The sequence below is a fragment of the Oryctolagus cuniculus genome, chromosome 16, assembly GCF_051225735.1.
Source record: "Oryctolagus cuniculus isolate XC-2025 breed Fujian yellow rabbit chromosome 16, ASM5122573v1, whole genome shotgun sequence".
NCBI lineage: Eukaryota > Metazoa > Chordata > Mammalia > Lagomorpha > Leporidae > Oryctolagus > Oryctolagus cuniculus.
The window spans coordinates 77,068,252-77,212,430 of record NC_142882.1 but is presented as its reverse complement, the minus strand read 5'-3'; the positions used below and the strand labels follow the sequence as shown (position 1 = coordinate 77,212,430).

Genomic DNA, 144,179 nt, shown 5'->3' with positions numbered 1-144,179 from the left:
AAGCAGCTGGGCCAGCTGAGACTGCCATGGGTGGCGTAGGGGTCTCTGTGATGCCCTCCACACTCACTAATCCTGAGTGTCCTGTGCCGAACCTTTTCCTTTCTGGGCTGTGAGATGGCCCATGACTTTGTGGACTCATATCCTCCATAGGATATCGAGAACATTTTTAAAATTTACAAATTTGTGGAATTTTACAAGGTGATATTGATTTGATGTGCTTATAATTTTCTTAGAGTACAGTCAGAGAGCATGATCTGTGTCGTGGCTCTTTGCAGGGGTTTCTGAGACTTCTTCTGTGATCCTACAGGGTCAAATTTTGTAATGATCTGTGGTTATTTGGTAAGTACTTGTATTTCACTAGGTGCAGAGTTTGTTTTGTGTAATTGACAACTTCAATGGAGTTATTGCAGTATTATTTATGTTTTGAATCTTGTGTGTCTTGTATACCTCATCTTCATTTTTTCTGGAAAGACTTTTCTAATAGTTTCTTTCAATGCTATAAATACATAAAACTTGAACTTTCCAGGTGGATTGTTTTTGATTCTGCATTTTCTTACCTTCATTTTCTTATTTTGTGTATCCTATATTCTGGGGAAAAAGTGTCTTTTTTTCCCCTCCAGCTCCCTGACTTGCTCTTTTTTGTCTGTGTGTCCCATTTGCTAGACTACTTATGGATGAACGATTCATTTCAAAGTTGAAACTTTTAATTTGCATCAGCTCCAGTTGGTTCTTTTAAAAGGATTGCTGGTTTCAGCACTCTCTTCCATCATTTGAAACATCCTGTTTTAATTACACTCAGAATAAGATCAAAAGTGCTCAAACCAACCTAGAATACTTGACACCACCCATGTGGACCCTCTGCACCTTTCCCCCTCTGTTCTGTCTCCTGCTGATAGAAACATTGCAAATGCTCCAGACACCTGCACTCACTCCTCCTTCTTGCCCTGGTTGCTCTAAGTCTTGCTCCTGCACGTCATTCAGATCCCTATTCAAAGGATTCCCTGACTTCCTACCCACAGCAGCTCCTAATACCCTCCCTCACATTCTTTCTCCTTTGCCCCTTATTTTATTTTTGTTCAGCATACGGTTGGCTTTCTGCTATTATTTCTCCTTGTCAGTAAATTGCAATATCTATGGAGGTAGAGACCTGTCTCTTGTGTTCACAGCATTCCCAGAAGTTAAAAGAGTGTCTGGTACATATTAGACAAGCTCAAGAAATAGGCACATGTTGAATGAAGGAATGATGGCATTTCTAAAGCTAAGTTCTGCCTAATCTATGAATTATTTGTCTGTCTGCTCTCTCTTGGTGTTGGCTTCCTCCAACTGATAATTCATCATATTTGCATCTTTGCTTGTGTGACACCCATTCAGCAGTGCCACGATATCTTGATGTGTTTCCTCCAGCCTGCTTACAGAGGACAATCCTGAAATGACGCTGGGGGTAGACTGGCAGGCTGTTGCAGTCACGTTGGAGCAAAGCTAAACGAGGCTGTTGTTTGGATTGTTGGTGTAGTCTCTGCGTTGAATCCTCGCTGCTTGTCCTGATCTTTCCTTCCCATTCTGGGCCCGTACATTGATTGCTGCTGCTTGTTGATGTGCACAAAGGGAAGCGCGGGGTGGTTGACCTACTTGGCTGCTCCTGCTGCAGAAACCACATTATCTTTCTGCTCACTGCCCTGGGCCTCCCTTCTGCTTCAATTATCTTTCATTCATGTGCATGGAGCAGCACTCTTTTCTTAAAAATAACTCTTTTATTTTGGAATAGTTTAAGATTTAGGAGAAGTTGAAAAGTGGTGCTGACAATTCCCAGGTACTCTCCAGGAAACTTGTAATGTTGGAACAGCACTATTAACTCAGGGACAGACCTTATGCAGGTCCACCAGTTTTTACATGCGTTCCTTATTTTTAAAAAGAGTTTTATTGATATATAATTTGTGCACTATGTTCCATGTAATTCATCCATTAAAACGTAGAGCTCACGAGGCAGACGTTGAGCCTAGTGTTTAAGCTGCAGCTGGGGATACCCACATCCCACGTTGCTGTGCTTGGCTTCAGTGCCCAACTCCAGCTTCCTGCTAATGCGAGGGAGGCAACAGTGATAGCCCAAGTAATTGGGTTCTTGCCACCTGTGTGGGAGAACTGGATTAATTTCTTGGCTCCAGATTTGAGCTGCAGCCTAGTTCTGCCTGCTGAGGGCATTTGGGGAATGAACAAGTGAATATGAACTCTCTGTCAAATGAATAAATAAAGCAATAAAAGGGTACAATTCACTGTTTTCATATATTCACAGAATGGTGTAAGCAGCAGTACAATCTAATCTTATTATTTTTAAGTTTGTTTATTTGAAAGGCAGAGAGAGACACAGACAGACGGAAATCTTCCATCTGATGATTCATACCCCAAAAGTGTACTGTAATCAGGGCTGGGCAGGCCAAAGTCAGGAGCCAGGAATTCAATCCAAGTCTCCCATGTGGATGGCAGGGACACAAGTCCTTGAGTCGTCACCTGCTGCCTCTCAAGGTATGTTATTAGCTGGTAGCTGGAGTTGGACACAGAGCCAGGACTCAAAGCCAGGCACTCAAATATGGAATATGGGCCTTCCAGCAATGTCTTAGCCTAGCCCTAATTTCGTAGGATTTTTTTCATAGGATATTTTTCATAGGATATTTTGCAGAATAAACATTTTAAATCCTTATGAACTAAAATTCATTATTTCTTTTCTGACTCATGCCTTTGAAGAACTTTTGACCAAACTCTAGATTACAAATACTTTGTAAAATTCAACTGAGGGGCTGGTGTTCGGTGTAGGGGGTAAAGCTTCCACCTGCACTGCCAGAATCCCATATGGGCACCCGTTTGAGTCCTGGCTGTGCCACTTCCAATCTAGCTCTCTGCTGTGGCCTGGGAAACCAATAGAAAATGGCCCAAGTCCTTGGACCCTTGCACACGCATGGGAGACCTGGAAGAAGCTCCTGGCTCCTGGCTTCAGATTAGCCCAGTTCGGCTATGGTAGCCATTTGGGGAGTGAAGCAATGAATGAAAGATTTCTCTCTCTCTCTCTCTGCCTCTCCGTAACTCTGCCTTTCAAATAAATAAATAGATCTTTTAAAAAAATTTGAGTAGTGAGAGAGATAGAGAGCGATAAAGAGAGAGAATAAGCTCCTATCTTCTTGTTCACTCCCTAATAGCTAGGACTATGCTGGGCTAAAGCCAGGAGCCAAGAATGCAATCCAGGTCGCCCACACGGGTGGCAAGGATCCAGCTACCTGAGGCATCACCTGCTACTTCCCAGAGCCTGCATTGGCAGGAGGCCGGCGTCAGGAACAGGAGCCAGGAATCGAACTCAGGCACTCCAATACGAGGTCCATGCCTCCCAGAAAGCATCTGCGCCGCGGGGCCACGCCCCTACCTTCACAAAGATTGTCTCCTCTTTTCCTCTAACGGTTTTGTAGTTTTATATTTTACGTTTAGATCTGGTTTTTTTTGTTTGTTTGTTTTGTCCACAATACAACTAATATTTTCTTGTTTTTGCACAGTCAAGGCTTTCTATGCAAAAATTACCAGCAAATAGCGCTAAAAGATAAACATCTTGTTGCTGAAAACTTCCCTACGTACTACTTTGGTTTCATTTCATGGATCAGGGGGTAACACAGAGAGAGCACTTGTACACTTGGCCCAGCATCCCTCAGTGATAACTTTTTCGAAATTACAGTTGAATTTTAGAACCAGGATATTGACATTGATAAAATTCATTTATGTTATTTTCATTTTCCCAGATTTATATGTACCTATTTTTGTCAGCATTAACTCCAAGGCTGCTTTTCTCAGAGTGAGGTTTGTTTTATAACCTAAGATATGTTCACTTGTGAATGTTTCATATACCTTAGAACTGCGTATTTTGTTGCAGCTGGATGAAGTGTTCTCATCAATTAATTTCATTGGTTAATAATATTGTTCAATTCAGTTAACATTTTTTTCCCACTGTTTCTACCAATTTATAGGAAAGGAGTGTTGAAGTCCCTAGCTGTATTTACTGTGGATTTTTCTATATCTCATTTCATTTTTGTTAGTTTTTGCTTCTTTTTCATTTTTTTCCTTTAATTATGGATAAGCTCTTTGGTACATAGATTTTTAAGATTACCATGTCTTCTTGGTGATTGATCCTTTTGTTGTAGCATTTTTTTTGTTCTGAAATCTAATGTATCTATAGTAACAATCTTTCCAACTTTATTTTGTTAAGTGTTCCCATGGTATATCTTATTCTATTCTTTTAACTTTAACTTACCTATAATATAACTTTCAGAGTGTGTTTGGTAGCCAGCATATAGTTGATCATGTTTTGCCAATATTTGTCTTTGGAATGATATATTGGAGCCATTTGGATTTAAGGTGATTATTGATATTTCAGTACTATGTCTCTCATTGGGTTACTTGTTTTGTTTGTTCCCTCTGTCATTTGTTTCTGTCTTCCATTTCCAGGCTTCCTGAGGGCTACTGTCCTTTTAGTATTCTATTTTTATTGATCACTTGAGTACGTGTCTTAATATCAATTTTTAAGTGGCTGTTTTAAGGGTTGTAATATGTATATGTAGCTTATTACAGACTGCTGTTACCAATATTTTACACCTCAAGGGGAAAGTGTATACCTCAATACCATTTGAGTAATTTTACTCACCCCTTCAAGGTATAACAGCCTTGAAACATTACTTCTACATGCTTCGAGAATCATAACAGACATTATTGTAAGTTTTAATTTTAACTGTTAATATAGTTTTTATTTTATTTTTAAAATTTTTAAAAAGAATGATGCTATTTTATTTCTTAATAATTATTTTTAGCAATTCAACTATACTCAACAAAAGATACAATCTAAAGAGTAATAGGTTCTAATATTTTGCTTTTTAAAAAAGATTTATTTATTTATTTATTTGAAAGGCAGAATTACAGAGAGGCAGAGGCAGAGAGAGACAGAGAGGGAGAGGTCTTCCATCCACTGGTTAACTCCCCAAATGGCCACAATGGCCAGAGCTGGGCCGATCTCAAGCCAGGAGCCAAGAGCTTCTTCTGGGTCTCCCACATGGGTGCAGGGGCCCAAGCACCATCTTCTACTGGTTCTTAGGCCATAGCAGAGAGCTGGATCAGAAGGGAGCAGCCAGGACTTGAACTGGTGCCCATATGGGATGCCAGCACTGCAGGTGATGGCTTTACCCACTACACCACAGCCCTGGGCCCTCTAATTATTTATAATTCCATAAAATCTCATCTAACTTTGGGTTGCCTAATTCTAATGGGCATAGTAAGTAAAGCTTGCTGGCATCCCATATGGCTTTACATCATATCATAACTGCTCCACTCTGATCCACTCTGTACCAGCTTTGCAGGTACAGTATTCTGGGTTTACAGTTTTTTTCTCTGAAGACTTCAAATATATCTCACCATTCTCTGCTAGCCTGTAGGGTGTCTGATGAGACATCAGCTGTGAGTCTGATTGGAGATCCTCTGAAAGTAATCTGGTGTTTCTGTGGTGCACATTTTAGAATCCTTTCTTTATGCCTTTCTGTGGAGAGTTTAACTACAATGTGTTGTGGTGAGGCTCTTTTCTGGTCATGTCTATTAGGAGTTCTATGTGCTTCCTGTACTTAGATGTCCCTCTCTTTCTCCAAATTAGGGAAGTTTTTGTAGGGAATTTTCTGTAATTATTTCATTTAAAAGGCCTTTTAATTCATTCTTTCTGTCCACTCCTTCAGGAACTCCTAAGACCTGTATGTTGGGTTGTTTGAGAGTATCCCATAAATCTCCAACACTGGTTTTTTTTTTTGTTTTCTAATTTCTTTTTCTTCTTCTTCTTTTTTTTTTTTTTGTCCTAACTGTAAAATTTCCAGAGACTTGTCTTATAACTCAGACATTCTTTCTTCTGCCTCTCCAAGTCTATTCTTAAGGCTCTCCACTGTACTTTTTATTTGCTCTGTTGAATTCTTCATTGCCATATTTCATTTTGATTTCTCTTTAAAATCTCAATTTCATGGGAATAATTTTCATTCATGTCATTTATGAGTTTCTTTAGTTCATGCATTTGTTTCTGATTACTTCTAAGTAATCCTACGATCGACTTTTTGAATTTTGTTTCTGGCATTTCATCAATCTCTTCATCTTCACATTCTATTATTGAAGTTTTTTGGTCTTTTGGGGGCATCATGATGTCTTCCTTATTCTTGTTTCTTGAATTGCATTTTATTATTATTAGGCATTTAGGTGATATTTAGGCATTTGTGGTGATACTTATTTTTTTATTTTTTTTCCCTGTGATGGCATTTATCTTTGAATTTTGCCTCTGGCTTAGTGGAGTGTCTGCTCTTTCAGTGAATACCCAGAGGCCTGTGCTGGGTGTGGTCAGGGAGCTGTGTTCAGTGCTCCAGGGTGAGGGGAGTGTACATGGTGATACCCAAGTCGGGCATGGTAAATCTCCTTTTTTTCTTTTTCTTTTCTTTTTTTTCTGTTTATCAGAAGGGAGGTTTGATCCGCTCTGTTGGCACAGTCTCATGCTCACCTCCTCTCCACAAAAGGAGACCAATGCCTGGGCACTAGCCCCAGTGGGGACAGTTTTCATCTGTGCTGCCACAGAACCACACAAAAGATCCGAGCAGTCCTCAGTGTGAACACGAATCCTGCAGCAATGACCCTCACCAGGGAATCATGGAGCCCCGAGTGTGTGGAGCCATCCACAGTGACTGCCCAAAATCCTGGCCACACCCTGAGTCCTCCCACACAGCCACAGTATTTTCACAGTCCTGGCACACAAGCCTCCCACAGTCAGAAGCTCCCAGCCCCCTGTCAATTCTCCCAGCCAGACTTAGGTGTTTCCTCCTGGCTGAGTGCTGGGGGTATCGACACAAGCTGGCGACAGCTATCATGTATGTCCAAAATAGCACCTGCCCTCTCTCGGCTAGTTACAGGACACTGGTGCTGGGTGGTCAGGGAGAGAGAAATGTGCCCCTTTTTCCCCTCTAGATTGGCAGGTACACTGTCCCTGACAGGCTCCAAGCCGGATTCCTGCCAAGCTCTTCCTGCAGCTTATCGCCAGTGGCTCGGGCTGCTGCAGTGTGGCCTCACCTCACTCCAAGGCCGATGCTGAGGGCCCAGGGTGCTGGGGTCCTGAGTTGTGCACGTCCACACCCTCCACATAGGTCCACAGTGTCCCTCTAATTTGCGTGGAGTTTCCTCTACCATTTTCTCCCTAACTCTTCCCTGAGATTATACGCTCTTCACGTTTTTTTTTTTTTTTTTTAAATTATCTTTGTCTAGATGAGAGCAGTAAGCTCCCTCTCTATTCCACCATTGAGGTTTAATACAATTTTTAAAAATCACAAGAAAATAGTTTATTGGACTGTCTCTTTTAAGCTATTATTTTTCATTTCTAATGTTCTCTTCTGTTTTCAGTTAATCATTTTTTTTCTGTGTAAAGAATTTCTGTAGGTATTCTTTTATTCTGCTTGTGATACATTCTCTTGACTTTATTTTTAAAAACTCCAAATGGGGTCCAGTGCTGTGGTGCAGTAGGTTAATGCTCCGCCTACGGCGCTGGCATCCCGTATGGGCTCCAGTTCTAGTCCCAGCTGCTCCTCTTCCAATCCAGCTCTCTGCTGTAGCCTGGGAAAGCAGTAGAAGATGGCCCAAGTCCTTGGGCCCCTGCACCTCATGGGAGACTGGGAAGAAGTACCTGGCTCCCAGCTTCGGATTGGCGCAGCTCCAGCCATTGCAGCCATTTAGGGAGTGAACCAACAGAAGGAAAACCTTTCTCTCTGTCTCTCCCTCTCACTGTCTGTAACTCTACCTCTCAAATAAATAAGATAAGTATTAAATAAAAAATAAAACTCCAAATGTATTGATTCTTCTTATTCCTGAGAGATATGTTCTTTGAATATAAAATTTTGGATTGACAACTCTTTTCTTTCAATACTTGAAAGCTCTTATGATTTCCCCTGACCCATGATTTTTGAATAAGTAAGTAATCTGCTATTATTTGAATTATTATTGTGCCAAGATAATGTCATTTTTTTCCTAATGGCTTTCAAGATTTTTTTACTTAGGTTTTGAAAATTTAGACTCTGATATATTTGGTTGTTGATTTCTTGGGCTTTATTCACTTCAGAGTTTATGCATATTCTTGAACCTGTAGGTTTATGCCTTTCACCAAATTTTGGAAGGTTTTAGCTATTACTCTTCTGAAGCTTAGATTACACAAATGTTTGATTTTGTGTTATTGCCTCATTGATACCTTCGACTCAATCCTTTCAAAAACTTATTTCTTTCTCTTTTCACATTGAATATTTATTGGTGTACCTTAAAGTTCACTGATCCTTTCCTTGCCATCTCCTTTCTTCTATTAAACCCATCCAGTGAGGGTCTTTTTTGTTTCTTTAAGGTAATGGTATTTTTCAATGTTTTATTTCCAAAATTTCCATGTTGTTCTTTTTTACATCTTTGATTTCTTTTTACTTTTAAAGTTTGTTTTATTGGAAAGACAGAGTGATATACATGGGGTTGGTGAGAAGGAGGAGATCTTCTATCTGTATCACTCCCCAAATGCATGCAACAACCAAGGCTGGACCATATCAAAGTCTTGTTGAATGTTTCCAGAGGTCTTTCTTCAGCTAACAGACATTCCGCTAGTGACACAGTTAACTTTATGTAAACGTTCACAACTTGGGCTTTTGATGTCCTGTGGCCCTGACAGGTCAAACTGTGAAGAACCTAAGATTCAAATACAACTTTTTCCACGTTTGCCTTCGGTTGAGTAATGTGTCTTTTGAAGAATAGCTTTAAGTGACTTAGACACTGACAAAACTCAGCTGTTTTGTTGACACCCATCTCTCTTATGTTTAGCCATATTTAAATCTAGAGTTTAATAGAGTTTAGTGAAGAAAATTTAGTGGGAGACATGAATAAAAAATAATGTTAAGGAAATATGGAAAGTAAACTATTTATAATGTAGTTTTATTATATTCCTAACATTTTAAATTTATTGCTTATAAATTGATATAATATTTGAATTTATATTCCTAATAATTTGAATTTGTTGCTTATAAATTGGTATGGCTATATGGTTTATACATGTCTATGCACTAGTATATTAATTAGAAGACAATAGAAAATGCCAGCAAGTTGGCTGATGTTATTTGACTTTTTACTATAATTGCCATTATGGAAGAAATTATTCGTTATGTTAATAAAAAATGCAAGTAAAAAAAAAAAAAAAAAAAAAAAAAAAAAAAGTCAGGAGCCGGAAATTCCATCCAGGTCTTCCCCAGTGGGTGGCAGGGGCAAGCCATCATCCTCTGCCTCCCAGGTGCGTTAGAGGACACTGCATGGGAAGCAGGGGGTGTTCCAGGCAGTGACCTACGCAGATGTTCCATAATTCCCACCCTGCATTTTTTCTTTACTTATTTGCCAATGTTTTCTGCTTTTTAATTTGTTTCAAAGTGTTCATAATGGCTTGTTCACACATTTTTGGAAATCTTGTAAACCATGCTCAGACAATTGCAACATCAATGTGGTCTTGACATTAGCATCTGTCAATGGCCTTTTTTCATTTGTGATTAGGATCTGCCTGTTTCTTGGTACAACAAAGTTTTGTACTGTAACATGGATGTTTGAGTATTTTTTGAAGAACCTGGTTCCTGTTTTGGTGTTTGTCCCAAGACCAGGCAGCTATGGGTAAAGGGTTTCTACCTGTTAGGCTACCCTTTTCTCCTCCTGCTACAGCCCACCAAGCAGCTTTTTCTGGAGGGAAGTTTCTGTCTGTGACTGCTGGTGTTTCTAGGTTGTAGCTTCTGGCACCCTGACCAAGGTAATTATGACAGGATAAAAATTTAGGAAACTCATGCTGAGTCGTTCCATGGGTCCTGAACTCCCCAGCCATTCTACCTTCTTTCCTCTCCTTTCAGCATCTGCTGTAAGTGTCATAGTTTTTTTTTTTTTTATTTAGTAAATATAAATTTCCAAAGTGCAGTTTATGGATTACAATGGCTTCCCCCCACCATAATTTCCCTCCCACTCGCACCCCTCCCATCTCCCGCTCCCTCTCCCATTCCATTCACATCAAGATTCATTTTCAATTATCTTTATATACAGAAGATTGATTTAGTATATATTAAGTAAATGTTTCATCAGTTTGCACCCACACAGGAACACAAAGTGTAAAATACTGTTTGAGTACTAGTAATAGCATTACTTCACATTGGACAACACATTAAGGACAGATCCCACATGAGAAGTAAGTACACAGTGACTCCTGTTGTTGACTTAATAATTTGAAGTCATAGTTTTGACCAGACTTTTTTTGCTGTGATCCATGGAAGAAGTAAAATGGAATGTGATTACTCCAGCATAGCATCCCTTGTAATAGCTGCTCCCATTGATGTTTTAGCAGGAGTTATCTGCTCATGTTGGTTTCCATAGCTGAATATACATACATAAATATGTATATCTGTGCGTGTAAGTGTATATATATACAGTTTTGGTCTCTCTTGGATTCATCCAGGACTATCCATTCATGTTTTCTTCCATAACAACAGATTTTTTGTTTTGTTTTAGAAAACTTTTATTTATTTATTTAAAGATTTATTTTATTTATTTTAAAGTCAGAGTTACAGAGAGAGGTAGAGACAGAGAGAGAGAGAGAGAGAGAGAGAGAGAGGTCTTTCATCTGCTGGTTCACTCCCCAGATGGCCGCAATGGCCGGAGCTGCGCCGATCCAAAGCCAGGAGCCAGGAGCTTCCTCCAGGTCTCCCACGTGGGTGCAGGGGCCCAAGGACTTGGGCCATCCTCCACTGCTATTCCAGGCCACAGCAGATAGCTGGATCAGAAGAGGAGCAGCTGGGACTAGAACCAGCGCCCACATGGGATGCCGGCACTTCAGGCCAGGGCGCCAACCTGCTGCACCACAGCACCGGCCCCAAAAACTTTTATTTAATAAATGTAAATTTCAAAAGTACAACTTGGATCATAGTGGTTTTTCCCCCCATAACCATCCTCCCAATCACAAACCATCCCATCTCCTACTCCCTCTCCCATCCCATTCTTCATTAAGATACATTTTAATTATCTTTATATACAGAAGATCAACTTAGTATATACTAAGTAAAGATTTAAACAGATTGCACCCACACAGACACACAAAGTATGAAGTACTGTTTGAAGACTAGTTTTACTGTTAATTCACATAGTACAACACATTAAGGACAGAGATCCTACATGGGGAGCAAGTGCACAGTGACTCCTGTTGTTGATTTAACAATTGACAGTCTTATTTATGATGCCAGTGATCACCCGAGGCTCTTGTCGTGAGCTGCCAAGGCTATGGAAGCCTCTTGAGTTCACAAACTCCGACCTTATTTAGACAAGGCCATAATCAAAGTGGAGGTTCTCTCCTCCCTTCAGAGAAAGGTACCTCCTTCTGAGCACCTAAAAGGAAAATTGTAGAAGTGAAACTGACACTGTGAGAAACAGTGACTTGATCAGTCCTTATCCTGACTGTCGAGGAACAGTTTACTATTTTATTCTTTTTAGTATTTTCTTTTTCTACTTAATAACATTGGTTGAACTCTTTAATTAACACAGAATTATTCTTAGGAGTTTAAGTCCTACTGAAAATTGATCTCTGTAAAAAGTAAGAGTGGGAATAAGAGAGGGAGGAGATGTACAGTTCGGCACACACTCACTTGGACTTACCCCTAAGGGTAAAGCTAGAAATGTGCCATGGGACTCCAAATCCCATTAAGTTGTCAGGTACCAATGCCATCTTACTAAAATTATTAGTTTAAGTTCATAATGATCATAAATATAGGATTAAGTGTCAAAGGGATCACATAAATAAGGCCAGTGTCTGCTAATAATAATTGATAGAATTAAAGAGGAGAGAACTATCCAACATGGGAAGCGGGATACACAGCAGATTCATAGAATGGCAAATGGCCTAAAAACAACACTCTGCTCTCAGAATCAGCACTTAAGACATTCAATCCGGCTAAAAAACCAATGAGAGTATTTCAGGCATGGAAAGCCAAGACACTGTGGCAAAAAATGATCTAAATGAAAGATCTCTGTGAGTGAGATCCCAGTGGAAAGAACCGGCCATCAACGAAGGACATAACAACAGATTTTTAAATCACACATTTCCTTGTTCTTTAGTAATTCCTTTTTTTTTTTTTTTGACAAGCAGAGTGGACAGTGAGAGAGAGAGACAGAGAGAAAGGTCTTCCTTTTGCCGTTGGTTCACCCTCCAATGGCCGCCACGGCCAGCGCACCGTGTTGATCCGATGGCAGGAGCCAGGTACTTATCTTGGTTTCCCATGGGGTGCAGGGCCCAAGTACTTGGACCATCCTCCACTGCACTCCTGGGCCACAGCAGAGAGCTGGCCTGGAAGAGGGGCAACCGGGACAGAATCTGACGCCCCGACCAGGACTAGAACCCGGTGTGCTGGCGCCGCAAGGTGGAGGATTAGCCTAGTGAGCCGCGGCACCGGCAGTAATTCCTTTTTGAAAGGAGTGGTTTCCACATGTGATCCATCTGACATCCAGCATAGAGGATAAGGAATATTTTTCCCAACAACTTATTTATATATAAAAGATTTACAAGATATAAAAATTAAATCAGTTAAAATGTTTAAAAAATCATGCTCCTTGAGGATAACACAATCTTATGCAAGGAAATATTAATTTCCGTAAAAATATATGCACCAATTAATATGTCCTGGAGTAATTAAAACTAGGATTAATCTGTTTTTACATATATTCAGAAATATCACAGGCACAAATTGAGCTATTAGGTTGGGCTGTTCATAGACATCAGACAGCTATTGATTCGGGAATTGTTGCTATGGTTTACACCATGGCAACTGTTAATATAACAGGAAAGGCAAATGAGAAGAGGGAAGGAAAAGAATTTACGTGAGAATCCCAAGGGAAACCTAGAGAAGAGAAGGGAGGGTCTCAGGAGGATCTGTCAGAGGTTGAAGAAGACTGGGGAGCAGTGAGCTCTACAGAATGATTGAGAATTGAAGTAGAATTAGTGTGAAAGCAAATTTGCATTAATAGAAGCTGTCTTCAACTTGATCGTCCATTATAATAATTACTATTACTTATTGTTTTACCACTGAAATTAACAAAGACAGTTCGAGAAAGGAAAACAAATTATGACAGCTATGTAAATGTAAGGATTTTGATTAAAGTGGAAAAGATGTCCTATTGCATTAGATAGCTTAGGCAAGTTATTTTATCTGATGAGTATGAGTTTGAAACAGATGGACACAAATTTTGTAGCTGAGGAAAAAATAATTATGTAAGGTTTTAAACAAATATGTAAGAATAAATTTTATTTATTTACATTCTTCATAGCAGTCTAATCCTTTCCTGTATAGTTGGGACATTGAATTTATAGATTGTTGGTTAAATTTTTTTTGAGTAAATTGAAAGCTAACACATAATCTATACCATTAGATGACATTTAATTGCCTTAAAAATTCTGAATTAAATTATTTGAACATAAATACACTTATATAATGTGAAAGTAATTACAATAACACTCGTAATGACTACTAAAATATTACTAGAGATTCTGTTAGATCTTGATTATTAAATGAATGAAGATGATAATTATCAGCTTGTGAGCAAATGATGCTTGCAAACAACAAATGCAAATACTGAGGAAAAACAGAGCCTTACTCATCTCCCACATTTTGTAATTATTAATTAGCAAACCATTCTTTCACAGAGTGGATTAAGGCAGCTTCAGTGCGGTTAATAGAATTATCATAAATTTCAAATTAGTCTGAGGGAACTGTATTCTATTCTAAAGCTAAAATCTTGAGTTTCCTTTCAATATTTTAACCCTTTTTTTAAATAAGGAATTCCTTCTTTTTCCTTGTCTTCCACTTTTTAAAACTTATTAATTTATTTTATTTGAGAATCAGACATCTCATCTACTGGTTCACTTCCCAGGGACGAGGCACCTGAACCATCAGCACTGCTTCCTAGGGTGCACATAAGGAGGAAGCTGGAGTTGGAAGCAGCACTGGATTCAAACCCAGTCACCCCAATATGAGACATGGGCATCCCAAGCCGCTTCGTAACCACTGCAAGGAACACTTACACCCATTTTATTTTATTTTTAAGATTTTTATTTATTTATTTGAGAGGTAGAGTTACAGACAGTGAGAGGGAGAGACAGAGAGAGAGGTCTTCTATCTGTTGGTTCACTCCCCAAATGGCCGCATCGGCTGGAGCTGTGCTGATCAGAAGCTGGGAGCCAGGTACTTCTTCCAGAATCTCCCACATGGGTGCAGGTGCCCAAGGGCTTGGGCCATCTTCTACTGCTTTCCCAGGCCACAGCAGAGAGCTGGATTGGAAGAGGAGCAGCCGGGACTAGAACTAGTGCCCATATGGGATGCCGGTGCTGCAGGTGGAGGATTAACCCACTGCACCACAGCGCCGGCCTTTACACTCATTTTAACACTTTTAATTTTCTTCTCCTGAAACCTTCCCTGAAGTCTATCTATTTTGTTAATGGTTAACCTTGTTTCCCATGAGATGCTTCAATAGCAAATTGAATGAGATCTGGATTCTTTGAAAATTTTCTTTTACTTTTATTATTTATTGACTTAATGTGAAAGACATGGGGGAGGGGAAAGAGAGTGAGAGAGAGAAAAAGAGAAAGAAAGAAAAAGAAATACCCAAACGCTCACAAACAACAGCTAGGGCTGGGTCGGTCTGAAGCCAGGAGCCAGGAACACTACCTGGGTCCCCCACATGGCGGGTGGCAGGGAGCCCACCATTGGAGCATCCCTGTGGCCTCCTACTCTGTGATTAGCAGCAAGCAGGAACTGGGAGGGAGCCAGGGCTCAAACCCAGGTTTATCTGAATGGCTGATACAGGAGATCTAAGCATCAGCTTTGAAGACATATTTTAGAGGACCAATCTTGATTTACTGTGGTCTCGGCTGACACAGACTAGGGGTCCTTAAAACATTTTATATTTATTGCCTGTGATAAGTTATTTCTCTCCACATTAAATGCTATAAATAGCATCCAACAAAATCTTCAGACCACTTTGTGGCTAGATGTGTGTTACCTTTTGGAATACTACTACATTCTGAATTTTCTGTTAAGGCAGGAAATCAAATGATACCTGAGATGAATAAAAACAGATTAATGTTAGGAGGCAAAATGCTTGGAAACATAGCACTTGATTTCTTTTCTATTCCTTTTTTGATTCTGACTCCATCCCTGCTATTCCAACACACAGAATCACTTTTATTATGGCTATATTTTGTTTTGGACCAATGCACAGTACAGCAAGGCACAACTAGGGATGGAGGGAAGCCATTTATAAGGAACGGAATATGAACGGCGGACTCTGCAGGTCCCATGCTTGCTCCCATGCTCGATACTGAGATGTCAAAGATCTACATGAAGCTCTTAGTGTCGTTGGGGAAAACAGATAAGTTAAAACATAAATTTTTATGAAATAAAAACAACAGCAAAATACAATACATTCATAATACCACGGTGCATAAAGCAAGAACTTACACTTTGAAGGAGTGCTCCCATATCACTGCCTTGTGTGTTTTATAGAATATCAAGTGAGGGCAAGCCCTCCCAATGAGAATGGTGCACTTTCATTGTAATAGTAAACTTGTATTTATTGGCCTCTTGTTTTATTCCAGCCTTGTGCTCAGTATTTAATGGGTCGTGCTTTTCATGTAATTCATACAGCAACCTCATGACATAGATATTCTTATTATCCTCATTCCACTGCTGAGGAGTTTGAAATTTAGAGAAGTGAAGGCCACAGGATTCTTGTGAAAGGTGGGCATGGTGTGGTGGGGAGTGGGTTTGAAGATAATGATATGGCACAGGGATCCCCTTGAACAAGACAGAATGTGTATAGTGATGAATCTCTCTGTAGGGGCTGGTACGTTGTGACCAGGTTTAGATTTGTGAGTTACTAAAGGGTGTTTTCAAGATGCTTAGAAAGTTGAAAGAAATAGAGCAGTGGTCTTTGTGGCGATAGCATAGACTGTGGCTACCCCATTTGTGTCTGCGTTCAAATCTTCACCTCACCAACACAGTTTGTGTGATCTTGAGAAAGTTATTTAATATCTCAACTGTTACTTCTTTTCGTGAAAAATATATGGATTATTCTTCATTAAAACTCAATACTTAGAGCTTAATAAGTCTTAAAACTCTTACCATCGACCCCAGGGAGTGTGGTAGTGGGTGTTGCAGATAGGGATTACAAATCCTCAGAAACACTGTCAAATTGTGTGTGTGCATGTGTGATTATAGGATTATAGAGACGATGTGAATTTATATCTGCACTCACAAACATGCAAAAACATCCTATTATTTTATAGACTTTATAAACAGAGCTAAGTGTTCCCCATCCCCATTTCTGTCTTGGGTGGCAGGACGCCTAAGCTCAGTCCTTCCTGACACTCTCCCAGTCACCCAGTCACACCCTTGGGCAGCAGAGAGGTTCCTGCACACTCCAGGCCTCCTCCCCCAAGAATGGATTGGCAGGTTATGCTCTGCACAACTTCAGGGGCACCATTCACATCTCAAGAGGCTTGACCACATTCATGGGACAGGAGGGAGGAAAAATAGAGCATGAAACAGGCCACCAATTAACATTTCAATAAATTATCTGGCCACATGCTTTTTTTTTTTTTTTTTTTTTTTGAGGGAAGAAGAGAGTCTATACCTTTCATTAAATTCTCAAAGCAAAGAGGGGGCCTGATTTGATCCAGCAAGAGACGGGTGTCAAACCTCTGTGCTCAACAAAGCAGGAAAACATCCCATTTGCATTGATTATAGACTCTTTTCATAGTGCTGACACATCTATGAGCTCTGAGTGGCCTCATTATTTTTTTATTAAATTGGGCCAGGGTGGGGCCCCCCATTCAACCTAAATGCAGATGGGGTCATTGTGAATGAACTGCAACATACACAAAAGGTAATGCATTCTGGGAAATGAAATCTGTCATCAGACCACTCTTTCACAACAAAACCAAGATGGGTACAACACTGGGACTCAAAAACATCTCCAAGATAAAGAGGCAGGATCGCATTCATTGCCTTATAAAGCATTAGGGAGGCCCCTTCCCTGGACAGAACCGGAAAGGGCCAGTGTGGATTCACTAAAGAGTACATAAAACTACTGAACAGAAGACCATGCACGTCAGGGAGGGAGTTGATGGAATACACAATGGCTTCACAAACAAATGTGGACGCCCGAGTGCTACCATCATCGTCAGCCTCATCTTCAAGTGGGGAGGGAGCAAAAGCACTTTCAGAAGAGGAGCCGGAGAAACACTCAGGTTAATGAAAGCCTGCACTAAGTCCTATCTGTCCTTGTAAGTGCTCATTACAATGGGTATTTTTAACCAGCATTTAATTTTGTACGAAATTCAATTGATCAGACCTAGAGCCATGATTAATCACTTGAGTATGACTAGCTGTAAGTGGGTACTAATGAGCAGTAAGCAGATGTCCAGGTCCCATTTTTACTATTGTTCGCACAATCAGTGGCGTCCACTTTCTGCATCCCCCTGCCTTCAGATACATCTAGAAGTCGCTGTTTCCTGACAGCTCAATTTAGTCTTTTGTCATTTTGATTTCAGAGTTCTTTAATAATTAGAAAAAAAACAGTGCTCTTAGGATGTTTGACATGTCGTAGAATCACACTTTCCATTTGCTTGTCAGTGCAAAAAATAACTCATCTGGCAGATGGCTGAAGGTTCTTCCCTGGTGCGTGGTCAACATGGGCTAATAGTAAATACATTGTGTATGGAGTCTGGAAGGACTTACATTGCGTACCCTACTTCTTCACTTGTTAAAATGAGAAAACCTTGTGCATGCAGTGTGCAGGTAATGTAAATAACATGTCCAGCAAGTGTCATGATATGGGCAGAACTGGAACAATTGCTTGGTTACCTCACAGTAACAGCTCAAAATGACAATGTGCAGACTACTTTGTCTCATGAGTTCTGAAATGATGGGATTTTTAAGCTAGAAAACCCCTCAAAGAAGAAACTAAAGACCCAACAAGGCAAGAAGGCTCACCCAGGACTCAGTATCCTCTTCCCCTGTTCAATTCCTGTTTGTTGAATGAAGATAATGTGACATCATCACCAGGAACATGTGTCAAGTCATAATCTGTCTCCTGCAGTGTGGCCTGTGACCTACACATGAGCAAGTGAAACATTAATGATGAAAAAAAAAAAATGGGAAAATTTGCATGAATTTCTCTTCCTAGATTTATTTTTCACTGGAAAATATGGATTGATTGCACTTCATGCTTAACCAATTTAACTTGTTTATTTGGTTAAAAATGACATTGACTTATTGTCCCAATCTACTGTCTGTTTATATTTTTATAATCATTACATATTACATACTAAAGAAAAGGACTATGTTGCATGTGGTTTACAATGAGAAACAGTAAGGTACTTAATTGCTGGTTCATTGCCCATTCATAAAAAAATAGAATGGTTGGAAATGAAGTCATTAATAAACGTGGCTCCTTTGGCAACTTCTGGTGCTCAGAATTTAGTGAATTTTGTTTCCATTATATTCATCGTATCAGATCAAAATATGAAAAATGCCTAAAAGGTGGATTTCCATATAAAAGAAGAGGGCATTATGATGTATGAATTTTAAAATAGTGGTTTCCCAGAAATTGCACTGTGGCAGTCCTGCCTTCCTGGGGTTATTCAACAGCACTTCAGCTTACATAATTACCACATATGCCTCTGGTACAGAGCCCAGGAGTCGTCCAGGTTGGTCACCATGGCAACAGATTCTGAATGGAGTAGCCCCTTTCCAACTCTGTGCCTAGAGCCTCTTTTTGGAAAAAGTTTTATTTATTTATTTTTAAAAAAACACGCTTCCCCAAATTATGGATATGAAATTTCTGAGTATTTGTTCTAGTTTTCTTTAAGTGTAATGTGTCCACTAAATGCCTGGGCACACACAATTTCTCGAATAACAAAGGAAATATGATGCAGAAATTTAAATACAGATTGCTTTTTCATCCTGGACCCTGTTTTGAAAGGAAGCAGAAAATAACCTACCAGAAGAAGAAACACCTAAAGAAATACCTGTGGGAGAAAATCAGCTCTTTGATATTTATGTTGCAGTAACCAGTGGAAAAAGGAGGCTATATGGCTGAGCAGGCTACTTCTGTTGTTTCAGACCCTACGTGTACTTAAAGATGAACTGAGGTCCAACAGGTTGTGCTGTATTTAAAATGTTCACACTTAGCAATTACGTTTGCATGAGGAATGAAGGAACTTCCAGTAGTGTGAGTCCATGTATGTGACTGTATACATCCCAACTCACTTGGACGTAAAAATGATGTCTACACTTTTGGTCTTAATGAATTGAAGGTCTTGGCTTGAGGCCTTCTTATCTTAACAGATAAGCAAAAGGAGTTCTGAGGACAATGCGATGGCGAGGTGGAGCTGGCTGCACCTGGGGCAAAGGTGGCAGTTCAGTAACACCCAACACCCCTAGAGCATGAGGACAATGCTGTTGTATTGCATGGGTGTGATAAGATTTCTTAAGCAAATCCTACAGATCATCCACAGTTTCAGAGATGAAGAAACCCAGGCACGGCCGTGCTAGATAACTTGCCCAGGGATGCACAACCAGCGGCAGTGTGGAGTGTGTAGCCCAGAGTATGTGCCCTCGGGTCTTTACGGGAACAAAGCAGACAACATGAGGATTGGAGGAGGAGGTCAGGTGGGCAGGTATGTGTGTGGTGGTGGTGGTGTTATGTTGGAGGGACTGCCCAGGTGGGAGTGGGGCTCCGGCAATGCATGCCATTTTGATTGTCCCCAGTGTGTAGTTGCCCCAGGGCTGAGGGAACTGAATAAACCAGGTTTGGGTCTATACATCTGTGCCTCTGAGGCCGCTTGAGGTGTCTCTATCGAAATGGAAAGTGCCACTTTTCGGTGACAGGGAGAAACAGGGCATTTGCACAGAATGACCCAGTGCTTAGGTAAATGAGCTGTCTCTGCCATCTTAAATGTCTTAATAATCTTGGAAGAAGGGTCTCTACGTTTCTCTTTTGCACTGGGTCCTGTCCTCTGTGGAATCTTGGGAAATCTGTAGATGCTGGTAGCTCCCATCCGCCAGGGGAAATGAAGTTACCTTTCCCTGTGATTCCTCCAGAAGGGCAGTGCTGGAATCCGTAGTCTCCTGTTAGTGGTTTTGCGTTTTACTGCAATGTAGTACTTTTCCTCACTGGGAAAGCATCCAGCTCTCCCTGACAGGGATTTTAATGACGCACTGCCAAGGTCCACGTGCAAAGCTTCAAGCGAAAAAGGCTCAGGACAGACTCTGGATCCAACAGCAGGGTTAACTGCAAGGGGGCCTTTTTGCAGAATGACAAAGCAGGGTTGACCCCAGCTAGATTTGCAGCTGGCCCCAAGGAGGAGCCCTCTTGCAGAGCAACACAGGTCTACAAATAAAATTTCACCTGTGGCCCTCCAGGATTGGTGTCCCTTCCAACACACAGGGTTTGCAGAATTTAGGCAAGCTATAGTTAAGTCAAGATTTGCCAAAACTTGTAGAGAAAACCACACTACCTCAGTACGAGGAAGCACATCTGATAGGTCCTCTATTTCCTCACTGAATGCCCCAACACTAGAAGAGATGGATGCCCACCAGTGACAAGTTTCCATATACTCTCTCTGCGGTGACCTGCTGTGAGCGGATTTTCTCCACCAGTGCAGTGACAATACCAGGGAGCAGAAACTAGGAGAGGAAAAGACTCAACTCCTCCAAGAAGACAAAAAGGGAGCATTGCCCCTCCGTACCAGAATGTCAGTTCAGGAGATCTGTCGGGTTACACTGAATTAATGATGATGACTAACATCTTCTAGCATTTACTATGCCCCCAGACACCCTTGTGAGGGCTTTACACGCGTCAGCTTAGTTAATCCTCACAGCCACTCAACAAGGTATGCACTACTAATATAAATAATAAAGGTGAACACCGGGGGCAGGGAAGGGTTGGCGCTAAGGCAGGAGAGCAGCTGCCTGGCTGCGAGAGCTACAGGTTTACCCAGGGCAATAAGAAGCCGCGCTGAGTTCTAGGTGGGGCCAGGCTGGGCGTGCAGCTGCGGAGCCTCCATCCCGTTTGTCTTCACAATAAACCCCCACTAACGAGGGAAGCACGATTGGTCTCCCTTGCCTGTGCAACCTGAAAGAGCCTATAGAATACGGATCCTATTGTGAATGCTTTTGTAATTTGGAGGTTTTTTTTTTTTTTATAAACAGCATAATCAGCCTCTTAATGTATCCATAGGGACTCGAGGAGGGGGCTGAAGAAGCCGGTCCTGTTTTTGAGGCGTTTGCAGTCATTGTTGGAGAGACAGAACCAACAGATGGGGGACAATGGTGGGGGCTTCAGGCCTGGCAGAAGCGAATGCTGCACTGTGTGGGCAATGAGAGCAGGGAGGGGGTTTACTCCCTGGCTTAGGAATTAGGTTGCACGGGGGATAGAAAGAATCTGGTGGTGTTGGGCACATCTCCAATTTTTACTCTACCTTCTCAACTAAAGATAAAGCCGTACGTTATCTTCAAGTCTTTCCTGCACTAATGTTTATCTCATCTTGGCCTTTTCTACGAAGCTGGATTTTTCTGTGTGGTATTTGCTGGAAGTCGGGGCACACCCACAACTGAATACAACCCAGACCGAAGACCACATGGTCAATTGGACAGTTTCCTAACTTCTCGTTAGTTCCCACCAACACACTTGTGCTGAACTTGGCAAGTCAATTCAATGATCACCTCAGCCATTTAATAATTTGTTCATTTTTCTTGGCTATTTGTATTTTCCTTTTTTTAAATCCAACTATAAGTACAGGATATACATAGACTACAGTACTTAATAAGTTGTGTGTTTTGATTTGGGGAAGAAAAAAAAATCACCAAATGGGAAAATCAGTTCTCTTGCCTACCGTGTTACCTTTTTTGTGTGCATTTGTTTTTGCATATTTAACATTTTAACTTATTCTAGCCCCCAACAATTGGTTATGGTTGCTAACCATACTGTTCAAAATTGATGAGATCTATGATAGAAATTAACTAAATTAAAATAATTAGTTTCTATGTCATTATGCATACCACATTTTCTGCAGTAACATAGCTTTACCTTAAACAGTGTGGTTAAGGCATAGAGTTTTCTGATGTCACTGATGAGTGATGTGAGTTAAGGAGGTGGGATTTAGGAGGTATTTTTGTGTTATGGACCCTTCCATCGGGGCAGATCTTCCATAGAGCTCATGGGCCAGCTGTTCTCAATCTGCAGCACTGGCATTGAGCGAGTTCTTGGGGCTTACTCAGATGCCATCAGGTGGCCCAACTATTCAAGTTGTCACAAGGCCTCCAGTTGACTCCTAAGCACCTTAAGGTTTGAGAACTGTTATGGGAATCCAGGCTGTGAATGGAATAGAATCACGTCATAAATTAAACCCAGTGACCATCTTTCCCACATAGACCCACCCCGTACCTGATGGATGTAGAATTTAGAAGTAAAATCACAGTGTCAGAGTATTGGCAGTGTTTATTGATTCCCTGTTGTGGTTGGAATTTAATGTGAACTACCCAAGTTGCATTAAAGGCTTTCTGCATTTATAAACTCAAATAATGTTTCCAATATTATCTTCTTTTTCTCCTGCTCAGGTTCTTTTTATTTTAGTGAACTATTCTCTCCCTCACATCTCTAATCCCTGCCCCAGGCCAGCTGGCAAAGGTTCTCTGGGAAGAATCTTTGCTACATGGAGAAGTAGGAGCAGGCATTCGAAATTATGTCAGCAGTTACACGGATCACCAGTGCTACCTCAGGGGTGGGCACAGCAGTTTAGCTGCCCCTCGGGACACAGGCATCTCAGCTCCTGACTCCAGCTTCCTGCTAATGTGCACCCTGTGAGGCAGCAGGCAATGGCTCAAGTGCTTTGGTTCCTGCCACCCTCATGGAAGACCTGGTGTGAGTTCCTAGCTCCTGGCTTCACTGTGGCCCAGCCCTAGCTGTTGTGGGCATTTTGGGAGTGAACCAGCAGACCAGAGATTGGGAGATCCCTTTCAGCTTCTGTCTCTGCCTTTCAAAAACAGAAACAATGAGGCTAGCACTGTGGCTTAGTAGGCTAAGCCTCCACCTGTGTCACCTGCAGCCTATATGGGCGCCAGTTCGTGTCCCAGCTGCTCCTCTTCCGATCCAGCTCTCTGCTATGGCTGGAAAAGCAGTGAAAGATGGCCCAAGTTCCTGGGCCCCTGCATCCGTGGGAGACCCAGAAGAAGCTTCTGGCTTCAGTTCAGCCCAGCTCTGGCTATTGTGGCCATTTGAAGGAGTGAACCAGTGGCTGGAAGACCTCTCTTTCTCTTTCTCTGTCTCCCCCTCTCTGTAATTCTGCTTCTCAAATAAATAAATCTTAAAACACACGCATGCACACACACACACACACAGAAACAGAACAAAACCTGAGGGAAAATACCTTTTGCTCTGTGAATGCTTTATTTTTTCCCCTTAAAGTCAGTGCAATTTTACTCTTTATTTATTTAAAGGATTTACGTATTTATTTGAAAGACAGACATACAGAGAGAGAGAGAGAGAGGAAGAGAGAGAAAGAGCGAGAGCGAGCTTCCATCCGCTGGTTCAGTCCCCAAATTGACAGAACGGCCAGGGCTAAGCGAGGCTGAAGCCAGGGGCTTCATCAGGGTCTCCAACATGAGTGGAAGGGGCTCAGGTACTTGGGCCATCTTCTGCTGCTTTCCCAGGTCATTAGCAGGGAGCTGGATTGGAAGTGGAGCAGCCAGAACACAAACTGGCATCCATATGAAATGTTGGTGTTGCAGGTGGCAGCCTTACCCACTATGCCACAACACTAGTCCCGTAAATGCTTTCTTGATTCTTCAAACCAGGCCGTGTGATCTCCCCTCTTTAAAATTCCCCAGCCCCTTGCCTCCTGGGTTTTGTGTTCCTCTCCAAGTGTATGCAATTCTGATCTGTTGTCTATAGTCAGTACCATCTAATTTATTTGATTAGCCTACACGATCTTGAGATTGGGGCTGTGTGCTACTCATCTTTCACCCCCTGCCAGGTCTATCCCAGGATCAGACCCATGATAACAACTCAGTCCACAGTTGTTGAATTGTGGCATGCGGCAGCGCAGCCTGCTGCCAAGACCAGAAACCATCAGACCACTTTCAACTGAGGCATTGCTGGGGACGGTGTACCCCGTATGTTCTCCCCGAATATCTCCTTGCAGGTGACAGACGTTCATTCTTTTAAGATTTATAGAAAGTTAACAGCCCATATTAAAAATGTGAAGTCCATCAAGGAAGAATCAAGGAGTGGAAGGAAGATCTAGAAGGGAAACCCAGCTCCTTTACCTCTGCTCTCCAGGGGCAGTGGACAGACACGGGCAAGGCTGGAAACAGGAACGAATCTTTGATTTCACAGTCTTGCCTGGGGCCTTGACTGACAGTAGCTGCTGCTTTAACTTCCATCTGTGGCTTCATGCCTTTTTAGAGGAGACTCAGGAAATCTCTGGTCTTACAGGGAATACTTGCAGCCTAAGAGGAAAATCGTGAACATGAGAAGCAAGCGTGTTTTGCTTTCCAACATCTAAAGACACTCATAAGACACTTGTACAAAACACACTCAGTTTATTATTTTGAATGCTCTTCTTAATATCATTGTAGCAACACCAAACAATAGACAACCCCTACCCCTTCCAAACAATGTTTAAATTTACTTTTGTATAAAGAAAATGGAAATTCATTCTTAAAATCACTAACGCATGGTAAATTCTCAACAGAGAAATTCATTGTAGGCAAGTATCAGGAAAGTTATGGTTTATATGGATTAAAACCAATGTTTTTCAATCCATATTTGTGATTTCATCTGGATCACATTTGTCTGCAGCTGTTCTGAGTTCATTCATCGAGGAACATTGCCACCATGTGGCCTGGTGTGGGAAAGAGGGCTCAAGTCTCAAGGCAGCAGGCAGCAGGCTTCTGATTTTGATTCCTTCTCTTGGAAAACGTTTGTGGCTTTAAAGTATGCTGTGTTGCTTGAACTGCATTTGTTGGTTTCTTTCTGAAATTGCATTCTCAAAATATTTACCAGAGGATGAACTGTGTGTCGGCTTTTGAATACCTCGAGTATATAGTTATCACATCAAGATTATGATGTTTATGGAAAAATAGATCACTGCTCACTTTACACGCTGTAAAGTCTTCACAAATCCGGCCACTTTAAAGAGAGTGGAATAGCTTTCTCACTGATACCAACGAAGCTTCCTGTTGTTTTCTGTGCATTGATGAGTCAGTTTAGGGAGAGATGATATAAAGCAAAAGTTACAAAGAGGCAATGCTACATAATCCAGGAACCAAAGGATGAAGCTCCACACTGGGCTCAACTCTGCCTTGCCATTAATGAACTTTTCAGTTTGGAGCAAACACACAAGCTGTCTGGTCTCAGGAATTCATTCCTTAAATGAGCTTGTTTGATGCCCTTCACAAGAAACCGTTTCTCAGCCATAATTCTGCGATTCACTTGACAAGTAAACAAGTTCTTTACAAAGCAGGAATGTGCTTTCTCTGAAGGTGGATTACTTTCCCCTGAAAATATTTGACCCCCCAACCCTTAGCTCTACTTTATCCCGAGCTGTGCTTTGTCTGCATGAATCATCCTACAGCATTTTCTCTGCAAGAGCCCAGAATTCTTCGTTGTGTGTGAGATAGCTGCAGCTCACACAGCTTGGGCGCATTAGGTCTCTCCACAAACACAGAATAAAGTTGATGAATCTGCACAATTGGTAAACAGCCGAGAGCTGTGGGTCTTCAAGGACCTCGCAGATTCATTCCCACCGGAAGGGGGAAGGACAGTTTCGTTCCCTCACGACACTTTGACACTTTCTGCTTCATAAAGGTGTCAAAGGTAAGAAAAAGGATGCAAATGCTGCCTGCAGTATGATCGTGAGGTTAATGTTCCGTTGAGACAAAATTATGGCAAATGATTCCCGTGAGTTGGTTTTGTGAAGTGTGGAACAGGGCGAGGGGTGTTGATGTGTAAACTGCGCTGCTGGCAGGGTGTGCGAATGCCAGGCAGTTGCTAGGAGACCCAGAGCATGGAGCGAATGCCCTCCTTGTGTGCCTGGGGATGGTTTATCCCAGGAAACCTTGTCTTTCACAGTCAACAATTACATTAAACGGCTAGCCTGTCAAAAGTCAGGTGGACCAGTGCTTGGTGGCTGCTTGTATCCACCTAGCAGTTCTGACATCCACCACCCAGAAAGAGAGGTACCGAAAGGGAACAATGTAGCCAGTGAGATTCTGGAAAATACTCAGGGTAATTAGCTACAAATTCAGCTTAAATACTCTTACATGAAAGGCAGCTGGTGTGCTCCCTGAGACTGTTCCAAGAAGTCAGCAGTAGTGACTGAATAGTTACTTCAGCATTCCAAAGAGAGGGGCTCCAGGGAAAGATATGCTTGAGCAGAACTTGGACCCTGGCGTTTACAAAGCAATCATTTAAGCCACTTTTGGAAATTGTCTAACAGATTTTGTGCCACAGACACACACACACACACTTCCAATTCATAATTACCACCTAGAGCAGAGATGTGCTTGAATTTAAAGGTGGAAACATCTTAGAAGTTCCTCCAGCTCCCCCAGCTGGTAGAAGACAGAACTTGAGCCAGTCTGTGTTGGAGGCGGCCCATGCTGATGGGGCTCCCTAGGCGAAACCTTTCAGAAAATGACGATGTGGTCTTCTGCCCTTGGAAATCAGTGTCAAGCCTTGCCAGATATCCAGCACACTGAAGGGGTAGAAACTCCTAACGGCTGAGGAATGGATCTACTAGGTCTCATTTTACTTAGAGGAAGTAGAGTCACCACGTGGCATTTTCAATTACTTGAAACACCTGCTACTTATCAACATAGCTGGGACGTGATCCGGGTCTCCCAGTCCAATCTTCTTTTATGGTAACACTGCCTAGTCATCCTTAGGGGAGCTGTGATGCTCTGTAACCCAGGTTTATGAACACTTAGCAACAATGTGCAACTCTTGTGTTATGCTTCACAGTGAAACTGCATACTTCCATGCACTGTCGGGTGATTCTTCCCACTCTGGGAGTTATTATTATGAAATGGCATGTTTAGTACAGAGCAGAATTCCAATTGTGCTACTGTACCATTTTGTATTATAATCCTATTGCCCTACTTCAAAATCAAGTTTGATAGGTTCACCTCCTGAAATAGAGCATTAAAAACCTCATGCAGCTTGAAAACTTTTTGTGTTTGCACCGCTTGAATATTGAATATCACAAAGTGTGCACTTTACTGCTCAGTGACATAAAAAACAAAACTATCTTCAATTACAAGCCATTTTGGAGAGCTTGCGGTATGTCAGGACTGGTACGAAGCAGCTGTGAACATGCTGTTGCAGGCTTTGCTTTGAGAGAAATGCTGTTGGGCTCAAGAACCAGAAGAAATAAAACAAACAGATCCTTATCTGTTGCACTCCTAAGCTTTACTGAGCTGCTGTTTCCTCCTAAGCCTGTCTTTCAGCCTTAGAAGTTGCTGCTCCCTTGGCTTTGAAACACTTGCCCTAGATACCCGGTCTTGCTCTCTCTCACCCTTTCTTTAAGCTCTTGACCAAGGAAAACAAGGGCTTCTCTGACCATTTCTCTCATCTGGCACAGGAGGATTTTGCACCTATTGGTACCGTATCACACCTTCACTGCTCTGTACAGGGAAACTTAAAATCCAGCCGAGACCCCAGACCTTGCCCAGTTCCTACTGCCATCTGACAAACTGTACATCTTCCTGTTTGCTTTCATTTGTAAGATGCTCCCTCTCAGTTTCTCCACTAGTAACGTTTGAGATTCTTGCACCTTTTCTTATTGATCTACAGGGATTAGTGACAGGCCATGATCCTCCCTTCCCGTGTCTTTCCTTGACCTTCTGTCATAGCGGGTCAAGGTTAGTCAGTGTGACCAGTAGGGCATGATGGCAGTGGTGGTGGGTGACTTCCAAGGTTAGGTCATAAAAGACATTGCAGCTTCCAGCTTGTTTTCTTGTGTTTTTCTTTCTGGCAGGGACCAGCTGCCATGTTAGGGGATGCTCCAGCAGCTCCATGGAGAGGGTTCCGTGGACAGCGACTCAGTTGGCAGCACCAACTCATTCCCTAAGAGAATAAGCCATCTGGACAGGGAATCATCCAACTTCCAGCCTTCGAGGCTTTCAGCTGAGACCTCCAATGTCACAAAGCAGGGACAAGGCTCTCCCATGGTATTCTGACCCACGCATGATAACAAGTGTCAGAAAACACAGGAAAATCTGGTTTACTCACGAAACAGCAAAAGATAACTAGTACATTGCCTGCCACACAGTGAGCTCCCAATAGTTATTGAATGAGGGGACAAATATCAGCAGATTTCTTCCCAGATTACTCCGTGATCAAATATTTTTTAAAGATTTATTTACTTATTTGAAAGGCAGAGTTACAGAGAGGCAGGGAGAGAGAGAGGTCTTCCATCTGCTGGTTCTTTCCCCAGATGGCTACACTGGCTGGAACTGGGCCAATCCGAAGACAGGGGCCAGGAATTTCTAATGGGGTTCCTATGCGGGTGCAGGGACCCAAGGACATGTGCCACTTTCCACTGCTTTCCCAGGCCACAGCAGAGAGCTGGATCGGAAATGGAGCAGCTGGGACTCAAATTGGTGTCCATAAGGGATGCTGGCACTGTAGCCAGTGGCTTTACCAGCTGTGCCACAGTGCCAGCCTCTCAGTGATCAAATACAATGTCTATATAAACAAAAACCTACCTGAGTAATAGGAACATTGTTCTGGAATCCCAGCATCTAGGCTTGAGTGTGACGTAGCATCTGACATACAATTAACTTATATTCTTTAGTTCTTAGTTTTTTTTTTATCTGTAAACTGAAAACAATGGTAAAATTATAATTATGCTACTAATAATATGACCTGCCTGGCATAGCCCTGTTGGTGCTGTAAACTTCAGGATCAGGCCTCTCCTGAAACCCATTCTACAACTGGAATTTTCACTGTGTGAACCAATTCGTTTTCTCTACTGTTAAATAAATTGTAATTGTTGGTGTTACCCACAAGCCTTAACACTAGCATGTGAAATAACAATGAAACAGGAAAACATGGAATCAGTAGGATTGTGCATAGTAGACTGATGTGTGACTAACAATAAAAAGAAAATGACACCAGCCAACGCTACCGCCCATTTGTGTGAGCTGAGAGCAAGGACGTGCTAATTCTTCTACTGGGAAATTCAAGGAGGCCAATGGCCCTCTCTTGAAGGAAGTTGTGTCTTCTGAAGGTTTATTGACTTCTGATTTCTTCCTTTCTTTTTCCTTCTTCTTCCTAATCTCCTTCTCCTTCTTCTTTTTGGCATTTTGGTAAGCAATTGTAGCGTAGAAATATCAAGTTCATGTTTGAAAGCCATTCTAAACCAAGGAGCTATTTGTGCAACAAAGCAACTCCAAAGGGACAGTTGGTGTTGTCCACAGACATCAGGAAACAAATGGCCAGGCCTTTGCACATGCTGCTTCTGCCGTAGGTCCCTGGAGAGTACCAGAGGGTCTTGTGGGCCACTTGCCCAGCTTTGTTATCTAGTCAGAGTGTTCATCATACCTTCAAGAGTGGAGGACACTGTCAAGGGAATGTCAGAAACATTCAAGCTCATGTTACAGCAGAGAGTTTTCATTTTTAAGAGCTAAGAATACAGGAATTTCTGCCAGGCATCTAGACAGCATGAAACGTGGCCACAGAGCAACTTTGCCTTTCTGGGCCTTGAAAGATGGTGACTGGAAGCCATGGTTTGGGTCATGGAGGCAGGATTTGGACCTGTTTGACTAGCATTGGCTCAATTGCTTCCTATATTTTAGAATACCTTTGATGGGTAATTTAGTTAAACTGCTATTTGTCTTTTAAGTTCAAATAAACCCTAAATTCTGTCCTCTGCTACTTGAATAAACTGATCAATGATTGAATTTTTAGTAGAATAGTACAGATAACTTTCTCAGTTTGATTCATTTCTTCACTGAAATTTGTATTGGTTTCTCAAAGCATCCCACAAACTTTAGATCTACTTATTTTTTTTTTCAGCTAAGGAGTGAGACTGAAATAGCTTTTGTGGGAAAGGTTATGACCCTTTCCTTCATATAAAGTTTTAAGTTTGCTTCCAAATATTAAAGCAAAGTTTTAAAATTTTATTCTATGGTCTTGTTCCTTTGTAGACTGCCACCTTCAGGCCAAATGTTGAGGTTTATCAACCTAAGGAGAGAAAGTGTGGCAGTGTCATAGAACAAATTGGCCATTGGTCAATTTTAAATCTTAATGCTGATGTTTGGAAAGAGAACAGTTGTGAACATCAGGCATTAGGAAAACCAAAGACTTTTCTAAATCACTTTATCTCCTATTTTATGGTATCAAGGACCAGATCTGGAGGACTCAGATCATGACATTTCTTCCATAATGTGAAGATGGTAGTCCTTCCACCTGTGGAGGGAGATCAGCAAGCTTGCTGACCTACAGGGGACAGGGAAAAGTGAAAGGGCTTTAAACAAGTAAAAAGTCCCAACTAGACTTTCCTAACCAGGAGGCTGGAGGTTTTGACAGACCATGAAGGAGCTGTAAGTCCATACACATTTTTTTTTTCCAAATAGATTGATTGTTTATTTAAGGAGACTGCCAACTGTTTATATCAGACCAAACATATCAGGTTGGACTACAATTAAATTGACCTCCCTTGGCCACTAAGTAGGGTGGGGCATATCCGGCAGAGAAATCAAATCAATCAACTGGGTGTAAACAAACTATTGTTTCTGTATGAAGTCCAGTGAGTTTTCAACATTGCAACAAATTCTAGGGGGCAGGATGTCAGAAAGGAACTACGGGGCTCCTGCCACCTCTTAAATTCATTTCATGCTCACTCACTCTCATTAGGAACTTTTGTCTGTTGACTCCCCAGCACCAGAATAAGGTGTGCCACTTTGTGAAAACTTGACACATTCTATGCTTAGGGTTCGGCACTCCTATTTATGTTAGACATCAGTAAAGTAATTAACAAATTATATTGTAATGTGCATCCATGTTCACACACCTAAGTAAATTCTAAGAATAAAATAGTATTTCATGTTGTTAAAGATTCATGTAGTTAGTTGCCAGTTTTGACTCTCACCAACATAAATTCATGTGATTCATTTGCAGTCTAGTTCTCTGCCTGCTATAATTGTCCCGTATTTAATGTATGTTTAAAAGAACAAAAAGTGAATTTATATTTTTCTCCAACATTTTTTGGAAAAAGTTTCAGATTTACAGAAAAACTGAAAGAATAATATAATGGACTACCAAAGAGTCTACACTAGATTCACCTACTTTTAACTTTTTGATACATTTGTTTTATATCTCTGTCTTTATATACATACACACTTGTGTGTGAATATATAGAATAAAGTTTCACACTTGTGTTTATACAAATGCATAGACTTGTTCACACACATACCCTATATACCTATGTTTATAATAATATCTGTATTTCTGAAATATTTTAAAAGAAATCTTAGACATCGTGGCAACTTATCTTTAATGTGTCACTTCAGAATAATTATATTCTTCTACATAATCCCAGTACCTTTATCAAATCTTAAAAAGGAACAGTTTCATATTCTCAAGTAGTATCTAATCCATATTTATATTTCCACAGTTGTTGTGATCTAGTCTTTCCTAACTCAATTTTTAAAAGCAGGATTTAATAAACTTCATTCACTCATTCCATTAAACTGTTTTGTCTTTTTGTTTTGACCTACAACAGTCCCCCCTCCACTCTTGTTTTTCATAATATTTAAAATTCTGAAGACTTAGGTCCCCTGGAAACCTTCTGTGTATTTTCAAATGTGTATGACCGTGATTGATTTTATGGTTCCTATTACACAATTATCCTAGGTTTTCGGAAGCACATGGATCAGCAACTGTAACGTATTTTCATCTGGGGCTATTGGTTAATCAGAGCAAGACACTGGATTTCCAGCCAGAGAACAGATGTTTTTACTGAGGGGGAAAAAAAAAAGAGCATTAAGAGCTTTTAAATCTTACATTATTACTTTGATCATATGAGAACTAATAGTGACATTTCAAGCTTGGAAATATGTCGCCGGGCTTCGGTTCATATTGACACGATGCTTTACTGAACGGCTCGTTTCCTATAAAACCAGAGTGAAGGACCTGAAAAGGCAGTGAGAGCCAGGGAGGATATTTTGAAGTTTGAAATGATCCCTGTATAAATAGAACAGAGCAGCATAACTTTGGGATAAAATTAGCCGACAGTGTGTGCACTCTGTAGTGTGCGCCTGTTTGCTTGGTGCTGCTTTCCTGATAAATCACACCAAAGCTTCCAAAGGGAGAGGAAGGATGGACGGCACCACTGCCCCGCTCACCAAGTCTGGAGCTGCCAAATTAGTGAAGAGAAATTTTCTTGAGGCTCTCAAGTCAAATGACTCCGGAAAATTGAAGGCTATTTTAATCCAAAGACAAATAGATGTGGATACAGTTTTTGAAGTGGAAGATGAGAATATGGTGTTGGCATCTTATAAACAAGGTAAAAAATTAGCTGTAATTGTAACATTGTTAGAAAATGGATTTTGCTTTTCTAAGGCACGGTGGCAGTCACTCGCTTTAAACTAGCAGCTGTTATTGTTTCTTCTAATATTTATTCTTAAAATGTTTCTAATTTGCTCTTTTCTTTCTTTTGAAGCTAGAATGCATTCTGGGCTGATGTGCATATATATACACACATATTTATGCTTGTCTTTTGTTTCTTATCTGCTATGCTGGGAATATGAAATGCTGTTCAATCATATTTAGAAATGCACTGTTTCTAACTTTTCTCTGACTGTGACAACATAGAATAAAGAAAGCATCTTGAGCTTGCGATTCCACAGACTGTTGGGACCTCGTATAGACAGTGTAGCTGGTTTGGGGACAAGCTGCTAGTTCTCTTTTAACAGCCACTTTGCTGTGTCTCATCTCTACGTCCATGTGGATGAAAAAGAGGACTTTCTCCCCCATTTGGAGGGCCAATGAATGGATAAAGCTGTGCTACAGGCACCTTTATGGTCTTCATCATTTTAATGGATTTTTAGTTTGGGCACAAACCTAAACTCAGAAAATTTGAAAAGTTAACTTTTTTATAACAAAAGATCAAAATTGTGCTTGTGCTTATCAAAGGATATGTGCCTCATTAAAAAAAAAAACTAAGCAAAAATTAGAACAGAATTTTTTATCTTAGGATTTCCGGGAATCCCTGTTTAATAAATCAGAAATAATTTAGAAGCACACTGATCCTGATTTCCCAAATCAACTAGTTAATGAGGGAACCTGAGTGGTTGGGCCATCTGGTGAGCGGACCGTAGACACACAGTTCTGCTCAACATCATTTCTGTTTAAACAAAGTAGATGATAAGGTCTTGTGTACAGCATTTACAGAAAGAGCATAATTATTTTTCATGTTTAAAGATGTTTTCTGTTCATATAGAACTCCTCAGTGCCATCAATTTTCAGATACAAATGTTCCTGTTAAGTTTGTGGAAAGAAGGAATAAAGAGAAAAGTTTATTTTGGGGGTAATTTTGAAATCCTGTGCATTGCTTTATCATAATATAAATTTCTGTGAACTTTTTGAAGACTTCTCATGTATTTCTGTATTGATTCTGTATCTACTGATGCTCAGTTCTGAGAGAAGTGTGGCAGAACCGAGGTCAAGTATTGTGCTTGTGGTATTCACTTGAGGGCTTTATAAAATATTGGCATTGCTTTTTGACCAAGATGTGAAGAAAGGATCTAATTTTTTTAAGATTAAAAATAAAATAAAATGGGTCTCTGTTAACAATGTATTCTATAATTAGATTGCTTTCCTCTTGACTTTGCTCAGTGAAATGATGTCTGAATGCTAAGAACATTTTAAAAATTTTTTATAGGAGAGGATTTCCTAAGGTTCTCAGAAGATGGGATATAAAATATGAGTTTATTTTTGGTGTAAAAACATTTTGAAGCCCAGTCATAATTTCTTTCACAGCATCTATTTTCACGAAGTTAGTGAAGACCCTGCATGTTTCACAGTATAAAATAACTCAGATTTAAATCACTGAGCAATTTATTTGACCCTGATCTGCAAAGGCGGCCTTTTCTCATCTCCTGTGCCTGCTAAACTACATGGAGCATGCGAAGTTCCCGAGATGATGAGAAAGGCTCTCGGGAAACGGGCTGTTGTTTCTCCCGCTTTCAGTGTGTCATCACAGCAGAACAAGAAGAGGCATCTTAAACTCTTCTTGTCAATGAAAGCCAACTCCAAAGGTCCTTACAGAGCTAAATTTTCATTCACACTAGTGGTTGTTTTCATAGTGATAGGACTGTGGGATGAGACTTTCAACTAGGGAAAGGAAAGAACTGTTCCATTCTTATGTATGCTAGGTGGGTGTGTGCACAGAAATAATAGGATTTGTGGTCAGGTCTTCAGGGTTTATGCAGGAAGTCATGTGTGTGTGCATGCAAGCACACATGTAGAAAGAAATACTCGGCTTGATGTGCGCAGAAATACAAGAGTCTGTCACTTTGCCTTAAATCCAGGATAAAGCCTCATTTTTCTTCCAAGATCCTTTAAATTTCTTCACAGTCTTCCAAGCTCAAATATCCCTCCATTGAAGTTAGAAATGGAAGAAATAAATAGAATCTCAGTAGCTAGTCAAGCAAAGTAGAAGCGGGTGTTACAATGTTTTCACTCAGAAAAGAATTCTCGGGAAGCAGTGTAGAACTGAGTGGTTTGTACTGGTCACTAGTTAGGTAGGTCTTTCCTCTCCGGATAGTTGTAACAAATAGGACATATTCTTTGTGGCTGTGAATGTTTTGTGGCTGAATTAAACTTTGTGAGACTCTCTACTTCAAAGCAGAACTTTTCAGACCTTGAGCACTGTGGAATTACCATGCGCTACTCTGATTTTTTTAAAGCATGTTTGAAAAACTCTGCATAGAAAAAATAAATCATAAGTGTGCAGCTCTTAATTTTCACAGAATAAATCTATGTAACCAGCATTTCATTGAGGAAACAGAACATTACTGATTCTTTTGAATCTTTCAACTTAATAAGCAAGACAATGTAAAATCTGTAATAGGCATGATGCTACTTTTGGATTTCCTTGTGTAATTTATAATGTAATTTTATATGCAATATCTGATTGTCCTGTAGAAGCTTAACAGTGGTCCAATCAATTCTTAATCATTTTTGTTACGTGTAGAACATATCACATCAGTGCTCATAGAATTTCAAAAAGTGGCTGGATTTTATCCCTATAGAGTATGTCTAAGCCAATTTGAAAATCAGTGTTAAATTTTTGGAAAGGTAATTCAGAATCCAGCTGGTGAAGAATTTGGTTTGGTCTGTGAATATAGCTCCCCTCAATCCACAATCTAGTTGATATACCAGTAATCAAAAGTTGACCTCCTAAAGCAAATATGGATTTTGTGAGGGAGAACCAAGTTATTGGATTACAAAGAGTCTGGGAAGTCACTTCTGCTACCCCTGTAGCCCTGGGCCCGTCTTGTTGCCTGGCTTCTCTGCCCAGCCTGAGAAAGATAAAGATTTAGAAGCCAACTCTGGCATTCATGTTCAAACCGCGGCTTCTGTCTTTTGCCAGCACCTAAAAACAAGTCCTAACATTAGAGAAATCTCACTTTCTTTTTTCAACTTATGTCGACCTTCATAATCAGATCTCCAGATGAAATCATGCTTGTTTAACACACACACATTTTTGTAAAGTACATTTTAGAAATGCACTGGGTGGAGTTTGAGAGACCTCCCAGGGAATGGCAGAGATGTGTGTCTTAAAAGCAAAAACAGAGTAAGCAAATTGCATTTATCCAAGGATCATTTTAAAATATAAATGACATGAACACACAGAAATACAAGGACAACTTATTAAGTGCAGAATGCTGTTGAATAGTCAAGTGATACAATGTTTATCATGAAGCAAGCATGCAGTTGTGAAGTGAATTTAAGTCTCTAAAGGAAACTCAGGCCCTTCGTATTGGGTTCCCCTGGTGTCCTTCATCCTGGGAAATGCAAACCCAGGTCCATCCAGCTATTTCCAAAGGTTTTTCCAACTGCTCATTTTGCTTTTCCATCAGCTGCACGAGCGTTTTGGTTCATTAGTGATACAAGACTGTCATACTTCTCTCTTTGGTGTGAAATTCCCTAGTCAGCAAGGTTAATCAGAGTCCTTTTATTAATCAGTGTAATGTGCTTTAAGTACCTCACTTATGGCACACAGCTACTGGTTCCTTGGTTGGTAGTCATATTGTTAATTAAAATAACCACTGAATAATTTCACTTGAAAATTTTCCGGCGGGTACTCTACTAAGTAGCAACTGCTGTCCAAATAACTCCAAAGCTCTGACTTCCACTCTCCTAATGAATAATCTCTTTATCACCTACTTTTCCTCTTTGCCAGAAATTCACCATCCTGTTTTCCTATTACCGTTCTGGGATTCTTTTCCCCTGCCAGATGTTCCAACCTCTAAGTTTTACATTGCAAACTTGCCTCCCTCCCTCTTTCTCAGGGGAACTCTGAGAGTTATCCTGAAAATATTAGCTATTAAAAAATAGCCAAGAATTCTGCTTCAGTCTCTAATCCTTCAGGACTGTGTAAATAAGGGGACACAGGCAGAGCAAGTGTCTGCTAATCCAGCCACGAGCAGTGTGTGTGTAACCTTTGGCTGTAGTAACACAGGCTTCTTGTGTATGGGTTCTTCTGGATACATTATCGTTGATAACTGCGGCTGCACAGCCTGCACTCGGCTGCAGGTTGAGTAGTGACATGGGTGCCCCCTCCGAACGCTGGAGCAGAACCAATTCTGCCTCCCCAAACACGGCCAGGGCACTTAGCTCCTAGCCTAACCTTTGTGCCTGAGTTAGGGGGCTTTCTGCCCAGCTGCTTAGGAATACCTCTTTAGTTTTGGATTTAAATCACACGCGCACACACACACACGCGCGCGCACACACGAGTTTGGGCAGCAGATTTTTGCAGGAGTACAAACTTCTAAAATTCCTTTGGGACATTCAGCTCCAAGTGATAATAGTTTGCAGGCAAACTGCATGAGGTTCTCCTATCAGGGCTGGCCATTTGAAGATTTTGTGGTAGACTGAGTTTGGGACTTGAGTTGGCCTCTGTCCATCCCTGTTATACACACGGAGACACTGCAGGCTGCTGAAACTGTACCTATCTTACTATCTTCATCTGCAGAATGAAGGTTTTGTCAGGACCTGGGCTAAGCCCCCTGCGTACAGATAATTTATGGTGTGAAGGATCACGGTCTGGGAAAGTCAAAGTGGCTGTAAATACTGGCAGTCCACAAGCAGTGGCCTGTGACCGGGAGCTTTTGGAGGGATTTGTGCCTGGGAAAGAATCTCTGTGTCCTCCCTTCTTCTCCCTGGAGCCCCCTGCACCTTGCTCTAACTGAGCTCTTCCGGCTGGCGCCCTCCTGGTAGGCGGACTGTGGAGCGGGAGTGCTTTCCATCAGAGGGAGGCCTCGGCTTTCGCACCCTGCCCGGCCCTCAGAGACTTTGTTTTCCCGGTTCCTCCCCACCCCCGTCTTTGTGCAGCCTGACCCGCAGTAAAAGGGCAGCCTGCAATCTGCAGAGGTGGACAGAGGTGGGGGGCCTCTGGACGACAAATACTCAGAATAAATCACAGCCAAGGTTCCGGAGCCCTGGGGAATTTCTGCAGCTGGAAAAAGTGAGAGTGGCAGACAGGGACCTGCCCGCTCCGGGTACTGTGCAAGCTGAGTGCGCGATGACCCTTGGTGGTTATGTTTTAGGAAACCGATTCTCATCTCCTGGGGCGTCAGCAACCACACAAGTGAAACTTGAAAAGGTTCATGGAAAAATAGGATTCTAGGATAAGTTTATTTTGGTGCAAAAAAATGGAAATCCATGCGGTGTTTTCCTAATATACATTTTCTGTGAACTTTTGGAAGCCCTTCGTATGCCAGTAGGTGCAGCCTGTCTGCCTTCTTTGAAGAAAACTTGGGTTTGGTCACCCACTGAGGAAGGTGCCCTGACTTCCGCACTTGCCACCCCGTGGCTGTGGCTCCAGCCTCATTTGAAGGGAGTGATTGTATGTGGGTGGCCTGTGTGCTGGGGGGCTGCTCTTTGCTCTGCTCGGAACAGCAGGCTTTGCTGTTGTGCCTGGGGCTGAATTTTCCAGAAGCCCATCCCCTACCCTGCCACCAGAGTTCCGACACCCACTTTGGGACACACTCAGCGTACCTGAGCCACAGCTCCAGTCTGCCCCACTCCCATTTCTCCATTCCAGCTGCTCAGGGGCGGTGGCTAAGGCATCCTGTTAACACCCAGCTTCGCACACTGCCGCCTCGCAGAGGCAAGTTGCAGGCACAGTTCCATTCTGGGGGTTCCTTAAACACCAGGAGCTGATGGCCCGCAAACCTGGCTTACCAGATAATGGTGATGCTTAGGGGAGGCACAGGAGAAACTGACCAGGCAAGGATGACTGATTTGTGTGAAAAACGGGCAGAATAGATTCTCTAGGTGCTAGTGGGAATTCGGAAAGAGAAAAAAGTAACGAGTAAGTGCATTTCCAAAGCAGAGGTGTGGCATTTTACAGATGAATTGGGGATCTTCTTTTTTTCCCTGTGATTTGTGAAGTGGACTTGCAGCTAACCTCTCCCGCCTCCACAGTGACAGATAGAAGTAAGCTCCGCATTGCAGATGTTCAAGTTTGGACAGAGCAGGCAACTTACAGCTCTAGCAGGCTGAAGAAATGGCAGTTTGCTCGTCTGGAAAACGAAAGGCTTGCACTGGATAATCTCCCTCTAGCGCTGACATTCTGCGTTCCTTTGATTTTACATCAAACTGGTGTTTTCTTAATCAGCTCTCTGCTGCTTCCTTTCCAAGATCATTTTTCTTCCCGCTGCAGAAGCAGGCATGAGTTTCAAATGAGTTGCAGCACAGAGCTGCCTGATCTTTGTGGCTAAGCGGCAGGAAAGCACACCGTGGTTTTCAGATCTGGAGCCAGCTTCTTTCCAAGACACTTAGAAAAGACTGAATTTTGCAAATAGCTTGCTGAGGACATTTGAGGATGAAAGCAGCTGATTAAGTATTGGTGCCAATATGATTGATTTGATATCAAAAGCGAGTTGTATTGCATATTCCACGCTGAATCTGCTTGGAACACAGGTTCAATGTACATAACTAAATAGAAATGTTGAACTGTGTGTATGTGTGTGTGCATATATCTATATATAGTGTACATATCTATCTACATGTGCACACACACACACAGACATACACACACATGGCACAGAGTTGATTTTCCCCAGCTCAAACTCCACATGATACCATTTAGCTCTGCCAGGAAGAGTTCATGTCACAAAATATCTTTTCTTATTGTCTAGAATCCCAAATCCCTATTTTAGAGCTTAATTTTATTACATAAATCCTATAAAAATTCAGATAGTCCTGAGAGGGATCCCACTTAAAACAATACTTGGCCCATTAGAATTCATTCTGAAATAACTAGATTTTTTTCAGAAGAGCAAATTTGGATAAGGGGAGAATGAGAGGGAGAAAAGCAAGACAACTCTGAAATTCTGAATGAGCTGAAAAATGGATTAAGTTGTGTGTGTGTGTGTGTGTGTGTGTAGCTAGGTTGGTTGGTGGGCTGCAGAAAAATAAACTTGGGGTTGAGTTCACTTGTCCAGTGGGATTCATCAGCATTGTTCCTGACCTTTTAAATGAATGGTCTCTTCAAGTTAATTTTTCCCTCTAGACCAAGGGACAACAGTTAGAATTTTACTTACTTTTTATAAGAGTATTTCATGCACAAGGCACTAGATTTAGAAGTTACAAAGAGTCATTCCAGAGGCAGCTAGCTCATCTGTATCCTTGTCCTGCACTTCCTCATTCTTCTGGCAGGCTCCCAGCGTAATCAATTTCTTGCTGTAGTTGTTTACAATGTAAGTTGTTACATATGTAATCATGTACATATTTATACATGATAGTATAGTGTGCATACTCTTCAATTCTGTTCATGGAAAATGTATAGTATGAAAAAGCTATGCATGCGTTTCAATTTTTGATACCATCCTAAACTTATCTTTTAATCCCATGTTTCTAGCAACTTTTTAAAAGTATCCTTATATATATTGCTATGTTTTCATTTCAGTCAATATATAACTGCCTAGTTCTTTTTAATGGTATAGTATTCAGTTGTGTGAATGTACTGCAATGTATTGAAGCAGTCTCCTTGTGATGAGTACTGAGGCTGTTGCAATCCTACGATCAGCTTGAGCCACATTGTAGTGTAGTAGTGCATGTCCTTGCACGTACTGGCTTAGCAGGGTTCATAACTTCTAGGAGCCGTCACAGAGCAGAGAGCAAATCGTGTGCCGTGAGATTGTGTAGCACAGTGGTCCTTTGGTGCACTCCACACATAAGGGACACACAGGTGGTCTTTTTCTCTTAAGTGAGAGGATGTTAGTAACTCGCAACCACTTTCAGTGTGGCCAGCTTTCCCAGAAGGCCCTCTAGCTACTGTTCATGTGTGGTAAAGGGTGGTGCCCAGGAGGAACCATGATTTCCTAGATTTGTTCTGACCTCATCTAATCAGTAAAGAGTACAATTTAAAAAAAATATTTATTTATTTATTTATTTGAAAGTCAGAGTTACACAGACAGTTGAGAGGCAGGAGAGAGAGAGAGAGAGAGAGAGAGAGAGAGAGAGAGAAAGAGGTCTTCCATTCAATAGTTTACTCCCCAGATGGCTGCAACAGCTGGAGCTGTGCTGATCCGAAGCCAGGAGCCAGGAGCTTCTTCCAGGTCTCCCATGCAGGTGCAGGGGCTCAAGGACTTGGGCCGTCTTCTACTGCTTTCCCTGGCCATAGCAGAGAGCTGAATCGGAAGTAGAGCAGCCGGGTCTCCAACCGGCACCCATATGGGATACCGGTGTTTCAGGCCAGGGTGTTAACCCACTGTGCCACAGCGCCGGCCCCAAGAGTACAATTTTTACATTCTTGCTCCGGGCCCTACATTTTTATTAATGTAGCTCAAGATTGTATTTGTTTTTGGCAGCTCCATCCCACTCTAGGCTCCTTTGCAGATTACTGTCAACTCAAACCCCTAGGTCTTTTCCTCAAATACATGATCTTTAAGCCATGTTCTGCTTACCTTGTACTTGCAAGCAGAATTTTTATAGCCCAGAATCAGACTTTTGATTTATTCATGTTCAAATTTGTTTATTTATTTTTTTTGTTTCAGTCATCAAGTCCTTTCTTGGCTGTTGAGCTATTTTTACATCTTCATCTTGCTATCGGTATTTCATCTTTCTGTACCTATTTTCCACTCACAGTGAGACTGAATGCTGTAGCTACAGGTGTTCACATGTCAAGTTAGGCATCATTGTGGACACTTGTCAGATATGGCAATCATTGGAGACTTGTAGAACAAGGACCATCTCAGTGTATACAAATCAGATGTCAGAGGCAGGAAGGAGAGAGTGAGTGAGAGGATATTTCCAACAATCTCAGTCCTAGAAACAACATTGTCTGGATCAATGAATCTGTATACAGCTGGTGGGCATAGCCAGTTCTGCAATACATGTTGTTTTCCTGTTAATTTTGGCTGCTAGGAAGCTCTGAGATCATACATGCAGGCCTACATTTTGTGCACTTACTTTGACTTCTTTTTTTTTCTTTGTCCTTATTTTCTAGATCACTTTTTAAGATTTTGTATTGTAGAAAATTTGTGATTTGCTTTAAATTCTTATTTGGAAAGAGATAGCAAGATGAATAAAATCTTGGCAAGACAATTTTTTTTTTTGACAGGCAGAGTGGACAGTGAGAGAGAGAGACAGAGAGAAAGGTCTTCCTTTTTGTTGTTGGTTCACCCTCCAATGGCCGCCGTGGCTGGCACGCGGCAGCCGGCACACCGCGCTGATCCGATGGCAGGAGCCAGGTGCTTCTCCTGGTCTCCCATGGGGTGCAGGGCCCAAGTACTTGGGCCATCCTCCACTGCACAAATCTTAAAAATGTATTAAACACATTGATACTTTGGATTGACTTAACAACAATAAGGAGAAAGAACTGGGTTGGGATAAAAATTACAAGCTTCTCACCAGTGACTTTGGTATCATTCAAGACAAACTGAATGGTTGAGAGTTGGAAAAAGAAGTTCCTGAAGAATCTCATTAACTCACCATGTGAAATAAAACAGTCACGTAAATGAAGGCCTAACGCTCAAAATACTTTCAATACCCACAAAAGTGAAGTTAATGAAGGAACAAGCTAATAGGGAATAGTAGGGACAGTGTGCTGTTGAGGAAGCCTGTGCCACTAAGCTTATCACAGCAGGCTACTCAAAAAACAATGCAGATCCATCCGCTATAGTCTAACCTCTGAGTCATTCCCTCCCTAATTTTATAAAGGTGACCACAATAAAATGTGTTCTAAACATCCTTAGAAGACAAGGAGAAATCCCAGGCCAACAAGTTAAACTTTTTTTTCCTTTTTCAGGTTATTGGTTGCCTAGTTATAAATTAAAGTCTTCCTGGGCAACAGGCTTGCATCTGTCTGTCTTATTTGGCCATGTGGAGTGCCTGCTGGTGCTGCTGGACCACAATGCTACCATCAACTGCAGACCCAACGGGAAAACTCCTCTGCATGTGGCTTGTGAAATGGCCAACCTGGATTGCGTGAAGATCCTCTGTGACCGTGGGGCAAAGCTCAACTGCTACTCCCTCAGTGGACACACAGCTTTGCACTTCTGTACAACTCCAAACTCCATTCTCTGTGCCAAGCAATTGGTCTGGAGAGGTAAGCCTTTCTGGGTGGCTGACACCATCATGCCCTTGAACACTCATGTTTGGAAACATCTCCAGGCTGGAGGCATTACCATGTAGCAGGGATTACCATGTAGCGGGCATCCCATGTCTAGTTAGAGTGTCCTAAAAATATGTAGCATATACTTACATTTTTGGTTCTGTCAGGTCAATCAGTGATGATCACACCAGAAACTTATTATTACTTTTTAAATGTAGAAAATGTATTTGTTTTAAAATTAATTTATTTGAAGGGCAGAGTGACTTAGAGAAGGAGAGAAAGAGATCGTTCATCCATTGATTCACTTCCTAAATGGCTGCAACGGCCGAGGCTGGGCCAGGTAAAAATGAGAAGCCACATCTCCCACGTGGATGGCAGGGACTCAGACACTCAAGGCATCATCTGCTGCTTCCAGGCACAGCAGCAGAAAGCTGGATTGGAAGCAGAGCAGCTGGGATTTGAACTAGAACTCTGATATGGGATGCAGGCATTCCAAGCATCGGGCTAATCGACAGTGCCATGACTCACCCTGGGGAAGTGCATTAATTTGCTCATTTATTTAACAAATATTTATTTAGTCCTTACTAAGCATCAGATAGTGTTCTAGCAGGGAGATACATTATAGCAAAATAAATTCACAAATACATAATTATCAATTGGGAAAAACTCTGTGAAGGAATAAATAAGGAGCTGTGGAAGTCAAAAGTGAACTATTACAAAATGTGTTAAGACTTCTCTAAGGAGGAGCCGGCACTGTGGCACAGTGGGTTAATGCCCTGGCCTGAAGCACTGGCATCCCATATGGGCGCTGGTTCTAGTCCTGGCTGCTCCTCTTCTGATCCTGCTCTCTGCTATGGCCTCTCTCTCTCTCTCTCTGCCTCTCCTGTCTCTGTGTAACTCTGACTTTCAAACAAATAAACAAATAAATATTTAATAAAAAAATGACTTCTCTAAGGAACTAATATGTGAGCTCAAACTTGAAAACTGAGAATGAGCCAGTCATTAGAAAAAGGAGCTAGGAATTAGAAAAAGGAGCTAGGAGGGAAAGAGCATAGGTGTAGACTATTGGACTATTGACTATTGGACTATTGACTATTGACCATTGAATATTAGAAGGCCAAATGGTCTAAGGTGTCATGGGTGTGGAGTAGGGTGGGAGAGATGAATGGGGATGTGACAAGATGACATTAGGTATCTTAGATCATGTAGGGCCTTTTAGGGCCAAAGTATGGGATTTGGGAATGCAGCCACCAAAATTCATTCATTCATTCATTCATTCATGTATTTGAAAGACAGAGTTACAAAGACAAAGCATCTGTTAGTTCATTCCCCAAATGGCTGCAACAGCCGGGGCCGGGACAGACTGAAGCCAGGGATCTGGAACTCCATCTAGGTCTCCCAATGAGCAGGGGCCCAAGTATTTGTGCCATCATGCTGTTCTTTCTCAGGTGCAGTAGCAGAGAGCTGGATCAGAAGTGGAGCAGCTGGGGCTCAAGCTGAACCAGTGCTCATGTGAAACGTTGGTGTTGCAGGCAGTAGCTCAACCTGCTGCACCACACCAGCCTCCACCAGGATGTTTTAAGCAAAGCCATGGCAGGATTTGCTTTTACTGGAAGTTTCCACTTTGGAGTTATGCATTCAGTGGATGTGGGGGTGGGGGCGCAGGAACGGAAGTCCAGAAACCAGCAAGGAAGTTATTGTCATAGTCTAGATGATAGGGATAGTGACTTGCACCAAGCAGCAGAGTTGGATAGGAAGCAGAATTGATGGGATGTGGTGGTGGGTGCATGTGGGAGGTGGATGAGAAGTTCTGACCACCACTGCCGAGTTTCCCGCTTAGCAATTGGACAGCGAGGGATGCCACTTTTGGAGATGGAGAAGTTTGGGTAAGAGCTGTTTACATGGAGAAGCTTTTAAACCAGTTTTCCTAGTCAGGCTTGAAAGTGTATAATGTACACTCAGTAGATACATAGTAAAATTCACTATTTTTAAGAAACACTATTTTGTAAAACCATCACAATCATCCTAAAAATACCCTGATGCCCTTTGTAGATAATTCCCTCCCCAACCCCAAACCATCAGCCTCTCATCTTACCTCTGTCCCTTTATATTTTAGCCTTTTTCAGATTTTCATATAAATTGCAAAATACAAAACATAGCTTTTTGAGTCTGATTTCTCCCACTGGGCACGATGCATTCAAGGCTCATCCATGTGGGTGCATGAACCAGTAACTCAGGCCTTTTCATTGTTGAGAATATTCCGTTGTGTATACAAAATGCGATTTATCCACTCTCCAGCAGGGGGAGTTTTGGATTGTTCCTAGTTCTGTCGATTTTGAAAAAAAAAAAAAAAAACCTGATATAAATATTTGCATACTGGTTCTTAGGTGGACATGTTTTCATTTCTTTGGGTAAACACCTAGGAGTGGGATTATGGGCTGTCTGGTAAACTTATTAGAAGCTGTAACATGTTTTCCAAAGTGGTTATATCATTTTTGTATTTCCAAATGTATTCTGTATTTTATATTTTATATTCTATATTTTGTATTTCCAAAAGAATTCTGATTACTCCCCATTCTTGCTAGAGCTTGATAATGTGATTTGTTTTTAATTTTAGCCATTTTAACAGCCTCATAATAATCATTGTAGATTTTGTTCTGATTTCTGTTAGGACTAAGGCTGTTGGATATGTTTTCACATATTTATTTGCCCACTCTATAGTCACCGTGGTGAAATCTCTGTTCATTTGTTTTGCTCCCTTTTTTATTTTAATGGCTTGTTTTCTGGTTATTGATTTGAGAGAGTTCTTTCTACACTCTGGACATTTGTTCTTTATTGATATGTAAGCATATAAATTTACATATTCTTTGCTTTTTCTTTTCCTTTCCCAATCTTTCAAAGAGCAGAATTATTTAATTTTGATGCATTCAGTGTATTAATTTTGACCTCTTATGGTTTGTTCCTTTGTGTCCTATCCAAGAAATCATTGACCACGTCAGGTAGCAAAGTTTTCTGCTGTGTTTTCTTCTAGGAGTTTTATGACTTGATGTTTTACTTTTAGGTCCAGGATTTATTGAGTGATTTTTTTATATATGGTATAAGGTGTGGGTTAAAGTTCATCTTTTCTTCATATGGATGCCAAATTGTTTCAACACAGTTTATTGAAAAGACTGTTCCTTCACTACTGATTTGCCTTGGCATGTTTGTCAAAAATCAGCTGGCCAGACTTAAACATGCAAATATCACATGTTTTCTCTGACTTGTGGTAGTTAATATATAGAGTATAAAATTGTGTGGCTGTCATATCATTTGGTATATAGTTGTAAGTAGTGCTTCACTGATTCTGACCATGTAAATGACAATATATTCCTCTTTAACATATCTAAAAAAAGAATTGGATCAGGGAATAGTGAGGACTCTTGGGGTTCCAGTACTGCTTTGTTCTTAACTTGGGTGATAGGAGTGTGAGCACATGACAAAAATTCATTTATTGGTATACCTGTGTGCATTTATGGATATGTATACTGCATTTCAATAAAATATGTAAAAAATAATCAGCTGGCCAGAGGTGGGTGTTATGGTACGGCAGGTTAACTCACCAGTTGAGTCCACTGTATCCCATATTGGAGTGCCTGGGATCGGATCGAGTCCAGCCTCTGCTTCTGATCAACTTCCTACATCCTGGGAGGCAGTAGGTGGTGGCTCGAGGCCCTGGGTCCCTCCCACCCATGTGGGACTCACTTGGAGTTCCTGGTTCCTGGCTCTGGTCTGGCCTCAGCCCTTGCTGGAGGGAATTTGGAGAGGGAACCAAGAGATGGAAGAAGATGCTCTCTCTCTCTCTTTCTCTCTCCCCATTTCAAATAAATTAAAATAAGTAAACTTTTACAAAAATCACTTGGCCATACCAGTGTGGGCTGTTTCTGGACTGTAGTCTATTCTGTTGGCCTCTGTGTGTATTCTGTGCTAATGCTCCATTTACTTCATTGCTGTAGCTTCATACTAAGTCTTAAGCTCCAGTGAGCCTTCCTGGATAGGTTTTAAGCAGAAGTTCAGTTCTCTTTGAGATTGCAGAGTGATTAAGTCAAGGATGCACTTGATAAAAATATGGATTTCAAAAGAAAGCTCTGGACTGAAGCAATAACTTTCAGAAGTTTCGAAGAGAAGTTCAAGAAAACCAATGCAATCACCTGGGGAAAGAGTAGAAGTAGGAAAAAGAGGATGCAGCGCCGAGCCCAGTGGAGCCAAGCCCCAGAGAATTTCAACATTTAGGAGTTAGGAGGATAAGGAGGGACCAATAAAGGAGAGTGCAGTTGGCCGGCACTGCGGCTCACTAGGCTAATCCTCCACCTTGTGGCACCGGCACACCGGGTTCTAGTCCCGGTCGGGGTGCCGGATTCTGTCCCGGTTGCCCCTCTTCCAGGCCAGCTCTCTGCTGTGGCCAGGGAGTGCAGTGGAGGATGGCCCAAGTGCTTGGGCCCTGCACCCCATGGGAGACCAGGAGAAGCACCTGGCTCCTGCTGTTGGATCAGCGCGGTGCGCCGGCCACAGCGCGCCAGCCGCGGCCATTGGAAGGTGAACCAACGGCAAAGGAAGAAGACCTTTCTTTCTGTCTCTCTCTCTCACTGTCCACTCTGCCTGTCAAAAAAAAAAAAAAAAAGTGCAGTGGTGGTGAGGAAGGTTAGAGAAACCCAGGAGTGTTTCTGAGCACACAGAGACTAAGAAAGTGTGGCAGGTTCACAATGCAGGGAGTGGCTGGATGTGCGGACAGCAATAGAGGCTTAGTGAGATGTTCGTTAGATGAACAGAGTTATCACCGACATAGACAGTTTTGGTGAAATGACGTAGAAGCCAGAGTAGAATGGTGCAAAATGTGAATGATAGAAACCAGAGGCAGCCCGTGGAGGTAACTGTTGAGAGAAGCTTAGTGACACGTGTGAGCAGAACAGTGTGATGGCTGGAGAGGGGTGGTGGGGGGAGTGCGTTTTCTACAGTTAGAAAAGGAAATGCTGCCTGCCCGAGGGAGTGAGTCCTCCACAGAGAGCAATGGAAGATTCCGGAGACGGGATCACTGAGAGTTTCCAATCCCCGGGAAGTCGAGAGGAGACAATGTCTAGGCATGCTGGGACACACCCTCGTTCTAAGCAGGTGGGCCAGAGTAAGAGAGGCTGGCCATGCCAGAGCACTCACGGACTTGGGGGTGATGGGATGAGGGAGTTTGTGTCTGCTGGCTTTTCTCTCCCAGCAATGTATGCAGAAAGTCATCACAGAGGAGAGAAAGGGTGGAAATCTGGAGGGATAGAGAAGGAATGGAGAGGTCACGGGAGAAGAGCTTTCCAGACAAAAGATGTGAGGCTGCTGGGCTCATAAAAGACGCCAGGATCTCAACCTGCGAGAGTTAAGAGGGGGAAACCCAGCCTTTGTTCAGGTTCCTGTTGGCCCTGGGAGGAAGGGCCCAGCACAGACATGGGGATAGGATGGACGTGAGCTGGAGGTGATCCGCCTTTCCACGAGTGGACCTCATTGCCCCTTCTTATGTATTTTTAGATGAAATTTCTCCTTCTTATACTTTGGAGTGTTTAAAATCTTTTCTTTTTTAAAATTCAGGAAAAATTACGTTTCAGTATGTACATTTTTATGGTGAGAACACTTAAGATCTTCTCCATGGAGATTTCAAGAATACAGCTCCGTGTCACTAGCTGGGGTCATGCCGTTAAACACCGGGTCTCCACACCCCACTCAGGCTGCACGGCGGAGAGCCGCTTAGCTCCATGCATCTCCGCCTTCTGTAACTTCCTGGACTGCACCTGACAGAGCCGCGGTCCCTCTGCTGAGAGACGTCGCCTTTCCCAGGGCACCTCGCCCCGCGCCCTTTCATCCCTGTTAGCGAGGGAGACTGCCCGGGTGGCTCCCGGAGTCCCGAGCGCTCGCCGTGACTTGGGCTGGAACCAATCAAGAGCGAGTCCATGAAATATTCCCTTACTCTGGAGAGCGCCGGCATCAAAGGCTGCTCCATGAAGGAAAGTCAGACAAATTGAGAAAAGCAAAACATTCGACTTCTGTGCGGTGAACATTATGAAATTAAAACAAAAATATTTGAGACTATATGGCAGAGGGCTAATATCTTTAATACTGAAAGAAATACGGAAATAAATGTAAGGAGGTTAACAACTAAGCATTTAAAAAGGAAAAAAGAGGGGAAATAAAAAGGAAGGAAAAAGAACAAGAGACCAATGATAGAAATAGCTATTTCTGTAAAAGCAATACATTCAAATTTTAAAAAATCATTTAAGCAGAAAATTAAAATACAAGTAATGATCCCCTTCATTAACAATCAGTAAAACAGTAGCTACAATAACAATGAGACATTTTTCTTGCTTTTTATTATGGGAATAAGGATACAAAAAATGATATGTATGTTTTTTTAATATTTTTTATTTATTTATTTGACAGGTAGAGTTACAGTCAGTGAGAGAGAGACAGAGAGAAAGGTCTTCCTTCCATTGGTTCACTCCCCAAATGGCTGCCACGGCTGGCACTGCGCCAATCCAAAGTCAGGGGCCAGGTACTTCCTCCTGGTCTCCCATGTGGGTGCAGGGCCCAAGGACTTGGGCCATCCTCTACTGCCTTCTTGGGCCACAGCAGAGAGCTGGACTGGAAGAGGAGCAACCGGGACTAGAACCCGGTGCCCATATGGGATGCTGGTGCCGCAGGCAGGGGATTAACCAAGTGAGCCATGGCACCGGCCCTGATATGTATGTTTATAAACACATAGGGAAGTCCACTCACACTTCATTTAATAATTAATTTTATTTGTTTGAAAGACAGAGAGAGAGAGAGAGAGAGAGAGAGAAAGTCTTCCATCTACTAGCTCACCCCACCTAGTGCCTGCCATAGCCAATGCTGGGTCAGGCCAGTGCCAGAACCAGGAACTCCGTCTGGCTCTCCTGTGAGGCTGGCAGGGACTCAAGTACTAGAGCCATCACCTGCTTCTCCCAGGGTATGCGTTAGCAGGAAGCTGGATTGGAAGCTGACCTGAGACTCGAACCTTGGGACTCCAGTATGAGATTCAGGCATCCCAAGCAGCGTCTTAACTGCTGTCCAAACATCCATCCCTCTTACATACTCTGAGTGGGTTATAAATGGCACAGGCTGGAAGGCAATTTAGCCACAGACATCAAAAACTTAAAATCTATTTAAATATTTGTAGAATCTTTATTTATGTTCATTTTATTTGAAAGGCAGAGAGAGAGAGAGAGAGAGAGAGAGAGAGACAGGTATCTTCCACCTGCTGATTCACTCCCCAACAGACCACAATAACCAAGTTTGGACCAGGCCAGTCAAGAGCCTGCAACTCAATCCAGGTCTCCCTGTGGTGCCAGGGAACCAAATCCTTGAGCCATCATCTGCTGCCTCCCAGGGTGTGCATTAATAGAAACTGAATCCGAATTGGAAGCAGGGCCAGGACTGAAGCCCAGACACTCGGACATGGAGGCGTGTGTCCCAAACAGTGTCTCAACTGTTGAGGCAAATGCTTCCCCTGCTCAAACCTTTTTAACTCAGAAATTCAACCTCAAGGATTAGGGACTTTTAAACTAAGGATCCTATTTATTTAGACCCTCAAATACAGACTTTAGCTATTATCTCTAAACAAATTTATACAGAGAACTGAAGAGATAACTGACTAGAAGGGAATAGGAAGACATCGCGTAACCAAGAATTGTGCTTTGCCACAGGATCTGTAATGCACTAGGAAGAAAAGACTTTCTCTTAATTCTCTAAGAATCCTCAGAATAGTACAATTACAGTGTATTTTATTTTTGTAATCAAAGTTCTGATTGGTTAAGAGAAACATTAAAAATATTCAATGATTTAAAACATACATTTTGGCACTTTTCATTTTTATATTTGGATTCTCACAAAAATCTTGCCTTTTTGTTCTCAGAGAGACATTTATAATTTTGAAAAACTGAAAAATATTTGCATATGTGATAACAATTTTACATTATCATTGTGGTGTAGCAGGGAAAACCACCATCTGAGTCCCAGCTACTCCACTTCCAAACCAGCTCCCTGCTAGTATGCCTGGGAAAGTGGCGGAAAATGGCCCATGTGCTTGGGCCACTGCACACACGTGGGAGCCCTTGAAGAAGCTCCTGGCTCCTGGCTTTGGACCAACCCAGTCCCAACCATTGAAGCCATTTGGGGAGTGAACCAGCAGATGGAAGAGCTCTCTTGTTATTTCTTTCTGGCTCTGCCTTTCAAGTAAATAAATCATGAAAAAATATTTTAAGTTATCTTGCTTCCATAACATGCAGACATTAAAAATGATGTTGCAAAATAACTTTATTGACATGGAAAGACACTTAAAAGCCTTTTGTAAGAAATTAAAAGCTGCAGATTCATGTTTGTAAAAATTATATATGACTTTGCATATTTTAAAATGATGCCTAAATTACAAGAGCCGAATTATATCATAGGTAATGTTCCACACTAGTTAAGAAATTCGGGGGTGGGCACTGTGGTGCAGTAAGTTAGGCCACCACTTGGGGCGCCTGCATCCTATATTAGAGTGCCTGTGCAGGTCTAGGCTTGTTTCTGATCAGCTCCTTGCTATATTGCCTTTTGAGAGGCAGCAGGGGATGGCTTAAGTGCTTGGTCTACTGACACCCACGTAGGATACCTAGATGGAGTTTCTGGAGTTTGTTTTCTCTCTCTCTCTCTCTCTCTCTCTCTCTCTCCATCTCTCTCTGTCACTCTGCCTTTCAAGTAGATAAAAATAAATAAAAAATACATGTGGGGCCGGCACTGTGTTGAGGTAGGTTAATCCTCCCGCCTGCAGCACTGGCATCCCATATAGGTACCAGTTCCAGTCCTGGCTGCCCCTCTTCTGATCCAGCTCTCTGCTATGGCCTGGGAAAGCAGTAGAAGACGGCCCAAGTCCTTGGGCCCGAGCACCCACATGGGAGACCTGGATGAGACTCCTGGCTCCTGGCCTTGGATTGGCCTAGCTGCGGCCATTGTGGCCATCTGGGGAGTGATCCAGCGACGGAAGACCTTTCTCTTCCTCTCTCTCTCACTCTCTGTAACTCTGCCTCTCAAATAAATAAATAAAATCTTTAAAAAATAAATAAATGTAATAAGCATTTCAAAGAGACAAATATTATGTTAATCACTTACTCCTAGGCTAATAATTTTTAATATGTTTATTTCAATTTTCTTCTGCTTGAAAGGCAGAGAGAGAGAGAGAGAGTGAGAGAGCATCTTCCATCTGCTAGTTTACTTCCCAACAGCCTGCGCTGGGCTAGGATGAAGCCAGGAGCCAGGAACTCCATCCAGGTCTCCATGTGGGTGGCAGGGTTCCAAGCACTTAGACCACCAGACTTTGCCTCGCGAGGTGTGCGGTACAGAAGTGCATCCACTCCAGTGTGGGAGCAAGATCCTAAGCAGCAGCTTAACCCTCTGTGCTGTGACACACACCCTGATTGTTTAAGCATAGACTGGCATACATCAGCAGGAAAACACAATTGTGACTCAGGTCGGGAACTTTTTGTGCAGTTTGAGTGGCGAAGAGAAGCAGAGCAGCTGCAGGTAGATTTTCCAGTCTGGGAACTCTGGAAGCCTGCGAGCAACTTGCCTTCTTTCCTTTGCATTTTTATGGTTTCAGCATCCTGGATAGTGCTCTGCACAGAGGAAGGGCTCAGTTAACGGTCACAGACTGGTCTGGGAATGCGTCCAGGGTCCTGAGTGCATGCAAGGGACCCACAGCTGAATCCTGAGTGGGGACTGTTGTGTTCATGCCCTGGTCAGCTCTGCCCTCTTGATTTCTTGGAATATAGCCGAGGACGTCTTGGACAATGGCATCGGCACTGTGCGGGGCAAAGTCGCGTACATCACTTCGTGGCTGGACAGAGGGAATAGAGGCAGTGCACAGACAAGGAAAATAAGTCAGGCTAACATTAAGCTCTGGACCAGAGAAGTCCATTAGGGGAAGAGCCAATGCCATGGCAACTGAAAACTGCTGTAATTTCATTTGCTATTTAATGGGCTCTTTGTGGAAAAGTGCTCTTTGTGGAAAAGGCTAATTGAGGCCAAAAAATTGCATGCCATTTTCTCTTAAAGGCTTTTCTCCTATTTTTTTTTCAGTATTGCAGAGCCCACTTTGTCCCCATGCTGGATTCTGCCTGCTATTTTCCTGTTTGCCTTTTCCCTGAATACCCCCATCTTCTGCCCTTTGTTTCCCTGGGTATTGGTTTAATAGTGTTCATCAGGGGAGAGGCCTTATTTACCTCCATGAAAAAGTCCTCTCCCTGCATCCGGTATTCTGGCTGTTACGCAGAGGATGATTTCTCCTCGTTCCTTTTCCTAAGAGGAAAATGAAAGCTGCTGACTTTGCTCTGCATGAAGCAAATCCTGACAGCGGGAGGAAAATTTGTTACTGCAGGAAAGCCATAAAAATTCAAATGTTTTCTAGCAGAATGTAGCGTGAGGGCAATGGCGAGGAGACCGGTGCCTTCTAAAAGACTGTCCTCTGCTCTTAGTGTGACAGTGACACGAGTCCCTGCATGTCAGGAGATTCCCTGTTCGCTGAATCAGAATGCAGGCAGGACGTCATGGGCCTTCATTGTAATCAAAGAATAGATAGGCTGGCTGTAGACACCTCTCACCACCCATCGCCTTCCATCTTTTGTCTCTTATGGAAGACATCGTAACAGCCCCAGTCTGACCATCTCTGTGCTTTGTATACCTCTGAGGATGTGTGTGTGTCTGTTGTATTGTTGGTACCACCTGTCCATGCAAAGTTTGTTTTGTCTTCCAATTGACATGACTTACTAAATTTGATCTTTTTATAATGATTTATTTATTTACTTGATAGGCAAAGTCACAGAAAGAGAGAGACAGAGATCTTCTATCCACTGGTTTACTCCCCAAATGGCCACAGCAGCTTGGGCTGGGCCAGACCAAAACCAAGAGCCTAGAACGCTATCCAGGTCTCTCATGTCGGGGGAGCAGGGGACCAAGCACCTGAGTCATCTTCCACTGCTTTCCCAGGTGCATTAGCAGGAAGCTGGAGCAGAAGTGGAGCAGTCGCAATTTGCACTAGTGCCCAGACGGGATGCCAGTGTTGCAGAAGGCAGCTTAACCCACTGCGCCGCAGTGCTGGGCCCTTTCATTTGATTTTTTTTAAAGATTTTTATTTATTTATTTGAGGTAGAGTTACACACAGTGAGAAGGAGAGACAGAGAGAGAGGTCTTCCATCTGCTAGCTCACTCCCCAAATGGCCGCAATGGCCATTGCTGGGCCGATTCGAAGTCAGGAACCAGGAGCTTCTTCTAAGTCTCCCACGTGGGTTCAGGGGCCCAAGAACTTGGACCATCTTCTACTGCTTTCCCAGGCCATACCAGAGAATTGTATTGGAAATGGAGCAGCAGGGACCAGTGCCCATATGGATGCTGGTGGTGGTGGCGCTGCAGGTGGAGGATTAACCTGTGCCACAGCACGAGGTGGAAGGGGGCATTTCATTTGATTTTAAATGAAACTTTTTATCACCACAAAAAGTGAAGACCCACATCCCTTGCCACACATAGAGGACAACAGGAACAGTAAATAATAGTCCATGCTCGACCTGCACCTGCTCCAAGAACCTGTGCTCTCGGAGAACAACCGAGAAGCATCCTCTTTCTGGTCACTGTGCTTTCTAAAAGCTTTGTCCCCAGTCAGTCTGCTCCAAGTGCACTTGGAATTACAGTTCAGATCCTGTGTAGCGCACAGTCAGATGGCAGTCATTCCAGTTCCACAGAGAGGGTCTCATGTATAGTCCTGCCACAGTTGTGGAACCCAGCCATGAACAGTGCTTTACAAAACTGACAGTCTGTTCAGTGGTGACGTTTTAGAAACACTTCTTTAGAATCAGGAGGAAAGCAAGCTTTCTGCTGTACCCACGATCTCTTCAGCCCTGCCCTGGAGTCCCTGCTGGTACAAAAAGAAAGGGGAAATACTGCGTGGAGACTGGGAAGAGGGGAGCAGGAGTGTCATTTCACATAATGTGTTCGTCTGCAGAGAAAACCCAACAAAATCCATGGTCAAATAGTTAGCAGTTGTACTGGAGCTTATCAGAGGCACTGGATGTAAGATTGATAGACCAGAATCAGTTGTATTTCTACAAACCAGAAACAAGCAACCAGGAATTGTAATGTGAAAAGTGACATAATTATAACATTATGAAAAGTTTAAGGAGCCTTGAAAATGTCAACAAAAGAGGTGGAAGAAATACAAAAACAGTTAGGAAGACATTAAGAGGATGCCATAGTCAAGGTCTCTGATGAAAAATGTAGTATCTGATCATTTCCTCCTTACAATTATTTTTATTAAACAGTTTTATATTTAGCTCCACATTTGTGTTTAAAAATGGAAAAGAATCAGTAGCAAGATTAGCAATTTTTGGCTGGCTCCACGGCTCACTAAGCTAATCCTCCGCCTGCGGCGCCGGCACCCTGGGTTCTAGTCCCAGTTGGGGCGCCGGATTCTGTCCCGGTCACTCCTCTTCCAGTCCAGCTCTCTGCTGTGGCCCGGGAGTGCAGTGGAGGATGGCCCAAGTCCTTGGGCCCTGCACCCACATGGGAGACCAGGAGGAAGCACCTGGCTCCTGACTTCGGATCGGTGGCCATTTCGGGGGTGAACCAATGGAAGGAAGACCTTTCTGTCTCTCTAACTCTGCCTGTCCAAAAAAAAGATAAGCAATTTTATAATAATCTGTTGATTTACTGCAATGGAAAACAAGGATGTGGCTGCTTTTCCTCCAGTCTTGCTCCTCCACTCCTTTCGCAGAAGCACAGTAAGTTCCATGTTATCACCATGAGGCCGCTGAGTGCTGGGGAGCGTCTCCTTCCTTTCACGGTGTTCCGGTCAGGCCGATCAGGTGTAGCTTCTGTGTATCTGGTGTGTCACTGGCATCTGGGATTCCCCATTCCCCATCAGCCTGCAGTTGCCCTTCCCCTACCCATGTTGTATTTCCCGGTTCCTGGAGCCCAAGCCTTCACGACTCTTGGTTTGTTGCTTGTTTGGGTGGAGCATCTTCTCCAGTCGATTTCTGAGGAAGGGAGCATGAGACCATTCTTGCCCCGATGTCTTTATTGTGCTCCCAACTTGGCATGGAGTTCTAGATTCATTATTGTCCTTTTTCTTGCTGGAAGCATTGCCCCATTGCATTTTAGTTTTCAGTGCATGACTGGGGAGTCAGAGCAGTTTCAAGCCCTCATCCATTATATGCAACTTATTGTCTCCCTCTCTGGGGAGGGTCACATCCCCTTTTGTCTCTGGTGTTCTGAAGTCCCACAGTGCTCTTCCTTGGTGAGTTTATTTTCATCCATTGTACTGGACCCTTTCAACCCTCAAATGCCTGTCTATCAGTTCTGACAAGTGTCTCTGAACTGTTTCCTGCATGAGTTCGTTTCTTCTGTTTTCTGTGTGCTGTCTTTCTTGAACTGCTGATAGTTGGAGCTTTTACCTTCTGCGCTGCTCTCTAATTGTCATCCTGTTTCAAGATTTTCTATCTTCATGCTCTACTTGCTGGTCTCTGTCTAACACACTAAATGTCTTATACTCCTTCACTGCCTGTCTGAGAGGTCAATTAGTGCAGTCTAGGCAGGGTTTGCTCCACTGTCAGCCTCGCTGTAGGAGATCTGGCTGGACCGTTCATCTGAAGAGTCTGTGACACTGTATCTTTAGGTCTTTTCTTTGTTGTTGTTTTTTAGGACTGGTCCAATTCTCCACAGAAAAAGCTCAATGGCTTCTTCCTGGAGGGTCAAGGCTGAATTGCTAGCATTCCAGGTGCTGAGTTAGAGAAGAAAAAAGGTCTGGAAATGTAAATAGAGCGTAGCCACTCTCTAGAATGCTCTGCCCACTTCTTGTTGCTGACCTAACCTCTATCTCTAAGTAAGACCCGGGTTCAGACTCTTGTTCTGAAGATCATTCTTCCTTAATTGCCTCAAATTCAATTGGGTCCCAATGTTGTACTCTGTATTCTCATAGCACATTTGTGTCACATACATCTTATTTGTTTGATTCTTTCATGAGGTCACAGACTGTTTTGCTCAGCATAGTGCATCGTGTGTCCTAGGTGTTGACTGTTGAAAAGGTAGTGAACGCTGGATGGAGAACAAGTGCTAGCCTTAGGGAGTGTGGTGGCAGGTAAGTGATTCCATCACCACTACTGGCAAAGCTGCACTCAGTTTGTGTCCTGCACACCCATTTCTTCATTCCTGTGTGAGGAGAGTATGTCAGGAAGGAAGGAGAAGTCAGAAGTGTTAAGAGAAGGCTCCAGTTGGGAGTTAAAATGCTTCCATTGGATTTAGTGACATGGATGGATTGCTGCATTCAGTGGAAACGTGCAGGAACCAGGTGGGGGTTGATGAATAAAAGGGAGGTTTTCTCTGAGTGTGAATGAGTCTTTTAAGGGGTGTTTGTAAAGATGAGGCAAGAGAGGAGATGAAGAGGGAAATGGGGTTGGTTGAAAAGGTTTCCCCTTTCAGGTGACATAAGCCTGAGAATTTGAAAAGCTCATGGAGAAGCCCACGAAGGGGGCCGAGTTGAACACAGAGAGAACGCGTAAGCACTCTGAGAAGCTCAGGAGCTGAGAACCTGCAGAGTGGCTGATTGTATGGAGCAGATCTTTTCCAGCACAGCCAGAGGCCAAAAAGGAGAGAATGGGGCTTGAAGTGTGCAGGAAGTTTCTACTTGATGGGCATTTTCTTTGAGAACTAAAAAGGAAGGAGATTTGAGGGTAAGAGAGAAAGAGAGGGTTAAAGATTTGAGGAAGGAAAGAAGTCTGGAATCATGAGCATTTCTGTTTGACTCTATGATGGTCCCAGTCTGGGCTAAAGAGACGCCACCCCTGAAGCATGGTTTCTGCCACGCTGCCCTTGGGTTGGCTGCAGTTGAGTTTACTTGGGATTAGGGTCACTCAAGGCACCAGACAGGCACTGGGAAGGTGCCGGGGGAGTTTAAGGTTTTGGCAAAAAGTTATTGAAAGGATCAATGATGCTATTAAGCTGGACAGGAAGAGAGGAGACTAAAGGACATCAAATGGACAGGTAATAGAGAGAGGGGTCTAAGAGATTCCACACATGGTCAGAGGAGATGCTGACCAGGCAGGATACATACGTGGCCAGACGCAAAATATGATCATAGGACCGGACGCATGGATCAGTGACTTCAGGAGTCTGATCAATTGCAGGGGATGACTTGGTCCGGGTAGGATTGTGAGTGAAGTCTCTGAAGACAAACCAAGGTGGGGTGGGTGTTTGGCACAGCTGTTAAGTTGCTGCCCGTGATGCCCATCCAGTATCAGAGTGCTTAGTTCCAGTGCATCCGGCTTCCTGGGAGGGACAGGTGATGGCCCAGGTACTTGGCTCCCTACCATGCATATGGGAGACTTTGATAAAGTTCCGAGTTCCTGACTTTGACTTGATCCATCCTATGGCTGTTGCAGGCATTCTTTCTCTGTCTTTCTGCCTTTTAGATAAAACAGAAATAAAGACATAAATCAAGAAAAAGTCTAATATAAACCAAACTGAGATGGTCAGTTGCTGAAGACACCCAGAAGAATGGCCAGAATTGGTCTGCAGAGGAAAACAGAAGTCAGGTGCCCACATCTTCAGAAGCTGATGGGGGGATCAATAAGTTCAGGAAGGGGGTTGGGGTGTAGATGCAAAAGCAGAGCCCTAAAGAATCAAGGATATTCTTTTTATTTGTTTTTTTGTTTGTTTGTTTGTTTGTTTGTTTGTTTTTTCCCCAAGAGAATTTGGGAGTAATTGGAGGCAGCAATAGGGAGTCAGCTATATGAAAAAGAGCACCCCGCTCTATAGTATGGGCCAGAGTTAAGCATCCCGTATCCGTTGTTTGAGCTTGGAGCAGAGCAAAGCTAGTTTGGTTGCCATGGAGACCAGCGCCCGGGTCTCCAGGCTCATTAATGCTGTGTTCCAAACTAAGCACTTAGCAAGGGCTTCTGAATAAATGCAGCCAGGCTCCGCTCGCTGAAAAGGGCACATTCACGTGAAGCAGGGGAAAAAGGTTTTCAATTTCATTCATTAAACTTGAGTAAATAATTTAATATCTTTGTGCGTCAGTCCTGCTAGCTAATGAATACAGATAAATGCTTCACAGAAAATCCGGCTTCATCAAGGTAACAACATCGATGCCACGTATAAGGCAAATTGATGTTGCCAGTACATATGCATATGAAGGGGAAAATGGAAAGGAAAGTAACATATATTAAGTGCCTGCGATGTGGCTGTGACAGGTACTTTAGGCTAAAACGTCTCATTTAATCCTCACAGCGGTCATACCAGGTTCTTGTCATTCTCCTCATTTTATAGATGAAGAATCAAAAACAGAGAAATTAAATAAGGCCTCGGTTCACAAAGCATGTTGAGTTCAGGCAAGACCAGTTCTGTCTGGTTTGCGTTCAGGACGACCCCATTCTTGCTGGAAATCTTATACTGCTTACCACTCGGGGACATTCAGCTTGTTCAAAATTAGGAGGAAAGTTTGTGTATGGAGACACTATGTAGAAGAGAAACTTTGGTGCTATAGCAAAATTCCATTAGCTTGAAAAAATTTCACTGCAAGATGTGTTTAAAGGCTTTTCTTAAATATATAAATACGTGTATACATATATAAATATGTGTATACATATGCATATACATACATACACATACATACATATATACACATATATACATATATATATGTATATATGAGCAGGCAGCCAGATATAATTGTGAGTGTGTTTAATTAAAAGACACGAAAATCTCTGGATGCCTCTTCTAAAATGAGCCCCGTGAAGGCCAATGTTTCTCCTCACTTTGCGATTTTCTAACAGGAAGAAGGTTCAGAGTTGCAGTGCAGACCCTCAACTTAGAGGCTGATTCTTTCCCCCTCAGTTGAATGCCTTTATTGGAGTCTTTGCGTTTTGCTCCAACTAGGGTGGAGATGTGTGACTGACAAGGGTGGAGATGTGTGATTGACAAGGGTAGAGATATGTGATTGAATAGGACACATTAAAAATCCATTAATTCATTTCCCTTAAAATTGAAGTCTTTAATTAAAGGCAACACTTTGATCAGTTTCTCATTTCTGTCTCCAGCAATGCGATGCAGCAAGGTTTAAAATAATGGCAATAACTGGGTGCAAGTTTAACATCCCTGTCGCCATGCTGTTGGCAATTATTTTTAAGTCCAAGCCCTAATTGTTTGGGCTTCACTTAGGAGACTATCCCTGGTCTATTTCCTCAAAGGGGAGCCGTCTGTTGCTGCCCACACTGTTCCCAAGTGCGTGTTCATGGGGCAGTGGCAAGCACAGCCTTTCCCGCGCTGGTACCTAGCAGGTGCCTGGGTCTGGGTCTGGCTCTGCTCCCACTTTCAGCTTCCTGCTAACACACACTCTCAGAGACAGCAGGTGATGGCTCAGGTGGCTGAGTCCCTGCCATGCACGAGACCTGTGTTGAGTTCCTGGTTTCCCAACCTTGGTTTAGACTCAGCTGTGTCCATGCCCCTGCCATTGTGGGCATTTAGGGAGTGAACCAGTGGATGCCAACTCTGCCTGTCTCTGTCTCTGCCTTTCAAGTTAATAAAACAAGTTTTTAAAAATCTTAAAAAGCCACACATGACTGCGATGGTATCCTTGCTTTATGACTGGACGTGTTTGAAACTACAGACTGGAGGATGACACTTCCTTGGTTCTCTACCATTTTATTTTATTTTTATAATTTATTTTATTTTTCTATCAGCACTTCTCTAGTTTGTTTCTTACTGAGGGGAGATTGCATCTGATTATACCCTGACCGTTTGAAGCACCATTTAACGAAAGATACCAGATTCATAAACAGGAAGGCAAGTGTTTTCTTTGTGATCTCTGTCAAGTAATAACGTATGGAAGATAATCTAAACGAGTTTAGCACAGGACTCCAGGGCCCAGGTTTGGAGGGAAGATGGTTACATCAGACAACAGCCCGAGGTTCCAATCTCAGCTTTCCATTAAGTCCCCCAGAAAACACAAAAATAGGGAAAATGGCAAAAGCATCAGACCGAGAAGCACGTGTCTGCTTCCTGAAGCTTTCTACATGGGAGAAGCCCAGCGGAAGAGGCTGGCCCTGTGGGGTGGCTGTGACGTCCTGGGTGGGATGCCCACAGCCCGCATCAGGCTGCCTGGGCTGGATGCTGCCTGCACTTCTGACCCGACTTCCTGCGAGGCAGCACCCCAGGGCCCAAGCCGTTGGGATCCTGACACCACATGGGAGACCTATCCTTTGCTTTGGCTGAGCCACAGCTGTTGTGGACATTTGGAGAGTGACCCAGCAAATGGACCATCTCTTTCTCTCAGCCACCCTTTCAAATAGATCAATAGATGATAAAGTACTTTAAAAAAAAAAATAAATAAAAAGCCAATGGGAACAGAGAAAGGCTAGAGAGCTCTCTCTAAAGGGACAAGATGTTTCCCTGTCATTCAGAAGAGAGATGACAGCCACGGGGTTGGGGTGGGGCCTGGCTTATGCTGGGGATCCCCCTTTAGGAAGTCCTTGGGGAGCAAATCGCTCAGGCACAGCTCCCCTGGCCTCTGTCTGCCGTGGCTGCAGAAGGCGCAGGAAGAGAGCTACCCTAACAAAGGGACTTGGTGGTACAGGGTACAGGCCAGAAGTAAGTTCTCTTCCTGCAGGTTCAGAGGAATGAGAGCGCATTAGAGTCCCAGGGAGAGGTCAGCTTGCACTTGGAAATCATAAGCGAATATAGCATCTGTATTGCTCGCCTGGCCCTTTATGCGTGCTCCCATTCATCCTTACACCTATCCTGCGACGTTACTAAGTTCGTCTACACGTGGGGATAAAACACCGCGCCTTAGACTAGTTGTTTCACCGCCAAACCAGGTTTTACCGGCAGCTTGACCTCAAGGCTGAGTACTTAATTTGTCCAGTAGGTGGAGCTGCCTCCTTGTGCTACAGTCCTGTAGGTCTCCTAAGTCAGTCTCAAGACCAGGCTGGTACTTCTCTGTTGCCTTGTTCTATCCGGTGGGCTGCATGTGTAGGTCGGCGAAGCTGCCCACTCCTCAGCGCTTCCAGAACTGTGTGTCACAGCCCCCGACGAAGGGAAAACAGGTTGTTGTGATCGGTGACACTTACTCCTCCCCTGCCGCAGCCAGGTAGGACGGGGTGGGATCCTGTCAAGGGCTGGCCATGGAAAGATGAACTCCAGCGCGGTGCCTGAGAGTGGACTGCCTGGCTTCAGATTTTGCCTCTCTCATTCACCAGCAGTGTCAGTGAGGGCCAGTGTGACTTCTTTCAATCCCAGGCCGATCTGCTAAATGGGGATAATGGATAATAATCAGCGCTGACTCTGGGTGGCTCCAACAAGGGCTCATCGGTCATGTGTGGCTCTCCCCTCCACACCTGCACCTGGGTAGGCATCTTCATATTGTTCAGACAAGAGTTTCCTGAAGTCTACTGTGTTCAACAATGATTCTGGGACTGTTATGTGTTGCATTAACGGAGCTTCTTGGTCAAATGACTATGGGTAAACTCATGTTAAATTAGACTCACATTAGGATGACCCAAGTGCTTGGGCCCTACACCCCATGGGAGACCAGGAGAAGCACCTGGCTCCTGCCATCGGATCAGCACGGTGCGCCAGCTGCAGCGACCATTGGAGGGTCAACCAACGGCAAAGGAAGACCTTTCTCTCTGTCTCTCTCTCTCTCTCACTGTCCACTCTGCGTGTCAAAAAAAAAAAAAAAAAAAAAAAACCTAACAAATTAGACTCGCATTAAATTAGAGCTCCTCGCCATGGGACCTCTCAGAACCTGTCCTTTGCTCGCATCAGTTTCAGATGTTGGGGGCACGCTGAATGCACAGGTGTATTTAACCATGGGACTGTTGTTTTTGATGAATCCTCTGGTGCCCATCTGTCAGAGAGCAGACGTTGGGAAATGCTGGCTTACAGGAGAGAAGGAGACTTGTAACTTGAAGGAAGATGCACCCTGGAGCCACAAGGACCGCCCTTGACCTGTGGATCTTGGCCTTCTCTCCAGTTCCCATCCAAGGAGTTGTACCACTATGGTCGGCAGAGTACAGCCCTCCAAAGAGGCCCTGGCCTCGTCCCTGGACCTCTGAATGTGGTCCCTTTCATGAAAGGGACCTTGCCAACGTGATGGAGCTAAGATGCCTCTCCCTAAGATTCCCTTGAATTGCCAGAGTGGCCCAGTCTCTTAAGCATCAGAGGACTGATTGCGGCTGTCAGCGTGGGGAGTGCGACTAGGCAGGAAGGTCAGAGAGCAGTCTCCATTCCCCACAGCTGGCCTTGACCTGTACAGAGGAAGGAGGCCATGGGCGGAGGAATGTGGGCCGTACTGCAAGGTGCGAAAGCCAAGGCAACACGTTCTCCTGGATAGGTTTCGGAAGGAAGGCATCCCCACCGGCCCACATCTCAGCCATGGCGTTGGTTGTCAGGGTATGTGTGTCTGTGGCTGTGTTTGAGACTACGGAGAGAGAGAGGGATTTTAAGGACTTGTTTTGTGCAAGAAGGAGGTAGAAGTCCAAAATCCAGCTCACGGCGTGTGACTTGTCGGGACGTACTAGAAGCACTGGTCTCAGATGATTTGTCACCCCTTGTCTGACGTGTCTCAAAGGAGTTCACCTTGGAGTTTATGGAAAATACTCTGGCCCTGACAGCGCAGGGGAGGATGAATCAGAAAGTGCCTTTCTCGAAGAAACAGACAACTTTGAACACCTCCGCTTAATTCCGTTCTGAGTTTGAAGAGAATTGGACCCCTGCAGACCTCAGGAGGCAACGGGTGAGAGGAAGGCAGGAGGGCAAAGGTAGCAGGGGTGGGGGGGCGATAACCTCTCCCTCACTCACCCCTCCGGCTTCTCTACACCGTCCTGCAGCCACACCTCTGGTTTCCCACACATGGGCACCATGGGTCCAGCAGCCGTCCTCCTCCTCACTAGGTAAGAGCAGGAAACCTTCTCTCCAAGGTCCTGGCCAGAATCGAGGACCCAGGGGGTCTTTCTCCCTTCCTAACACAAATCACAGTTGAGCCTGAACCTCAGCCCCAGCAGCGGTGCCTTCTGCTGGCCACCGGCTGTAGGAAGAGCCCAGGAGCTCCCTGTGCACTGCTGGGCCCCTCCGTCACGGTCAAGGGTGACGGCTGCTCCAGAGCTGGGCTTTGTCACCACTGCTTTGGTTGCTGCTTCTGCCACTGAAGAACAGAGGCGCCTCGTCTCTTGGGTCATTCCTTCTCGGGCTGTTGGCTCCTGCTAAGGGAATGGCCGACTCATACGTCTCCTCCACACCGCGTCCTACCTGCTCACAGCCTGGACCATTCACTTCTGCCCCTGGGGCTGCTCCAAGCCTTCTCTGGCTTTGTGTCCAAGAATAAATAGCATTTTGTCCCCCTGGAAAGAAGAAAAAGTTCTTGCTCACTTTCTCCAAATCCATAGTCCCTTTTCTTTTCTTTTTATTAAACTTCCCCAGGATTGATCTCCTTTCCAGTTGAATGACAATAACAGTGTTCATTTCTTTCGCTGAAAAAAACCATCCCAGCCGGGAGATAGGCCTGACTTTAGGAGCCCAACAAGATTAGTGCAAAATACTGTCACCACGCTCCGTTTCCACAGTCTGAGCGATTCTGTCTTATCTGTGGTTACTTTGCAAAATTCTGATCAGGGGGTTTGTGGAATTAAAAAGATAAAAAATAAAATAAGTTGAAGGTGATGTGCTTGGTTCTTGCGTCCTGCTTGCTCTGCAGCGACCTGTCTGGAAAGATCTCCGTTCTTTAAGGTTGAGCAAATGAAGAATAAACAACATGATAATAAACATGGGCTCTCGGAGACAAGCTGCTTCCCGTGGGATGAGAAAGCAATATTCTGAGCAGTTGGGAGATAAGCTTTGTTATGAAAAAGATTGGCTTCAGGAGACAGAAGGCAAGAGTTTGTGCTATTTGCTTCCTGTTTTGGATATGGTTAACACACACACACACACACACACACAGGTAGAAGTAACTATGAGAACAGAGCAAGTGTAAAATGGTTTGTGTTACTAAGCATTAGAAGTGTGTATAGGGCCAAGCTGTTTGTTCTTCCCTGTGTTTCGATGTTGGCAGATCCCCCAGGCCCAGCTGAAGATGTCCTTTCCCCACCTGAACTCCAACCTGCCTGATCCCAGTTAACCATGGCTTCTAAGGCAGCCATGCTCTGTGTAAGGGCTGTTCCGTCAACAACAGACCACGTATTACCACAGTGGTCTCAAACGACTTGCAGAGCTAACGTGATTCCTATCACCTAATATTTTCTTGTACCTTTTCTATGCTTAGGTGTGTTTGGATATACACTTAGCTTGGGGTTACACTTGACTGTGGTGTTCAGTGCAGTAGCATGCTGTACAGGTTTGCAGTGTAGAGGCAATAGGCTATACCACAAAGCCTGTGTGTAGTAGGTCAGTCAGGTGACACACTCACCTAACAGCCATTTCTCAGCATGGGTATCTGGTGTTAAGCAATGTGTGACTGTGAAGTCAGTGACATTAGCTGTCCTGTTCACTAACCTAGTCCCAGAGCCTAGGACAGTGGATGGCGCAGAGTGGGGCTCTATCAATACTTATTCTGGGTCCACTGCCATAACCAATGTCAAAGCGTTTCCTCACCCAACAGGAGCTCTGCACTGCACCATCAGCAAGCAGCCCTCCCACCCTCCAGTCCCTACTCCCAACAACCACCAGTCTGCCTCTGGCTCGGTGGACTTGCTCGTCCTGGATTTCTCATATACATGGAATCTGATACTAAGTGGTCTTCCGTGTTGGACTTCTTTCACTTGGCATAGTGTTTCTAACGCCTCTTGAAACAATGAAATCAAATACATCACTCCTTCCTTCTTTTTTATTAATGAATGGCATCCCCTTGCATGGAGACACCACATTTTATTCATCCTCTCATCAGTTGATGGACATTTGGGTTAAAAAAAATACTTGATGGCTAAGTTTACTTGGTGCAGTAAAGATTAAATTTTCAATTTTAACATTGCTGTTACATCTGACATAAACTTATGTGATGATAAAAAAGCTGTGAACATTTATGTACCTGTTTTTGTGTGGACCTATTTCTCCAGATGGGAATACTAAGAACGCTGGAATTGTGGGATCCTATGGTAACACTGTGTTTGACTTTTTAAAGACTCACATACTGTTTTCCAGAGTGCTGGCTTTGCTTTATACTTCCATGATTAGTGTACATCCTTGCCAATGGTGATTATTATCTTTTCATTTTTTTTTTTGACAGGCAGAGTGGACAGTGAGAGAGAGAGACAGAGAGAAAGGTCTTCCTTTTGCCGTTGGTTCACCCTCCAATGGCCGCCGCGGCCGGCGCGCTGCGGCCGGCGCACTGCGCTGATCCAATGGCAGGAGCCAGGAGCCAGGAGCCAGGTGCTTCTCCTGGTCTCCCATGGGGTGCAGGGCCCAAGCACCTGGGCCATCCTCCACTGCACTCCCTGGCCACAGCAGAGAGCTGGCCTGGAAGAGGGGCAACCGGGACAGAATCCGGCGTCCCGACCGGGACTAGAACCCGGTGTGCCGGCGCCGCTAGGCGGAGGATTAACCTAGTGAGCCGCGGCGCTGGCTTAGCTTTTCATTTTTTATCATAGCTTTCCTAGTGTGTATGAAACTATGGCTTTGATTTGTATTTTAATGGTGGGTAAGGAAGGATATTAAGTAATTTTTGTGTATCAATGACCATTTGTATTTTTTTGGTGGATATATCTGGTCAAATACTTTTCCTGTTTTTATTTTAAACTTTTTTCTTAAAGACAATGGGACAGAAAGAGAAAGAGCATCTGATAGTTCACACATGAACTCATGTAGGTGGCAGGGACCCAGCATGTTAGCCATCACCTGCTGCCTCCCTAAAGTATATTAGCAGGAAGCTAAGGTAGACACTGAATCAGTCAGCATGTTTTATTTGCTTGTGTCACTGTAGCCCATAGTAACTCAACTCAACTCAGCTATGGTGGAAATAACTCATGTTCACCAATATTTAGGTCTTTACCCTGCAGGCTCACAGGAGACCACACTTGCTGGTCTCACTGCATTCAGCAGGCTTATGCCTCTTCTACTAATGCCATGTGAACATAAGAAATAAGACTCACTGCTAGACTCAGGCAGTGAGGAGGAATGTGAGGTTTTAAGTCTGTTTCTCCCCATGTATTGGGATAGTGAGGGAAAATTCAGGTGGAGGTGGTAAAGCAGTAAGACCGAGGCGGCGTGGATTCCTGAGAGCTCAACTCAGGACTTTGGCTCTGGATTGCCCCTGGAGCCATAAAGCATTAGAGTGGGTGAGGCTGAGAAATAAGTGTTTGTGGCTTTAAGCCACTGGGATTTGAGTGTCATCACAAGAGTATAATGTGTTTGATCTTACATTTAAGCCGTGGGAAAAATTAGAACATACTGGCAATCAAGGTAGAGTCGAATGACCTGGTCAAAGGTCAAAGGTAAGACAGAGATGCAGCTGGGCAGGTCCAGCAGGGTGGAGACGGGAACCCACTGCGGGACAGTCCAGTGAAAATGTTGGTAGTGATGGTACAATCTGCCCCAGAAAGTTTAGGAATCGTGAGTGTGAACATATGAGATAGCTTTGCAAGATGACATCAGGACAGAGGTAAATGAAACACAAAGCCACATGCAAATGTGTTCAGTGAAAATGCGAGAGTCATGGGAGTTTGTGACATTATAGGTAAGAAGGGATAAAGAGTAATCTACTGGGTGACACAAACCATAAATGCTGGCATCCCGCATGGGTGCCAGTCTGAATTCCAGCTACCCCACTTTCAATCCAGCTCCCTACTAATGGCCTGGGAAAGCAGCAGAGAATGGCACAAGTGGTTGGGCCCCTGCTAGCCATGTGGGAAACCTGGAAATAAGCTCTTGGCTCCTAATTTCGGGACTGGCCCAGCCCCAGCTGCTGGGACCATCTGGGGAGTAAACCCAACTAATGGAAGACCTCTCTCTCTCTCTCCTACTCTCTCTCCATCTCTCTCCCTCTCTCACTGTAACTCTGCCTTTCAAATAAATAAATAAATCTTTTTTAAAAAGGTGATTGTTCTTATTGATCTGAATGAAGTTCTCAACTCCAGACCCTAGCACATGTGAGTGTTAGAGAAATGGGAACTTAAGGGAAATGCTATTTCACCCAAGATTTCATTTAAGAGAAGACTGTGGAAGATGGAAGAAAATATATTTGCCTTAGATTGCAGGCTGAAAGGGCAAAATTGAAACTAGAACAAAGCAGCCAACTGAAAATATGCTTTGGTGACAGTTAATAACAAACTTGACACTGTGCCACATCACATCCTTGACAAAGAAGCGGGCTGGGAAAACACTTCCAGGACACTCAGAAAATGCCCTGAATAGGAAAAGAGAGATCCAGCCTTTGAATAATAGATGTTTCTCAAGATCCTTACTGTTTAATAATAAGTGAGATAATATCAGTAAAACTTTTAGAGAATGCTCAAAAACAGCTGAAGGAACCAAGCTCGCTAACACCTTAACTTCAGACCGCTTTTCTCCAGAGTTGTGGAAGAGTAGGGTTCTGTTGTTTAAACCGACCCAGTGTGTGATGCTTTATTGTGGTAGCTCTTGGAAACTTTATATTTTAGCACTGAAATATGTTTTAAATATTTTATTTTATTTATTTGAAAGACAGAGTTACAGAGGCAAAGAAAGAGAGAGAGAGGGAGAGAGAGGTCTTCATCTGCTGGTTCACTCCCCAAGTGGCTGCAATGGCTGGAGCTGCGCCGATCCGAAGCCAGGAGATGATGCTTCTTCCAGGTCTCCCACATGGGTGCAGGGGCCCAAGAACTTGGGACATCTTCTACTGCTTTCCCAGGCCCTAGCAGAGAGTTGGATTGTAAGTGGAGCTGCTGGGACTCGAACCAGTGCTCATATGGGATGACGGCACTGCAGAAGGCAGCTTTACCCACTATGCCACAGCACCAGTCCCAACACTAAAATATTTTTAAGCTTTTAAATTATTTTACTTATTTGAAAGGCAGACACACACAGAGAGAGAGAGAGGGAGAGAGAGAGAGAGAGAGAGAGACCCCCCTCCCCCGAGTTTCCATTCATTAGTTCACTCTCCAAATGCTTGCAATAGCTGGGATTGGGTCAGGCCAAAGCCAAGATGCTGGAACTCAGTCCAGGCCTCCTATATGGGTGGCAGTGATCCAAGTACTTGAGCCATCACTTCTGCCTCCCAGGGTGCACATTAGTGGGAAACTGGATCAGAATCAGAACCAGAACTCACGTCCACCTCTCAAAAATATTTTTAAATTATTGAGAATTTATATTGCTGGTCTCTAATTTCTTGAATAAATCACAAAGTCTAAAAAGTAGTCACATTCTCCTATTTTGTTGATTCCTTGGAAAAGTCATTCTCGAAGACAGGCTTCAAGTCTAAAAACAAGGAGCTGCTATTGCGAGGCAGGAACTCTGCAGGCTGTGTACTTGCAGGAGAGGTGCAGGGGCGAAAGTCAGCCTCCAAGTCCATTGGAAAGTCGACGGGGAGGGTTGTCCCAGTTGACCTGCAAAGGTTCACTCAGACGCTTTGCTTCTGTCCTGGCTGGACCCGCTGCAGTGCTGGAGCTGCCTCACAGGTGGCCCCTGGGAAGATGCTCTTACCTGCCCCGTGTCATCCCCGAGCAGAGCCGGCATGAAGGAGACCTCAGCAGGGCTCCCCAGGGCAGAAGACTGATGATCTTTGGTTTTAATTCTGCTGTCTGCGATTCTGCAGTGCAGAAAGGCTCGGGGTTTAAATAGCAGTGCATTTTATATTTTATATATTTTTTTTATTTATTTATTTTTTGACAGGCAGAATGGACAGTGAGAGAGAGAGACAGAGAGAAAGGTCTTCCTTTGCTGTTGGTTCACCCTCCAATGGCCGCCGTGGCCAGCGCGCTGCAGCTGGCGCACCGCGCTGATCTGATGGCAGGAGCCAGGAGCCAGGTGCTTTTCCTGGTCTCCCATGGGGTGCAGGGTCCAAGCACCTGGGCCATCCTCCACTGCACTCCCTGGCCACAGCAGAGAGCTGGCCTGGAAGAGGGGCAACCGGGACAGAATCCGGCGCCCCGACCGGGACTAGAACCCAGTGTGCCGGAGTCGCTAGGCGGAGGATTAGCCTAGTGAGCCGCGGCGCCAGCCAAAACAGCAGTGCATTTTAGACACCTTGCCGGGTGTCCCACAGGACGCTGGCTTCTTACACCAGCGCTGCCTTTCCCAGATGTTCCCCAATGGGTCAGAGCGTGCCGTCACTCAAGGCGTGAACAAGCAACACGCTGAGGGCACATTTGAGACTGAACAAAATGCAGTGTTCTTCCTCTGGTGTGTTCTAGATTTCATATCTAAAAGACAGTCAAATACAGAAAAGCTTCCCTCTAGAAAAGGACCAACGAGGTGATAAGGGGTTTGGAAGCCAAGCTGTCTGCTCTCAGATCAGAGTTCTTCTCATTGCTAGTGGGGTGTGCTTCGGGGGAAATTATTAACCTCCCCAAGTACGAATTTCTTCATCTGTAAAATTAGGATAAAAACTGCTCCTATTGCAAAAGATTGCTGTGAAAATTCGATGAGGCAATATATTAAAAGCATTTAGCTCAGAGTGTTGCATGTGGTTAAGTGCTTAATAAATATTACTTTCTGCAATTATAATAATAACAATAATAAAAGTCTCTTCAGATTTATACTTAAAGCAGCTATAAAAGTTTCCAGTGGAACTGATTATAGTGCTGGTCCCCACAGGGGTCATTCAGTTCACCCCATTAAATTAGGCAGAAAAGGAAAATTTCAGGTTTTCAAACTGACTGTTCTAGTACTTAACATTCTCTATAAGAAAAAAAAATGTATTTCAGTTTCCTGGTGTGTTAAATAAGTGGGTTAAATTTGGTAATTTCTAAGGAGCTTTCCAGCACAAAACAATTCATATTTCTATTATCCTTTGTCAATCATAAATCAAATGTGTTATGGTCTCTGAATCATTTTCTTTCTTTCAGTTAACATTTCTGTTATACTTACTGGCTTATACTTCTTTCAGTATAAAATATGATCTTTAGGCTAGCTTGGGAGTAAACTCTGTTTGTCTGTGTTTGTTTCCCGTTGTATTGGAAGGAAGCCTCATCGATGTGGATGGCTCTAATACTGTAACTTCAGTCAAAGTGCAGGGCAGTTTCCCCACACTAAGGTTTGCATCAAGCTTTTAGGTTTCCCTGCTTTGCAGCAGGAGAAAAGCAGTCACAATGATTGATAATGGTTAAAGCCCTTATATCAACTTCCAAGGCCGCTAAACTTTATTTTAAATCATATTGGCTATATTGTTGATAAGAGTTATTTTGTTATAGAAGTCAGGGGTATTTCCAAGTCCGCAAGTAAGAACTAAGGTTCAGCAATGGCAGCCTTCTAGAGGAACCCTTTGTTCTTTGCTCCGGCTACAGTTGCTGGTTGTTTCCAAGGAGTGATTTCCAGGGGGTCCGGAGATGGAACTTGGTGCTGGTGGCAGCGGCGACTAATGCGCGTTTGCAGAGGCTGAAAGACAATCAATGAGAACGATCTTGTTCAACGAACTTTGGGTGCAATGGCAGAGAAATATGCTAAACCTTTTTATCCCCCCTCCACACACACACACAGGGGCCAACGTGAACATGAAGACCAACAACCAGGACGAGGAAACCCCTCTGCACACGGCTGCCCACTTCGGGCTCTCGGAGCTCGTGGCCTTCTACGTGGAGCACGGCGCCGTGGTGGACAGCGTGAACGCGCACATGGAGACGCCGCTGGCCACCGCCGCCTACTGGTCCCTGCGCTTCAAGGAGCAGGAGTACAGCCGCGAGCACCACCTCATCTGCCGCACGCTGCTCGACCACAAGGCCGAGGTCAACGCCCGGGACGACGACTTTAAGTCCCCGCTGCACAAGGCGGCCTGGAACTGCGACCACGTACTCATGCACATGATGCTGGAAGCGGGCGCCGAAGCCAACCTCATGGATATCAACGGCTGCGCCGCCATCCAGTACGTGCTGAAGGTCACGTCGGTGCGACCGGCCGCCCAGCCCGAGATCTGCTACCAGCTGCTGCTGAACCACGGGGCCGCGCGCATCTACCCGCCGCAGTTCCACAAGGTGAGTCAGCAGGGAGGCCGAGGCTAGCCCTGCCCGAGGTCTAACCTGGGCTGGCTTGAGGCTTGAGTCCTTGCGTCTTCTATTTGGCCCTTCACGTCCACACCGAACACCAGCTAGCTCTTCCCTCTGTACAAGTTTGTATGAAGTCAGGGCCCGGGAGCCAGGAATGAGAGCAAGAGTGCTGAATAAATTTTACCATCTTGTCCACGCACAGGGAATGGTTTCCTGGGACGCTGGGTTAAGTCTGTCCGACAGACACACAGACACACATTTGCCGTCTTCTAAGAATGTCTGATCTAAAGATGATTCGGGTTGTTTCAGAATTAGCTTGTAGCCAGGAAAGGGCTACCCGATTTTCCAGTTTACTGAAAGCTAACATTTGTTCGGCAGTAATAATTGTATTTATTGTGTATATTGAATTGCGCACCCAGTTACAAGCCCCCTGGATTTGGTGATTAACTCACCTAATTCTTACAACAAGGTAAGGTAGGATGGAAGGAGAGAGGTTAAGTGACTGCCCTGGCTCCCACACAGTGCCTGCACCGGGGTTCAGCCTTAGCTAATCCCTTCCAGCCTCTATTCCTATCTTAGGTGACCACTCTGCACAGCCTCTTTTCAAGAACTTTGATTGATAACCTCCAGTGGGCTGGCAGGGACCAGATGCTAACAACAGTGATCTGACTAAGACATGGTACCCTGAAGGAGCTTGGAATCTAGTGGGAGAGACAGACATGGGAATGGATAACTTGCGTCAGCCGTGGTAAATGGTGTGGTAGGGGAGTACAGGGTGCTATGGGAGCAGGGGATAGAGAGGAAGTTTTTCATTAAGTTAATGAAAGGAATGCATTTGGAAGCCAAAATGTGGTTCATTTTAAAAGAAACGTGTAAAATGATGCCGTGTTTTACATTTCCCTCGATTCTAAAAATTTAGCAAGCATGGAGAAGTTTGAGATACAAACCAGCTAACCACTGAAAAGGAAGCAACAGACACTTCATTGATTCACAACTGGGTTCTGCCCGTGACCTTGGTAAAATGTCAGGGCCCACGTGAGGACCTGCAGTGAGGGTCAGAAGAAAGTTCCACTGAGAACTGACAGGTGGTGCACCTGCTCAGAGCAGATTCCCCAGGGACACCTTGGAGCGCATTCAGACAAAGACAGTAAGGCTTCAGCGGCCTGTGACCTCAGGGAGGAATTTTCCTTTGGTTCTCAGTATTTAATGGGCGATGAAATAACTTTCCCCTTAAATTTTGTGTGTTTGTGCGTGTGTGTGTGTGTATGTGCGCGTGTGTGTATGTGTAAAGTTCAAAATGTCTTGGAACTTTCTAAAAATTTTTATAGAAAATTCCAGATGATCGTGATTAGGAAGAATAGAATAATAATAATAATGTCACAGTAACTGTCCTTTGTTAAAATCTAAATAGGCTCCACAAAGACAACTTTATTGTATTTTTATAATTTTATTTTTATAACAGCCTCTGAGGTATGCGCTGACAGATCCTCACTTAAGAAGTGGGTAAGCTAAAGCTACTAATGTTGAGGTATTTCCGCACCATAGGAAGTAAGCGGTCAAATTCACTTATTCGCTTACTTCACAAATATCTGCTGAACACCTGGCAGCTTCCAGGCATTGTTCTACTTTCTGCAAACAGAACAGTTGGTCAAATAAAGACGCTTATGGGAGATACTTTCTGGTAGGAAACAGAAAACAAACAAAAACAATAATTAGCAAATAAATATACTCCGATGCCTTAGGTACAATGAAGGAAAATAAAGTAGGACGAAGAAAATAAGAGGGGGCCGGTGCTGTGGCATAGCGGGTAAAGCCGCTCCCAGCAGTCCTGGCTGCTCCACTTCGATCCAGCTCTCTGCTGTGGCCTGGGAAAGCAGTACAGGATGGCCCAAGTCTCTGGGCCCCTACACCCACGTGGGAGACCTGGAAGAAGCTCCAGGTTCCTGGCTTTGGATCGGTCTAGCTTTGGCTGTTGTGACCACTTGGGGTGTGAACCAGCAGATGGAAGTCTCTCTCTCTCTCTCTCTCTCTGTCTGTCTCTGCCTCTTGTAATTCTGCCTTTTAAATAAATAAATCTTAAAAAATTTTAAAAAAAGAAAATAAGAGAACACCACATTTGGGATGTGTATGTGTGTGTGGTATTTATATAAGTGGACTAGATCAAGAAGTAGCAATCAATGTGAATGCTTGGGTGCAGGGAGAATGCTCCAGGCTAAAGGAAAAGCAGTTGCAAGGGTCCTGAGGCAGGAGAGGGCTAGGCAAGTTTGAGGATGAACTAAGAAGCCGGAGGGGCTGCAGTGCAGGGAACCAGTGGGAGGAGTGACGGAGGTCTGTTTCTGAGAGGCTCACAGACCCCGTAGGCCGGGAGGATCTTGCCGATGTTTACCTCTGGATGAGAGAAGTCACTGGAATCTTTTTGAGTGGAAAAAATATAAAAACACCCTTTTGATTGCCTTTTTGAGAAAAAATGCAGTGAGGGGTGTGCAAATATTACATGTAATCAAAATGATTGCTGTAATCCAAATAAGAGACAAGGGTGGCTGAGACCCACTGTGGACATGTGAGGGTGGTTATTAGTGGTCAGAGTCAGGTGTTTTCTGAAGGAGCAGAAGGAGATTCAGGTGTTTTCTGAAGGTGTTTCCTGAGGAGTGCACAAGAAATAGAAGAGGACCACTGGGCGAGCCAAGTCCCTTAAAGGGCAGTGGTCGTGGACTTGGTCCAGATGAGGTCTGTCTGGCTCCGTAGACTGAGATTTATGGTGTAGTTGCTTCTGTTGCTTTTTTTGTTGATGTAGTACTCAGGAAATAGAACCAAGCCTAAAGGATTGCAAGAGAAGGCGAGCTCTGAAGAGGTCCATTTTGTCTGCTTCTTAAGGCTAGAGGCAGAAATCGTGTACGGCTCCTGTCTGTGAACCCACTGAAGGCAGGTGCCACTGCACACTCTTCCCTGGGTCTCACTTTGATTTTGGACATTTGTACTCATCTATTTTTTGGTTAATTATTTAACTAATCCTGTTGTTCTTATTCATAATCCATACCATCTCTATGTATCCTAACAATTTAAAAAATATTTATTTTTTTTTAACTTTTATTTAATGAATATAAATTTCCAAAGTACAGCTTATGGATTACAATGGCTTCCCCCTCATAACGTCCCTCCCACCCACAACCCTCCCCTTTCCCACTCCCTCTCCCCTTCCATTCACATCAAGATTCATTTTCAATTCTCTTTTACAGAAGATCGGTTTAGCATACATTAAGTAAAGATTTCAACAGTTTGCTCCCACACAGAAACATAAAGTGAAAAATACTGTTTGAGTACTAGTTGTAGCATTAAATCTCAATGTACAGCACACTAAGGACAGAGATCCTACATGAGGAGTAAGTGCACAGTGACTCCTGTTGTTAACAAATTGACACTCTTGTTTATGGCATCAGTAATCACCCAAGGCTCTTGTCATGGGCTGCCAGGGCTATGGAAGCCCCCTGAGTTCACTGACTCTGATCATATTTAGACAAGGCCATGGTCAAAGTGGAAGTTCTCTCCTCCCTTCAGAGAAAGGTACCTCCTTCTTTGATGACCCATTCTTTCCACTGGGATCTCACTCGCAGAGATCTTTCATTTAGGTTTTTATTATTTATTTGTTTATTTCAAAGGTAGAGTGACAGAGACCAAGGGAGAGAGAAAGAAGGTGAGATCTGCTGGTTTACTCCCCAGTGGCCACAGCTGACTCTGGCTTAGATTGGAGGAAGCAGGTTTCTGTGAAAATAGCTAAAATACCCCTTCTTGTTCCCTTTTAAGATACACGTTAGGCTGACACTGTGGCTCACTAGGCTAATCCTCCACCTGCAGCGCCAGCACCCCGGGTTCTAGTCCCCGTTGGGGCGCTGGATTCTGTCCCGGTTGCCCCTCTTCCAGGCCAGCTCTCTGCTGTGGCCAGGGAGTGCAGTGGAGGATGGCCCAAATGCTTGGGCCCTGCACCCACATGGGAGACCAGGAGGAAGCATGTGGCTCCTGGCTTCAGATCGGCACAGCGCGCCAGTCGCAGCAGCCATTTGGGAGAGGGTAAACCAACAGAAAAAGGAAGACCTTTCTCCCTCTCTCTCTCTCACTGTCTAACTCTGTCTGTCAAAAAAAAAAAAAAAAATCCATGTTAGGGAGAATGGGTCTTTCAATCAATTTCTATTCTCCAATAAGATATCTTGCAATTGGGGGGAGGTTCCCAGATCCTTTTGACAAAGGCAGCTCTCCAAGAGACACCAGCCGAGAGTGTTAAGGCCAGAGGCATATGGACTGTGGCTGAGATCTTGGCTTGGCCACTTCATTGTTGTATGAATTTTGAAAACATCCATTAATCTGTCAGATTACAAGTTTTTCATCTGAAAAGCAGAAGTAAGAATATGAACTTGGAGGAGTTATCTGAGCAGTAAGTGGGTGACCCAGGACAACAATCCAGAAGTGGTGCTCAAGCAAAGTATTTCCTTGGCTTCTACTCTGAAAACGTGTCTTTGGCCCCGGGTAAGATGTCCTTCCTTGGTAGCCCAGTGTGTTACAAGGAAAATTTTGTTCACTGTTAGGATTTTTTATTCAGTTCTGTATGCTCCTCCAGGTTCCTCTAGTTTGGCTGTTGGCTAAAGAGATTTACAGTAGAGTTGGCTACTGGAAGATGGCTGTAGTGTAAACATTTTTGTTGCCACCCAACAGACTGTAAGAGAGCTGGCTCCCTTCCAAAGGAAAGCTAAAGAAAAACTGTTCCATTTACTATGCAGATGTTCCAAAGTGATTTAGAACACCTACTCCACAGCCCGACTTTGCACAGAAAAAGTCATCTTTACGACAAGTAAAAGACTGACTCATTTATCCAGAAGATAAAGTGATTTGTTCTCTTGTGGGTGGGGAATTCAGGTTCCTTATTTACAAGGAACAAGGTCAGAGCTGAAGATTCTGTCTTCCAAATACAAAGCAAATTTGTAGAGGGTGTATTTCACTGAAAGCCAATGTATAAATTACATAAGCAAGGGAAAAAAGAGAATTATAGGATCTGCAGTTGCTTTCCAGGGTACAAAAGGACATTTGATTTTTTTTTTCTCCCAGCATAATTCAGAAGGAAGTGACACCCTAGGGAGCCAAGGTTGGGTTTTCTTGTAGGGCAAGAAAGATATTTTTCTAGGAGAGAAGAGGAAGGTGAGAGTTTGGGGGAAGTAAAGATGATTTCTGTTGTTGAACGGTACTGTCTGTGAAGCCCAAGGTACAAACCTTTCCCTCTGATCTTGAAGTATCTTTCAACACACAAGGACCAGGTAGCCTGAGAATTTCTTTACCAAGTGTCTTACAGGTGGCACTCTGATTGGAAGAGTGTCAGGGAGACCTTATCTTGAATTTGTTTGTTCGTAGATGGTGTGTATATCTACACATCTGGCAGTTCAGTGATGAGGTGTCTAGAACCTTCTTCAGTTGTCCAGTTATCCTTCCATGAAGTGGGGGTAGGGGTGCCAAAGATTCAGAGCTGCAACTGCGCTGCTTCCCTGGCATGCAAAGGCAAAGGGGCTCCTCCCTTCAGGGTCTGCCGCAGCCCAGTGGCACTTGGTGATTCAGGTTCCTGTCAGTGATGATTCAAAATTTGTTATCTCCTAAGGCTATTTTGTTGTTGTTTTCTGGTGAAATAGTTCCCGAGGCCTCAAGATGTGTCCAGCAGCCTTCGTTCCGGAAAGAGGCAGAAATGACTGTTGTGGTGCTGTCAGGCTAAGTGGAGCCTTTCACGCTCCAAGAACCAAGTCTTTGGTCAGCAGAAAACTCAGCGGTCAGTGCATCAGCAGAAACGAATGACACAGTGGGAGCTTTGGACTTTGTGCACCTAAAGACTTTACAAAGTCGGCCGGCACCGCGGCTCACTAGGCTAATCCTCCGCCTAGCGGTGCTGGCACACCGGGTTCTAATCCCGGTCGGGGCGCCAGATTCTGTCCCGGCTGCCCCTCTTCCAGGCCAGCTCTCTGCTGTGGCCCGGGAGTGCAGTGGAGGATGGTCCAAGTGCTTGGGCCCTGCACCCCATGGGAGACCAGGATAAGTACCTGGCTCCTGCCATCGGATCAGCGCGGTGGGCTGGCTGCGGCGGCCATTGGAGGGTGAACCAACGGCAAAGGAAGACCTTTCTCTCTGTCTGTCTCTCTCACTGTCCACTCTGTCTGTCAAAAAAAAAAAAAAAAAAAGAAAAAAGACTTCAGAAAGTCAAGATTTGGAGCCAGATAACACTTTTTTTTAACCCTAACCACTTTTTTTTTTTTTAAATGTGGAGTCATACTGACCTAGGTTTGACTACTGACTGCACTGCTTACTAACTAAGTGACCCAGAGTTTAAATTTTCTCAGCCTTTGATTTTTAAGTCTGCTAACTGCACATAATGACAAGACTTAGCTCATGGAGTTGTTGAAAATTGAGCAAGCTAAAGTATGTGAAGAGGCAACATAGTCCCGGGCATATGGCATATAGCAAATCCTCAAATGATGGTGGCTGTTATCCTTTTTCCTCCTTCCTCCCTCTTGCCTGTAAGGGTTTCTGACTTGGTGGACAGTGATCCACTACCTTTTCTCTTTGGAATAATTTGGAGTACAGACAAGCCCCATTGCCGGAGCCAGCACGTACTTGGATGGTGTCTGGTCTCCAGCTCCATCTCGCCTTTTCATCAGGGCATCTTTTGTGCCATTTTTTTTTTTTTTACTGAGATTAACACATTACAATGAGATACCTTCTGCTCGTTATCTGTCCATTCCCCAATTAGTGGGCCCTTCCAACCTCCCTCTATCAAGGGAGCCCCTGTCTGTCCTTGACCTTGGCCTTCAGAGTTGTCTCCTTTGTGTCTGATTACTGTTGAGCTCTGTTTATTCTTCCTACAGCCGCAATTGCCTTCATCCCTAGGACTAACGCCTGCGTTAAGCAGGAAGCTGTCTGCTCCCTCCCCTTCTGCCTCCGAACTGAACTGCTCTCTGCCCTTGATTTGCTTGTTTTCTCCTTTGTGCCTTTGCTCACGGTGCTCAGGGGACACTGGGTGATCTTTAAGTTAGTGTTTTATTATTTACTGACTTATATTGCTCTCTAATTCTTTTAAATACCTGTGGCTTTTCTGTTCAACCAGGTTGTAAACTCCTTGAAGACAAAATACAGGTCATAAACTTCTGAGAATTACCATCATAGCACTAAACACAGTGCTCAATAAAAGCTTCTTAATGGATGCATAGATTGAACGTAACTCTGCTTGTTAAGAATTCGTTAATATCCACCTATTTCTTGCCAAGTCAGTGCTGAGGTCTGCAGACCAGCAAATAAGATGTGCTGTCAGCTGGCTCCATCTCACCTGTTCCTGACATGGGCCCTCCTTTCAGATAGATCTCTTTAATATGAACACACACACACACACACACACATATCCAACTGGATATTAAACTGATGATCTTTTTGCCTCAATTTTGCCCGAGACCCCAAGATGTCATGTACTTACTATGCTACACTGAAATACGCATGCTAGATCAGCTAGGAAGAACTAGTAAAGGAAGTAGGGAAAACCCAGATTTGTGAGCCTTTTCCCAGCAACAGTGGTTTGGGGTCGCGATAGACTGGGAAATTACAAAGGATTCTTTGGAGTACGTTGTTGAAGTATAGGGCAGCCTCCCTTCTAATGTGAAGGGTGGGAGCTTTCTCTTCTCACACTCAGTGTGAGGAGCTTTAAGAAGACTCAAGAGGGGCCTGCATTATGGTACAGCAGGTAAAACCACCACCTGCGATGCTGGCGTTCCATATGGGCACTGGTTGGTCTCCTGGATCCTCCACTTCTGATCCATCTCTCTCCTAGTGGCCTAGGAAAGCAATAGAAGATGGCCCAAATGCTTGGGCCCCTGCCACCCATGTGGGAGACCTGGATGAAGTTCCTAGCTTTGGCCTGGCCTAGCCCTGGCCATTGCACCCATCTGTGGGAGTTTATCAGCAAATGGACAATTTCTCTCCCCGCCTCTCTCCGTCTATCTCTGTATCTCTAACTTCCAAATAAAATACATAAATCTTTTTTTAAGATTTATTTATTTATTTGAAAAGCAGAGTTACACACAGAGAACAGGAGAGGCAGAGAGAGAGAGAGAGAGAGAGAGAGAGTCAGTTTTCTATCTGCTGGTTTACTCCCTAAATGACTGCAACAGCCAGAGCTGAGCTGATCAGGATCCTCTTCCAGGTCTCCCACATGGGTGCAGGGGCCCAAGGACTTGGGCCATCTTCTACTGCTTTCCCAGCCCATAGTGGAAAGCTGGATTGGAAGTGGAGCATCTGATACTCAAACCAGTGCCCACATGGGATGCCGGCACTGCTACGCCACAGTGCTGGCCCAATACATAAATCTTTGAAAAAAGATTTTTCTCTGTCTCTCTCATTCTCTCTGTGACTCTTTCAAAATAAATAATAAATCTTTTTTGAGAAGACCCAGTAGAGCTTGATTTGTGTTCTCTGAAGTTTCAAGGGAAAAGAGGGACTGATACGTAACTCATGATGAGAAATTTAGTAAGAACAAGTCTGTGGTTAGAGCTTGCCTACCAGGCAGCAAAGGAGCGAGAGGTGATTAGGTTGGGAGTCAGGACGCTGTCCTCAGTGGCAGGACAGAGGTCAGGTTCCCACAGACAAGGTGTGGGCGCTCTGGAGAGCCAGCAGGGGTCGGTTTGAAACGAAAATAGGCCACATCCAAGGGACTTCCAGAGCCACTTCCATCCGAGCAGAAAGAACGTGGAGGAGTTCTGGGTAGGACGGGGGTTAAAGATGAGAAGTATTGTCCTTGTCTGTGAGGTGGGTATTCCACAGTGGGGGTTGCAGAGAACATTGTGGACGGCAGCAGTGTGACATCACGCTTGTAGTGAGCTCCGTTTATTCTTCCTGCAGCCACAATTGCCTTCATCTTGCTTGTGCCAACCGAGATCTTTGCTCCCTGTTTCCTCTCTCATCCAAACCCAGGGCAGTGCAGGGGTGCACATGGGGAGAATAAGTGGAGAAGACAAGTTGGGGAAGTGGAGAAGTCCACTGAGATGTTGCTTTTCTTTTGAACCAATTCTGCCAGTCCTGGTATCCAACAATTCAGCTCATACCTGTGGGGAGCAGCCCGGACTGGACTGAGTTACTGGAATTAAGACTTATTCTATGCATCTGCTCTCCCACAATATGGCGCTGGGAGAGAAGTAAACAGCTTCCGCACAGCTGCCTCCAGTTCAACTAATAAACTGTAGGACTTGCTCCCGATTGGAGGAGAGCAGCGTACTCGGCGTGTGGGCAGCCGAGTTGGGATTGGCGGAGGAGGACTATAAAGGAGGAGAGAGACGGCATGCACCGGGAACATCTAAGGGGAACATCTGAGGGAACACCTGTGCAGCCCCTCAGAGAGCCGGCCGGCGGTGTGCTGCTCCCCTGCGGAAGTGGGGAATGTGGCCAGGGGGAACTGCCCTTCCACGGAGGTGGAAGGGATAGTAGCCAACCCGGGAAGAACCAGCAGCAAACCCGGGGAGGGCCGAGCAGACGAAAGAACAGCGCAGGGTCCTGTGTTGCTCCTCCACGAAGAGGGGGAGCGACATAATGGTGCCGTGACTCGGATATGAAGCCTAGGCAGGGCTTAGTGTCATTCCTCCATGAAGAGGGGGAGCGACAATACCTGACACCCACTACCTGGAATTAACGTTAGAGTCCACAGGTTCCAGGCTCAGTCCCACAGGGTGGCCCTCACTTGTGATGCCAGCTGCATATTGTGGGTGTTTCCCAAGTTACCCACATTTCTGTCAGACTGACTACAAATTCAAAGGTTGCACAGTTTCCTCTTTGGGTTTGATAACCTGTTAGAATGGCTTACAGAAGTTAAGAGAGGACTTACCGTTGTTACTGGTTTATTACAAAGGCTGCAACTCAGGAACAGCCAAATGGAAAAGGAGCACAAGGCAGGGTGTGGGGGCTGTGGTGCAAAGCTTTCATTCCCCTCCAAGTTCACCGTACTCCATTGGCCACTGGAGAGGGACTCAATCTCCAGTTGTTCTGGTCTTCCTGGAGACTGGGGGATGGGCAGCTGGTGATGCTGAACTTTCCATCTCTCTGGTCAAACTTGGTCTTTCTCATTGGAAGGTGCATGTTTTGAATAACTAAAGCTGCCTTTCTGACTCTGGAAATCCCAGCAGTTCTAGGAGCTCTGCACCAGGGACTAGGCACAAAGACCCACAGTGTGTTTCCAACTATATCACACTCAGAGTACCTGCTTCCCCAGTATTGGGTTCCAGTAGAGGGAGCTCTTTTATTTTGAATAGAATTTGGAGTTTCAAGTATTTCATTAAAATGGACATATATAATTACTGAAGAGGCACTCTTCTAGTGTCCTGAATGACTGGAGCATGTTTTATTATTAAAAATAAACTATAAATGGGCGTGATATCACCCTTCGTGGAGTACCATTCCGACAGTGGAGAAGAGCTCCAGGGAGCAAATCTGTGTGAAAAAGAAAGAATGAAAGTGTACTTTGTTGTGCTCCTTGAAATAACTCTCTTTCAAAAGTAGGATGGGTCCTCAATAATTAATGGAAATGAGTTATGAGAAAACTATGCATGGATTTCAATTTTTGGCATCAATTATGTTTTAATCCTATTTTTGCACAAACTTTTTAAAATGCCTTGATACTGTTTGTTGGTGCAGGGTGTGCATGAGCACCCACTACCACCACACCACCACCTTTCTGTCATCTAGGATCTAAAGTTGAATTCATCTCTTACAATAAAGCTTTCCCAACTCACCTCAACCTATACAGCTGTACCTCTGAGAGTTTCTGTACTTCCTATTTTAAACCATATGATATAAAAATATGGGGATCAACAGCTTATTGGCCTAGTTGTGTGATGTGTTTTGGCCTCTCATCCTTAGGCCAGATCTCCCCTGGAAATCAGTGCATTTCACTTTTTGGTATTTCTTCTGTATCTTTGGCCAACTAGCACCAGTAGACCTAGGTTCTTGGAGCACTAACTTTTGGCTTTTTGATAATAAAATTTTATTCCGAGTTAGAAGAGTTTCCTAGGCAGCTGGAGGTATATTCTGAGATGAGCATCTACCAGGATTGCTTTAATTCTTGGCCAGGAAAGTGAATCTTTAGATTCCCACCTTATCTGTTAACACCCCCTTTTCACTTGCTCCTGGAGAGTGGAAGCAGTGTAGTTGGATTTTATTAATCTGTCCATCCAACATGGGGCTGGCAATGTGTTTGAATACTCAAAGTCCTTATGCATCTCAAAAAGCATTTCAGGGCTCCAGGAAGTATAATAGATCCATGGGTTCTTGATATTTCTGGAAATGGCAACAACAAAATAAATCATATGTGTGCATTGAATGCATGAAACTCTATCCTTCCCCTGCAGGTGATCCAGGCTTGCCATTCTTGTCCCAAGGCCATCGAAGTTGTAGTCAATGCCTACGAGCACATCAGGTGGAACATAAAGTGGAGAACAGCTATCCCTGATGATGACTTGGAGGTAAGCAGTCAATTCACTTCCTACAGTTTCCCCTTCAACGCATTATCGCCAGACTGTGTTAGAAGTGTGTAGTTGACAAAATTGGCTTTGCAAATACTTCTGAAGCCTACCCAAATGCAATGAGACAAAGCATTATAAATGTAGGTGTTACAGTTAGTAGTTCCATCACATGTGTGGCATTAAGGAATGTGGAACTGCATGGAATTTCTCCATGTAAGTGTAAGTTGAATAGGTACGTAAGATGGTAGTTTTACGTTCTTTCCAATCACTTAGATGAACTAAATGATAATATTTGGGATTGCTCATATACCATTTTTACCAAAAAATTAAAGTGTTTTGTACAGATTATTTTACTCACTTTAAAATATCTTGAAGTGATTCTTAAGCAGGAAACGTAAGCACACTGGGATGGGACATATGGAAAATCCTCAGTAGGACCCACAAGCTATTATCATTGTTAGACTCAGGGACTTTGCCACCTCCATAAACTCATCCTCACCAGAGAGTATCCTTTTCTTGGCTTTAGAAGCCTAACTCTGTCTCCAGCATGTGGAGAAGTATCAGGCACCAAATGCAAAGTTCCCTTGATTTGGAGCCTGATGGCTTAGATGTGCAATCTTATTCTGCTACTTATAAGCTCTTTACCTTGAAAAGTTATTCAACTTGCCCAGGATTCATTAATCCTTCATTATTTTTACATATCTGAATATATGGGTCACATCAGACACACGAAGGGCATTTAATTTAATAGCATTTACATTAATTTAAAATTGCTAGCATGATCTATACTGGCCCAGGAAGTTTATACAAGTCTGTCTTAACTCATTGCCTGCGTTCTGATTTGTATTTTATTGTTTGCTTGTCTCTCTCCTCTCTTTTTATATATATATATACTTTTTCAATGCCCCTGCCCAGCCTCAATTTAACGTTTGAATCACCATTGGAGAAGGTGGGAAGCACTGTTATGTGTAAAGTAGGGACTCAAGGAATCATTGTGGTGCTACTCTAACTGGAGCCTTCTCTCTTCCTTTGCAGAAATACTGGGATTTCTACCACTCTCTCTTTACTGTTTGCTGCAACTCTCCAAGGACACTCATGCACTTGTCGCGGTGTGCTATTCGAAAAGCTTTGAACAGCAGATGCCACAAAGCAATTCCTTTGCTTTCTCTCCCATTGTCATTGAAAAAGTATTTGCTTTTAGAGCCAGAAGGAATCATTTATTAAGGCTTATGAGACAGCAGTTCCCAGTCTTAGATCTTTAAGTGGACTTGTTGGTTAGACTCAGTTTGCTTAAATAAAATGGTACTTAGGTTGATTATAACAGGTCAGGGATTTGAAAACACTTTACAAACACTCTGTCATTAATCCTAGGGTATCATGGTGAGGGGGGATAAGAAGTAAAGTTAAGGAATTTTCAAAGACAAGAAGCATTCAGAACGTGCTGATGTAACAGTAATATCTCATGCATAGCGCTCTTACTAGATGCATGATATGTTTTGTGAAGCTTTTCGTATGTTATCTAAAATGGGACCCAGGTTTTCTTAAAACCAATCTCAATCTCTACCTTACCACTATTAAGTTTACATTACCATTTAATTTTCAATATAGCAAGTTTGTGATTAGCCTCTTAAGCTTAGTGTCTTTTCCCCATTACTACTTAGCAGCAATTATAGTCGCTCCCCAAACCAAGCTTCGCAGGTTATTATAGTGAAGAAAGCACATGAGCATAGTCAAAGACAGGGAGATCTTGGAGTGAAAAGATTTAGAAACGAGTAAGAAAGACCAGTCCATTTACTGGTCAAGAAGGAACATTTCAGCACACACTCATTGAGCCAGAGGCTAGAGATGCAAAGATGAGTCAGTCCCATGGGTGACCTTTGAGCAGAGGATCCGAACATACAAGCAGGTGACTGCAGTATAAAAAACGGGGCAAGAGTACAGGTGCCATTTTTAGTGCTTACCTTTTGAAGTTGTGTTTCTGGCATGAAGCGTGTGTGTGGCTTTTTAAAGCATGAAGATAAAGAATGAGGGGATTGTGGAACGTAGAGGGATCTCCTGCCATGCTAGATATTGTAGCTATTGTGTTAGTGTAGCTTCCTTGTTGGTGCTTTGCCAAACTCTCTGAGATAAATATTGCATATCCCATGGTTCCAATGTGTGTGTGTTGTGTTTGTGTGTGTGTGTGACAAGGAAGGGAAGGAACATTTGTGAAAGAAAGTGTGCGAAGGGAAAGACCTTGTTGATGACTTTGGCCTTTTCATGTGACAGACTGATGTTACAGAATGCAAAGTTAAAGAGCACTTTGTTAGTGATGGCTGGCTACAGAAAGCAAATCGGAAGACTTTTTGGCAGTGGTAAAACTGGAGCAAGTTGGAAAAATAAGTATGTAATCAGGCTTGCTGGTTTGATGTTTGCAAAAAGAAAAATGTAGATAATTAGCCTCTCTCGGCCTCATGGCTTAGGAGGCCAAGTTTGTTTTCCTTTTTTGTTCTCGTTAATCCCTTTAGAAACGCTTATTGTTTTTTTAGCATCACTTTTTAGAAGTTAAAGCAGAAGTAATTAGTGCAAGCAAATCTGTCAGTTGTGAGCAGGTTTCTTTTATTTGTGTGGTTCTCCACCTTAGCTAACTTGAGAGTTGAATAGAGACAATGTTGAATTATCTACCAGGCCACCACTAGGTTGTGCTTCTGTGCCAGAATTCTCTTATGCCCAGGTCTGGATAGGAAAAACCACAGGTGGATACAATAATCTTTCTGAAATACTAGTTTCACTCATATTTATGTGTGTAGGGGGGTACTTTGTACTACAATATCTCTACCATAGAACAGAATGCTGAATTTGTATCACTGTTCATACAAAACATGCCCCCCCACACACAAAAAAATGCTGGCACCAAGTGGTGCTGGTACACACCCACATATCCTGGGGCATGTGGAGAGCTGTAAGGCACCCTCCATCGTCAGGAGGTTCTGAGAAGAAAGTCTGCTGCATTGACTTGGGACGAATAAAACTGGTGTTGAGGACAAATGGAGAACACGTTGCTTGGCTTGCTTGTGCTAAACCATTTGTGTTCATCTGGCATATAATACATGGCTACTTGTTTGGAATTGTTTCCTTGTGGATTTAAAGTAATTTTTCCTTCATTTTGAACTTTAGAAAACTTAAATAAAGCTCTTCTGATTCCTTTCATCTTTGTGAGTTGTTTGTTTACCAACAAAACACTTTGTTCCTAAGCCAACTTTGGCTCTTCAGCGGAAGCCCTGAAGAACTGTATATTTCCTTGCTTTTTTCCACGTTTAGAAAGAAGAAGAGGACAAGAAATTGTGCTGTAAATAAGTAACTTCTTCAAAAAGAAGGAGAGGATCAATGTGACTCAAACACAAATGAAACGCAGGCTCTTGCTCTAGGAACAGGTGTTTTAATAACAAAGACGCTGTACTGAATCGTCCTCTTCCACTTCTCACCATTGCTGCCATCCTGGGGTTTTTCATTTGCCCTCATTCTCACCATGCACTGAAGCCTGGTCAGAGCAAGAGGAGATTAGATCCTCATGATGCCTTTGTTACTTTCTGTAAATAGACGCCTAATGTCCTAAAGAAAAAATAATCTCTCTTCTGTAAGTTATGTGAGAAGCGGCATCTTTGACATAAAGGAAAGACCACCTGTTCAGTTTTCTCTCTGCTTTACAGAACCTAAACATGTTTGTGTTCTATTCTTTAATAACCTAGTGTTACATCTCTACATTGTTCTTCCTTTCTGTTCTGATAAAAACATGGTTGTCAAAAGACGATTGTAGGGATAACAAAACTAAAAACACCCCATTTGCACTGGGTCATCAATGTTGGGAAAGGCAGCTGTTATAGTACTTATCTGCTTTTAAAGAACTTGGTAAGTTCTAAGTTGGTGCACTTTGAAAACTTTTAAGAAACATTGCTGCTATTCACTTGTTTTCTTGGAGATGCAGACACCATTGCCAGCATCTGGAAGGAATTCCTCATCATTTTCTTTAAGGGACAAGCAGATGCATTGGAGTTAGCTGTTCAGAGCCTGATTGTCTGGATTCATAGCCTGGCCTTTTCCTATTTTTGGCCCATAATCTAGGGGAAATAACAAAGCTGCTCGTTCCTCAGTTTCTTCAAGTGTAATGGAATATTTGCAGGATTGTTTTAGAGCTAAATTGTTACTGCATTAAAGCACATAGAGGAAAGCATGCCACTCAGTAAGCATTTTGTTGGCATTACCGTTATTACTGTTAAAATCACTATAATCTAGGAGTAGGTTGTACCAGTAGTGCAATGCACCCTTAGAGTGAAGCTGTAGCTGCAGGGGATACGTGTACGTTTCTGTTCACTCGGAGGACTACTGGGTGAGCTCCCATCACATGCCAGGCACTTTGAGTCAAATGAGGAACAAAACAGGTTCCTGACTTTCTCGGATTTTTTTGAAGTAGGAAGTAGGAATAGAAATAATATTGATATGGAGGATTAGCATGCAAACACATCAATTGATTTTTGAAACTTGGCTTTTTCGAAAGTGGGGTGATTAAGGATCCAGTGCCTCCCTTTACTATCTCATGATGGCTCCAAGTTCACTTGCAAATTGACCTCCTTGGACAGGGAACATTTCTCAGCTATTCCCATGTCAGTTAGGGAAAGGGTAGGAGGAAATTCACTTTGTAGCAGGAGCAGTGTAGATTAGCACTGAGAATACTAACTGAGGGTTATTGCAATCAGAATGCATAAACAGGGAGAGTTGGAGAATATCATCCACTTACTCTTGTTGTTTGCAAGAATTGATTCAGATCTGTTACATGTGAACTTCTATGCTCAAAGTGAAAGGAAGTCGAGGGAGAGTTGTCACTAAGTCATTGCAAGATTCACTTTTAGGGCTCAATCTTTTTGTTTTTACTAAGAAGTAAATGTCTCTTTTGATTAGATACCATCTAACTGAGTTATTTTCCCATCAGCCTGACATAAAATAGTTGCTTAGAAGAGATTTTCAAAAACTATATTTCAGTACTAAATCGCCCTATTCATGTTTGGTCACACCTGCCACCACTGAGAAGCAATGCATGAAATCAGGAAAAACATCCTCCAAAGAGCAGTTGCTTTGCCGCCCTCTCCCCTCTCTCTTTTCTAAAGAAACACTAAGTGGATTAGGTAAGCTTAAATTTCTTTACTAATTAGTTTTCTCAGATAGAGGCATGCCTCAATGATATTGGATAACAACTATTCAAATATATGCTAATCCATTCAAGGATATAAAAGAGTGATGCCACCTTGTATTTCCTGACTTGGAGACACCCTCGGATTAGTTTTTCATGCTGTCAGGCAGGGAGAGATGATAGAACGGAAGCAGCACACAGGGGCATGCCAGAAAACCTTAGGTACAGAAGGGAACTGGGGGGTGGGTGGGTTTTTTAAAGTCCAGGAACCTAGCTACTGTCTGCTCAGAGCCACAGGAAAGAAATGCACCCCTGCTTTGTTCCAGTATTTGATTGACAAGTGGTGTGAACCAATGGAAATGACAATCAATTTGATTTAGGAAGCAAGGCATACATTCTGGACTCGTCTCTCTTAGCCCTGTTCTAGATCCTGGCGAGATGACTTCTGTGTAGTGCATCAACTGGACCCCGTGTCTTGGCTTCCTAATGGCATCAATGGGAAAACCAGTGGGAGAGTGGGGGCCCTTCCTGGTACCCTCTCAGTTGGAGGAAGCAGAATCCCTGCACCAAAGCAACACCTCCGAAGAAGGGCTCCTCTACTCAGTTGCTCTTCTCCTTGGCTTATAGTAGCTGCTCCCTTGTTCCTTCAGACCCAGGGAAGCCAAAACTTCCCTTTTAGTTGCCTTTGTCCCTGTTCTGAGTGTTTCATCTCTCCTGGCTGGTCTCCTATATGCTACCTACACTCCCCAAAATGATCTCTGATTAGATTATCTCCAGCTCTCCCTATTTCCTGTGTTTTCCTCTTCTTCTAGGGATCTTGACAGATACACAAATCCATGTAGTACCTTGACAAGTCAGTGGGAACCCCGAAGTATTCTGGTTGGCTAATGCTGTTGAGGGTCGTGCAGACAGAGGTCACTGTGGTGTAGGAAAGGTCACAAGTGAGCAGATAGACTTGATCATGACCTGGGGGATGGCTCAAGTTGGGGTCACAGTCTCCATGGGAGGAGGGCAAGGGAGGGAATGCATTTAAGATCATTGGTGGCCATGATGAATGGTTGACCTGGGATGGACACGGAGTACTCATCACCACCAATTAGACAACCATGGCAGAAGCAGAAGATGAACATTTGTTTCAAGACAGAGTGGAAGCACTGAATGGGACTATTTATGCATTGTCTGGAATCTGGCGAAACACCACAAGGAAACAATGGTTGGTATTATTATCATCAGAATTAACAGGTAACATGTATCATTCTTCGGAGCATCTTCCTGGTGCTCTGTAAAAAAAAAAAAAAAGATAATTGCCTTTGTAAGCACCCTAAATTCTTCCATGCCCCTCCAAATCTGAAGCCTTAGATATGAAAAAACTGTAAACATGACATTAATAAACTCTTCTTCTTTTGTAAAACATTCCTCTCATGTGGAAGGATTCATTCTTGAGTGTGTAAAAGAGATAAAAGAGATCTTAACTTTCCAATTTTTTAATATCAAAATTAAAAAGAATTTTAAAATTGCATTATACAGAGAGAGAGAGAGAGAGAGAGAGAGAGAGAGAGTATTCCTTCCAAGATATCACAGGAGGGAACAAAAACAACATTTGGAGTTTTAGGCCTGCATATAGTTCTTGACATTGCAAGTTCACGTGATGAACTGTTGACAAACGCACTGATACAATCACCATCCACAGGCCTCTGGGCTGGAACTCCCTGTGCTGCTGGAGCCGGGACTAAGAAGGGACTCTTAGGTGGTTCGCTGAGGAAAGTGTAGGCATCAGTAGGTTCTAACTAAAGCGAACCCTGGCTCATCTAGAATGAGGACACAGAAACTGCAAAATGTTTATTCCATGTGTCAGCACTGCCCTGTGGCCCAGGAAAAATAAGGACTTTGGAATTCAGTGACTTGAGTTTTAATCTTGATTATGGTATTAATATCAGTGTGTACTTGTGCCAGTTTCTTAACTGGATGATTGATTTTTTATTGGATAATAGTGATTAAGTACCTGTCATATGGGACTCTTGGGGGGATAATGCAGAATGATGCGTGTGAAGTATCTAACACAGCACCATGGATGCAGGTGAGCCCAGTGAGTGCTCAGGTGGCATGTGCTTTGCCTTGTGAGGGGGTCGTGTGGACTAAGCTGAGACATGGCAACATTTCTGGGATACTTATGTGCACAGGCCAAAGACTCAACTTTTGTGTTTTAGAGATCTATTTATTTGAAAGAGTGGCAAGGACAGAGGTAGAGGAGGTAGAGAGAGAACCATCTTCTGGTTCACTCCCCAAATGCCCACAACAGCCAAGGCTGAAGCCAGGAGCCAGGAGCTCCATATTGGTTTCTCATGTGGGTGGCAGGGATCCAAGTACCTAGGCCATCAAATTCTGCCTCCCGGGTGCATTAACGGGAAGCTGAATCAGAAGTGGAGCTGTTTTCTGGACTCTAGACATCACAAGCACTGACTGAATCCATTGCACCCCAACGTTTACCCTCAATTTTATTTACATTTTCAGTGCAACGATTCTCCTGTTCCAAGCCACCTTGTTGGTGATTCTCTGTGGCAACAGATCCTGAAGGAGGCACTGCAGGGGAAGCTTCTCCCTGCCTGACCCAGAGCTGTGCCAGTAGTGGCAGTGCTGTTTTTTTTGTTTTTTTTTTTTTTTACAGGCAGAGTGGACAGTGAGAGAAAGAGACAGAGAGGAAGTTGGTTCATCCCGCAATGGCCACTGCGCCCGGTGCACCATGCCGATCCAAAGCCAGGAGCCAGGTACTTCTTCCTGGTCTCCGATGCGGGTGCAGGCGCCCAAGCACTTGGGCCATCCTCCACTACACTCCCAGGCCACAGCAGAGAGCGGGACTGGAAGAGGAGCAACTGGGACAGAATCCGGTCCCCTGACCCAGACTAGAACCCGGTGTGCCGGTGCTGCAGGCGGAGGATTAGCCTAGTGAGCCGCGGCGCCGGCCTGCAGTGCTTATTTCTGAAACACAGCACAAAGAGCATTCAACCCGAAAGCTCAGGGCAGGTAGACAGGAGTAGTGCCTTTCTCAGATCCCCCGGTTAAAGTTCCCAACAAATCTGTTCTATTCACTGGAAAGAGATTTTAAAATCCTGTTTCTGTCTTGCAGTTACATACTCTAGAAAGAAAACAACATTGCAGTTGAGTTCTGTGTCGCACGGAAGTGGACAATTTCATTCATTTAACTTCCTTCATTTTCTTCCTCCGTTTATTTCCCCCTCTCCTGGTGTCTCTTTCTGTCCCCCTTTCTGTTTTATGCCACCCCTGTGTGTGTTTTATCTTCACCTGGCTGGGCTCTCTGTAAGTAGTGTCAAGGCCACGTTAGGATATTCTTGGGGACTGCTGACAGCGGATGGAACCAATGGCTTCTGCAAAATATTTGGATGCATTTAGTTTACATTTGAATTATACAGAAACTGAGAAATTTTTATCAAATTCCTTAAGTCTTTGTTCCTAGTCCAAAAGTCACAACTCTGAAAAAGTTTCTTTCCATTCTAGCCATAGATTACAGGCAAGAGATCAGCACCAAGTTAGAAGCAAGACCACCTCCAAAGTGAGGCATGTGGTGTTTTTGCCTGGCCCTGGCAATGCAGGGCAAGAGGCCTGGTCGTCTGTTCTGGGTTGCAGGTGCCCCACAGCTGCTGCCTGGAGTCAGCCGACTTCACAGCTAGTGTCAGTGAAGGGCTCTCTATTGGGAAACCACAAAATAATGATTTCTTGTGATAATGCAGCAGAAGTGTTGACTGTGCAGACCGGCAGAGTCAGATCCAACCAAAGTCAGATTCCTCTCTGCCACTCAGCCTCTCCAAGGCGGTTTCCATCTTTCTACCAAGGAGCAATAATTGTCTCACTGCAGAGTTGATTGCAGAATACGTAATTTCTCACGCATGCTTGCTACCACAGCAGGTACATGATTAACTTCTAATAACTTATAAGTGTTATTATCGTCCCACTCTTCTTGAGTTTCTCAGCTGATCCACTGATTTTTGTAAGTGACTGACTTGGGGCCCCCACACCTGCCAGAGAAGGTTAGATGTGACCATTAAGTAGCAAACAAGGTACCCGTGACATCTACTCAAGTTCAATGCAATTCTATCCATCTGTGTTACAGCCCGCCAGAGGAAGTCATTCCAGTTGTAGACAGTGAACACTGCTACATAAACCAATAAAGGCCCACTCTCCATGGCAGGTGTTCATATTTAAGTTGTTTTTCAATAATCCTAAACATTTTTTCCTGTGTTGGAACAGGGCTAACTGACTCTCTCGACATATGCTGCCTCTACATAGAGTTTACCTTTCTTATTTAAATATTATGTAGTGCTTAAATTTGAGCATTTGTGGGGGTGGATAAGAGTATTCTTGCCATTTTCAGACCTGTGGCAGGCAATGCTGTTCCCTGCAGCTGAGCCTAGACTCAGCCTTGGACGACTCCTCAATGTGGTGTCTAGGCTGCCAACCTCCCATTGCTTGGTTGTGATAAGTGAGGTGAAATAAGTCTGTTACCCACACTGACTCATGGTCATGCATTACAAAAATAAAAAGCTAGGAGAAATTAAAAGACATGTGATGGGGGCTGGCACTGTGGCGCAGTGGGTTAATGTCCTGGCCTGAAGCACTGGCATCCCATATGGGCACTGGTTCAAGTCCCAGCTGCTCCACTTCCAATCCAGCTCTCTGCTATGACCCAGGAAGCAGTGGAGGATGGCCCAAGTCCTTGGGCCCCTGCACTCACGTGGGAGACCCAGAAGAATCTCTGGCTCCTGGCTTCGGATAGGCGCAGCTCTGGCCCTTGTGGTCAATTGGGGAGTGAACCAGTGGATGAAGGCCTCTCTGTCTCTCTCTCTGCCTCTCTTCTGTATGTGTAACTCTGACTTTCAAATAAAAATAAATCTTTAAAAAAAAAAGACAGGTGATGATCACTGGCAAGGAATTTTTTTGTGTATTTGTCTTGGTTTTGATCAGGAGAAGCATATAATGTTGACATTTATTCAACAAATATTTGTTGAGTTGGACCATGTACCTGCTGGGGATTCAGAGGTGAAAAACAGCAGTGAAATCCTAGCCTTCCTGGAGCATTGAATTCAGGAATTCTTACCCTGAGCTACACATTAGGCCACCTGGATGCTGGCTGCTGTAAAAAATATCAGTAGCTATTTCCCACTTCCCCCATTAAAAGCTTCTGGCTTCAAACTGGCCCAGCCCTGGCTGCGGCAACCATCTGGGGAGTAAGGCAGTGGATGGAAGATTCCCTCTGTCTCTCCCTCTCTCTCTCTGCCTCTCAAATAAAATAAACAAAAACTTAAAAAAATTCTCTCTCATATTAAAAATTTTTTATTATTGAGGAATTTTTTTGTAAATGTGTACAGTCTAAAGTCTGTGGTCATGTACAGTAATGAACTTGAGCTTCACTTTCACTCACCTTCCACCTCTCACCTAGAGTAACTTCTAGTCCTGCAAGTTGTGTTCATCCAAAGCACCCTTGGGAAGACTGTATGCTCAGTGATGACAGGGAAAAGACCATCTTAAGAACTCTGTGTCAGGAGTGGTTAGACAGAGAGGGGGCTGGATCAGAAGATGGAGAAAGTTCTACAGTAGGGCCTGTCTTTATGGACCTGATTCAATAGAACAGGTCTGCAATGAGGATCTCTATGGGTCTGTCCGCAAGGTACTCTACACAATTGTGGCTGCAAGTTGCTGTTGGACACCAAGACAGGTGGACCTAGGTTACTTGTCCAGAGGGCATGGGGCTTACTGTCATGCTTTTGTATTTACTGGAAACCCCAGGAGACCCCTCCGGGCTTCTCAGGCCAGACTGACTAATGCCTCCTCCTGCTAAGATTTCAGTTTCCTGACAAGGGAGTGAGAGGAGTGAGAGGAACAGGGAGTGAGTCAGTGCCTCCACGCTGGCAGCACTAGCACTGGTGTTAATCTGTGTTATCTTAGCTCGCACGGGGTGAGCAATCATGCCTGGCCAGACAATCTCACAGGAGGTGGAGGGGAACAGGTACAAGTTTCCAAAGGAGGCTTTTGTTACCAAAATAGGTGATTAGTTGGAGTCCATTCTATATTTGCTCCTTGTAACTGAATATTTTTTGGAAACACCAGCAAAGTGCCCAGCCTGGCCCCGGGGACTCATCCAACTTCTGAAGACTTGCACAGCAGGTCTGATGCCACAGACTTCCTCCCGACACTCCAGCAAGGCAATGTGAGACACAGAGTGACACAGCCAGGCCCTGCCTACTGCGCTGCACACACAAACATGTTTTTGAAGTCTTTGTACACTGAGAGGGAACACTCTGTTCTCTTTGGGAGGGTGCCAGAAACTTATGATGGAGTGTGGTCAATGCCAAGAACAGACACCAAGGCCTCTCTCGGAAGGAGACACTGTGTGCTGCTGAGTTGCCATTGCTTCTTCCTTTATTATAGATTCCCAGACCAAGCCTACAGACTTCTGCCTTGCACTGCTCAAGCCCTTGATTAGTTTTAAACTCATTGTCTGAGGCCACTCTTTGGACAACTGTAAGGTTGCTTTTTGAGTCAAATGCAAATATGTTCATCTACCTTCATTTGTTTTGCATCTCAGAGAACAAAAGTCAACATTTCCTACTTCAGATAGGTACAGTTTAAGTTGCTGACATCCCCCATTAACCTCTGTTCTAGTTGACTCTTATCGTAGAGGCCCTGGATGTCTCTCCATCTCTTTCCACACAGTCTTCTGAAATCTTGTGTCTCTGCCATGCCCAGGTCTAACACCAAGTATTTACTAACATTTCTTAAAATTAGTTTTCTGCATAACTTTCATGTATGCTTTGAGTATAACTCCTGGTTTCAAAGCTGTTTGAACAATTCTTCAAGTTTCCAAGACTCAGTTGCTCTTTTGGTTGATGAAATTGCCATTAAGATGCCTTCATATGGTGTTGACTACCTCAAATGTGGGCATCCATCCCTTCTTTTTTTAAAGTCCATAAAAAAAGTAACCAACCAGGTTTTATGTGACTGAAGTTTGGGAATCAATGTAATTGAGAGATGATACAAGTCATAAAAATCTTTTTGTTTAGTAGGTAAGTAAAAATAGAAAAGCCCAGAGGACAATGGTCTTTGTGAACATTAAAGATTATGCATGGACTCTGGCCTCAGAATCAGCCCTTAAGGCATTTGGATCTTGCTGAAGAGCCCATGAGAGTATTTTAGGCATGGAAAGCCAAGACACTCTGGAAAGAAAAAGACCTAAATGAAAGATCTCTGTGAGTGAGATCCCAGTGGAAAGAACGGGGCCATCAAAGAAGGAGGTACGTTTCTCTGAAGGGAGGAGAGAACTTCCACTTTGACTATGACCCTGTCGGAATAAGATCGAAGTCTGCAAACCCAAAAGGCTTCCATAGTCTTGGCAACTCATGACTAGAGCCTAGGGAGATTACTGACGCCATAAACAAGAGTGTCAAATTATTAAGTCAACAACAGGAGTCACTGTGTACTTACTTCTCTTTGGGATCTGTCCTTAATGTGTTGTCCAATGTGAAGTAATGCTATAACTAGTACTGAAACAGTATTTTACACTTTGTGTTTCTATGTGGGTGCAAACTGATGAAATCTTTACTTAATATATACTAAATCAGTCTTCTGTATATGAAGATAATTGAAAATGAATCTTGATGTGAATGGAATGGGAGAGGGAGAGGGAGATGGGAGGAGTGCAAGTGGGAGGGAAAATATGGGGGGGAAGCCATTGTAATCCATAAACTGTACTTTGGAAATTTATATTAACTAAATGAAAGTTAAAAAAAAGATTATGCATGGAAAAATTTCACTAACCACATGCAGCTGAAAAATATAGAAAGCCACGCCCAGGCAGGGCCAGCTCACTGTGCTTGGGATGTGCTAATTGTCTTCACAGGTGTGTGGATGGGTCATCCCAGGGATGGATTCCAATATGGGGAGGTAAGTGAGGTATTTCACTAAAAGGTATGTCTGAATCAGACTGAAGAATTTGTGATCATAACAGTGGACTGTGGCTATAATCAACATTAGTGTGAGGATGAAACTTTGTTTAGGGAGATGTTGATGGTGAAAAATAGATGGATTTTCACTGTTTCTTGAGCATGACCTTAGGCTATTCACTAACATTATTCATGCAATAAACATTTATTGAGCTCTGTTAAGTGCCAAGCACATGTGAGGTGGTGGAAATTCCCCTGCACTCACGGAGTAACATTGATTATTATTTGTGCTCCACTTTCCTGGAGCATAACAATACCTGTCCAGCAGAGTTGTGATTAATACAATTCTAAGTGGGACTGTCTCAGAATTGGTTGCTTAACTCCAATGTTAGAGACAAGTGTGTGATAATTAGGGAATGAATAGATGATTGGGAGACATTAAAGGGCAAACTCAATTCTGCTGCCCCGATTATTACCCTCTACTCAGTAATCTTGAGGGAACTCTTATAAATCTCCAGTCCTAGAAGGTGTACCCTTTTCCTTCTACTTTTTTGTGTTTTCAGTATTCCTCTACTGTAAGCCACTGGGGTATTCAAGGGAAATCTTTGCACAGATTAGCTTTGCTTGCAAGAAGTTGAACCTGGAATCTCATTTTTTTCAGTTGGATGCTTACTCACGCAATGGATTTGTTGAATGGCTCTTTTTTCCTACTTGAGCAGTGAGAAATAAATAGAGAGAATTCAGGGTAGAGGAAATGAACAGCCTGAGAAAAGGCACCCTCAATTGTCTGATAAAAAGAATATGTGTGAGTCTTTTGTAGGTCAGGTGGATGTAACAGAAGGTACTGGGCTTGAACCATTGTTGAAGAAGCCCATCCTAAGCTGTCCTCACTGAGGCACCTAGCAGAACACGTATCCAGGTTAAGCTGTCTAGGGATGGGAACCAAGGCAGATTGGACGAGGTTCACAGGAGTTGATTTCCTATGAGAAGTGACTGTACAGAAGAGGCCACCAAAGAACTTTGCAAAGAATCAGCAGATATCTCCCCAGAGATGCGTCATTTGGATGCCTGTTTGGTGCAGGGCACAGATCACAATGGTAAGTAGAACATTTTCTGTTCCCTTTTGTGAATATTCTCTTGTCCTCAACATAGAAAGGAACCGTGTAGATGTGGGTGTCAGGTAGTGAAGGGGAATAGTCAAGAGAACCCCCCAAGTGGACACTTGAATTGGATGAGAAACTGGAGTGGATGGTGCACAAATAACTCTTTTACCACCTGAAGATGTGGGAAAGTTGGTATCTGCTGGAGACACCCCAACATCTTGGGAAGGGGAAATTTGATAAAATGTGAGAAAGTTAGGATAGGAGAACAATAGAACCCTATCTGGTTTGGACCTTGCTGAGTTCACAGCATTCAGCGAACTGTTGACACATGTTAAGGTGCTTCACAAACGGGCTCCACAAAGGATAGATATTATTACAGCCCCTGAAGAGGTTCAGTGCTCAGAAACTGTCTGCACACACTTCGCGGTTGAAGAGCAAATCAGAGGCCTAATCTGCAGTGTTGGTCTGGGAGACGGCATCACATGCTCATACTTCCTTCAAGTGTGGGTTTCCTGCATACAAAGACGTTTTTCTCAGCTGTCTCACTGCATTCCTTTTGCTGCTTCGGGTGTTTGCTTTCTTGGATATGTTATGATTTCCCCCCACCATTATAGAGATCATCTAATTTCACTTCCAATCTGGTTAAGACAAAATAGTGTTTAGCTTTTTCACAAATTCTTAAAGTAACTAAAGACAAGTCATCTTGTGCAAGTGTGCAAACAAAGCAATTTCTGCGGGCTTATGGCACAGAGACCAAAAGTCCCATGCAGCGCAGAAGACAAAAGATACTGGATTTGGAGGTGGTGACCCAGAGTAACTCCCAGTCATGGGATATTCAACCCTGCTTAGCATCCATTATCTCCACCGTAAGGTAGGGTTTTCCACAAGTCCTGCACTGAGTTAGAGACTGTGGAAAGTATAAAGCACAGTGCTAGGCACACGGTCCATGCTCAAGAAACAGCTGTTGCTCCCTTTCCCAAGTCACAGGGTCGGAAGACACACCTGAGAAAAAGAAATAGGATTTTATTTGTCACAAGGAAGGCACTGGCAGAGGGGTAAGGGCAGGGGATGCAGAAATAGTAAACTGCATATCCATTTGTGCATTCAGCCAAGGCTGGTAGCTGTAGTCATCGGCACTATTGAAAAGATTCATGCAAAATCATATTGACACTACTGGAGCAAAAGGCAATACTGACATGCATACTTATTTCATAATGTGTTTGTATTAATACCTACATTTTAATTTGTAAAAAGTATTCAGAATTTAGAAAAAATTTTATATTATTGAAACTAAATATTTGATATATTTCACATGTAAAATGTATAAAAATGTAATGCTGAAATAAATTTCAGAAAATAAGCATGAAATAAATATTAACATTCTGGTGTTAGTTATCAGGAGAAAAGAAAGCAACAACAACACTATACAAAATGAGCTTAGGTTGGACATTTGGTTCAGCGTTTAAGATGTCACTTGCAGCGTTCACATCCTATACTGGAGTGCCTGAGTTGAAGTACTGACGTCTCTGTTTCTGTCTCCAGCTTCCTGCTGATGTGAACCCCGGAAGGGGACAGGTGATAGCTCAAGATTTGAGCCCTGCCATCCACGTGGAAAAGCAAGACAGAGTTCCAAGCTAGTGGATTCTGCTGGGCCAGCTCTGGCTGTTGCAGGCGTTTGGGAAGCGAACCAGCAGATGGGTGTGCTCTCGTTTTCTGTCTCCCTGCCTTTCAGGTAAAACGAAGACTCTTCCGAAAATTAAAAATCAAACTAATCATTACATAAAATGAAGACCATCAATCTTGAAGATCAAGTAAGTTATTGGATTTTTTTGGACAAAACTTGATTTGGAGAACAATGTATACTATCTTTGCTGGTGAGTCTGGTTTTCGGGAAAATTCTTCCAGCTTTAAAAAAAATGTTTTTTCCCAAAGAAACCTTTTATTTAAGGAATACAAGATTCATGCATTTCATAAGTACAATTTTAGGAATACAGTGATTCGTCCCACCATACCCGCCCTCCTACCCACACTCCCCTCCTCTACTTCCTCTCTCTCTCCCATTCCCAGTCCCATTCTCCATTAAGATCCATTTTTTATTAACTTTATACACAGAAGGCCAACTCTATACTAAGTAAAGAGTTCAACAATTTACACATGCACACACACCAAAAAATTGTTCCTCAACAGTCAAGATAAGGGCTGTTCAAAGTCATTGCATCTTGAAGTTAATTTCACTTATTTTTTAGAAACTTAATTAACTTTAAAGAAATGCCCGAGAATGATACATGTTTTGCCAATACTTAGACAACTCTTTGAGGACAGAGGTGCTGCATGGGAAGTTAGTGCACAGTGACTCCTGTCATAAATTTAACAGCACTCATGTGTGATGTCAGTGATCACCCTAGGGCCCTTGACATGAGCTGCCTAGGCTATGGAAGCCTTTTGAATCCACAAACTCTGTCAATATTTAGACAAGGCCATAAGCAAAGTGGAAGTTCTCTCCTCCCTTCAGAGAAAAGTACCTCCTTCTTTGATGACCACTTTTTTCCACCAGGGTCTCACCCACACAGGTCCTTCATGTAGGCATTTTTTGCTACAGTCTTGGCTTTCCATGCCTGAAATGCTCTTGTGGGTTTTTCAGCCAGACCAGAATGCCTTAAGGGCTGTTTCTGAGGTCAGAGTACTACTTAAAGCAATTGTCATTCTATGAGTCTGCTGTGAGGATTGCTTCCCACGTTGGCGCATTCCCTCCTTTTTAATTCTATCTGTTAGTATTACCAGACACTTAATTCTATCCATATGATCACTTTAACACTTAAGATGGTATTTTTACCCCCAGCTTAAGGGGATTTGGGCCCTATAGCAAGTTTTTAAACTGTACCCTTAGAAGTAAGTCCATAGGAATGTGTGTGGAACTATACAACTTTACAGTTACAAACTTCATATACTTTATAGTTACAACTTTAGGAACATGATGATTCTTCCCACCATGCCTGCCCTCCCACCCTTATTCCTACCCCTCTTCCTCCCTCCTAATTCCCACTGTTATTTTTTTACTGAGATCTTTTTTTGAATAACTTTATATACCTATTTAACTCTATGTTAAGCAAAGAGTTCAACAAATAGTATCAAGAAAAAACTGTTCCTCAGTCAAGACATGGGCTGTTCAAGTCATTGCTTTTCCAATGTCAATTTCACTTCTACAGATTGCCTTTTAGGTGCTTGATTAGTTATCACAGGTCTGGGAGAACATGTGGTATTTGTCTCTTTGGGACTAGTTTATATCACTATGGATGATATTTTCCAGATTTATCTATTTTGTTGCAAATGACTGGATTTCATTTTTTTACCACTGTGTAGTATTCCACAGTGCACATATCCCATAATTTCTTTATCCAATTTTCAATTGACAGGCATTTGAGTTGATCTCATGTCTTAGCTATTGTGAATTGAGCTGCAATAAATATATTTTTTAACATTTTATACTAGTCAAAGCAATGAAGAGAAAAATTGAATTAAATCTGTCTTCCTCTAAGATTTTTGTTTACAAATAACTCCATCATCTCCTTGTGACAGTAAAAAGATGAATTTAAAATAAATTTTATGTTTAATAAAGACTACAATATTTTTATTGACAGCTGTAGTTTTGATACTTAAAGCCCGGTCGTGAATTTGCTAGATGCTGCGTTCTTAACTTCTGCTATGAAACAGTCTTTGTTCAAACAAACAAGACAAATCAATCAGGCAGATAAAAGGAGTTTCCAGCACCAAACACTGATTGTTGTCCCTATCAACTGACCCCATTTGAAGGGACTTATCTCAGAGGTAATGCTGAATCTTTGTTCCCTTGTCATGGAGGCTCTGTTTCTTACACAGTCAGGGAAAGTGGGACCAGAGTGGATGCGACCTAGAAAATTCTGGGTTAGTGTTTCAGTCTTCTTCCCTTACCGGCCCAGAGCCTTGGGGAGATCTTAACAGGCCTCCCTATAAATTCTGGGTGTAACTTTCTGGTGACTTTCCAAAGTACAATAATTCAGATGGCAAATTTTTAAAACACAGAGGTAATGACATCACACTAACAATAACATTGGTGTTTTTAGTAGGTAACAATCAACAACATAGTACACTGTGGAGCTCTGCCATGTTGAAAGTTTATGTTGTAATCTTTAATTAAAATCATCTTGCTTTGAAAGTTTTTTTCCATTAAATTGTTCACGGGATTTTTTTTTAAGATTTATTTTTATTTATTTGAAAGACAGAGTGACAGAGAGAGGTAGAGACGAGGAGAGAGATAGGTCCTCCCTCCACTGTTTCACTCTCCAAATGGCTGCAATGGTTGGAGCTGAGCCGATCTGAAATCAGGAGCCAGGAGCTTCTTCCTGGTCTCCTGTGCAGGTGCAGGGGCCCAAGGACTTGGGCCATCCTCCACTGCTATTCCAGGCCATAGCAGAGAGCTGGATTGGAAGTAGAGCGGCCAGGACACAAACTGGCACCCATACGGGATGCCGGCGCTTCAGGCCAGGGCTTTAACCCGCTGTGGCACAGCACCAGCTTCCACAGAATATCTTAAAGATACAAATACATCCTAAGGTGTTCCCCCTGAAGTCATTAATAATTTGGGATTACTCTTTTATCAGGGAAGTAGTGAAGATTAGGGCAGTGGAAAGAGAACTATGTGCAATGAGCAGAATCCTTGCAATTATAGGGCAGGACTCAAGGAGGGAAGTGCAGCAGGTTGCTCCTGGAAAGGTGCAGCTGCCCCAGGAAGACAACTGGTTTAAATGAAATGCCAAGGGAAGGAAGGCAGAGGCCAAGGGCGTGGATGGACCCCTCACCTCCACAACTGCTCCCACACTGGGTACACTCTCATTCCTAAGTCACTGTGTTACTGCCACTAAAAAGGTGTATCATTCAAAAGAAGGTCTGGGGCTGGGGCTGTGGCATAGCAGGTAAAGCCACCACCTATAGTGCTGGCATCCCACATGGGTGCCAGTTTAAGACCAGGCTGCTCCACTTCCATTCCAGCTCCCTGCTATGGCCTAGGAAAGCAGTGGAAAATGGCCCAAGTCCTTGTGCCCCTGCCCCCTCATGGGAGACCCAGAAGAGACTCCTGGCTCCTGGCTTTGGATCTGTGCAGCCCTGGCCGTTGTGGCCAATTGGGGAGTGAACCAGTGGATGGAAGACCTCTCTCTCTCTCTCTCTCTCTCTCTCTCTGCCTCTCCTTCTCTCTCTGTGTAACTGTGACTTTCATATAAAAAAATAAATCTTTAAAAGAAAAAGGTCTATGCTCTTACCACCTTGAGGAAAGTGAGTAGTCAAGTTTGTGCAAAACAAGAAACATTCCAGAGAAATGAACAGTGAATGAGGTAAGTGCTGAAGTGGTCTGTGAAGTATGGATTCCTGTGCTGGGGGTGTTTTGAGACAGATCTTAAAGAGAAGTGGGATGTGGGCTGACAAAGAGGAAATATCGTCCCACATCCAGGGAATGCTCTGTGCCGTGTTATCTTAGCCTGCTTTCCTGGGAAAAGAGCCTGCGATTAATCTTATGAGCACAGGCTTTGTTGTGGAGTACCATACCAGATTAATAATGAAGAAAAACAGGAAGATTAAAAAAAAAAAGTCATGGTACTGCGTTCTGGTTGCAGGAGATGCAAAAGGTTTTACTCAGTTATGCAGAACATCTCCAGAGAGACCCTCGAGGTCACAGCTCTGAGCAACAGACCTTCGGTGAAAAACAGGGTGAACAATCTACTTCTTGGCTTCTGTCTGTCTCCTGCTTTTCACGTCTGCTCCAGCCAACAAAGTGGTGACTACTGGGATCTGACTCAGTCGCTGGAGCCATTGTGGCCGAGAAGAGAGTGACGGAGGCCTGGCCTTTTCTCCCTGGTGTTTGCAGGGAAGACAGAGACAACTAGGGGGCCAGCTGATGAGTCTGCAGGGCTTTCTGACCTTTGGAAGGGCAGGAGTCAGTCAACCATGGCTGAGTTCCCGCCATCAGGAATCAGCGCAAGCAGCAGTTTGGGTGGGCAGAGACAGGGGCAAGTGAGTTCAAGTGCCTCTGAGGAGGTTTCTGGGATAGGTCTGGTACAGGGAGTGCAGTGGGTGGTGGACAGCTGACCCTGTGCAGAGGGAATGACTTGGTGCATTATCAGGGTGATACTCTGGGCAGGGGCCAAAAGCCGGGGTTCCAGAGGCCCATTTGGGTGAGTTTAAAATCCGTGCCCATTTTCTTATGATTTACAATGACTGATCTCGTGGTTTTTGCCTACTCTGTGCTCATTTCAACCTCCTGCCTGAGCTGCAGTGACCAGAATGCAAAACGCAGCACTTTTCAGACTCTCAGGCAGTCCGAGTTCCAGATGACTCAGGTTCTGCCAAGAAGACTCATGAGAAGCCCGCATTCCGACCTGAAGGAAGTGGGAGGGAGGCAAAGAAGCAATGGTGGCAGTGGTGGTGTTTTCCTGGCAGCCACGCGTACTCCCACTCCCTACCAGCTCCCTTATGACCCGGCTGGGTTCTGTGGCTTGGGGAATTTCTGGATGCGAGCAAGCAAGCTCTTCCATCCACTGGTTTACTCCCCAGATGCCAGGGCTGGGCCAGGCTGAAGCCAGGAGCCAAGAACTCCATCCAAGTCTCCCACAGGAGCGACAACGTCCGAGACCTTGGGCCATCTTTCACTGCCTCTCCAGGTGCATTAGCAGGGAGCTTGGACCAGAAGCAGAGAAGCGGGGCTGGAATTGACGCTCTGATGTGGGATGCTGGTGTTAGAAGCAGCAGCTTAACCTGCTGAGCCACAACCCTGGCCCCAACCTAGAATGTTTCTCGTCTCATGTGATTTGCAAAGCTTTTATTACTCTGTAAAAAGTGCTTCTTTTGCTTTAAACAGCTAGAGTGAGTTGAGGAAATGACATTGACATACTTAAATCTTTTTAGAAGATTTGTTGGAGAACTCTCCAAAGGAAAGAGAGAAGATCAATATACATAGAGAGAGAGATAAAAATAGAGATATTAATTCTCACTCATAAGTGCTGTACACTTGAGCGTCCCCAGTTGTTTATTCCTGGTCATCTCTCAGGGCACAAGTTCTCAGGAATCCTGCAGGTGAAGAAGTAGAAAAGCTTAAAGGTACGCACATGCATCTGACTTTTCAGTCATCAGTATGAAGAGAACCTCGACAAAATGTGCACCATATCCAGGGCTGTAGCATGCAAAAATGAGGATGTACCTGGAGTCACCGGTTCTTACCCAAGAAAAGCCTCCGTCTCTGCACAGCTGGGAGGCTGCTAAATCAGCCCGGGTGTGTGCATTTCATTTGTCCTTCTGGTAGACCTTCAGCAATTTTTGTGTCATGTGACCTCCTCGGTCTCAACGCTGGCCCTGCTTATCAGCTGACTGAAAGGTCATTTTCAAGTAACTGCAGAGAGGGGAGTAAAAAACAATTTGTACCTAATTTCATACTTTATCTGGAAGGTGTACTGAGGCTAATCAACGTAGAAGATTAAACAATTGCTCTACCTCTAAAGGACTTATGATTAAACTTGAAGCTATCAATGTGCTCTACCAAACAATGTTTTTAAATCCATTCAAAAGATTCTGTGTCCTTAGAAGGCATTCAGGTTTACCATAGAAATTGCTTTCCAATAACGTTAAGAGGAAAAATCACAAGGAACTACTGCTTGAGTGAAACTAAAATGTTTTGAAAGATGCAAGGGTGATGTTTGCAGTCACAAATGATTCAAGATTTTTTTTTTTTAGTTTTTTTATTGTTTTGAGTTTTAATATTCCAGGGATGACATGTCTTGTATTTTCTCACTAAAAGCAAACACGACCATTTGGAAAAATCTCAACCCAAAGGACTTCCTATTGTGCTTTCATATGGAAAGGATGAAAAAGATAAGCATGTTTTCCTAGGTCCTAGTATTTGAAATATCAGCAGCATTAGCATCACCTGAGAATTGGAGCACAATAAGTAAGCTTTCAATTTCAACAGCCCTATATTCATCTTTTAATAGAGTGCAATGACTCCATGCCGAGAGCCTGTCTGAAGAACCCTCACTTCCTCTCTTCCCATCAGCCACCTGCCCCTGGGCTCTGACTTACCCTCACCGGCAGTGATGGTGGCCACCACTCTTCTATGGACCAAGAAGAGACAGAACTTCTCTCCCCGCCTTTGTATTCATTCCCACCTCTCCAAGTCTGAATTCTGTGAGGCCCATTTCCTGGCAACGATTAAGACTAACACAACAAGTTTTTAATGAAAAGATTACTTATTTGACAGGTGGAGAATCAGAAAAAGAGGGGGGGTGGTCAGACACACACAGGCACAGAATGATTCTCAGATGCCCACATGACTGGGAGAGGGCCAGAGGCAGGAGCTGGGAACTCAGTCTGGGTCTCCCACAGGAATGGCAGGTATCCAGCTACTTGAGCTATCACCTGCTGACTCCCAGCTTATGCGTTGGAACTGGAACCCGGAATCAAACCCAGACACTCCTCTATGGCACACAGGCGCCTTAACCACTGTCCCTAAGGTAACACTTTCTCATGTCTCTGTTTTGCTTGTCATGCTTTGGTCCCAGCCTCTCCATTCATCACCCTCTGCATTATAGTCTTTGCATTATTTGTTTCTTTTTACTGTATCACTCATTTTCCTTGTTTTTCAAGCTCTTTCTTGAGTGTTTTGGGACTTGGCCCAACACACGGATAACTGAATATTCCTTTACATCTTTATGTTCACATCAACTCACTGTTCCTGAAGGCCTCCCATCATAGACATCTCACGTGGCAGGGGTGTCGATGGCCCATGTGCTTGTTTTCCAATGCCCTCTCATGACAGAGCCCACAGGATATCTGTTGATCCACCCCCCCCACCTTTTTTTTTTAAAGATTTTTTTTATTTATTTGAAAGTCAGATTTATACATGGAGAGAAGGAGAGGCAGAGAGGCAGAGAGAGAGAGAGAGAGAGAGAGAGAGAGAGAGGTCTTCCATCCTCTGGTTCACTCCCTAATTGGCCTCAACGGCCAGAGCTGCGCAGATCCGAAGCCAGGAGCCAGGAGCTTCTTCCGGGTCCCCCACGTGGGTGAAGGGCCCAAGGACTTGGGCCATCCTCTGCTGCTTTCCCAGACTTATTGTGATGAAAAAAATCAATTAATATAAAATTAAAACATAAATACCTGGCACATAACAAATTCTATAGATTTCTTTTTGCCTACTTACTTTTCAATTTTAAAATGTTTCAGAGGGAGACAAAAAACCTTTTCCAGGCCATAGCAGAGAGCTGGATTGGAAGTGAAGCAGCCGGGATTGAACTGGCACCCATGTGGGATGCCAGCACTGTAGGCGGTGGCTTTACGCGCTGTGCCGCAGCAACGGCCCAGATCTCCCTTTTTTGCTCTCATCTGTCCAGCTCTTAGAAGCCCCGCTTCTGCGTGTCATCCTTGACATAAATCCTGGAATCACAGTGTCCCAAACAACACTCATAATGTTCACCTCCATTCCTCAACCTTCCAAAGATTTTATCATTCCTGCCAGTCTCAGAAATGACCCTGTCATTCAGCTGGGGGCATAAGACAGAAACCTGGGAATCTCCTGATTCTTTGTTTCCTCACCAAGTGCATCCAGTCATTCACCAAACTACTTCAAAGAATTCTTGGAAGACATATTTTTTAATGACATGTAATAATGTTTATGTATTTAAAGTTAATCATCTGAGCCGGCGCCGCGGCTCACTAGGCTAATCCTCCGCCTTGCGGCGCTGGCACACAGGGTTCTAGTCCCGGTCGGGGCGCCGGATTCTGTCCCGGTTGCCCCTCTTCCAGGCCAGCCCTCTGCTGTGGCCAGGGAGTGCAGTGGAGGATGGCCCAAGTGCTTGGGCCCTGCACCCCATGGGAGACCAGGATAAGTACCTGGCTCCTGCCATCGGATCAGCGTGGTGCGCCGGCTGCAGCGGCCATTGGAGGGTAAACCAATGGCAAAGGAAGACCTTTCTCTCTCTCTCTCTCTCTCTCACTGTCCACTCTGCCTGTCAAAAAAATTAAAAAAAAAATAAAGTTAATCATCTGATATGTTTACATACTCATCAACTCAAAATAAGGAAATTTTTATCACCTCTCAAAACTGCTCGATTTCCTTTGCAATACTCTCCCTCCCACCATCCCATCAAGTACCACTCAATTTTCACTAAAGATTAATTTTAATTTTTATAATTTTATATACATAGTGCCATAAAGTGTATATGTATAGTTTTGTTCTAGCCTCTTTACTGAGCATAATTATTTGGGATTTATCTTTGGTGTGTGTAGCAATAATTCATTTTTCTCTATTGTTAGGAGTCCATCTCAAAGATGAATCAAAATTTGGTTATCCACTCACCAGTCAGAACACATTTATTTCAGTTGGTTCCCATTTTGGGAGATTATGAGAAAATCCTCTTTTAAGCATGCTAATAGAATCTTTACATTGATAGATTGCCTTTCCTTCTCTCAGATATCTGGAAAAGCCGGAAGATATGGTAGAAATATATTTAACTTTTTAAGAAACTAGTGAACTATTTATCCTAAGTGGTTGCTCATTTCTACTAATGATATACAGGAGTTTCAGTTACTCCACACCCTTGCCAACTCATGACATAGTCAGATGTTCACATTTTAGTTATTCTTAAATTTTTATTTGTAAGGAAGGAACGAATTTCAGGTATTTCATATACACTTTTAAGAGCATAGTGATGCTTCTCACCTTCCCCTCTCTCCCTCCCTCCTCCTTCCTTTGTTATTTTTCTTTTAAATTTTTATAATGACGTACTTTCGATTTACTTTATAATCACAAGCTTCACTCTCCACCGAGTAAAGAATTCAACAAGTAGTGAGTAGAAAAACCACTGCTCGGGAGTGTAGACAAGGTAGTTCAGCTCATGCTTTGTCTCGAGTTTCCTCAGAGGCTAACGACGAGGAGCGTATTCTTGTGAGAGAGTTTGCACTCACATATTTTCATTCGTGTAGTAGCTAATGCACATTTTGGCCAGCCTTTTCTAACCACTGGATTTCATCTCTTCTCATGAATGGGCTTTGAGAGCTTTTTACATATTTTGTATTTGTCTTTTCTCAGATAGGTAAGATGCAAATGTTTCTTCTAGTCTGTGATTTGTATTTTTATTCTTGTAATAGTATTTTGAAAACAGCAGAAGTAGAGGTACAATTTATCAGTTTTAAACAAAATATTATGTTTTTGTGGTACAGGTAAGAAATAGTCATTAACCTAAGGACACAAAGATTTTTCTTCTAGAAGTTTTAGTTCATTTATTCATTTAGAGTTAATTTTTGTATATGTTGTGATTGAAGTTTATTTTGTCACATATGGATATCTGATCATACTGCTTGTTTGCTGGAAAGGCAATCTTTCCTTCACTGAATTGCTTTTGCACCTTTCTCAAAAATCAATTGTCTGTGTATGTGTGAATTTAGTTTTGAACTCTCTATTCTCACCAATTGATTTTTTAAAATCTATCTTAATGCCAAAGCCACATGGTCTTGATTACTATAGTTTTATAATAAGTCTTGAAGTTAAATGTTGTTAATCCTTCAACTGTGTCCTACTTTTTCCAATTTGTTTGGTTATTCTGGACCCCTTGTGTTTCTGTAGGAGTTGTAGAATTACCTTATCCTCAGGGCCAGAGTGTGGCACAGCAAGTTAAGCTGCTGCCTATGACACTGGCACCCACTATGGGTGCATGTCGCAGCTGCTCCACTTTGGATCCAGTTCCCTGCTAATGGCCTGGGATGGCACAAGTGGTTGGGCATCTAGCCACATGGGAGACCTGGAAGAAGCTCCTGGCTCATGACTTTGGCCTGGCCCAGCCCTGGCCATTGAAAGCCATTTGGGGAGTGAACCAGCAAATGGAAGATTGCTCTCCCTCTCTCTCTGTATTCTTTCACATAAATAAATAAATAAATAAATCATTCCTTTAAAATGACATTATCCCCTATCTCTGTCTCAGAATGGAAATAGGGGAACAGCTGTCCCTCTTCTGTCTGGACCTTCAGATTCTCTTCGGGTTCTCTATCTTTATGGTACAAACCCCAGCACAGGTGAGGTGACATCTGGCCCTCATCGCATCATTGAATCATTTTAGAATTGGAAAAGATGCGGCCCAGGGTGCAGTTATTATGGTGAATACCGATCATTTGCCCCCTGCCAGAAGTCTTGTATCTATTCTCATCATCATAGGAGTAAATATAGATTCAATAATGACACTGGACTGCCTTTTTATTGGGTTTCCTCTTGTCATTCCAAACACAACTTCCCATTCTTTTCCCAAAATTTCCCCATCTTATGATTTAACAATGGTCCTGACCATGTTTTTTTTTTTTTTTTTTTTTTTTTAAGTCCCTACATTTTAGCACACAACTACACATGTGCAGAGGGGAACCCAGCCCTGGTCATTGTGGCCATTGGTGAGTGAACCAGCAGATGGAAGATCTCTCCCCTGCCCTCTCTTTTTCCTTCTCTCTCTTTAACTCTGACTTTCAAACAAATAATCTTTTTTTTAAAGATTTATTTTGCATATTTGAAATACAGAGTTACAGAGAGAGGTAGAGACAGAGAGAGAGAGAGAGAGAGAGGTCTTCCATTTGCTGATCCACTCCCCAAATGGCTGCAATGACCAGAGCTGAGCCAATCTGAAGCCAGGGGCAAGGAGCTTCTTTCGGGTCTCCCACATGGGTGCAGGGGCCCAGAGACTTGGGCCATCTTCTGCTGCTTTCTCAGACTTATTGTGATGAAAAAAATCAATTAATATAAAATTAAAAAATAAATACCTGGCACATAACAAATTCTATAGATTTCTTTTTGCCTACTTACAATTCAATTTTAAAATGTTTCAGAGAGAGACAAAAAACCTTGTGAAATCAATTTTTATTCTAATAGGTGAGATAGATATTTGTAACTGAAAAATACAGTTCCAAAATCAAATGAACCTTATGGCCCTTGGTTAAGAAATTATCTTGGGGTGGATGTGGTGCCACAGCAGGTTAAGCCCATACCCCACACATCCCTTGTAGGAGGGCAGGTTAGAGTTCCAGCTCCTCCTCTTCCAATCCAGCTTCCTGCTAATGCATGCTGGGGGGCAGCAGATGATGGCTCAAGTGCTTGGTCCCTGACACCCACAGGGGAGACCTGGAAGGATCCTGGATCCTGGCTTTAGCCTGGCCCAGCCTTGGTTATTATGGGCATTTGGGGAGTGAGCCAGTGGGTAAAATATCTTTTTCTTTCCTTCTCTCTGTCTGCCTTTCAAGGAGAGGCAAATAAATAATCTTGGAAAAAGACAAATCATTTCAAGTTCAGTGGCAAGTTTCATCCCTAAAATAAATTCTCCCAAATTAGTGAATAGTCAGTGGAAATCCTCCCTGAGCTATCAGATTCTGCAAAAATAGACTAATATCTCTCCACATAGACTGCAAGTTATGTTTTTAGTTACAAAGAAGCATTGTCACATGCTCTAAGTAAAAAAGCAAGAAAACATTCTCTTCTCTCCAACAAGCCAGGGTACTGTTTTCCAAGGCTTTTTAAAAGCCCTGTTTTTGTTATCATATGCAGGTCTGCTTTCACAGGACGAAATCTGATATTTAGAAGGGGAAAGAGGCTGCCAGGGGACCAACTGAAGCCTAATTGTTACTTTAATGGCATAAGCCTCCTTTCATCCAACCGACAGTTACCAGTTTGCTTTGAGCAAAGTGCTGTGTCAGGCTTTCTACTTGTTTGCTTAGAATGCGTAGTGAGCTGGCCTCTCCTCTGTGTCCAGGGAGCTCCAGCCTTGCACAGCGCTCAAGGGGACATCAAGAGTGAACAGATGTCGGTAGGTAACACATGGCACCACCACCCAGCCAGTGTGTGGTTGGACAGCATTAACAAAGAGGCCAAGGTCTGGGTTTGATGCCTGCCTGAACAGGCTTCAGCCGCGCTCAGCGGTTTGCAGTCACAGACCATACTTTGACCTAAAATGCAGCTCCAGATTCACCACCAGGCAACAGGGTGTATGAAAACAACCTTGCTAGGATTGTTGATATGCCCAAGTTCACACCATGTGATTCCATACTTTACTGCTATCAACTCATTTGTGTAGGACCTGAATATAAGGATCCAGGATGTAATACTTCAACAACATTAATAATAAAAGAGCTTATATAGATATATTTGTTAAATGCCAAGCATTTCTATAAATGCTTTACATATACTAATTCACTTTAATTTCATAGCAACTCTACAAGAAAAGACTACACAATACTATTCCCATTTCATAGATCAGACGAACGAGGCAGAGAAAAGTCACGTGACATCCCATGGCTATTACATGGCAGAACTGGAGTGGAAACCCCAGCCCTCTTGCTCCAGAGGTTACATGCCTGACAACTGTGACACCTGGCTGGGAAGCTCGATGCTCTCTGTAGCTGTTTGGATATTCAATTAAATTCCCATCTTAGAAAGTTGTACTCATTACTGCGTTATGTTTTTGGTTTATCTCCTTGCCAGGATGCCTGTGTTTTTGGATGCTCTGTGCCACATCTTGCTTTCAGACTCGTATTGATATTGCCATGGCGCTTAATTAAACATAATACTGGCATAAACAATGGAATCATGGTATGCTGCAGATAACAAAAAGGGCATGCTGAGAAATATCAGACATTTGTTGCATTGTTTAAAGCAGTATTTTTATAAAACTTTCCAAAGTAAGAGATTTTTTGAAAATTATTTTGAATTGGCTGGTACCGTGGCTCAATAGGCTAATCCTCCGCCTTGCGGCGCCGGCACACCGGGTTCTAGTCCCGGTCGGGGTGCCGGATTCTGTCCTGGTTGCCCCTCTTCCAGGCCAGCTCTCTGCTATGGCCCGGGAGTGCAGTGGAGGATGGCCCAAGTGCTTGGGCCCTGCACCCCATGGGAGACCAGGATAAGTACCTGGCTCCTGGCTTCAGATCAGCGCGATGCGCCAGCCATGACAGCCATTGGAGGGTGAACCAACGGCAAAGGAAGACCTTTCTCTCTCTGTCTCTCTCTCTCACTGTCCACTCTGCCTGTCAAAAAAAAAAAAAAGTCACTTCTTGCTTCTAGCGATACAATGGATCAATAGCCAGGTGTAAATAATTGTGTTTTATAAGACTTTTAAGTGCATTTTCTTTTTGTTACTGCTCAACCTCTTGTTTAAATTGTTCCAGTAGCTACTTATGGGTCTTTCTTCTCATTACTCTCACCTTTCTCAAATCCATACTCAAACAACTATTAGGCCAGTGGTTGTAATAACTGATCATTTCAGACACACATTATACAAGGCGTCATAATGTGGTGAAATTATCTTTTTCTTATGTCTGATTGTCTAACGGACTTTATGCTCCTAGGGAGAAAGAGCTATCATTTAAGCCTCAAATTCTTATCATCCAAAATTGTCTAATTCGTGATAGGTGCTCAACAGTTGAATGAATGAATTATTCTCCCAAGCATTCATATCAAACTCTCCCATTTATGTAACTGGAGGAAAAATACCAACTACCCACTCTTTTGTCCTGAATTTGAGCTTCAGGTTGACAGCACTTCAAAGAACGTATCAGACACCACAGAGAACTCATAACACGGTGGACTTGTCACAGGTGCTCAGAAAGAGAAAGAAATTACTAACGTAATAAATTAAAGTTGGAAAAATTCCTCTGTTCTAGAATATACTTACCACTGACTCTCTTTAAAAGGAGGGATCAACACTCACCAGCATTTTCCTACCTGTCTTTTCTTGATTGTTACATCAGTTATTATTTTTTAAATATTTATTTATTTTATTTGAACAGCAGAGTTAGAGAGGCAGAGAGAGAGAGACAGAGAGAAAGATCTTCCATCCACTGGTTTACTCCCTAGAAGGCCACAATGGCCGGAGATGTGCCAATCCGAAACCAGGAGCCAGGAGCTTCTTCTGGGTCTCCCAGTGCAGGTTCAGGGGCCCAAGGACTTGAGCCATTTTTTACTGCTTTCCCAGGCCATAGCAGAGAGCTGGATCGGAAGTGGAGCAGCCAGAACTCAAACCAGCGCCCATATGGGATGCTGGCACTACAGGCGGCAGCTTTACCTGCTACACCACAGCACTGGCCCCTATATCAGTTATTATTTTAACATCTTGGATTAAAAGCTTACCTAGCTCTTGAGACACTAGTTAATGCCTCTTAATGACTGTGACTGTGGAGCAGGCTTCTGCCACCAGTGGAATCTCCTTGTCTTGTGTCAACCTGATTAGTACTTCCATCAAGTGTGTATAATTAAAATGGGGCCTTCGAGGTGGCTCTCTCACATTAGCAGGCATTAGATTCACCTGTTGGGCTTATTAAACCACAGGTAACTTGAGCAACACCTCACCTCATCTCCCAAGTGTCTGATGCACTCGGCCTAGAACTACATTTCTTTTTTTTTTTTTTTTTTTTTTGACAGGCAGAGTGGACAGTGAGAAAGAGACAGAGAGAGAAAGGTCTTCCCTTGCCGTTGGTTCACCCTCCAATGGCCGCCGCTGCAGCTGGCGCACCACGCTGATCCGATGGCAGGAGCCAGGAGCCAGGTGCTTCTCCTGGTCTCCCATGGGGTGCAGGGCCCAAGCACCTGGGCCATCCTCCACTGCACTCCCTGGCCATAGCAGAGAGCTGGCCTGGAAGAGGGGCAACCAGGACAGAATCCGGCGCCCCGACCGGGACTAGAACCCGGTGTGCCGGCGCCGCAAGGTGGAGGATTAGCCTATTGAGCCACGGCGCCGGCCTTAGAACTACATTTCTAACAAGTTCCTAGGAACAGCTGCTGCTGGTTCAGGAAACATGGTTTGAGAACTCCTAGTCTGCCCTCTGCTCTACATGTATCTCTGATTCGTCTGGACATCTTGTTAAAATGTGTATGTTGCTTAAGTTGGCCTGGGATGAGTGTTTTTTGAATTTAATTTAATTTATTTGAGAGGCAGGGTTAGAGAGAAAAAAAGAGAGAGAGCAAGCTTCTATCTGCTGGTTTACTCCTCAAATGGCCCATAATAGCCAGGGCTGGGCCAGGCGACTGGAACTCCATCCTGATCTCCCACGTGAGCGGCGGGGGCCGAGTACTTGGACCATCTTCAGCTGCTTTCCCAGGTACATTGGCGGGGAGCTGGATCAGAAGCAAAGCCACCAAGACTCAAGACTGTGCTCCCATCTGGGATGGTGGTGTCCCAAACAGCGCCTTAACCTACTTCTCCACAACGCTGGCCGCAGGGATGAGGTTTGAGACTCTGCACTTCTGTTTGGGGTGTTATTTTGTTTTAGATTTTGAAGGGCAGAGGGACAAAGAGGTATCTTCCATCTGCTGGTTCACTCCCCAAATGCCAGCAGGAGCCAGGGCTGGGCCAGGCTGAAGTCAGGAGCTTGGAACTCAGTCCAGGACTCCTGTATGAGTGAAGGCACCCAAGTACTTGGGCCATCGCCCCCTGCCTCCTATCGTATGATAGCAGGAAGCTGGTTGGAAGCAGAGCAAGACTGAAACTAAGAGTCTCCAACATGGAACGCAGGCATCTTAACCCCTGCACCAAATGCCTGCTCCTTAAGTCTGCATTTCTTTTTTTTTATTTTATTTGACAGATAGAGTTAGTGAGAGAGACAGAGAGAAAGGTCTTCCTTCCGTTAGTTCACCCCCAAATGGCCGCCACAACCATAGCTACGCCAATCCAAAGCCAGGAGCCAGGTGCTTCCTCCTGGCCTCCCATGCGGGTGCAGGGCCCAAGCACTCGGGCCATCCTCCACTGCCCTCCTGGGCCACAGTAGAGAGCTGGACTGGAAGAGGAGCAACCGGGACTAGAACTCGGTGCCCATATGGGATGCTTGCGCCGCAGGCGGAGGATTAACCAAGTGAGCCACAGCGCCAGCCCCAAGAGTCTGCATTTCTTAAAAGCTCTTAAGTAATGCATTGCTGTTGGTCTGGGGACCACTTTTAAGAAATTTTCTCCTGGCTGCGTAACAGGTTTGTCTGAAAAGCTTTAAACATGACTGCCTAGATTCTCTCCCAAGCTTCTGCTTCAGTGGTCTGCAGTGGGGCCCAGGAGTCTTGGTAATGAGCAGCCCCAAGTGATTCTATTACAAGTGATTCACGGCCTATGATGGGAGGAAACCTGGCCTGGAAAGAATAAAACCATTTGCAGAATTTTCACATAAACACAACTGTCTAAAATAGGCAAGCTGCTTACAGAAGGCAATGCTGCTAGATTTAATTACCTTGGAGATGTGCATTTATATTTTAGCAACTTGAATTGGAAAGCCCCTTAGAACCAGTGGTAGACAGAATTGGCAGCTTCTCTTTTTTTAACCTCTGTGGTACTCAAAATGATTGCTGGATAAAATATGAGGGTTCTGACTTTCTATGAAATCCAGTGTATTAATTTTTAAAAGACTTGAAGAAACACAGGTAAGCAGAACTTAATACTACAGAAACAGTTTTTTAGTATAGTTTAATTCATATTTTAATTCAGATTTAAACTATGTCAAAAGGATATGAAATGTTCCTCCTCTTTCTTGGGAATAGGGTGTTTGAGCTGGCGATAGGAGTTAAGAGTGAGAGGTGATTTGGAAAAATAGGCCAAATTGACCTTTATAAAACAGTTCCAGGAACTCCTGGAGGACCTTAGCCACAGAGGGGGAGGATATTGCAATACCCAGACCTCTCTTCAGTGTTCTTTGAACCTAACATGTGCTTCCTTTAGCTGCAGCACACACTGAGAGCAGGTGGCCTGCAATGTTCACCAACAAGTTGTTCATCTGAGTTATAATACATATAGCATGTGTTTGCTCTACAGTATTTAATAGTCAACAGTTTCCTTGGTTGTATCTACCCCATTGATTCAGGGCTGCAAAAACATAGTGTTGAAATCAGACCTTTAAAAAAATCACTTTCAGAATTGGTGTTCTAAATGAAAGAGTGTGGAAATTGTTGATATCCCTGTGGAGGGAGAAGCAAGCAGAGCTGATAGGCAAATGACACAGAGAATGGCTTCCTAGTGTTACAAACCCTATGGTAACAAATATTCATATTTCTCAACCGTGGATTTCCTAACCTCATTTAAGCAGAGAACACTGTTTGAGGGGCAGCTGTTAATAGTTCAGATACTATATTCTAGAAAAGTCCGGTTGATGCCCTCTACATATCACGATTTCGACTTTTAACTAATTCTTAGTAGTTTTCAATTTTCAACTAGGGAAAGGGTTTTCACATGAAAGAACATATGGAAGCCAAAGGAATGGCTGAAGGAGAAACGTAAAAACTAGCTTCAGCACTATACTTTTGCCTGGGCAACCCTAGCTTTCAATCCCTAGGAAGTCCTATCAAGTCTCCACAGCAAGAGTCAAGATATTTTAATAGTTTAATAGCATTGGCTTTGGTCATATCATGTGAAATCCAGCAATTTGGAAATTGCTTTATCTTCCTAATTCCCAGTTTATTTTGGTGCAAAACTTTTTAAAATCCATGCGTAATTTTTTATAATATGCATCATCCATAAACTTTTTGAAGACTGCTTATATATTATGGATATTAATATCTGATGTACAGTTTGCAAATATTTTCTCCCATTCTGTAGGTTGCCTCTATTGTTTTCTTTGCTGTGCAGAAGCCTTTTAATTTGATGCAGTATCCCATTTTTTGTTTTCTTGCCTCCACTTTGGGGTTCATAACCAACAAAATCACTGCTAATACCAAAATTTCTTCTATGTTTTCTTCTGGTAGTTTTAGAGTTTCAGGTCTTACATTTAAGTCTTTGACCCATTTTGAGCTAATCTCTGTGTATGACGTCAGAGGTGGGCATTTGGCACAATGAATAAGTCTCTACTTGGGATGCCCAGATCAGAGTTCAAGTCCAGTATCTACTCTGTATTCCAGTTTGCTTCTAATGTACACCCTTGGAGGCAAAGGATAGTGTCTCGAGTGCTTGGGTTCCTGCTACCCATGTAGGGGTGCCTCTAATGAATTCCTGGCTCCTGGCTTTGTCCTGGCCCAGCCTGGGCTGTTGTGTTTGGGGAGTGAGTCAGCACATGGAAGATCTCTGACTCTACCTTTCAAATAAATACAAATAAATGAATTTAAATATAGACATACTTATAATGTGAATATATTAATAATGTGAATAAGGGTTCATTATCACTCTTTGGCATGTAGATTCCAGTTTTCCTAGCAGCATTTGTTGAAGAGAATTTCTTTTCCCCATTGCATAATCTTGTCAAAGATGAATTGATGATGGGGTCGGCGCCATGGCACACATCCCATATGGGTGCCGGATTCTGTCCTGGTTGCTCCTCTTCCAGTCCAGCTCTCTGCTGTGGCACGGGAGGGCAGTGGAGGATGGCCCGAGTGCTTGGGCCCCTGCACCCACATGGGAGGCCGGGAAGAAGCACCTGGCTTCTGGCTTTGGATCGGCGTGGCTCCAGCTGTGGCAGCCATTTGTGGGGTGAACCAATGGAAGGAAGACCTTTCTCTTTCTCTCACTGCCTGTAACTCTACCTGTCAAATAGATTAAAAAAAAATCTTTAAAAAAAGATGAACTGATGATATACATGCAGGTTTACTTTTGGGTTTTCTATTCCATTTCATTGGCCTGTGTGTCTCTTTCTTGTGTCATTGTCACACTATTTTGATTATTATGACATTGTGAGAGAAATCTATATATTTACATATTAGATTTTGAAGCAATTTATTTATTTGAAAGAGTGAGTGCATGTGTACACACACATTTTTCATCCCCTAGTTCACTTCCCAAATACCTGCAAAGCCAGGTGTGGGCCAGGCTGAAACCAGGAGCACAGAACTCCATCCAGGCCTCCCACACAGGTGGCAGGAGCCCACCTGGGTCATCTTCTGCAGCATCCCAGATGCAATAACAGGAAGCTGGGCTGGGAGTGGAGCAGCCAGGACGCAAACCGGCACTTCAGTATGGGATGTTGATGGCTCAAATGGTGGCTTAACTCCTTGTGCCACAAAGAGCCCCTGTGGTACAGTTTTAAATAAGGAGGTGTGATGCCTCCAGCATTGTTCATCTTGCTCAAGATTGCTTTGTCTCTTCATATAAATCCTTTTGTGGTTCCATATAAATTTTAAGTTATTTTTTCGATTTCTATGAAAAATACCATTGGAATTTTGACAGATTTATTGAATCTGTGGATTGCTTTGAGTAATATGGACATTTAAATAATACCGATTTCTCTAATCTACTTATGTGTTCTTCAGTGATTTGGAGTTTTCAATGTGCAAATATTTCACCCCCTATGCTCATTTATTCCTAAGTATTTTATTATCTTTGTATAAAATCATAACACTGCATATAGAGCTGATTTTACTACTTCCTCTCTGATTTAGATGCCTTTCGTTTTTTCTTCTTGCATAATTGTTCTGGCTATCACTTCCAATACTGTGTTGAATAGATGTGAGAGAGCGCATCCTTTTATTGTTAGTGCTATTACAGGAAAAGCTTTTGGATTTTTACCTTTGGGTATGATCTTGGCTGCGGGTTTGTTATAAAAGGCCTTGATTGTGTTGGGGTACATTCCTTCTCTGCCTCATTTGTTGAGTTTTTATCATTGAAAGGATGTTGAATTTTGTCAAATTCTCCTTATGCATCTGTTGAGGTGGTTATATGATTTTGGCCCTTTATTCTGTTCATGCAATATATCACATTTATTGATTTGCATGTATTGCATGTTAGGGATAAATCCAGCTTGATTATGGTGTATGATCCTTTTGATGTGCTGTTGAGTTGGATTTGCTAATATTCTGTTGAGGGATAATATACACAAACCAGTGTTTGGTACATGGAAGACTTTCCACTCTTGATTGAACAAATTCCTACAACTTGGTTCCAATAGTTCACCATTCATTGAAGCCTATGAAGGACTGGATATACAGATGACTAGAGCTGTTGATAAGAGTAAATGGCGCCGGCGCCGCGGCTTGCTAGGCTAATCCTCCGCCTTGCGGCGCCAGCACACCAGGTTCTAGTCCCGGTCGGGGCGCCGGATTCTGTCCCGGTTGCCCCTCTTCCAGGCGAGCTCTCTGATGTGGCCCGGGAGTGCAGTGGAGGATGGCCCAGGTGCTTGGGCCCTGCACCCCATGGGAGACCAGGATAAGTACCTGGCTCCTGCCATCGGATCAGTGAGGTGCACCGGCCACGGCGGCCACTGGAGGGTGAACCAAGGGAAAAAAGGAAGACCTTTCTCTCTGTCTCTCTCACTGTCCACTCTGCCTGTCAAAAAAAAAAAAAAAAAAGTAAATGGCATACTCACGGTACACTTTCTCATTTTGCTTCTTGATAGTACCTTAGCTCTCAGATGTATTTTAGCCCTAATGTACATATCATGAAGTCTTTAGGAATAAGAAAATATCAAGTAAGATATGTATAAGATTAAATATTGAGATTTGTTTACTTATATTGTATTGGGGAAAGGCAGATAGATGAGAAGCAATGAAATCTAATATGTTATTAAGATAGTTTGCTAAATGTCTACTGTCTGTGAGTAAAGTGAAATTTCCATTATAGTTATCTAAAAAGGTGTGCAAGTCAGTAGATGATACTGCATCTAAGAAATTATCTCCTGAGCCAGTGCTACTCAAATATTAATGCACATACAGACCAGCCGAGGAGCCTGTCAAAAGCAGATTCTGATTCAGTAGGTCTGGGCTGGGCACTGAGGTTCTGCAGCCCTAGGGAGCACCTGGGATCCCTAAGGAGCAACTTGACATTGCTGGTCTGTGGGAAGGTCCTAGGTTACACAGGCTGCCATCTTTTTGTGCACCTGATTCATTTCCTTGTCTGGGTTCATCAGGAAAAGTTCATGATCTGCCGATTGGTTTGAGTTGGGTACAAGAGAGTCGTGATAGAATTTGCTTAATGAAAATGTTTATTTTCCAAGTAAAACTAAAAGACTAATTGGACTGAATGTCACAAATCTCAGTTGTTGGGATATCTGTCGTATTATTGTTTTCCTACCAACTGGCCCTACTCCTGCTTCTGCTTAGTGCTCCCTGCACCCTTCTCCACTGACCATGCCTATTTCTCATGTTATACTCCTTCAACCTCTTCTCTTCCTCAAATCTTCCAAATGCAGACCGGAGGTGGTAGGGTTTGCATCACACATAGAAGACATGCTTCCCAACAGAACTCCACCAATCCTAGTAAGTCCATATTCACTTCCTAACCTCAAATTTACCAGCACTTTTGCTATGTGGGGGACAAGGGATAAATGCAGTTAAGGAGATAACTTGTAAAATGCCTAGCAAAGTGTTTGGCACAGAGTAGGTACCATGTAAGGACCAGATTCTATCCCTATCTCACTTGCCTTGTTCCACTCCAATGTGGTTTTGCAAATCCTGGAAGTGTTATGTGTAGATATCATGTAAAATATAGCCCTAACTTGTAAAGTACCTTAAGATCTTCTACTTTTTTCTACCTCTTTTCAAGTTTAATTTAAATCAATTAAAATTAATAACCTCTCATTTCCACCAGTTGTAAGCATCTCTCTGCTGAACCACTGTATTGTTGGAATGTGGATTGATTTGGAATGCCAGCTGATATGAAAGAGATAACAAAGAGTGATGGTGACACCTCACCTGGGTCTGCCATTAAACCAATACAACTATTTTTTTTTAATATTTATTTATCTGAAAGTCAGAGTTTCACAGAGAAGGAGAGGGAGAGAGAGAGAGGACTTCCATCTGCTGGTTCAGTCCCCAAATGGCCGCAATGGCTGAAGCTGTGCTGATCTGAAACCAAGAGCCAGGAGCTTCTTGCAGGTCTCACACGTGGGTGTAGGGGCCAAAGAACTTGGGCCATCTTCTACTGGTTTCCTAGGCCATAGCAGAGAGCTGGATCGGAAGTGGAGCAGCCCAGGCTCGAACCGACGCCCTTATGGGATGCTGGCACTGCAGGTGGCGGCTTTACCTGCTATACCATGCTGCTGGTCCCAACAATACAACTTTAACAAAGTGTAGTAATGAATCATCTTTCTTAGATTATGACCAAAAATAATGATTTTTGCATTTGGTCTTTTTATTTTAAATTTCAAGTTAATCCTTCATTATAGTGTTAACAGTCTTCATTTGTGTGGTTTTCTTAAAAGTGGGATATAGAGGGCCGGCGCCGCGGCTCACTAGGCTAATCCTCCGTCTTGCGGCGCTGGCACACCAGGTTCTAGTCCCGGTCGGGGCACCAGATTCTGTCCCGGTTGCCCCTCTTCCAGGCCAGCTCCCTGCTATGGCCAGGGAGTGCAGTGGAGGATGGCCCAAGTGCTTGGGCCCTGCACCCCATGGGAGACCAGGAGAAGCACCTGGTTCCTGCCATCGGATCAGCGCGGTGCGCCGGCCATGGCGGCCATTGGAGGGTGAACCAACAGCAAAAGGAAGACCTTTCTCTCTCTCTCTCTCTCTCACTGTCCACTCTGCATGTCAAAAAAAAAAAAAAAGTGGGATATAGAAAATAAATTGCACTTTTGAAAAAAATAAGATTTGAATTGACAATACTGCTTTGAGCATCTTGCTATCCTGCTCAGTGCCCCAGGTTCCACGCTCAGGCATTCTGTCTGTGCTTGACCTCCGACTTTCCTTCTCCCCAGACACCTTCTTCCACAGCCTTCTCTCCACTGACCCACATACATTGCCTTCCTCCCACCCAGATCTGCAAGCCTGATCCCACCTTTCCGTTTTGAACTCTTTAATAGCAATGTTAATGCATTTACCTGGATATTTACATTAAGAATAGTTTTAAATCTCGGCTGGCACCGCAGCTCACTAGGCTAATCCTCCACCTGCAGCGCCGGCACCCCAGGTTCTAGTCCCGATTGGGGCACCAGTTCTGTCCCAGTGGCTCCTCTTCCAGTCCAGCTCTCTGCTGTGGCCCGGGAGTGCAGTGGAGGATGGCCCAGGTGCTTGGGCCCTGCACCCGCGTGGTAGATCAGGAGAAGTACCTGGCTCCTGGCTTCGGACCAGTGCAGTGCGCCGGCCACTGTGGCCATTGGGGGGTGAACCAATGGTAAAAGGAAGACCTTTCTCTCTCTCTCTCTCCCCCTCTCTCTCCCCCTCTCTCTCCCCTCTCTCCCCCTCTCTCTCCCCCTCTCTCTCCCTCTCTCTCTCTCTGTCTACTCTGCCTGTCAAAAATTAAAAAACATTAAAAATAATTTTAAATCTCAAAAGACACATCTCTAACATCATAATCCCAACTGTTAAAGTCCCAAAAGATCAAAATATCTAAAGTTAAAACCCTAAAAGATCAGCATCCCAAAAACTATTGATTCTGGAAAAAGCAATTTTAAATTTTCTTTAAAATGATTTACATTTTAAAAGGGGATTTGAGAAACATGAAAACATGATAGAACACTACATAGGCCACTTTACACAATCATGTAGGCAATAATATTTTTTAAGGATAAACAGTCACGCCATTAACACTCATGTGGCTGTAACAGTTATGAGAAAATTAACTGTTTATAAAGAACTAGGTGAAAAAATATATAAGTGCATATCACTAGGGTTGGTAATTTTATGCATCCAGCTTTGTAACTTTGGGCATCTGAAATTGTGACAGGCACCCCTAGTCTTTTGATGAGATCAGTCAAAAAAGTGATGAGATCAACCAATCAAAATAAAGATCTAAAGAGTCAAGAGCTTGGAAAATTTTATTTTCACAAATGTTGATGTCCCAAAAGGACATCCCTTCATTTCTGGAGGAAGTTCCAATGTTTCTACATACATGCACAATGCTTACAGGGTCATCATGGTAAAAATGTACTTTCACTGGGCCAAATTTGTGCCCAAAAACAAACAAAAAGCCTAAAATGAGTTAGAACTCTCCAGAAGTTTTTATACAACATAAAACTCCAGTCTTGGAAATGATGTGAAGATAAAATACAAAACCTAGGAAATTATAAAAGATAGTAACAACAACTGACGATAGTAGGGAAAAACTAATAAAAGTAGAAGCAACAATAAAAACTAAAAATTGAAATTTGGCATATGCAGAAGTGCATTACAGGGATAGATTATGAGCAATTGCATAGAAGTAACCCCTAGGAGCTGGCCAGCTCTTTCAATCATTAACTACAGCTGGAACTCTTGCATAATGATGAGTAGCTGATTTTTTCTTTCAGGGCATGGTTTTCCTGAAGAATTTGTTTACCTTCATTTTCCATAGGCCTGTTTCTGAAAGGCTAAGGTTTGGAATACACTGACATGAGAATTTGCTGTCTTCCTGTTTGCTTAAATATTCCCATCTTCTGTACCATGTTTCTATGTATTCAAAACATAGAATTTTTGAATGTTTTGAATACATAGAAACACCTGTTCCACAACCACTCATATACAGATCACAGATTTGATGGAAACAATGCTGATAATAGAACAGTATGAGCATTGCATAAGTGTCTTCTTATCCTACCATAAAATTTGACACATTTACATGTTTGTAGAGTACCACATAGTGTTTCAATACATGTATACCTTGTGTAATGTCCAATAGACCATGCCTTTTCTCAAATTTTATCATTTCTTTATGATAAAACATTAAAAATCCTTTCTTCTAGCTTTTTTTGGAAAGTTTTTTCTTCCTTTAAAGTTGTATTTAAGTTATGCAAGTCTTGTGTATTTCATATATCCAGATTCAGGCACATAGTGATACATCCTACCCTATCCTCCCTCCTGCCCATGCCCCAACTCTTCTTCCTTCTCTCTGTTCCCACTTTTGATTTTTACAAAGATCTATCTTCGGTTTACTTAATGATCATAAGGTTAACTCTACATTAAGAGCTCAACAGATACAGCACATTACCATTATCTATAGTCACCCTACTGTGCAGTAGAACATCAGAACTTCTTCGAACAGTTATTTTTGAATAAATCGGTTTCTTTACTACTTTCTTCGAGCAAATATGGCTTCAGTTCACTAAAAGCTCTTGAAATTGTGACAACTGGAAGGAACACTAATGCCAACAGGTGATGTATTTTTAAATTAACATTTTCATCATTGTATTTTGTGAACAATTTGTTCATCTGAATTTTCTGCCAAATGCACTGGGCTCAATAGAAAAAGCAAACTTTAGTGGTCACACCTTGAAATCAATCCTATCTAGTTCCAAATCTGTCAGCATGGTTTGGAGATTTCATTGAAATCCATGTCCAAAGCCTATCCCATCCTCAAATAAGTATAACTACTTCAACTCTAGGATAAGTCACAGAGCCTTTTTTTATCCAAATGGGGCATGGATTGCATAAACTTGACGAAAAGTGGTGTAGACAGTTTTGAAAGTGGCATCCATTGGTCAAAGTGAAGGATGCACTAGTTTTTCTGTAAGATTTAGTGTTAGATACAAGCACACTTAAAGTTCAGAGAAAGAGGGTCAAGAGACAGGTTTATTTTGCTACAAAAAATTTGAAATCCATACATAGTCTTTTCATACTATGCATTTTGTCCATGAACTCTTCAAAGACTCCTGGTATGCATGGATTTTGTAAAAAATTTTTGCCAAGATAAGCTTATCTTTTAATTCTATTTCCATGGATTTTTTGAAGTTCACTGGAATAACACTTTTTCTCAACAGTTAAATCCGTAGCCTTAAACAGTGATTCACCATGCAATGTTTTTTATAACGCTGGAGGAAGGTTTATATCAGCAAGTGTACTTGGCTCAGAGCCACTGAACTTGTGCATTCTTTCCATTCTCTGATGAAGGACTTGGTTGTGAAGGCAAACAAGACACTGTGTGGGAAGGGGTAGAATTGGTACACAACTGAATAACTTGGTAACTATCCTGTGTCCAACCAAAATGCACTAATCCCTTCTCCAGAATTTGATTTTCTACCCCTCTTACATCGCTTCCCTCCCCCCCCCCCCCCCCCCCCCGTCCTCCATGGGAACTGTAGTTTTCTGGATTTCAACATGTGGGACTTTAGTCGTTAGAGACTGTGCTTTTCAGGATTTTGACCTTTTGTGATTTCAACATCTGGGATTACATCATATAGGATTGTGTCCCCTGGGTTTATCAGACATCTGATAATGTCATAATTATGACATCTCTTCTGTTGTTGACTTGAACTGCTACTGAAACCCTTGGTCATGATTTAACTTCTCACGTTTGTGTTTTGACTCTTCAAATTTTCGATAGATTCTAAAATACTAAGACAGGTGGCTTTAGTTTTATATCAGTAAAACAAGCCCTTCAATTAGGAATTGCTCCTTTGCTTCTCCTTGTCTTCCCAGCTCATAAAATTTAATCAAGAACACTCTTTGGTGTCTACTATAGATGAGACAGGCTTACTGGCACTTTTTAAGATCACAGTATGTGGTGTTAGATTGTGAGGAACATACAATCTAGTTGGACTTCTGGATTTTATATTACGTGCAACATTTACCCGGCAACCTTAGGAATTCTATGATAAGTACTACGATGTTTCACCAGGAGGTTGGGGTACCCAGTCCATGGAGATGATATTAAAGTTTTGTTTAGAAAGAACATGCAGCACATAGAAGAAAGCAAAAAAAAAAAAGGATATTTCAGGGAAGTGTATTTGCAATGAGCAAAAGGAAGTAGGTCTGCTACGTACATGGAAGACAATATACTGAACAGTTTAGTCACAGAAGATAGAAATTGCAGGATTAGTCAGTCACACAGGTTTGATTTCAGAAAAATCTAAGTGTCATATTAGACTCCTGCACTGGGAAACCAGTAAAAGATTGTCAGCTTGGCAGCTGTAAGAAAATTAGTTTAGGAGATTTAGTCTCACACTTTTGTGCAGGTGAACTGAAGACAGATTGGAGGCAGGGCATTCAAGAAAGGATTAGTAGAAAACTTAGATGTAAGGATTTCAGAATTTGAAGTGCTTTCCTTACACGACAAGCTCTTATATAAGTAAATGGGGGAAAAAGTCAAATTCATAGAGAACTGCCTACGAACAGAAAACGTTAATGTATTGAGTATTTTTCTATTTAAAAAAAACCTAGAAGATAGGATTTGGGATGTTTTCACTATAAAGACATATCAAATACCTGAAAGAACAAACGTGTCCTAATTAGATATTACACAATGTATACATGTGATGAAACATCACATACTATCCCATAAATACACAAGATTTTTGTCAATTTTTTCAAAAAACAATTCAAAAAAGAGGACACAGTATAAGATTTGTTTTTAAATTCTCATTTTCACTTCAGATCCAAAATGTAGAATTTTAAACAAATTCTATTATACTTAAAGTGAACTTAAGGGAACAGACTCAATAAGAGTTATTCTACCAAATGTTTAAAGTATATTTTTTGGCTAGAAACACTATAAAGGGCATAATTCTATGAAACAAACTACATTTTGCAATTCAGTAGTCATCTTAGTCATTAAAGCATCCTTGTGCATTTAAGGAAAATGATTCTAATAATTCCCAGATATATTGCATTATTTGAAACCCTGTCCTGTGTAATTTCCATTGCATTAAGTGGTAGCAGTAAAAATGAAAATGATGTCTCATAATTTATTGATGGCCTGTATTATTTTGTTGCTGGATTAAGAAAATAAGGGGCCGGCGCCGCGGCTCACTAGGCTAATCCTCTGCCTTGTGGCGCCAGCACACCAGGTTCTAGTCCCGGTCAGGGCGCCAGATTCTGTCCCGGTTGCCCCTCTTCCAGGCGAGCTCTCTGCTGTGGCCAGGGAGTGCAATGGAGGATGGCCCAAGTGCTTGGGCCCTGCACCCCATGGGAGACCAGGATAAATACCTGGCTCCTGGCTTCGGATCAACGCGATGCGCCGGCTGCAGCACCCCGGCTGCAGCGGCCATTGGAGGGTGAACCAACGGCAAAGGAAGACCTTTCTCTCTCTCTCTCACTGTCCACTCTGCCTGTCAAAAAATAAAAAAAAATAAAAATAAAAAAAAGAATAAGGAAGGAAGGAGGAGGGTGGAAAATATCATTATGCTCCTAAATATGTATACATGAAATACATGAAATTTGTTCATCTTATATAAATAGAAAAAACAGTTCATATAATTTTCACATAATTTAATAGATTGAACATATTTTCTGGTTGACACACTTTATTTGGTTTTGAGTGACTCTTAATGTTTGCACTTGGGTATGAACCAACAGTTCATCAAAGGACAGTTGTCCATTTCCGTTAAGGAACCATGATCTGTGCATGGTAACAGGTTTTCACCTGAGTCCAACATGAATAAGAAGGAATAAAACTCAAAATCTGAAACACTGGACCACTTGTTCACTTAGCAGTGACTAGCTTTATTTTTTTGCAATGTTATGGGAATTGCATCACATACTTTTGGAGGAATGGTCCAAAGATAGTTGTGATGAAAATTTGGTCCACTGGGTTGAACTTTCATGGATACACATTAACTGGGGCCATGAAGATAAATGAGTGTGAACATGGATAGTTGTGAGCCTCAAAGTCTTGCAGGAATTATGGAAATGCAGGTAAAGCTGATGAACCTGTGGCATGCACCACCTTCTAGGAAGTGTGATCTAAGGAAACTGAATGACTAGGCCCTGTGAGGGGCTGGGTTGGGGAGGGGTGGTTTGTGCTCATGTATGCATGTGTGCACTGCACTTCCTTTGGAGACAGAGTGCAGTGCACTCCCCACAGAAGCAGAATGATTATTGAATAAATTCATGTAGATAAACACACAGATGTACTATGTTGGCGATGCATCCACAGGCAAGCAAAGGATAGTCAAATTTCTAAGCTGCTGCAAAGCACCTATCTTTGGCTTAAAGATTCAGATTCTCAATTGTTTTCAATACATTCAAGAAGCTTTATCAATGTCTATATAAATTACAATTGAATGTAAAATGAGGACAATCTTTGCCTCAGATTTTCCTTGCACTTTGAAGTAATTTGGGAAAAGAACTTCAAAAGACCATATCTACGATTATAATAAAAAATATTTATTATAAAAATCATCACATTTCTCTATACAAAGCCTAAAGACAAACACAATTCCGACATTAATAATTTAAGTGGGCCTGAGCATTCAGTATCTCTATTGGAATCCTAAAGCTCTTCCACAGATTTCACAAATATCAATGCAGACTACTCTACAGACTCCACTACACTGTTGATGTTATTGAGATACTAACATTTCATTCTTCAGTATTTTCAAGATGATGCACAGTGTTTGGGTTAATTAATCAATTGCTTTAAATCTTTGGTAAATACAAGAATTTACATGCAAAAAAAATTTAGCTTAAATTTCAGTAAAAAACAAAACAAGTACCTTATTGCAAACAGTTTTGTATAATCAATAAATGTATGAGCTGGAGTTCCACCACCAAGAAAAGTCACTGTGTAGGACTTCTGATGATAAAATCTGAAATCTACAACGAACAGTTGAGGGTTCTATTGCCACTTCCAAAAGCACCACAACGCCTGGCCTCATAACATTAAACACCAATGTTAAGTTTAACATATAACAGTACTGATTATTTTATAATGCAGAAAAATCCTAGTTTTTTATATGACAGTTTAAACACTAATTTGACACATGATTTTATCTACTAAGAGTCTGGTAAGAGTGAGTGATTCAGAGAACTCACATTGTTGTGAAAGTCAGCGATTCATCCTCTCACCAATAATTCATTCATGGGAGTACAGAGCACTCCTTGGAATAGTCTGGGGGCGGGGGGCGGGAATGGATGCCTGCCTTCTTCCTTCTCCTTTCTCCTCATCATCCCTCCTTTCATTTTTCTATCTTTTCTCAATCTGCACGAGTGACATGCCAACCTGCAGATTACACACCTTAATTCTCTCAAAGTATCATATACATTACGACTTTCAACCATTCCCTGTTAATCTCAACAATCTCAAATGAAAGAATCCTGGCCCAAGAATCTCTCACTTCCAGGTTATTTGTTAAATAATACTCTAAGAAGTATTTGCATTCTGATACTCTTGATCCACTTGACAATTCAAAACTTTCTTACAGGCATGTTAATGCTGGAGTGTAGAGAATATGATATATCCAAAAAAAATCTTTTTAAACCTAGAAAATGATGCCCTTGGATTATTACAGCTTCAGGGTACAGAATAGCCCTTTCTACCAAGAAAGTTCTGAATACATAATTTCTTTTCCAAACATTGATTTTTCTGATCTATTTTTTTTCCTTTTATAAAGAAAGCAGGATAAGGTATATTCCTGCTGTCACTTCGGAAAGTCTTCTCTCCCCAACTCACAACATCCTCAGTTCAGTGCACATGGAACAATTCACCCAAGACGAGGCACCTGGCACGGGTAAGTGTTCACTTATTGTGTGAAGTGTGGACAGGGAAAGCAGCATAGTAAAGGAGCTGTGCTGGTCAGAAGAGGCTGGCTTCTGAGTTTTCACATAGGCACAATGCCTTGGCTGCAACTTTGAACAAAGTGCTTGGACTCATTCCTCCTCATTCAAAGGGAACGTTGCTTTAGTCACCCTAGAACACATAAATATAAATGACCTGTACATTTATACACACTTCTAATCGCCTTGTGTAAACTAAACACTAATCCGTTGCAAGGCAGAAAAATGCTGGTGTTTGATAGTTAATAAATACCAACATCCTTTAATGTCAACAAGCGGCCTGAAGTACCAGTCCAGCGAAGCTGCTAACTTCTGTCTCCACGGTTGCTCCCATTCCCACTCTTGCTGATCCTGGGTTGGAAACAGGATCATTTCTTCTTCAGGATTTAATATTAACACACAAAGTTATTCTATGTTAGCAAAACAAGGAGCTGGCTGGCTGTTAACTCCTGTAGTCCTGCCCTATGCTCTGGGCGGTCACAGACGTGAGCTCCATTCTTCATTGGCTCAAGGTTCTGATGAAAACGTTTTTGTCGCTGTTCTTGAAGACGCACAAGTTCACACACAAACCTTCAGGAAGCAGCACTGGCCCAGACCCACTTTGATCCCCTAAAGAGTCCTGAGTGTTCCTCTTCATGCGGCCACTTTCTCCTTTGCCAAGTTCTTTGGTTCCTTGCTTGGTATACACCAGTCATCAGCCTCAGAGCTCATCTGATAATGTTTGAAGGCTGACTTGTTAAAGACTGGGAGTTTTTCTACAGACTCAGAAGATAAAGCCTGAAAGAAAAGGGGACAAAATATCAAACCAAAGAAATCAGCAAGGCATAATATATACCAGAAATAATTGTTCAAATTACAGCCAGAGGCAATTATCTAAGCATTCAAATATACTATTTAACTCACTTATTAAGAGTATAATAAGGCCACAGTGTGCTAGGCACATTAGAAAACAAAACTAAAAAATAACTATACATCACAGTGACTGAAATGGTACATATGCAACTGTAAATTAGGGAATGGGGTTTGTGCTTAACATTTGCATGAGTCTTTTGATCCTGCTGATGTGACAGATTAAAAGCAAGCTATATTTTCCAGGAAAACCTCCATAACTGTGATAAAATGAGAGTTCTAATCTGATACTATTCATCTGTTGTCTCCTCCAGTGCTTTGAAGACTTTTGCTCATTTAAGAGATGAATACATTTACTATTTCAGAGGGTCAAAGACCATTTTGGCAAATAACTGCAGTGCACAAAATGAGAGCCTGGAATCTTAGTTGCTCATGTCTGTAAACATACTTTTTTTTCAGTTGAATAGATGACAAATGATTAACAGAATCAGGACAGTAATCTTAAAAAGTAAATCAAGACTTTATCAAAAAGAGAAAAAACATGTACCAAAGTTCAAAGTTCAAACATGAAGTGCCTGGCATCTCACTGGCAATTTGTTAGCAGTCAGGCTTGCTTTTTCCCGGATTCCAAATGAGGTCATCTTAAGACCTTGCCTATTTTGATATTTCTTGTTTTCTAAGCTAGGATATTATTAGCATACATTTCCCACAAGTTTAAGTGAAACAAAGGGTGCGGCTGCTCCTACAGAAGCCAAGAAGTTGCCTTAAAAATGTCACACAAGCATGTCCTCATTCTGAAACTTTGCTAATTGGCTTCTTGGGTGACAACTTTGCTTTCCAGAGGTGGGTAAGATGGCCCAGCTTTCTATTTGGTAAGTTACCATGCCAGTTAACATGTGCACACACCCAAACAGGAAATAGAGTGACTCGTGGTGGTCATCATTTGCATTAACGCACTTTGAAGAATTCACTTTGAACTACCGAACTCAAGGCCAGGAGCAGGCACGATTGTTCTAGAAATACAGCTTCTCTCTCGATTTCAAAGGATACCTTTAAGTAGATGATGGCATCTGTTCCATATCCCGACAAAGAATAAAGATTCAGATCTCCTTGAAAGTACTTGGCGTAGAGACGAGAAATTGGTAACCCGTAACCGAAACCAGCCTAGAGGAAGGAGACCAATTATGGGTAAAGAAGCGGCCGTGATCACTGTAACCCAACAGGAGTTCCCACCCACGCGGACATGGACATCCCTGTGCTTCCATCCACAGATTCCTTGTAGGACTGTCTCGCCGTGTTCAGCTCGCTTTACCGCTCTTTCTCCTATTCGTCATTCCCAAGTGAAGCACACTGACTGCCTGGCCCGATCCCTTCCTTGGAACCCTTGCTCTACGTGAAGAAGTAGGTGGTAAAGGCGGATTAAACCCCGTGACTGGGCTTACCAGAGGAGCGTTCCGGGAATTGTCCATCACGGGCGTTGGCGCGGTGGAGTATGTGTAACTGAAGAGGCGGTCAGTGATCCTCAGGGGGACCCCTCCTCCCCTGTCTGAAATCTGAAACCAGCAAGGAAGCCATCAGAACCGCACACTGGGCACGGCGTGCATCTGTCTACAAAAACGCCTTCATGCAAGTCAGGGGGTGCCTATGACTTGGACCTACTGAAAAGCGGAGTGCTTTTTTACTATTTACACTTCGAAACTCTCTCAAGAGACACCCAGGAGTGCGAACGCTTACCTTAATGGTGAGGTCTTCTTTTCCCAGGACGACAATCACCTCGATGGGGGTGAGGGAAGGCCAGTTTTCCTGGTGCTCCACAGTCGCCCTCATTGCATTCTAAAGGGAAGGAAGCCACGAGGAATTCAACAACAGAGGGATGAGGCACATCTAGAACTGTGCTTAGGTTTTAATTAAAAGCACAGAGGGTAGCTCCAAGTCCCTGTTTCTTAAAGTTCAGTAGGAAAACAACTCTGTAAATAGCCACTTATGAATGTGTTGTGCAGGACATATATTGAAGAATATTCATTTACTATGTAATACAGCTCATGGGAGTAATGGCTAATGGAAAAGCAGTTCTGCTAGCTGTCAACTTCTTATTTGTAAGCTTAATTTAAATGTAGAAATTGGTTTTTATAGCCCATTTCCTAGCTCTCCCTTTTCTGTCTTTCCATTTCATTTTATATCCAAGCACCAGACTATTACATAACGAATGAACAGTGATTCATTGAACCAATTTATTGGCTTTTATAAAATCTGCTAGGAAAAGTTTGTTCCTATTTAAAAGAACAGTCAATAATTATAAATTAAATTTCAATTTACATTTTATTATCCTCTTAACTTTTGCCAGTGGTGGTGAAATAATTCCATGAATTGGATCATTCAGTTTAAAAACAAATTGGGGCCAGCACTGTGGCATAGCCAGTAAAGCCACTGCCTGCAGTGCTGGCATCCTGCATGGGCGCTGGTTTGAGTCCCGGCTGCTCCACTTCCAATCCAGCTCTCTGCTATGGCTTGGGAAAGCAGTGGGGGATGACCCAAGTCCTTGAGTCCCTGCACCCATGTCGGAGACTCTCCTGGCTTCAGATGAGCGCCAGCTCCTGCCGTTGTGGCTATTTGGGAAGTGAACCAGAGGATAGGAGACCTTTCTCTTTCTCTGCCTCTGCTTTTCAAATAAAAGAAATAGATCTTTTAAAAAAATCTTTAAATAATAAATGAATGACTGAAGGGGTTGGCACTGTGGCATAGCAGATTAAGCCTCCGCCTGCAGTGCCAACATCCCATATGGTCACCGGTTTGAGTCCAGGCTGCTCCTTTTCTGATCTAGCGCTCTGCTAATGTGCCTGGGAAAGCAGTAGAAGATGGCCCAAGTGCTTGGGCCCCTGCACCCATGTGGGAGACCTGGAAAAAGCTCCTGGCTTCAGATCAGCTCAGCTCTGGCTGTTGCGGCCATTTGGAGAAAGAACCAGCAGATGGAAGACTTCTTTCTCTCCCTCTCTCTAACTCTGCCTCTCAAATAAAGAAAATAAATCGTTGAAAAATTAATCAATGAAAAATATCCTTTGTCCTTTAACACAGAACAAACGCATGTTTTCAGTCTATTGGCTGAATGTCAGATACAGGTTTGGTTTATTTAACCTATTTCTTCTCTAACAACCTTCTGGTTATTTTATCTGCTTTTTGATTTCTATACAATATTACGTTCTAGTCATTAACTGAGTTGAAATAAAATAGATCAGATGATTACAGTATAATCACTACCTCATTATCAGTAATATAAGAATACATTAGGAAACAGTTGGTTCTGTCAAAATTAGAAGCAAATTAAACTTTTAAAAGACTTCTTCCTCTCCACTTAACAGGACTACTGGGAAACATAAAGCTTCAGGAGTTTTTCTAATTTTTAGTTGAAGTTCAGTTTTAGTTTGATCTTAAAAACCCATGAGAAGATATGATTCTTAGTACCTGGTTAGCCCAGACCAGAAACACCTGCATATGCTGAAAGCCTGTTAGAAAAGCAAAGTGATGGACCTAGAGAATTAAAATCTCTGGGACAGAGCCCAAAAAATATGTGTGGTAACAGCCCCTCCAGGGGATTCTAGTACACATTAAAATTAGAAAAACACTACTCTGTACACAATGAACCAGGATACTCTTCCCTCCTCCGGCTTATTATTTAGAATCAATGTGCCAAGACCTACTCAATCAGGACTTGCTTTTTACCAGAGTTCCCAAGTGATCACGGAAGGAACCGACTGTCCTGAGCTGATTCTACACTCGGAACAGGGCCATGCCACCTACAGTTGTCCTGGACCTGACCCTCTGAGTTTGGAGTTAGACTAGGCTGTGGGGGTGCAAGGGAACACAGCCTCATTCCCTGAAGCGTGCAGCTTATGCCCTTCCTTTAGGGAGTGGATCCATGACTGGTGCTTTGTTGGACAGCTGGAGAAATAATGGGAGCATCTTCTCGGCACTGAGCCTTGAGAGGTCATGACTCACACTGTGCGTTCCCAAACGCGTGCTGATACTAAAATGAGCTGCCTGCACTCTTTCAGATGTTGACTGTTTAGCTTTTTTTCTCTTAGGACCACATGTATATTCCTGGGAGAAGATATTGAGGCTGCTTTTTGGCAGGGCCAGGATAAAGGAAATAAAAATCTGACTTGTGACCTTTTTCTAAAGACAGGATTGCCGTCTGTGTGAAGGGTCGTACCTTGAATAGCTCAAAGAGCATGTGATGAAGGTGAGAAGGCACGTACACGATGTGGATGGGCTGGCCTGGAAATTTTCCTGGAAAAATCAAGTTTGTTTAGAATTGAGAAATATTTCACTAAAAGAAAGCTCAATTTCTATTCGATAAATATCATAGACTTACATAGGGTTGGAAAATTCCTGATTGCCCCATCCCAAAAAGTCTGCCCTAGAAATTTCTCAAACAGCAAACACAATAGCAAAATGCTGCTACAGTTGCTGCCTGTATCTAGTGCTCTGTGATTAATTTTGTATTTCTCTAAAAAAGTATAAAGTAAGATGACCTGTCAAACAATGGCCTTATAAATTAGATTATATGTGTGATCTGTGTCTATGTTCTGTGTTTATACTGGGCAATAACAGAATTATATGCATTTTCAGATAGAAACCTACACTTATAACACTGAAATTAACACTCTAATTTTCATTTTTTAATATACAGATATGTCTTGATTTTTCTTGGCTTTTGTATCACCTAAACATTAAATCTTATGTGCTATATATGCTTAGGTTTCACCAAGAGGCTAAAGAAAACAGAAACAAAAACCTCCCAATACTGTTTGGAAAGAAAAATAAAAGGATTATTCTTTGATGTCCCAGGCCTTGGCAAAGTTTGAATTGGAAAACACAAGGTCTGGCACAATCCCTCTTTATTTTATCAAACAGTTCAAGCAGTTCATCTACAAGAATTATGCAACAGTGCTGTTTATCATTAGAGATGTTTTTCAGTCTTGTACAACTACTTTTAGTTTGGCATTCACTTACATTTGTACATCCCCATTTATGAGTTAGGCAAATCTTAACTTGACTAACAAGAATTGTCCCTGCATAAACATTTCTTGGGAAAGTTGTTCACTTTCAATGGAAAGAAGACAGTCCAACTTCAGTATATTGTTTTGCTTTGTGATGCAACTATCTTCTAGAACAGGCTGTCTTAGGCTAAAAAGAGTGCCGTGCATTCTTTGTGTAATCAGTGTGGGAAGACCTTGCCTTTGCTGAGATCTTAGAGTTGAAGACTGTAACGCATGTTCTGATCCAAAAAGTGGTACCACTCACAGTTGTGAGTGTGTGAAGAATATTTCACATGTTTTCTATCCTCTTATAAATTATAAGCAACCAGTTTTGTTAGCCATAGGCATAACTGTTGCACACCAGTTCATTCATCCTACATAACTGACACTTTTCATCTATTGAACAGCAACACTGCATTTCCCCTCCGTACAGCCAGTCCCTGGCCACCATTCTACTCTCTGCTGCCATCTGACTATTTTAGACACCTCACGTAACTGGAGTCATGTAGTATTTGTCCTTCTGTGACTGAATGGTTTCTTACGGTGACATTTAAAGTATTCTGTTTTTAAGTCCTATACGTAATCTCTTAGGGGGATAGTCTCATTGCCTAAGTGGTTCTCTTTATTCCTCATATTCTAGTTTTCTTTTGATCTCTTCATCACTCGGATTCTACAGTAAACAGTCTGTCCTTGATCTAAGATTTTTGGAATCCAAGTGCTCTTTAAACTCAGATTATTTGTTCAAATTATTTTTCCAAATGAGTCATCATTAGCAATTGAATAAGTGCAATTGGGATTTTCCCATTGAGATAGTAAAAAAGAACTTTGACTTCAAAAAAGTTATAATTTCTAGATAAGTTCAGAAAAGAAAGAAAAACACCAAAGTTACTTGTGAGAGTGGAGAACACTGAATTTTTCGTAACTTAAAATGTTTCAGAATACGGAATCATTCATAAGTTAAAACATACTTCATTTATAGCTTACCATTCACTTGTGTGAGCTTTAATTCTGGAGATGTTAAGTAATACTGGTCACAGAGCATCTTTGAAGACTCAAAGGCATCTGAAACAGAAGTTTTTGGTTTTTGTAACAATAATTTATGCCAAGTAGAGTTCCCACATGTTCTTAGGTGCCCACTCCCCTTAGTCCAAAATAGCCACTAGCATACAGGTTTGTGTATATGAAAAAATACATTTTGAATATTTACTGAATAAAAACTCAAGATGGCATTTAAGCTCTACCAAAAGGAATATGTGCACCCCAGTAATCAAAAATGATGAAGATGGCACACTCATCACATGTGTTTGGATTTTTTATGTTATAAATGAATTTTTATATTATAAATTATATTTATAAATGTTTGTGCTTTTGACTCTCAAGAGCAAAGGATCTCAATGGTAGCATTCATAAAAACATCAGTGGGACACTGTGAATATGAATTCATCCACAGAGCCACCTCAAATATAGATATGCCAATCACATATTGCACATTTTCAAAAAGGGAAATGCAGAAATCTAGAAATTACCTTGGACCACAGCTGCTACATCACAGTTTGGATCAATGCTTCCAATATGGCTTGGGTTTCCTGTTTGTGCATCACTAAATATAAGAACTGTTGAAAAATAAACAAATTTTATAAAGATTAGGCTAATAATTAGAGCCACGACTGAGAAAGAATGTGATCCACTGACATGTGAAACATCTAGCTAAAGGTGGCTTATGTCACATGCCCATGTCAATCTGTCATGATCGCACTGAGCTTACTTACTGTGCTGGTTCATCAACATCCGAGTAGATATACGGTTCATGTAAAATCGATCCAAAAAATACTGGAGATTTTGGTTGGTGATTGGGTCCACTGTACAGGCATCTTTATACTCAATGATTCCTTGTGCCATCGTAGGAACTACATTATGGTGTCTATTTCGAACTTTGATGAGCGTATCTACAAAGCTGAGCCATAATATTGATGGTTAATGAAAGGTCAAATAAATTTCATTTACTTCTGTTCCTTAGATTACTTCAAAGAGGCCTAAAGCCCTTTCTGTGGCACCCATCCAAGCAAATCTTACCAGGGCTCTCTACAGATTCTTCCAACACAGTAGAGGAGGTAGTTTCATAAACTGATGTATTTTGCTTCTGGTTTACGTGTGAAACTACTCGCTCTGTGATTGGTGCATTCATTACAGGTGTTCATTAAGCCCTCTTTCTTATTTTTACTTGTTTATTTTTTATAAAATATTTGTTTTTTCCTACAGACATGTAAGGTAGGAAAATGAGGCTTCCCAGCTCATGCAGGCCTGACAGTATCCTCAGTAGGGCTAAGCTGGGTCTCCAACCCTGGCTGGGAAGGAGACCCACAGCCCCAAGGGAGGCAGGCTTTGGCCTTCTCTTTAAGATAATAATAATTAAAGATGATTCTAGAATACCTCTGCAGAACAGACTTTTGACAGATTTAGGAAAGATTCTTGTGTAGGTAGCTAGAAACTGCCAGTTACTCAGAAAACGTTTCATCTCCAATGATGCTGGAATGTGTTAAAGTTACACAGCAAAACCTTCCTGCAAATCTAACTCTCAGATCAAATTTATAAAAGTAGTTTCCTTTTTTAAAAAAGTGTCCTCTAGATTTCTTCTTGGTATCAGTTTCCTACTGTGTTCTTTAACTTCTAACAACTGACAAGCCAAAACTCATCACTGGAGTAGTGAACTATTATTCAGCGTTAGAGTTCTGTAAATATGGGTCTAAAACTATCTTAGGAGTATGTCTAAAATAGCCAAAATTTAACAAAGATATTCTAACACGTAGAACTTACTCTGATAAAGCTTTCTGGTCATCTGGACTTTTCTCATGAAATTCTACCAAATCCATCAGGCTCTGGATATACCTGTAAAGTGACAGGTGTGTTTTAAGCTTTAGCATCAACAGTCAGATCCACATGGCTGAGAATAGAGTGCCTTTTTGAAATGATTTGAAAACAGTAAGAATACTGTTTAAAATTAAAACATTCCTTCAGAACACATGAAAACAATATGTTAACATCTTTAGAGGCCGATGTTGTGGTGCAGTAGGTTAAGCCTCCACTGGCAGTGCTGACATCCCATATGGGTGCTGGTTCAAGTCCTGGCTGCTCTATTTCTGATCCAGCTCCCTGCTCATGCACCTGGGAAAGCAGTGCAAGATGGCCCAAGTGCTTAGGTCCCAGAACCCATGTGGGAGACCAGAGGACGCTCCTGGCTCCTGGCTTCCACCTGGCCCAATCCCAGCCATTGTGGCCATTTGGGGAGTGAACCAGCAGATGGAAGATCTCTGTCCCTCTCTCTCCTCCTCCTTCTTCTGTATCTCTGCCTTTCAAATAAATAAATATTTAAAAACAATCTTTAAAACTAAAACTTTCAACCCTCAACTTTCTAACTTAAATTTTACTTCTGTAACTATTTTAGGACCTATTCAATTTTCTAAGGGTTTCCTTTGGCAAAGCACTTACAGACACCCCTTTTAAAAAGTTTCTTGGAAGTCTTGAATGCAGCAGTGCATACCTCAGCCTGGACGTGTGTTTCAGACTGTAATTTTCTTAGGAGTGCACATGTATCTCTTGAATCAACAAACAAAAATCTGTAGGATCCGTGGAATAGGATGAGGCTCTGCTCCCCAAAAGTCTGCTCTTCTGGGTTACCTGCTTCTCTGAGCATCAGTACCCAGATTTGCAAAATGAGATTACACTAACCGACACTGAGTGCTTACTGGTGCCAGGTACTGTTTGACATTTGTTTTTAATGGATTACTTCATTTAATTATATTCCAGCATCCCTTGCAAGCCATGTTATTTGTTCTCCTAAGTAACAGATGGCGGGTGGAGGCAGAAGCTTGAGACATTTGGCAAGGACCCCACAATTAAGAAGTGCCAGAGGCAGGATCTGAACTCACAGTCCATTCTCTTAATCACTTTGCAAGTAACCAAGATTAGACACTCTCCAAATATTTATTTAAATGTTCCTAGGCATAGGCTTTCTTTTGAGACATCAAACTCTTATGATATGAACTCTAAGGTTAGAATTGTGTGCATCAATTATTTTCAAGTTTCTTCTAGAAGCCAAAATTATATCACAAAGGAATCTACTTTTTGCGTTAAAAATGTGTGGTAAAAGCTTATAATTTCCCTATTGATAACTTACCCTAAACTACTTTTTAAAAGTTCTTTACATCTTTCAGAACTGCTCAGCGCACCTGCTTTCCAATTATGTGAATGTAGTATAAGAAGCCACACTCGAGAACTATTTTAAAACTAGAGAATTCAAAACGGGCAGCACTTACCAGCTTTTAACAAGCTGCACTGAAGAGGTATTGATTAAGCGCTCGGGGAGGATGTCAATTTCCTTCAGGATATTGGCCAGCCTCACCGGCAACTCTTGTCGCAAAAACGCAAAGGATGTTCTCTCACATGCGTTTTCGGAACCTGAAATAAATGAAATTAATGTATTTTTTGCGGAAAAAAAAGTTGATCTAAATTATGGATTGGAATGGCATTAATTATCAAACACGGATGGTGTTTATTCTCAGTGGTGGTGCTGTTTTGTGAGTCAGGTAATTCGATGACTTTCTTCTTGCATTTGTACTGGATTTATTTAGTTACTGATAGGCAGAGACTCAGAGAGGGGAAGACACCTGCCATGGGCAGAGACACTCCCCAGATGCTGGGATGGGGCGAGGACCTGGCCATCAGCGCTGCCCTGCCCAGGGGCCTGCACCGCCAGGAAGTTGGGTCCGCGGCCGGAGCCGCACATCCGCCAGGCCGTCCGCTGTGGGACTGGGGCGTGTTAAGCCGCATCGGAGGCCGTCGGTCAGGCGCGGACCGCATCGCTGGCGGCTGTTCAATGACCAGCGCAGGAGAATTCTCCCTTTCTCTCCCGAAAAGTGACGCCCGCTCCGCAGTCCGAGCAGCTGGTGATCGGATCTCGAGCTCACAGGAGAGTGCGGCGCTGGGTCCCGAGCAGGACGGACCCTTAGACATCCAAAAACTACCGGCGTTTCGCAGACGGCCGCCAAGGGACAGGGAGTTCTGCGAGGAAGGCACAGAGGGTGCAGGGGACGAGGGGCCCAAGTCCAGCATCCCAGGCTGCGAGTCTTCTCCAAGACCCTCTGTGCCGGGAGGGAGCGAGGAGCAGAAGCTCCTGGGCCACGGCAGCAAGCGCCTGGCAGATGTGGGCAGAGAGGCGAGCAGAGCCGAGCCCGGACGGCCCGGCACCTGCAGGGCGGCCGGGGGCGCTGACCGGCAGACAGTGGCCAGTGCTGGGGAAGAGCAGGCTGGGCCGGCCTCGCGGCCCCGCTGCAAAGTGGACCTCGGTGGTCTCCGCTCCTGAAAGTTCAGGCAACTCCCCAGCCCCGGGGCCCCGCTCTTACCAAAGTCCAGCAGCTGCTTCATGGACAGCGGGGAAGGGCTGTAGCGCGAGAAGTGCTCCACCTCTCGGGGCACCAGGCCGGCGCCGCTCAGCGAGCCGGCGCTGCGCATCACGAAGCGGGCAGCCTTCATCCTGACGTCCCCCGGGGCCGGGCCGGGCCGGGCAGGGGCAGCGGCTGGGGCTGGGGCTGGGGCTGGCCGGCGGGGCGACGCTCACTGCCCTGGGTGGGGCGTGCAGGTGCACGGGGCGCGGGCGGAGCTGCAGGGTCAGCGGCCGCGGCGGCTGCACACTCGGACTCCCGTCTCTCCCCGCCCGCCGCCCGTTGCGGTTTTTATTCGTCTCCCCCGCGCTCTCCCCCCACTCGCGGGGACCTGGAGAGGCGTCCTCAACTCCGGCCACGCCCGTGAGAGAGAACTTCGGGCTCCGCCCCCTGGCCGCGGTAGGCGCCCAGCGGCCCCGCGCGGTGACCACGTCTGGCCTGGCGCCGGTGCCCGGAGCTGCGAGGCGAGGGGCAGGGGGTGGGCAGCAGGCCGCGGAGGGGGGAGCGGGGCGTCGGGGGCTCCACGTCAGCCCCGGAGGAGGACGGGGCCCGCCCCGACTCGTCCTTGTTTACAGGCCCGAAGCCGTCTCAATGTCACGCGTTGCCGGCCAGAAACTGTTTCCAAGAGCCGGGGCTGCGAGGACTCATTGGTTCTCGCTCAGAGCGGGGTTTTTACAGTAGCCAATCAGCTGCGGGCAGAAGTGAGGCCGGCCCCGCCATTGGTCAGCGGGAGGAACAGGCTAAAGTGTTCTCCCCGCCCTTCTCGGGCAAGCAGCAGCGAGCGCGGGAACTGGAAGTTCCCTCGGCGGAGACTTGAGGAACGGCGGGAATTCACTGACGTTCTTTTGCGCTGGAGAAAGGCCATGAATTTGTTCTCTCCTCTAACGCCTTCCATTAGTGCTAAACTGTGTTTCTTAACGAGAATAAAAAGGGAGTCTGTTTGTCAGTTTGACGCGACCTCGCTTTCTCCCGTCAGAGGAGGATCCGTTCCCTCGCTCCCCTTGTGTGACTGCCATTCCTCCCAGTCTTTCCCGAAAACTGTCCCATCATCAGACGTCTTGGACACATCGTAAGCTCCCAGAGCCTCCATTACTGCCCCCCCCCCCCCCCGCTGTCTCCAAATATGGCCTTTGTCCCTCATGGAATCGTGTTATTTACATTCTTAATTAATCCCAGTTTGATTCCCCCTCTCCGGAAGATCTGGGTGGGGAACAGGGTCTCCTGCAGCTTTGAGATTCCTACCCTGCTTTGTCATTTGCTAGATTAATGACAATGGTTGAAACACATTACCCTATCATCAAAGTCTGACCCTACCCTCCTCCTCCTCTCCCTGTTCTTGAAAGCAAGAAGATGAAGCCCTGATGTTTTGGGAAAGCTGGATGGAGAGAGTGCTTACACGTGGGATGGAAGGGGAGCTAAGGGGTGTTAATTAACGTGGTGGTTTGTTATAAAAGAGCCCTTTGGCCTGGGCCCCTGCACGTGCAAACTGAATGGGGAACTCAGCGTGACAGGTGACTGTAGGCTCCACGGCGGCTCTTTGCCCTGTTTCCCTGAGACATCTCTCTCGGTCACAGGAGTGATTTCTAAATTCCATTGTTCCAAATTCTAATGCAAACTCCTCCATGAGAGCCACACTCCTGTCTTGAGCTTTCCATTTGACTTCTTTGCTTGGATGTCTAATAACCATCAGCTTTGTTCTTCCCGTATCCACCACCATTACCATATAAGCCAGTCTTTGCAAAATCATCAGTTACTTGGATGGCTCGCACGAAGATACAATATTATAGTTTTCCTACTAGTTTCCCCTTTGTCTGTACATTATTGTAGATCTTCCAGGGTTTGCGACCTCCCTTTGTGCCCAGATATTTTGCTCAGACTTATGAGAAACAACCCCAGGAACAGATTCAACTTTGATAATATTCCAGTGTTGAGGGTGGGGCTTAGTGCTTAGAGACATTGAGGTATGATCCTGGGGTGGATGAAACGATTCCAGGGGCTGGTGCTGGGGCATAGCGGGTAAAGCTGCCGTCTGCAGAGCCAGCATCCCATATGGGTGCCAGTTTGAGTCCCAGCTGCTCCATTTCCATTTCAGCTCCCTGCTATGGCCTGGGAAGGCAGTAGATGATGGCCAAAGTCCTTGGAACTCTGCATCCATGTGGGAGACCCAAAAGAAGCTCCTGGCTTTGAATCAGCACAGCTCTGGCCATTTTGGCCAATTGGGGAGTGAACCAGTGGGTGGAAGACCTCTCTCTCTCTACCTCTCCTCTCTCTGTGTAACTATGACTTTCAAATAAATAAAATACATCTTAAAAAAGAAAAAAAGCACCCTCATTTGAGTGAAACAAAAATAAAAACCCAAAATACAACAGCTCAAGTACATAGCTTAAGTGGAAACTTGCGGGCACATGGTAAGTTTCAAATTGCATCTTCTTTTGTAGATAGGCTTTGATACCGCTATAACTTACATTTTTGTATTTAGAATCCTTTATTAAATATTTGTATATCTATGAAAGAAATGTGTTCACGATGTCAAAATACTAAGTAAGACTCTTTGTGATGAAACAAGTTAATCTAAAAATCCCTTCTGCCTGACTTAT

At 43.2% G+C, this 144,179-nt stretch overlaps 2 protein-coding genes and 2 long non-coding RNA genes across 7 annotated transcripts; 2 read left to right on the top strand and 2 right to left on the bottom strand.

Annotated features, from left to right (window-relative positions):
• Positions 1–25,865: 25,865 nt before the first annotated feature.
• ASB4 (ankyrin repeat and SOCS box containing 4) lies at positions 25,866–86,900 on the top strand. 2 transcript variants are annotated; one of them, XM_089315717.1, is made up of 5 exons: positions 25,866–26,007; positions 42,680–42,979; positions 71,690–72,180; positions 83,598–83,711; positions 84,747–86,900. In XM_089315717.1, the coding sequence occupies exons 2-5, from the start codon at positions 42,841–42,843 to the stop codon at positions 84,933–84,935; spliced, it is 933 nt and encodes a 310-aa protein (XP_089171843.1). In that variant the 5' UTR covers positions 25,866–26,007; positions 42,680–42,840; the 3' UTR covers positions 84,936–86,900. The 2 variants fall into 2 exon arrangements, with proteins under 2 accessions (XP_089171843.1, XP_008259928.1); XM_008261706.5 differs by lacking the exon at positions 25,866–26,007 and adding an exon at positions 32,054–32,701.
• A 213-nt stretch (positions 86,901–87,113) lies between these two features.
• Positions 87,114–105,323, bottom strand: LOC103349467 (uncharacterized). Of its 3 annotated transcripts, none has more exons than XR_016222783.1 (4): positions 105,176–105,323; positions 104,950–105,025; positions 92,176–92,258; positions 87,114–90,155 (listed from the first exon to the last, which is right to left on the bottom strand). It is a non-coding gene; the product is annotated as an uncharacterized LOC103349467 (long non-coding RNA). The 3 variants fall into 3 exon arrangements; XR_016222784.1 differs by having other exon boundaries at positions 105,156–105,313; XR_517646.5 differs by lacking the exon at positions 92,176–92,258 and having other exon boundaries at positions 105,176–105,321.
• Positions 105,324–115,053: 9,730 nt separating this feature from the next.
• LOC149121836 (uncharacterized) lies at positions 115,054–130,179 on the top strand. Its single transcript, XR_016222782.1, has 2 exons — positions 115,054–115,190; positions 130,097–130,179. It is a non-coding gene; the product is annotated as an uncharacterized LOC149121836 (long non-coding RNA).
• PDK4 (pyruvate dehydrogenase kinase 4) lies at positions 128,850–141,852 on the bottom strand. Its single transcript, XM_002713691.6, has 11 exons — positions 141,544–141,852; positions 140,458–140,599; positions 138,959–139,030; positions 137,914–138,098; positions 137,671–137,757; positions 137,129–137,206; positions 135,316–135,392; positions 132,843–132,941; positions 132,551–132,661; positions 132,159–132,272; positions 128,850–131,036 (listed from the first exon to the last, which is right to left on the bottom strand). The coding sequence occupies exons 1-11, from the start codon at positions 141,671–141,673 to the stop codon at positions 130,893–130,895; spliced, it is 1,239 nt and encodes a 412-aa protein (XP_002713737.3). The 5' UTR covers positions 141,674–141,852; the 3' UTR covers positions 128,850–130,892.
• Between the last annotated feature and the right edge of the window lie 2,327 nt (positions 141,853–144,179).

Excerpts from the sequence above, each read along its gene's own strand:
- PDK4 (XM_002713691.6), bottom strand. The coding sequence starts at position 141,673 with ATGAAGGCTGCCCGCTTCGTGATGCGCAGCGCCGGCTCGCTGAGCGGC. Across the intron at positions 138,099-138,958 it reads GACCAGAAAGCTTTATCAGA|CTTTGTAGATACGCTCATCA; the intron begins GTAAGTTCTACG and ends ATTATGGCTCAG. Across the intron at positions 132,273-132,550 it reads ATTCCCGGAACGCTCCTCTG|GCTGGTTTCGGTTACGGGTT; the intron begins GTAAGCCCAGTC and ends TCCTTCCTCTAG.
- ASB4 (XM_008261706.5), top strand. The coding sequence starts at position 32,515 with ATGGACGGCACCACTGCCCCGCTCACCAAGTCTGGAGCTGCCAAATTA. Across the intron at positions 32,702-42,679 it reads GTTGGCATCTTATAAACAAG|GTTATTGGTTGCCTAGTTAT; the intron begins GTAAAAAATTAG and ends TTCCTTTTTCAG. Across the intron at positions 42,980-71,689 it reads CAAGCAATTGGTCTGGAGAG|GGGCCAACGTGAACATGAAG; the intron begins GTAAGCCTTTCT and ends ACACACACACAG.